At 51.1% G+C, this 134814-nt stretch overlaps 7 protein-coding genes across 35 annotated transcripts; 4 read left to right on the top strand and 3 right to left on the bottom strand.

The window, feature by feature from the left end:
• Nucleotides 1-19949: 19949 nt before the first annotated feature.
• Nucleotides 19950-36338, top strand: LOC122390080. The gene is made up of 11 exons (XM_043382723.1): nt 19950-19954; nt 23113-23472; nt 28569-28700; nt 28856-28989; nt 30207-30291; nt 30691-30870; nt 31219-31405; nt 31786-31915; nt 32195-33029; nt 33302-33644; nt 35217-36338. Exons 2-11 carry the CDS (start codon nt 23166-23168, stop codon nt 35584-35586), a joined length of 2703 nt encoding a protein of 900 aa, XP_043238658.1. The 5' UTR covers nt 19950-19954; nt 23113-23165; the 3' UTR covers nt 35587-36338.
• Nucleotides 36339-37571: 1233 nt separating this feature from the next.
• Nucleotides 37572-65869, bottom strand: LOC122390081 (tropomyosin). Of its 26 annotated transcripts, none has more exons than XR_006258074.1 (11): nt 65692-65832; nt 54931-55081; nt 52832-52957; nt 46233-46366; nt 45413-45530; nt 43796-43866; nt 43146-43221; nt 41138-41200; nt 40223-40292; nt 39397-39531; nt 37572-38595 (listed from the first exon to the last, which is right to left on the bottom strand). XR_006258074.1 is itself a non-coding variant. In XM_043382733.1 (10 exons), exons 2-10 carry the CDS (start codon nt 55042-55044, stop codon nt 38108-38110), a joined length of 855 nt encoding a protein of 284 aa, XP_043238668.1. In that variant the 5' UTR covers nt 55045-55081; nt 65692-65869; the 3' UTR covers nt 37572-38107. The 26 variants fall into 26 exon arrangements, 13 of the variants coding, with proteins under 13 accessions (XP_043238668.1, XP_043238665.1, XP_043238666.1 ...); XR_006258071.1 differs by lacking the exons at nt 41138-41200; nt 52832-52957 and adding exons at nt 41838-41900; nt 52567-52692 and having other exon boundaries at nt 65692-65825; XR_006258073.1 differs by lacking the exons at nt 41138-41200; nt 52832-52957 and adding exons at nt 41424-41486; nt 52567-52692 and having other exon boundaries at nt 65692-65825.
• Nucleotides 65870-74641: 8772 nt separating this feature from the next.
• Nucleotides 74642-76539, bottom strand: LOC122390074 (putative uncharacterized protein DDB_G0271606). Its single transcript, XM_043382704.1, has 2 exons — nt 75384-76539; nt 74642-75299 (listed from the first exon to the last, which is right to left on the bottom strand). Exons 1-2 carry the CDS (start codon nt 75759-75761, stop codon nt 74832-74834), a joined length of 846 nt encoding a protein of 281 aa, XP_043238639.1. The 5' UTR covers nt 75762-76539; the 3' UTR covers nt 74642-74831.
• A 666-nt stretch (nt 76540-77205) lies between these two features.
• Nucleotides 77206-77868, top strand: LOC122390075. Its single transcript, XM_043382705.1, has 2 exons — nt 77206-77406; nt 77524-77868. Exons 1-2 carry the CDS (start codon nt 77206-77208, stop codon nt 77866-77868), a joined length of 546 nt encoding a protein of 181 aa, XP_043238640.1.
• Nucleotides 77869-91402: 13534 nt separating this feature from the next.
• Nucleotides 91403-106657, bottom strand: LOC122390060 (mortality factor 4-like protein 1). Of its 2 annotated transcripts, none has more exons than XM_043382674.1 (12): nt 106472-106657; nt 104399-104468; nt 103990-104104; nt 97864-97950; nt 97001-97229; nt 95868-95918; nt 95290-95343; nt 94973-95074; nt 94636-94727; nt 93327-93499; nt 92917-93001; nt 91403-92683 (listed from the first exon to the last, which is right to left on the bottom strand). In XM_043382674.1, the coding sequence occupies exons 2-12, from the start codon at nt 104427-104429 to the stop codon at nt 92599-92601; spliced, it is 1104 nt and encodes a 367-aa protein (XP_043238609.1). In that variant the 5' UTR covers nt 104430-104468; nt 106472-106657; the 3' UTR covers nt 91403-92598. The 2 variants fall into 2 exon arrangements, with proteins under 2 accessions (XP_043238609.1, XP_043238608.1); XM_043382673.1 differs by having other exon boundaries at nt 95868-95933; nt 106472-106564.
• Nucleotides 106658-107205: 548 nt separating this feature from the next.
• LOC122390059 (mitochondrial import receptor subunit TOM40 homolog 1-like) lies at nt 107206-110651 on the top strand. Its single transcript, XM_043382672.1, has 2 exons — nt 107206-107375; nt 108979-110651. Exon 2 carries the CDS (start codon nt 109016-109018, stop codon nt 109958-109960), a length of 945 nt encoding a protein of 314 aa, XP_043238607.1. The 5' UTR covers nt 107206-107375; nt 108979-109015; the 3' UTR covers nt 109961-110651.
• Nucleotides 110652-114352: 3701 nt separating this feature from the next.
• Nucleotides 114353-118356, top strand: LOC122390058 (zinc finger protein Gfi-1b-like). 3 transcript variants are annotated; one of them, XM_043382670.1, is made up of 3 exons: nt 114353-114652; nt 115744-116194; nt 116467-118356. In XM_043382670.1, the coding sequence occupies exons 2-3, from the start codon at nt 115772-115774 to the stop codon at nt 117679-117681; spliced, it is 1638 nt and encodes a 545-aa protein (XP_043238605.1). In that variant the 5' UTR covers nt 114353-114652; nt 115744-115771; the 3' UTR covers nt 117682-118356. The 3 variants fall into 3 exon arrangements, with proteins under 3 accessions (XP_043238605.1, XP_043238604.1, XP_043238606.1); XM_043382669.1 differs by having other exon boundaries at nt 114420-114652; nt 115748-116194; XM_043382671.1 differs by lacking the exon at nt 114353-114652 and adding an exon at nt 115443-115468.
• The last annotated feature ends 16458 nt before the right edge of the window (nt 118357-134814 follow it).

Here is a 134814-nt window from a genome sequence, read left to right as displayed (position 1 = left end):
CGGTCTCTGTAACGGTCTAAGCCTTGAGAAAATGTGGAAAATTTGAAAGTAAAAATATCTTTGCTTGAAGAGTGTGCATGAAACGCACGGCATTTTATGAGCGAGCGCCTCAATTACTGAACATCCTCCAATGCCGGATATGTAGGTATATAATATAATAGTGGGGAATAGATGTCTCGTTATCGGAATTCCACTATCTGGCAACTAGCCCTATGTAAACGCAGCTATTATATGTTTCACTAGGAATCGAGCGCAATTGTACTTTTAGCCAGAAAATAAATGCTTGGGTAATTCTGGGACACTCTGTAGGGGAAGTTGGGGCAATGCCGGAGTTGGGGCAAAGCCGAAATTCGAGATATTTCGAAAACCGTAAGACGTGGATGCCACCTGTCAGTGATGCTCTGAAGCTTAAAGGGACCCTCCCACCTTAACATTAGATTTGAGTTGAGATAGCCAAATTGGTGGCCATGGCCTGAAAATACCGGTTTGGACACTCACAACATCGAAAAATGCTTTAATTCGGAGATATCGAATTTCAAACTTGCAGTTTTCGGATTCTAAGGGGCTAATGCATTGGTATGCCCCCTTAGAATTTGTGACGTCAGCGGAGATCTAACGATTTTAAATCTTTTACTAAAACGTTTGGTAGCACGCGGTGGTATATGCTGCTTTGCGCGCAACAAATGCCGCACTTTCAAATAAAGTCGCTAGGAACAGCGGAGATGCCAAAAAGTAAACAAAAGTAAAAGTCTAATATCTTGAAAACCGGTGAATATTTTTCGATGAAATTTGGTAGATATTCGTTTTTGCTCTTTCTGAACCGAGCGACATCACTTTCATGCCAATTCATTAACTTTTTTGAAGGTGGGAGGGTCCCTTTAAGTGACTACAATTATCGCATGTTTGTTACGAGTCGTCATTCGGAATACTTCGGCTGTGAGGGCGCCAAGAGCGTTTTTAAAGGAACCCTCCCACCTTCAAAAAAGTTAATGAATTGGCATGAAAGTGATGTCGCTCGGTTCAGAAAGAGCAAAAACGAATATCTACCAAATTTCATCGAAAAATATTCACCGGTTTTCAAGATATTAGACTTTTACTTTTGTTTACTTTTTGGGATCTCCGCTGTTCCTAGCGACTTTATTTGAAAGTGCGGCATTTGTTGCGCGCAAAGCAGCATATACCACCGCGTGCTACAAAACGTTTTAGTCAAACATTTAACGGACGTTCGAAAGCCTGATGACGTCATCAGATTCCCGTAATGGTTAAGAGATAGGGACCACGCTGGTCCCACCCTGCAAGTAAAGGGAAGAAATTTCTTAAACACCATAAAGCTGCGGGGGTTGCGACCAGGATAAATGGTGGTTTCTGAGCCTGGCCGCAAACTTGGCTATCTCAACTCAAAACTAATGTTAAGGTGGGAGGGTCCCTTTAAGGTACGCATTCCTTGTACTACATGCGCCTTTGAAGCTGCATTTCTTACTCATTATGCTACCGTTTGTCTGGCCAATTCGGTCAAGTAATCTTCAGCATGTCTTTGCATAAGTGTGCTGCCTATTTGAAATTTATACGGCACGTTGAAAAGTTATGGGCCTGCAAATGAAAGTATGGCTGGCTGGGGTAATGCCGAAAACGTGCAATTACGCACGTTAAAGCACGCTGCGTGGACTTTACTGCTGTAGAATAGCAACGCGAATTTTTAGTCACACAAATTACACTTTCAACCGACACAACGGCCTGTTACCTATAAGGAATTATTTACCTGGCATTTTCTTATTATATCACACAATTATAACTTCCAGTGTGCACCAAGCGTCCTCAAGCTCTTAAAACGCGTGTCAGCTTTGATAAATTCTGGATAAAGTTTGAGATAAAGTGGCAAAACATCAATGTCGGCATTCCCCGTAGATCATTTCTCCCATTTTCGGCTTTCCCCGCAGTCCGGGGCAACGCCGAAAAAGTCACTTCTTTGATATTTTTAGTTTGTGCGCTTAACGGTATGCGAATTCATCAAATGCGCCTGGTATGTTTGAAAGGCAAAAGACTGGCCTCTCGAATGACGCCAACAAGAATAGCTTATGTTGTCTACCTTGCGTGCTACGGGCGTCAGAAAAAAGTATTCGGCGTTCCCCCAACTTCCCCTATTAAAGGGACCCTCCCACCTTCAAAAAAGTTAATGAATTGGCACGAAAGTGATGTCGCTCGGTTCAGAAAGAGCGAAAACGAATATCTACCAAATTTCATCGAAAAATATTCACCGGTTTTCAAGATATTAGACTTTTACTTTTGTTTACTTTTTGGGATCTCCGCTGTTCCTAGCGACTTTATTTGAAAGTGCGGCATTTGTTGCGCGCAAAGCAGCATATACCACCGCGTGCTACCAAACGTTTTAGTAAAAGATTTAAAAATCGTTAGATCTCTGCTGACGTCACAAATTCTAAGGGGGCATACCAATGCACTAGCCCCTTAGAATCCGAAAACTGCAAGTTTGAAATTCCATATCTCCGAATTAAAGCATTTGTCGATGTTGAGAGTGCCCAAACCGGTATTTGCAGGCCATGGCCACCAATTTGGCTATCTCAACTCAAAACTAATGTTAAGGTGGGAGTGTCCCTTTAATTGGAGGAATAGGACTTAGGAGGAAATGCGATTGCAAATCGACCCACATCCCTGTGTTAGCCAATGACGCCTTTGGGGCCAAGGTTGGGGGTATTCAGTTTAGCCTTTTTGTTTTTCTGTGATATCTCCGGCACCGTGAAAGATATTGGCTCCTTCAGATGAGTGCCTACTCCAGTCACTACTTATATCCAGTAGCCAGTAGCCACTCAGATGATTTGGGATCAATCAGGTGATAAGCGTACTTTCAGACGACCAGGGGCCCCCAGTCGACCAGGGGTTCCCAGGCGACCAGGTCCTCCAGATGACTAGGGGCCCCACTGCCCCAGGCGACCAGGGCCCTCCAGGGCCCTGGTCGACCTAGGGCCAATGCGATCAGGTCCCCAAAGCGATCAGGTCCCCAATGCGATCAGGTCCCCAGACCTAGGGCCAATGCGATCAGGTCCCCAAAGCGATCAGGGGGCCCCCATGCGACCAGGGGGCCCCATGCGACCAGGGGCCCCCAGGCGACCAGGGGCCCCCAGGCGACCAGGGGCCCTCTAGGTGACCAGCGGCCCTCAGGCGATCAGGGGCCCCCAGGCGACCAGGGGATCCCAGGCTTCCAGGGGCCCAAGGCGACCAGGGTCCCCCAGGCGACTAGGGGCGACCGGGGGCCCCAGGCAACCAGGGGCCCCATGCGACCAGGCCCCCACGGCTACCAGGGGCCCCCTGGGCGACTAGGTACCCCCAGGCGATCAGGGGCCTCAATATCATGCAACCAGAGGCCCCCATGCGACTAGGGCCCCCTAGGCGACTAGGGGCCACAGACTATCAGGGGCCCATACGACCGGGCCCCCGGCTATCAGGGCCCCCTAGGCAACTAGGGGCCCCCAGTCGATTAGGGGCCTCATGCGACCAGAGGCCCCCCATCCGACCAGGGCCCCCTAGGCGACTAGGGGCCACAGGCTATCAGGGGCCCCCATGAGACCAGGCCCCCGGCTACCAGAGGCCCCCTAGGCGACCAGGGGCCCAGGAAACTGGGGGCCCTTGGATGACTGCAGGAGCCCCTCGGGTACCCAGGGCACATAAATGAAACTTTAATATCAATTTTTCTTCCGAGTAAAAGACGTTTTATCCAGTGTTTAAAAAATATCCTGGGGCCTGAGGGGCCCCCTGAGCGCCGAAGGCGCTCAGGGGGGGGGGCCTTGGCCCCCGTGGCCCCCCTGTGAGGGGGGCTTAGGCCGGTCCTGCAGGCCCTTCGTTACCTCCCCTCCGGATATCTACTTTACTCTACATGACAAGTGGTAGGCCGGGACGTCTCCCAGCCATTACCCCGACTGCCACCCGGGCCACTGTCATCTACACTAATTGTACTAAACTATGCATCGTGGTTCAGGTGAATAACTCCGCCATTTTGGGGCACACGCGGTTGGAAGCGTACCCTCATGGGTTTGGAGCTAAGCTCCTGAGCCGTGATGACTAAACTACGGTACCGAATGAATCAGACTCCGCTCAACCTCCGTTCTCCTCCGACTCAACCCGTCTCCAAATGCATCTGGTCAATTCTAAACCCATTTATTGTAAAAACCGAACATCATAAAGGACTGCGCATTGAATTGGATCCGAGACGACCGATTATTTCCGTTTCCGCAAGTTTCTACCCTAACACTACCCTAACGGTTCACGGCGCGCGAATCTACCTAACCCTCCACCCCGGTGCTCCTATCCTAACTATGGGATGTGCTTTGAGCCCAGCATCAATCCCTGCGTGACAGGAACCTACCTCGAGCCAGGTGAGCCAGCAGCAGAGAGCAGTCGGGGGCTCGATGTCCGTACCGGACGGCAGTCAGACACCAAGAGCCCCGATCTCCTCTCCCCTGCTTTCGTCTCGTCCCTCGCCCGAGTAGGCCACGCCCACATCAGCCGCCTCGAGGCCATAGATGGCGGCCGATGTGCCCGTGCGGTTCCCGCCGCGCTGGCCTCCTTTCAGACCCCTGCCTAAATATCCCACGCGTACAATTTTAACAAAACCAAGGTAACTAAAACGGACACTGACTCAAACTAATCTCCAAGCTGGTACGGCCGCTCACCCGCTCCCCTACATAATACCCCCCTCTCCGGCAGGGGGGAAAAATTCCCTTACTTTCCGGGAGAGGGGCGTTTGTGTCCATTTTCCTACCGCGGCTGTATGCGCCCTCGAGGCGGCGCGCCTTCGGGGTGTCACGCGTGCCTCCCCAGCATGCGCGGTTTCCGCGGCGGCTACTTCTACTTCTTCTTCTTCTACTTCTACGTCTGTTCTCTTTTCTTCTCTTCTCTTCTCTTCTCTTCTCTTCTCTTCTCTTCTCTTCTCTTCTCTTTTTTTTTTTCTTTGACGTCGATAGGCGCGCCTTCGCGCGGTGCGTGCTTCGCGGCTACATGTGCGCCTCCGCGGCGTCGCACATTCCTCCGCGGCGTTGGTCCGCGGCTTTGCGTGCGCCTCCCCGGTTTCGCACTTGCCTCCGCGGCTTCGTGTGTGCCTCCGCGGCGTTGCACATGCCTCCGCGGCTTTCCGTGCGCCTCCGCGGCTTCGCACTTGCCTCCGGGGCTTCGCACTTGCCTCCGCGGCCTTGCGTGCGCCTCCGCGGCTTTGCACTTGCCTCCGCGGCTTCGTGTGTGTGCCTCCGCGGCGTTGCATATGCCTCCGCGGCGTTGCACATGCCTCCGCGGCTTTCCGTGCGCCTCCGCGGCTTCGCACTTGCCTCCGCGGCTTTCCGTGCGCCTCCGCGGCTTCGCACTTGCCTCCGCGGCTTTCCGTGCGCCTCCGCGGCTTTGCACTTGCCTCCGCGGCGTTGCATATGCCTCCGCGGCGTTGCACATGCCTCCGCGGCTTTCCGTGCGCCTCCGCGGCTTCGCACTTGCCTCCGCGGCTTTCCGTGCGCCTCCGCGGCTTCGCACTTGCCTCCGCGGCTTTCCGTGCGCCTCCGCGGCTTCGCACTTGTCTCCGCGGCTGTGCGTGCGCCTCCGCGGCTTTGCACTTGCCTCCGCGGCTTTGCACTTGCCTCCGCGGCTTCGTGTGTGCCTCCGCGGCGTTGCATATGCCTCCGCGGCGTTGCACATGCCTCCGCGGCTTTCCGTGCGCCTCCGCGGCTTCGCACTTGCCTCCGCGGTTTCGTGTGTGCCGTGCCTCCGCGGCGTCGCGGGGTCTCAGCCGCGCCGGCTCGGCAACTCGGGCTCCGGCTGAGGGGCGGCGCGGCGTCGTACCTTCGGCACGGCCGCTGCTTGTGGTGGCGTGGCAGCTGGTGTCCGGCCCGGCCATTGGTGTCGTGCTCCGGCTGAGGTCCGGCGTCGTACCTTCACTGCCTTTGGGTGGTGCGGTAGCGGTTCTCGGCTCGGCAGCTGGTTTTCGGCTCGGCAGTTGGTCTCCGGCTCGGCCATCGGTGACCGGTGTCGTGCTCCGGCTGAGGTCCGGCGTCGTACCTTCACTGCCTTTGGGTGGTGCGGTAGCGGTTCTCGGCTCGGCAGCTGGTTTTCGGCTCGGCAGTTGGTCTGCGGCTCGGCCATCGGTGTCGCGCTCCGGCTGAGGTTCGGCGTTGTACCTTCGCTGCTTTTGGTGGTGCGGTAGCGGTTTTCTGCTCGGCAGCTGGTCTCCGGCTTGGCCATCGGTGTCGCGCTCCGGCGGAGGTTCGGCGTCGTACTCGTACCTTCGCCGCTTTTGGCGGGGTGGTGCGGCAGCGGTTCTCGGCTCGACAGCTGGTCTCCGACTCGGCCATCGGTGTCGCGCTCCGGCTGGGGTTCGGCGTCGTACCTTCGCTGCTTTTGGTGGTGCGGTAGCGGTTTTCGGCTCGGCAGCTGGTCTCCGGCTCGGCCATTGGTGTTCTGCCTCGGCTCGGCAGCAGCTGAGCGCTCGCCGCGATCGCAGCGGGCTCTAGGATGGCGTTGTCTACCGGTTCTGGCGCCTACCAGCTCAGATGGTGTGCCGATTGCTCCCGCCAACCGCTGAAGATGGCACCCCCGATGTTGTTGGCGCCGTTCCGCTGTCGCAGCACCGCTGAGGTCCTCGGCGGGCCGGTGTGCAGAGTCAGACTGCTGGGCGTGACCTCAGTCGGGCGGCCTCCAGCGCCTCGCGCCGTCGTACGCATTGGCATATTGGCCGTCACACGGGCCACCAGATGGCAGAGTAGCTCGATGGGTCGCGCTACGCATTGGCATATTGACCGTCACACGGGCCACCAGATGGCATAGTAGCTCGGTGGGTCGCGCTCCAGGATGGCGCTGCCGTCGGTGATTGGGTGGGCAGACAGGCGCGGCGGAGACGGCTCGGAGTCGTAGCCCGTCTTGCTGTGGCGTGCTGGCACGATGTGACAGGAGCACGGCGGCAATTGATGACCACTGTGCTCGTCACTTCCCGGCACCGCCGATGGTTTGCGGGCTCGGACGGAGGTCGTCAACGCCAGTGATGGTCGACGTACGATGGTGGCGCCGGTCCGTTATCCCTGTTGGCAGCTGCCGCCGCTGGACGGGGCATCGCCGGCCTGCCAGCATACTTTCACATACATATAAACATTCTTTCCATACCAGGCATTCCCACACAAACACACACACACACACACACACACACACACACACTTACAAATACATTTCATCTCCCACACCAACTCATTACACATCATATTAAAATATCAAAACTAGGAATGGCTCTCGCATCGGTGGCTGACTGCCGTGTTAATGCTCAGATATACATCCGACCTCTGGCGTACACATACATACACTTCATACATACACTTTAACACACAATAACATCGACATCGTTTCCTGTTAGAATCATTTGGGTCAAATATCACAAACGTCTTCGCGTTTGACGCGCCCGTATGTCCCTTTTGATAACTAGCTATAATGTAATCGCTTGGAGGCCAATTTAGGATAGAGTAGGTAAATCCCAGATCGATACCAGCCGTGATGCAAACAAAAGGGGCAGCCTCTGTATTGACAGGTGGGACACCGGCATAAATCTTCGCCGTCTGATGTATGAAATGTCACCCCGGCTGGCACGACCGAACTGAACTCCCGAACAACCATCCCGATTTTAACACTTTGGCCGTGTCGAAACTTGTTTATTTCGAATAACCCGGATGTATGCCAAAGCGATATCTTACCATGTTCGATGCAGTTTTATTCCATGCTGTAAAATTATATATCATGAATCGACCTTTCTTTGGGCATGATTGTAATCAATAACTAACAATGATGATTTTAATTTGGACCTTTATGGAATTTTACCTTTATTGATCACAGTCATGATCATACTTGCCTCAAAGATGTCCTTATACTTACGCAGTAGTGGGTAATCAGGATGATAGAATTTAGAATGCCATCATGACCTTAGGCATTGACGGCTTTGGAACAGTCATCGCTCCTTCGAATGCAGTAGTAAAGTAATGACTTTACAAAACATGACCGCATCAGAGTCGGTCACAGACGATAACAATCTTTATGTTGTTGCGCATTCGTAGATGTCAGAGCGACAAGATTTACACCCCATTAACTTATAAACTTTTCACCGCAAGGGGAATCAGAGACAAAATTTGTCGTTGTAGACATTGCGGTCAGCGCGGTCCGATCTCCATCGGTGATACTTTATTTTGATATTGCACCTGACATGATAAGTTAGAAGACTGCGTTGGTTAAAACCTATTCCATACAAATGCTCTTTTCCCATCGTAGCATTGCGAGCATCGCAATGGGTCGACATAATTTGGTAACGGCGTAAATCTTACATTACGCCGAATATCAACGAGGCTTGGTGACACTTTTGACATTTGTGTGGTAATTAATGCGCAACGTTTAAACTTAGCCGGTCGTGTACAAGCTCCGCCGCAGTCACCGTTCTCCCCGCCTGATTTATTTTTATATGGACCAACCATCTCCAGTCCTTGACTTGTCTGCAAGGACAGGGAGGTTTGGCCGGGGTCTGCATCTCTACGCATGGCGCTGGACGGCCAGTTGGAGTAACATTTACCATCCGGATGGACAGACTTCGGAAAAATTGTCTTTAGATGCCGCAATGATCGGTATTTTGCTTCTCTCTCTCTCTCTCTCTCTCTCTCTCTTCTCTCTCTCTCTCTCTCTCTCTCTCTCTCTCTCTCTCTCTCTCTCTCTCTCTCTCTCTCTCTCTCTCTCTCTCTCTCTCTCTCTCTCTCTCTCTCTCTCTCTCTCTCTCTCTCTCTCTCTCTCTCTCTCTCTCTCTCTCTCTCTCTCTCTCTCTCTCTCTCTCTCTCTCTCTCTCTCCTCTCTCTCTCCTCTTCTCTCTCTCCTCTCTCTCTCTCTCTCTCTCTCTCTCTCTCTCTCTCTTTCTCTCTCTCCTCTCTCTCTCTCTCTCTCTCACTCTCTCTCACACACATACACATACACCCTCTCATTCTCTATCTCACACACACTATCTCACTTACCCTTTCCCTCTCTATTTCACAGGCACTCCCTTTTGCCGCATAAGTTTCGAATGACATCTCTGGTTATGTGCATCGGCTGCCGAGATTACAATGCCTGAGCTCGGGGAAGTATTCGTATGTTATTCCTATTTGCATATAGTTATAACGCGAATGGATAGTCGTGCACTGACTCCTCTCCCAATATAAAGCCAGCCACAGACGTGCTCGGGTTCAGAGTGCACCCGCCCTTGGCCCACTGTGCTTGTCATCTCAGTGGCTGTGGTGACCTTGGGTCGAGACAGCGCCCTCCAGTAAGCGAGCTACACAGATGAGCGATTTAAACGGGTTGGACGCCACGTTAAATGATGACGCGGCATAATAAGATTAGGTATATACGACTCGCCAGTACACCCACAACCGGTTCCTCTCGCACATGTCAGTTATGCCGAATGCCTAATTCCTAATTGATCGCCGTATTACAAAGTCTAATTCAGCGTAATAAAGGTAACGAAGCATTTATTGTTAATTAATGATATTTGAAATAAGATATTTGATCCGCCATTAGCTTGTGTAACTCTAACTAGACCTCTACAAGCACGACATTTTGATCTATGAGAGCCTTTCCAACAAATGTGAACTTCTTTAATATATTTCATATAAATACTATCTTAAATTACAAATGTGTTTTGCCAATAGTTCCAACAAATAACACATACTGTTCCGCACGCTTCTGGGCTGCGCTCTCTAGTTTCGACGTAATTTAGCCGGCTAATACCAATGTGAGCTTCTTCAATCGCCTGATTCATCTCGGTAATCGCACACGTCTGGTGAGAACGACGACCGTGGGTGGTGACCGTTTCTGGTTGGGTATTACTTTGGTCTACCCCCTTTTTTGCCTGTTTCGTCCTTGCCGTGAGAGTCCGGGTCTGGAGGTGACATTCAGGGTCAGGCCGAGTCGTGTTGGATCTGATCCTCACTGCCGTGATGCGTATCCTAAAGCCAAGGCCGACCCGCCTAAACATTTTTCTGGTCGCAAAAACAACGTTGAGGGCGGCCTGCTGGCCGTGTCCCCAGCGGCTGGAAGGTCACAGCATCACATCCCGTCTGTCTGGGGCGGATTTTTTTTTTGTCGTGGATCTTTGTTAACCGGCATGCTGCGGCCCCTTGACGCGCACGCCGCCTGACAATCGGCAAACCGGATCAAACTGGATTTCGTTGCTCGACTTTATTCGGTGTGCTATATTTGAATCGACCACGTTAAGAGATTTCCTCAGCTATGCATATTCTTTACATCACCCGACATCACGCATGACAATGGACTTTACACAGCATTAGTTACGGAATGGAAGTATCGATTAAAGCCGGTTGACTTTAAATGGGTTTCGTACAGACTGTGTCTCCATATGGCCGAAGGATGGTGCCTCAGTTAAGGCAGTAACAGTGACTTTTGTTTGATCCTCACTGTCCGTAGACGCAAACCTTGAGGCCATGGCCGATTCGATAAAAAACGTCCTACCAGCAGCAAAAACAACATCGAGAGCGGCCTGCTTGCCGTACAAAAAGTGGCGAGTGAAAGTACAAATGTGGAGGTCACCACTTCTTACCCCGTCTGTCTCGGGTGTTTTTGTGGTCGCAGTTCTCTGTTAACTGGTTGACGCGGCTCTTTGTGATAAGAAGGGTCGACACAGCATTTGATTATACCGTTTTTCTCCAGACGCGAATTTACATAGTATATTTCAATTAAGGCATGTGCCAGGAGCAAAACTTGTTTGTCTCCGGCCGCGGGAAGATCTAATTTTATTGTTTCCCAAGCATCCGAGGGATCTAATCTTTATGAATTTTAATCTTAATTTTAATCTTTGACAACCAACAATATCTAAATCATGCGGGGAGAAAATCTTTGTAAATCACGGTAATCGCGGTAAACTAAGCGTCAATTATAAGAAAGATCATCTCTCTAGAAACGAATGTAGAAGCTCTACATTTTGTGCAATTAATCCTTAACTTCGTGGGTACTTCAAGACATAACAAGGTTCCAACTTTGAACAGACTTTGATTAATTAAGGACACTTTTGTAAACGTCAAGTGGGAATCGTGTCGCCCGTTTCACTGTAATGCTTATGTCAGATTAATCGTCCATTCTTTCAGCACACTCGCAACTCTCAGACTGTCACCTCACCGTTTCACAGAAGCATTCTCCTTTTTCACTCAGTTCACGCATGCATGCATTTACACCTTTCACTCACACTTGCAATCACACAAGCTAACAGACTGACTTCACATTTTTGATACGATCTCACCTCCCATTCCACATTCTTACCACTCCCACACAATTGCATTCTCCACCTTTTAACTCTCACATGCCACACATTTTTTTCTCACGTGCAATTCACACATCCTCAGTTTCAGACAGCCTCAGTTTCAGACAGTCACCCCGCACATCCGCACTTCGCACTCTACTCTATTACTTATTAGCCGTTTACACGACGGGCAATCTGGCGAACAGACTTAAACTAACCAAATATGTACCACCTCTACTTTACAGCCAATATAGTTACTATTTTGAATTCATGACAAAGAAGGCTTGCAAGGTATTAGCTCTACCTTAGCTAATAGCTACGAAGAAACACCTTTAATCTAATTTGACCATCAATTATGACCAATTGTGAACCAAATGTGTACCCGATGGCCGTCGTAAAAACGGCTATTGTCAACTATATCGTATTTGCTCATTCACACAGCATATTTGCAACTCGCAAGCTGCATTTCGGTTTTCTTAGTGTTGCTATTTTTATTGCAGTCATCGCAAACTTTTGCCTATCAATTTTGGCTGCTGGCTTGGCTCGTTTGTTCCCAGAAGTTCGGATATTGAGCGGAGTAAATTGAATAAATTTAGTATGGCTCAATCGACCGTTCTTTCAAGATCAATTCGGTGGGGGCGTCTAACAGCTGCAGCCGTCTGATTTACACAGTTTAAGATTTACAAAACCACGTACTGAGCAAGCGCACTGGATTTACAGCAGGCCGTTTCGCCAAATGCAGTTTAAGTCTTACGTTAGCGGCGTATCCTCATACCAGCAAGAGTGAAAAACGTTTTTTAGACTTACTGTTAGCCGTTTGTTTAAACAGTTTAAGATTTACAAAACCACGTACTAACATGCGATTCCGGCGACTTTACGGGCAGGGCGTTTCACTAGATAATGCAGTTTAAGGCTTACGTACCTAATGGCGTGCCTGACACCTACCGGGAGAAAAACGTTGTTCAGCCGAATTTTACTTGAAAGAACGTTCCCGGCCGATGCACCATTATGTGAGGGGGGCTTAGGCCGGTCCTGCAGGCCCTTCGTTACCTCCCCTCCGGATATCTACTTTACTCTACATGACAAGTGGTAGGCCGGGACGTCTCCCAGCCATTACCCCGACTGCCACCCGGGCCACTGTCATCTACACTAATTGTACTAAACTATGCATCGTGGTTCAGGTGAATAACTCCGCCATTTTGGGGCACACGCGGTTGGAAGCGTACCCTCATGGGTTTGGAGCTAAGCTCCTGAGCCGTGATGACTAAACTACGGTACCGAATGAATCAGACTCCGCTCAACCTCCGTTCTCCTCCGACTCAACCCGTCTCCAAATGCATCTGGTCAATTCTAAACCCATTTATTGTAAAAACCGAACATCATAAAGGACTGCGCATTGAATTGGATCCGAGACGACCGATTATTTCCGTTTCCGCAAGTTTCTACCCTAACACTACCCTAACGGTTCACGGCGCGCGAATCTACCTAACCCTCCACCCCGGTGCTCCTATCCTAACTATGGGATGTGCTTTGAGCCCAGCATCAATCCCTGCGTGACAGGAACCTACCTCGAGCCAGGTGAGCCAGCAGCAGAGAGCAGTCGGGGGCTCGATGTCCGTACCGGACGGCAGTCAGACACCAAGAGCCCCGATCTCCTCTCCCCTGCTTTCGTCTCGTCCCTCGCCCGAGTAGGCCACGCCCACATCAGCCGCCTCGAGGCCATAGATGGCGGCCGATGTGCCCGTGCGGTTCCCGCCGCGCTGGCCTCCTTTCAGACCCCTGCCTAAATATCCCACGCGTACAATTTTAACAAAACCAAGGTAACTAAAACGGACACTGACTCAAACTAATCTCCAAGCTGGTACGGCCGCTCACCCGCTCCCCTACACCCCCTTGGGTACGTCACTGCATTACCGTCTTACTCTTGAATGCTCCAGCCTTTTTATTATTCACCATCAGGTATCATCGCATTTCGACTGACCTGACGGCTGACCTGACCCTGAGCCCTGAGGTCAACCGTCAACCATCAACCCGAAACGACCGGTCGGTCGGCAGACCGCGAATTGGCACGAAACGGGCATGAAGCCCTTTCGTAAATTAATTTACCTGCATAATTTTAGGTTCTTACTTCTTGAGCGGTGCGGAACACAAACACACTTTGAGATGCCACTGCGACCAGTTGTCTTTTGAGGCTAACCTAACTGAGCTATCGTCGAGGAAATAATTCATATTGAATAACTTCTGGCGAAAAAAATCGGCATTCCAGGGCAGAGTTTTCCTTTATTCAATTGAAGGGAATCTTCGTCACGAAGGAAGTGTTGCATATGGCACTGTTACATATCCAACGCGCCGTCGACAAGCCCAGGACAACCCTTTTTATCCTGTTCAGAGACCACGAAGCTTCACAACAAAAGTCCATCTAGCTTTTTGATTGGCCTCTATCGGCAATGATGTCACTTGTCTGTTGCCTATTTTCAGCTTTTTGAGATTTAAAAAAAAAATGCAGTAACCGGTACAACTGGACGTTGTTTGTGCTCAACGCTTTAATTTGTCAACTTTAATAATGGAGAATCCTGATCATTGACTTCTATTACGTCGGATATTGAGCTATCAGACTCTTGAGCTTTGAACAGCTTGTGTAGTGTGCATTGTGTATTGAACGTTGAAGTCTGAGCTTGTGTATGGTGGGCACGTGCGTGCGAGCCACGGACATGCCTAAGAGCTGGACTTTTTGCACGCGTTCCCCGCCAGGGGGCGCCACTGAGGAAGCACCCTCTGACGTCACGATAAAACTGCGCGCACTGTGCGCACGGTTCTGTAAGCAAGTAGCATAGTGGTGGTTTCATGGTGGAAATTGGAATAAGTATTTTGACATTGTAAAATTTCAAGCCGTTTTTGTGAAATTAATTAGTAAATGCATTTGAAAAGTATTTATTTCTAGTGTGAAAGGAGAATAATTAGAAAAACATGCATATTTTTGTTCCAATAGCTTATTATGTGAGACATGATCGGTACTAACGGGTACTTCTAAGAAGTAGTGAAGAAGTACCAAACAGCCTGCTCGGCTACGATCGTCAGCTGTCCTTTGGAGCTGGACTTCAACGCTGTAAAAAAATATGTGCTGAATTAATTTTTAGTTTCACCAAAATATAAGCAATTTACCAATTCTTTTTCACTTTTGTAATTATTGTTGAGTGAAGAGACATGTTGCTAGTTCTGACTATATAAATTATTAATAAAAAAAACGAAATGCGACGGTAAGTATCTGCTACTAAATTATCACTAAAACCAAATACATGGAGAATCTTGCTACCATTGCTTATAAAACGTGCTTATCAATACACAAATGTTTTATTTCAGACAAGAAGGATTTATTTGCCTGAAGTCTTGCGTCATGTGCTACTGCTTTGATTCCAAAGACGCTCTCCGGGTCGGGGGTACTTTAGTTCTTCATCGGTCGATAAGAGATTTTGATTCCATTGATATCCAAATTGATAAGCTCGGCACCATGGAGTAAGGGCGTCTCCACAGGGGTGACGCAGGAAATATGAATGGCGTTTACACCGACAGTAGTTTCCCACAGCCGGCAATGGGAATCTCATGTCGGTGTAAACGCCACTATAGTCCCATCCAACTCAAACACTGGGGAATATCCCCGCACTTTTGAGGACGGAAATCTATGGACCTGCTCGAAAAATAGTGGATAAAATACGGCGAGCTTTCAGTTTTATGGTTGGGTCTCCCTTCCGAGGCACATATTTACGGGGGATATTGGGTCATATTCCCCCGGCGTCCTGATGATCGGCGCCCAGCTCAACGTCGAAGGCGCCCTGATACGCGGCACTGCTATCTGTGAAGGTGCCCAGGTTGCTGCCGCTCGAATTTTGGTCGCCTACTTAACAAAACCTCTGTTGGTGCCATCTCAGTTTCCTCGAGGTCAGGCAACCTTCACACGCCGTTGGCTACCTTGGCTGGCCGGCGACTCGTTCCCCTCGTGGCGACGCTCTTGACATCCAGTCAAAAGTTGGAGTGGCTGGCGCCCCCAGTGGGGGCCGGGGAAGGGGCAGTGGGCCTCCACGTTGCTCTCTTCCCGAGCCTATGGTGACTTGGCTCAACTCTCCTCAATAGAATCTGGATTCTGCACGCTGTATGAACATGGGCGTATTTGTATTTTGTATTTGTATCCATGACACCACTACGGACAATGCGGACAGTAGGTGTGACAATCAGTAGTGCCATTCATATAGAGGGTGTCATATATGAGCGGAGAGGCAACAGTACAGCTGAGCGGAGAGACAACATTAAAACAACAGTACAACTGGCGTTGCATGGAGCTGCAGGCAACCGGACAGCGGAGGCTTTCGAAAAATAAACAATTCGTCACTTCAACGTATAAACAATAGTAAAAGCAACATAAACACATATTCTCATGGTCGAACCCATGCACTAGCGGCTCACGGCGGGCACAGGCACGCAGTGCGGTAGCGGTACCGGATCACACGTCATGGGCGTTGTCTCAGCATAGGTTGTTATGAGCGGAGAGGCAACAGTGCAGCTGAGCGGAGACAACATTAAAACAACAGTACAGCTGGCGTTGCATGGAGCTGCAGGCAACCGGACAGCGGAGGCTTGCGAAAAATAAACAATTCGTCACTTTAACGTATAAACAATAGTATAAAAAGCAACATAAACACATATTCTCATGGTCGAACCCATGCACTCAGCACTAGCGGCTCACGGCGGGCACAGGCACGCAGTGCGGTAGCGGTACCGGATCACACGACATGGGCGTTGTCTCAGCAAAGGTTGTTCGCAATATAGTTGAAGCCTAAGAAGACGGCCAGTGGGGTCTCACTGCTGCTGAGGCGACCTCGGAGACGATGCGTCGCCCCTCCTGTCGGCGACCTGCGGTGAGCACCTGAGCAGGACTCCAGATAGCTGTCTGGCACGTTGCCGACACTGCCAGACGCTGTCAGCAGGCCTCACTGCTGCAAGTGATGTGCAGATGGACGCCAGGTGACTTCGTCTGCAGGCGATTCCGGAGACCGCGGCCTCACCAGGCAGCACCACCTGCATCGCCATGTCGGTGTTTCTAGAAATGGAAAAATAACAGTATCGGTGAAGGACAAGCAATACAATGTATTGTTTTCCTCTCTTGCAGGTATACGTAATCTACAATTATCATTGTTCCTATTTCATTCAACTGAACCTGAAAATTCCATATTGGCACATTGTTTGACTAAATTTGTGTAGTTGGGAACAGGGGCGACGCCACGGTGCGACGACAGGAGGGGACATTGACCATTTTGGAGGGGACGAGGTGACGAGGACCATTTCAAGTCGATTCTTTCCATGCAACGCCATAGTCGTAATGTTAAAATTTTAAAAAGTGGAGGGGACGAGATCCCCTCTCCCCCGTGGCGACGCCCTTGGTTGGGAAGCAGATTGTTTGAAATACATGTTTGGCTGAACAGTGCGGAAAATATTTCATTGATCACTATAGCTGCAACAAAAATACTGAGACAGAAAACATTTGCGCTTACCTGGCTCCTTTGTCAGTCCCGCACAACGGAAGTGGTACCATTTATCACAGCCGTCGCATCCGACCATCGGTGCTGCACTGATGCTGCTGCACTCCCCACATTCCCAGCACCTTAGGAGCGTCTTGGCTGTGAAAAGATTACATGAGTCATGGCGCATACATGAATAGTAAGATGTTTTATATGTTTAACATCGCATAGCAAAGACACAACAGCTGGGAGTCAAGTGTAAGCAAGTGTAAGCAAGGGACAGAAACAGGAAAATCTGGTGCAGAAGTTAAAAAATTGACACAAGTGATTTTCTCAGCTTCTCACTGCTTCCTACATCATTATATCCAGGGTTACTTTTAAAGGGGGGGAAGAGGGGAATTTCCCCCCTTCGAAAATTCCGCTCCCCCTTTCAAATCGTGTCTGAACGGCTAGGGAGGGAAGGGGGAATTTCCCCCTTTCAAATTTATTTTGGAGCCCATTTTCAATCAATTCGCTATTCAGATTCTATAGTCATCGTTAATCAGATTCTCGTCATCAATCAACGTTGCTGGCGTTAAGATAATTATTAATTTTCAATTTTCGGTTCCATCCAACCATTTTACGTTCAGTGCAGCAGGAACTCCAGATTTGACCCGATACCGATCGGATAGTCGGTGGGACCGTCTCTAGTCATGTCTCTTCCGTCTTTTCGCAATCACTGACATATGTTGTTGTTGTTGTTGTTTGACCCCCCGGCTACCGCCGGAGCGGTAGCGTAGCCGACCGGCTCTTGTGGGCCATGTATCCGGCGGCCAAGGCCGCCACCACGTCGTCGCGCCGGACATCGTGGGCCGCGCCGATGATGTTGCCCAGCGCACGGAGCCGGGGGCCGTACAGGCACGGGCATTCCAGCAACACGTGCGCCGGGGTGTCCGCTGCTTCAGAGCAGACTAGGCAGCGGCCCGCAGGGCATTCCTTGTCGTCGCATTGAGCGCACTCAGGTGTAGGTCTTCGACCAATCCGGTGGAGGTACTGCTCCGATCGGGCCCAGTGGCCAGACCGGAGCTGGTGGATGTCGACGGCCTCCTCCCTGGTGGCGGTCCGGACCGGGGCGGGGGCGCGGTCCCCCATGACGGTGCGGTACCAACCGGCCGGCCAGTCCGCCTGCCACTTCCTCTTGGAGTGCCGCGCGACAGCCCGCGTAAGAGTACGGACATCCACCGGCGTTGACTGCTGAGGAAGAGCGGCCGCCTCCTTGGCCAGGGCGTCCGCTCTTTCATTACCGATCACTGACATATCGGTACAGGCGTCGGCGTAGAAACCGGCGGGGGACGGGATTACCTCTCCGAACCAAGGGTGGATACAGGGGGAGGGGGGCAATGGGCCATGGCCCCTCCTTTGACGCAAAAAGAAGGTGACCCCCTTTTGGACCCCCTTTTATATTCTGTGTTCTTTCTCAGAAACGACCCATTTATTCACGATTATTTTCACTTTTTCATCGACGCCAAGGCCAGACATCTAAAATTTTTGTCCCAATATGACAATAAAACAACGTTATTTTTGTCCCATAGGCATCAAAGTTTTGAGTAATAAATGACTTTTCTCTTTATGCAGCATTCACGTTCATCTGCTTTGCATGCAGAGCAGGGCGCAAAAAAAAGTACCTCATCACAGCCGGTTTTCCCAATGGAACTTTCACTGCTCACTAATACTAATAGTAATAATTCAAGTTTTGTGCTTCATTAGTTTTTGTTCGGATATCACTGCCCACCTTGTAGTTGTAGAGGTTGCAGTTTTGTAGCGCCGTCGTTTCTCTACATACACGACCACACAAAGAACTTTGGAATTGCTCGTTAACTGTAGCTTTTGTGAGCGTTTAAGAATTTCATGTTTTTTGCTCATTTTTGCTCGAACAGTTTGACATCAATTACTCCTGACCTAAGGTGACCTAAGACTTGAAATTTTGTGCGAAGGTTTCAAATTGATGCCCGGTAAGGTACTAAAAATTTGGCGGCGCTGCGCGCCGCCGTTTTTCGCTTTTCAAGAAAACCCACATGGGGGCCAAAATGACCTCCAATCAGGGCGCGGATTAACCTCTCTCTTTAGAAAGGCGTTACTTAATGTTTGGCCGGGGTATACCTACTAGTTATTGATACCACTGATAGGTTGATACTACTGATTGGCATTTGCAAGGGCGCAGTCAAGTTGGGACCTCCCCCGCCCCTTACAGCCATGGTAGGTGCGTATATTTTTTAGCAAAATTATTTTTTGGCAACCTTCCAAAATAAAGTGGCTGAAACCCGAGGAAAGAATAGGATTTGGGGGTAGGTAAGGTTCTGCGGGCTCCATCCTAACGAAAAACCTAATGGTATTGCCGCCCACCCCCCTTTCAGATGCCCCTGGATCCGCCTTTGCCCCGAACTTTATTCCCCCTCTCAACTTTTCCTGTAAAAGTAACCCTGATTATATCGTTACATTATTTGCATCATTAGGGGCAGGAATTGGGCTGCCCCTGGACTCAGCATTCAGATTCGGGGCAGGATTTTGTCTGCCCCCAAAATCTTGTCGAGCTCCCTGCCATGTTTTGCAGACTGGATTTTAAGCAAGAAAAGCTTTGCTAAAAATGACGCTTGACGAAGCCTCATCCTACTGGGCTGTCTGACATGTCTCCCTGTAAAAAAACATGTGGCCCTTATATTGTATATAAGATGAATATGTTAATAATGCAGAGAAAACACAGTATAAATTATACCCAACGTTTCAACGTTGAACAGCTTAAGATGGGTGAAGTGTAAGGGTACCTAGGTACATCTGAAAATAAACTGAATCTGCGTTCAATAAACATTGATTTTGATAATACATTTCACAAATCAATTGCAAATAACAATCATACTAAAATAGCACGACAGATAACTAACAATCGCATGAGAAGAACTTCTTGATTCGCCTTGACATTGTCGTCCGAACGAATGTTGTCTGAAGTTACACATTTGTCTTTTCTGCGCAGCATTTGTGTTTGCCATTTACCGCACCAATGTTCGCCAGCGGTGGTGACTTTTCCTTACCTGCTCACGAAACGTCACACACGACATGACGTCACCCGAAGACGTCATCAAAAAGTCCAGCTCTTAGGCGTGTCCCGAGCCACGTGGGTAATTTCAAATTTATTTTGTAAAATAGGGCATAGGGCCGTATTTATCATGAGCGTTTAAGTCTTAACATTGGTGCTTTAAATAAAATCAAAATAAAAAGCCTTTCTATCGCTGCTATTTACTGATAATGCCAATGGTAGTGCCTTGGGTCTTGGGACTTGGGTCCCCTTTTAGCACAAGAGAGTGATAAGGTTTTTTATATGCTTTTGCCTTACGAATTCCTGCAGGTTTCAGGGATTTGGGAAGATTCCAGGGTATTAGTATACACCTTTTGCATTGCGAGTCGGCATAGATTCAATTGACCGTAACTATAGGCAGCCCAGTTTGGTAAATGAGCATTGTGTTAGACTTACTTTGGACTGTTCGACAGTTTTCATTTTGTTAGTTTATCGGCTGTTTATTTTCGAACAGTGTCACAGTATATCGCCAAGGGCATTTGATATCGACGCTGACAATAGATTTAGTCTTAGGTCACTTAATTTAGTCGCTTTGCGATTGAATTAGGCAATTCAAAATGGATTTCGTTAACGTATAATTTGATTTTTATATTTGTATTTTTCATCAGACGATGAAAATATTAGGCATGTGTTTTTGTGTTGATAAACTCATGAAGTAGCAAACTGATCACGTGGCGTTATAGCTACATCCTTTACACTTGAGCTTCTACTGGTTGTTCCCGGTAGGCTAGGTGACCTCAAGCCAGGTCAGTGTGCTTGTGTCATTTGTTATCAAGATGCCGAGCCGCCGCCATACAGTTTGTGCCGCGGACTGCGAGAGAATAATCCAAGCGGTGGCAACGATAACGTTGCTGTGGCCCGCCAGTTGAGCGTAAAGAGGACGACCGGCTGGTCGATCGTGGCAAAGTGGACGCGTACCGGGGAGTTTGCTGCACGGAGGAGAAGGGGCAACCGACCGAGGAAGCTGGATGACATGATCGACTTCTACCTGATGCTGATTGACGCCGACCCGAACAGCCGGCGCCTGTCTGGCCAGAGAGGACATCTGGACCGAGTGACCGCAACGTCGCGGCGACCACTGACGGCGGCGGAGCGTTCAGTTGTGTCCATTGATTTTGCTGCTTGTGTTCATTGTTATTGCAGTGTTACGTAATTTTTTTCATGTGGCATGGCCATTGGCCATACACAAATGAAATTTTGTCTATCATGTTGCTTTTTTTACCAGAGGCATTTCAAGCTGATGAGCCATTACTGTGGATTGAAATGATTCGTTAGCTGCATATATTTATTTGTTTAATAAAATGTACTTGTATTAAAACCAAATTATGTTGTATCGTGCAGTGGGACTAAATAGCAATTCTATAGTGTTTTATGCACGTGTTACCAATTCATTATCTGCGAATATTTGTAGAGACAGGCCGCAAGTTCAATCAAACCAAATACAGCTATGGGTATGTCAATTATGAATGCTTAGCTCATACATATTGATTATGTATACGATGAAGTTGGATAAAATCGTAAACGAAATTAAAATACCTTTGTCAAAATTGATTCACGCCCGTCTATATCAGATGGACGTTGTCATATTCAGTGCACTATGTCTAAATCCACTGAACAGTCGAAGTTGCGCACACTGCCTATTTTCAATGCCCCTTATCGTGAAGGCGCGTTGTGTCGATGAGAGGCGCACAATGTCGAAAGAGCACGCCTGTTGCCGGCTTAAATGAAAGAAGTCTATATGACCTGCACAGATGCCGACTCGCAATGAAAAAAGGTGTATATTAGGTCCGAGTGGACAATTGTGACGCTGTTGTTATAAATATTTAACAGCAAAAAAATTAGGTTTTAGGTTAGGTTAGGTTGTAGGTTTGTAGGTTAGGTTAGGTTAGGTTGTAGGTTGGTAGGTTGTAGGTAAATAGCAAGGCTATATAAACCAAGGTAAATAGGTAAGGTTAGGTCAGGTTTGATTACGTTTTTTCTTTTATTTCCAAGACATATAAGTATCATTTTTGGATTCAGGATGTCAAATAATGTATGAATATGAAAACAGTCACTCGGACTTACCTAATGTATACTTTTACCGATTCCAGGACAAATCTTTATATGGCAATTATATGTCCTCAAAACTTTGTGCCATATTTCTCCCATTTCTCATCTTGCGTCATTTTACCACACATCCTGTCACACATTTTTCATCCACACAATCAGCAAGTTGTAAATCTTTGTCTTAAATATTTGTCCTCAAATATTTGTCCGAGCCTGGTCGGAAACACGGAGGTCCCCAAGCGTTTTCGTTTTAATTGGGTGACAATGATACCCGGGGTGACTTTGATCATAGACCAATTTTGGGCCTCAAATGAGCATTTTTTTTATATAAATTTAGCTCGAATGTTTGAATGGACGGATTGACAGAGCCGGAGCCCACGCTAAGCAGAGCTTGTTGCGTAGACCCCGACCCCTACCGTCCGATCGCGCAATTCCGGGTATCAGGAGAATTTGGATGCCAAAGTTTAACGTGCCCTTCAAAGCCGGACACGGCCTGCCCCACTCAACTGACTTCAACTGGCTGCGGCTGCTCCCACCAACCGCAGACCATCCCCGTCAGGAGTCTCAAATATCTAGCGCCGGAGCGTCTTCAACCAAACTGTTATCTGTTTAGAGCTTCGTTTGATACGCTTCGTCCCATGGCAAGGTTGAACCGGGGGGTATTGGCCGGCCCGAAGTCCCCGAACCTCCCGGGGGTGGGTGGCCCGAACCTCTCGGTAAGGACGCCAAAATGTGTGCAGCATCTCACCTCAAAAGCTTGTAAGAAAACTTAAAATTATCTACCCAGTCTTAATTTACATGCCTTTAACTTTATGTTGGCGATGGTGCGACATAGTTAAACCAGCCTGGTTGACATGAATCACGAATTTTCTTTATCCACCGGATTTTACTGAAAGAGGGCAAAAACGCACTCTCACCGCTCATTGCTAAAGGAGACTGAAGACTATACAGCCCACGTGATTCTGGAAATCACGTGGGTGTATAACAAATTGATTGCCACCAGTTTATGCGGTCAAATTGGAAGAAATACGCAAAACTTCTTCAGCACGGCGATGGTCCATGCCTCCCGGCGGCCCATACCTCCCGGGTCTCCCCTACCTAGACACCTGCTCACATATTTTGTACCTTCCTTATTCAGATTTTATTTTCAGTTCTGTTGTCTGACGCCACACCTCGGAACTCGACTGGCACTGTGTTGATCACTATGGCGGATGCCGCTGGGCCGTCCAGCGCGCCGGAGGGGCTGCCCTTCCCACTGCTCTGGAACCAGGAGCCACTCTACTGGTATGACCTGCCCGACGCGGACAATGGCACGCTCAATATGGACGCCAAGGGGGTGTACCTGCCGGGCGGCTGGGACGAGCCGCTGAGGACCTCGCAGCGGCTGGACCTGCCGTTCCCGCTGCGCTCTGCCGTCGGCGGCGAGCTGTACCGGCCGCACAGCCACGACGCCGAGCGCGACGGCGTGGAGGGCGCCGCGCTGCCGCTGCTGGCGGGAGAGCTCGGCAAAGGTCAGTCGCAGGCAGTGGCGTATCCAGGATCTTGAAAAGGGGGAGGCCAAACCTGTTCAAGGGGTCCCACCCTTACCTTAGGGGCCCCAGTAGTGGCGTACTTAACCCACGCCCAGGTGCGGTTCTTTGCCACTTAGGCATACAGTTTTTTTTTGCTTTGGTTGTTGCCGGGCCCCGGGGCCACTAAAGATTATCAAAAGCAAAATGTTTTGTCATTTTTTTACGATTGTAACATGTTTCAAAGGGCAGATGTCAATCTCCTAGTGTCTTGCGCTGGTTGAGGGTTGATAGGGCCCGACTCGGGTTGAGCTCTGATCTAGACTCTGATTACTCTATGTGGCCCACATTGGCTTCACTCCGACCTCTGAAGGCTCATTCTGGCCTCTGAAAGCCCCACACCGGCAACAGAGTGAACCACACTGGCCTCCGGGCCCCATAATTGCCTCACGAGACCCATGCTATGGCTGACCTCACAGGGCCGGCCCCGCTGGCTCTTGGGAGCCTTTGAGTCAGTCTGACGACCCTATGCCGCTCTCGAACCCACGCCGGTCTCTAGAAGCCCATGATGCCCCTGAGGGTCCCACGCCGGCCTTTAAGGGTCACCCCTACCTCAGGGGGCCCAAACATGCATAAGATCTGAAAAGTGGTTGCCGAGGCCCTCGAGGTGGCCTTTCATGGCCCGACGCCAGCCTATGAAGGCCCGCGCTGGCTTCTGAGGGCCCAGCACCAGCCTCTGAAGTCTGAAGTCAGATAACAGATGGCCCCACGCTGGCTTCAGAGGGTTCACGCTGGTCACAACTCACAGAGTGCCCCACACTGGCCTAAAAGGGCTCTTAATTGTCTTCAGAGGGTCCCAAGCTAGTCTCGGTGGCCAATGGGCCTCAATTTGACCTAAGAAGGCCCCATGCCGCTGACCTTAAAAGACCCCACGCTGGACATATACGGCCCCATGCTGGACATATAGGATCCCACACTGGCCTTACAAGGCCCCACACTGGCCTTACAAGGCCCCACACTGGCCTTAGAAGGCCTACACTGGCCTTAGAAGGCCCACACTGGCCTTTAAAAACCCCACAATGGCCTTAGAGGGTTCCACGCTGGCCTTAGAGGGCTGAGCGCTGGCTCCTTAGGGCTCTACACCAGCGTCAAAGGATTCCACGCTCGAGTCTAAGCTTCTTTATGGCCGCCAAAGCGACCTCTGAGGGCCCACGCTAGCCTCTGGGGGCTCGGGCTTGGCCTCTGAGGGCCTATGATGGCCATCAAATGGCATTTTAGGATAGTTTGACGCAGTTTGACTTTATTTATGCTTGGGCCAGTACTTTGGATGAGGCCCTGAAGGTTGTTTCTCTTGGGACACTTAAGCAGGCACGTACCCAGGATTTCGCCCAGGAGGGGGCCGCCTGCCCTCGAAGGGGCCCACGGGTCACCCGGGGCCACTGTCAACCCAGGCAGGGGCGTATCCAGAACCTTTCGATGAGGGGATTGGGCACAATGGGTCCGGTCCCCCTTGCAGACAGGCCCCTCTGTCTGTCTGTCTGTCTGTCTGTCTAAGCCCTGAGAAAATGTGCAAAATTGGCAGGTAAAAATATCATTTTTTTGCTTGAAAAGTATGCATAAAATGCACGATATTTTATGAGGAAGTGAAGCGAGCGAGCACCTCAGAGTCACCTGTGTTAGTCCCTCAGAGGTGTCGGTGAAAGGCCATCAGATGCGCTGGTGCGGGGTCCTCACAGGCGCCGTTGTGAGGGCCTTAGAGCTTAGAGACACTGGTGGGGGCCATCACTCAGGCGTGTGTGGGGCCCTGAAAGTTACTGGTGGCCCTTCATAGGCCGGCAAGGGACCCTCAGAGGTCGGTAAGAGACCCTCAGAGTCGCTGGTAAGTGACCGTCAGATGCGCTGCATAGGACCCTCGGAGGCGCCGGTGTTGGGGCTCTCAGAACCGCCGAAGTAGGCCCTTAACCCTCGCCCTGGCAGGGCATTTTTCATAACACGGCCTGGCAGGGTGGGGGGTCGATGCGACCCCCCCCCTCGCGATTGGCTCCTATGGCACCTAGAAACACCAAATTTGGTAGGTAGGTGGCCCCCCCCCGGAGTTCTCGCCCCTGTGCAAATTTGGTTGCTCTAGGTCAATATTTAGGGGGGTTTTGGGGGGTATAAATGTAAAAATTTCGCTAAAAACAGTTCAAAAGTTTTTCGCTTATAACTTTTGATCTAATTAAGATAGAGCAAAAAAAAAAACACCAGTGAACTCAGCACGTCAAGGCGCGTCGAATGATATACTTTTTAGCTTGCTTAAGTGTACTTAAAGTTTTTCTTAAATTTTAAGTAAACTTAAATTAATAAATTAAGTTCAAGTTAACCAAATTGCATCATATCGCATATCATTCGATTTGGCTGATCACCAGGAACACAATGATACCATTTTTAAGCTCTAGCGTCATTATGTGCCAAATTATTGGCAAAAACGTCATTTGACCTCAGTTGACCTCATTTGACCTGACCCATGAATAAGTACACCAAACAAAAAAGCACCAAGTGACCTGCTGTTAAGTACTGTGGTTTCAAAGCACAAAAGTGATAGAACGAAGCGGATATCTCCAGTATTTTCCGAATTAAGTATTTTCCCATAGGCTTAACATTACGACGTAATGATCTCTAACTGACCTCAGGTCAGTGACCTCAAAAAACCCGAACTATATGTTATACAACTCGGTGAACTTAGCACATCCTGAAAGTTTGAAGGAAATCGGTCCAAAACTGTGAGTTGGACAGGTGCAAAAAGAAAATTGAAATTTGACCATGACCTTGTACTGGTTTTTCTGACCTGGTGACCTGACCCAAGGTCACCTGGACCTGAAATTTTCAGGTCATATGTAAAAAGGTTGCCTCATAGGCAGTGTCCCAAAATATGTTGATTTGGGTGGGAGACGACACCCAATGGGGAATCATTTTCCACTCTCGCATATGAGTTTCGAAGTGATTTTCCCACTCCCAAATGCAGGGCTGCGGAGTCGATGGATTTTCGGCGACTCCGACTCCGACTCCTACTCCAGCTTTCAAAAACCAGCTCCGACTCCGACTCCGGGCAGAATTGTCGACTCCGACCGACTCCCGACTCCGTCTCCGCAGCCCTGCCCAAATGGTCTTTTCACATAAGTGAGTGAAATAACACCCAAGACCAGTGCCGTAGCACTGAACTCGCACTGAAATTGTCAAGGCTTTCCTCAACTATCAAATTCAGATCGCACGTTTTGCTGCCCATTTTCTACTCTCATTGGCCTTTTCGGGCTCGAATTTTTCACTCCGACACCCAAGCCAAATTGTACTTTTGGGACACTGCTCATAGGCTGTGCCAAATTTGGCGGCGCTGCGCGCTACCGTTTTTACGCTATCTTCGAAAAACCTTAGGGGGGTCGCATCGACCCCCCCCCCCTGCCAGGGCGAGGGTTAAGAGGCACTGGTGTGGGACCCTTAGAGGTGGCAGTGGAGGCCCTCGCAGGCGCCGTTGTGAGGGCCCTCAGAAACACCGGTGTGGGCCGTGGGGCCATAGCAAACGGGTATGGGGCCCTTACAGCTGATCCCTTATTGGCCGGCAAGAGCCCTCAGGGCCGGCAAGGTCCCTCAGAACCTGGCGTGAGGCCCTTTTGGAGATAAGTGTGGCTACACAAGAGCCCATGGGGTGTTCTCACAAGCCCTGTGGTCTCCTTTCCAGTTGAAGCGTTGCCAGCGCGGGCCCTCTGCCGCCAATGGGCACCGCAGGGCCTCTCGGACCCGAGGGGACCCTAAACCCTATAACGGACACGTGTCCCCTCGCCCCTGGCCATACCATTGAATCTGAGTGATCACGGGCCGTTCAGGTAATCAGGGCTCTCTCAGGTGACCAGGGGCCTTTTTATTGACCAGGGCCTTTCAATTGACTAGGGGTCTTTCAATTGACCAGGGGCCCACCAGGTGACCAGGGGACCCTCTGATAACCAGGGGACGGTTATGCCAGGGGCTCCACGGGTAACTAAGGGCCTTTATGTGCATAGGTGGCGGAACGGGGAGGGCACCGGGGCACCGTGCCCCCCTTAGATTTTGGCATTTTAACATTAGCCCTATAGGCGTTGCATGGAAAGAATGGGACCAAAAGCCGGCAGTGCCCCCCCCCCCCCTTAATTGAATGTGTTCCGCCGCTACTGTTTATGTGACTGCAGGGGCTCTTCATATAACCAGGTACTCCCCGGGTACACATGGGCCCTTCAGGTGACCAGGGTTTCTTCAGATCACTGGCCAGGGCTCACCCAGGGGATCAGGGGCCCCTCAGGTAGCTAGGGGCCCTTTAGATAGCTAGGGGCCCCTCAGGTAACCAGTGGCCCCTCAGATAACCAGGGGCCCCTCATATACCAAGAGGCCCCACTGGTAACCAGGGGCTTCTCAGAAAATCAGGGGCTCTCAGGCAATCACGGGCCCCTTAGGTAATCAGGGGCCCCTCAGGTAACCATGGGCCCCTCAGCCAGGGGCCCCTCAGGTAACCAGGTGTCCTTCAGATAACCAGGGACCAATCAGGTAACCAGGGCCCCCTCAGATAAACATGGGCCCCTCAGATAACCAGGGGCCACTCAGATAACCAGGGGCCACTCAGGTAACCAGGGGCCCTCAGATAACCAGGGATCCCTCAGGTGACCAGAGGGACCCTCAGGTAACCAGGGCGCCCCTCAGGGCCCCCATGGCCCCCTTGGGTACGTCACTGCACTCAAGTGACCCAAAGGGCCCAACTTGCATGTTTGATGCCAAAGGGGGAGGCCATGGCCTCTTGGCCTCCCCCCTGGATACGCCACTGGTCGCAGGGGTCGGGCGCCAGCTGGAGAGCTCGGCAAAGGTCAGTCGCAGGGATCGGGGCGGAACGTGATGTGAAAAAGGTCGATAAGCTGACATGTATGACGTGCGTTTTACTTGTGTGCTGAGTGGTGTTTGTTTTTAGTATAAATGTTTAAATCGACGGATTGACATGATAAGGAGAGCTGGCTGCGAAGGCCACATCCCCACCATCCGATTGGGAAATTCGGAGTGAAACGCTTTCGTATGCATGTATGACAGGGCCCCGTCGCTCCCAGGACTGGACCATGACCCGGTCGAGGAAAAGGTGGACAAGTACTGGTATCTGAAGTCGCACGTGGACAAGTATGCGCTGATACCGGACGGTGCGACCAGGTCGCAGATGCATGGATCGTCAGGCGTCACGAGAGGTAGGTACGGCTCGCTGGGTGGGGGACCGCTGGCTGCCAACGGGGCAGCGGCTTGTGCTGTCGGCTGTGGACCTATGTTTTCCATTGTGTTCTAGGTGAACTGTTTTGAATGGGGCTTGTCACGATACGCCGTTGGTGTTTGTGTGTCGCTACAGAGCAGGCACGTGGTGTGCTGGACCAGATCAAACAGGGCGCCACCGTGCTGCCCAAACTGAGTTTGCCGCTGAGAAACGTCCTGAGTCTGGCCCAGTTTCTCACCAAGAACCCCGTCTTCACCGGCTGGGATGCGGTAAGCTAAGCTGCTATATTGGTCACCTGGTAACGTGTTAGTACGTTTTATATAGGGGAGAGTGGGGCAAAGCGGCCACCCGAGGTAAAGCGGCCACCCATCGTTTTAGCCCTTCATACTGCTGGCGTCAGTTCCAATTTATGGTTTCCAATTATACTTCTGTTCACGGTCGTTCGAATGAGCCAGACCGGGGTTTCAGGCCCATCACCATTGTTCTGTGAAACACGGAAAAGCATTTCTTGCCAGGTTACCAACAATGTTTACAATTTTTAAAGGTTATGTTATTCCATTACCGTTTGGAATTTTTATAAGCGTTCTTGTCCATGCATTGCATGGTTATCGTACAGGTATTCTACCAATTTTAATGTTTTTTACCCCACTAATAGCTAACCTGGAATATTTTTGTCTCGGACGGTATGCGCGGGGCAAAGTGGCCACCCCCCAATTGGCCATTAGTTGTTTCCATCTGGATAAAAACATTATTTATATTCAAATGTGTCGTCATCCATTCGTCTTGGACACTTTTCAGTTACATGTGTTACCAAATAATGCAATTAAATGTTTTTCATGAAAATCCTTTCTTTGTTGACCTACAGGTGGAAGATGATAAAGTAAACATCCATCCTCGCTTAAACCTTGTCACCATCAAATACCCTAGTCGTACACGAGGCAACTATTTTGTTTCTCATATCGGGACTTGAGAAGACGTCGGTGGCCGCTTTGCCCCAGGGTATGGGGCAAAGTGGCCAATATGCATAGGTTTAATGTTTTGTCAATTATCTTCCATATGTAAACGCCTTTGGAAATAAAACGCAGTTGGAATAAAAGCAACTTAATAGGGATCACATTGGTATAAAAAGAATCTTTCCACGTTTAAAAATCAAGCGTTGGCATCGTGAGAAGCGTTAGGGTGGCCGCTTTGTCCCACTCATCTCCCCTACATCAAACCATTTTTGTTGGCTGCTGTAGTTGTTGCCTGCAACTGGCCAATGCTTTACTTGTCAAGTAGGCATTTACGTACTCGTCAGTGGCCCACCAATTTCATATAAACTCAGGAACAAGCCCTTGGCAGCTATTGCTAATTATTAGCTACCTGTAAACTGCAGTGCACAGCGGCACATTGTCTCAAACCCAGCAACACAGAGTAGCCGGCTCTGATAGCCGTTATTGCCGCGCCGGCACGGTCGATACTCAGTAGTCGATGCTCGCCGTTTCAGAACGACAACTGGCTGTACGGCGGCGGGACCATGTCCTTGATGAAGTACTCGCGGAAACTGCTCCACACTAGCGGCGAGAATGTAGGTTAGTCATCAAATCACTGTCAGCGTCCCAACCGGCAGCGTAACTCATCGCTAGAAATTGTTAGAGAGTATTAGTGCGCTTTGCAAAAGTTAGTGCGATGCGTCTATTGTGATAGTAGTGGCACATCCTTGGTAGTTGGCCATTTGGACTTGGTATTGTTTTATCCTTTGACATCTAAGTCGTAACTCGCAAGCATTTATAATTTAATAAAATATCATTTTCTTGTTCCATGTGTCTATGCATGACTTGCTGCTGGTTTCATTGTGTGCTGCCAGCTGCTCCGGCCTCTTAGGCGTCTACTGCCTCCATCTGGCCACCGTTGGTGGTCGGGGACTCGGCGGGAGGCAGCCCCATTTCGCCGACGGTCTGCCCCCGTCACCATCACCCCTGTCGTTACAGCCGTGGCGGATCTGGTCGCTCCCGGAGACTGGGAGGAGGACTCCTCCAACCGTACCGGCGAGGGCTCGTCCTCCTACTCGCGGCTGTGGGCCGAGGACGAGGTGCTCCTCACGTGGCCCGATGATGAGACGGTCCTCCAGATCGACGCCGCGGACCTGCCGCCTGACGAGGGAGGACTAGGTAGGGTTCAGCGGGGGGCATCCAACGGACCAGAGAGCAAGGAGGACTAGGTGCGGACCGACGGGGAGCATCCGCCGGACCAGGGAGGACTAGGTGCGGGATGACGGGGGCACGCCAGCCTGGTTCTTTTATCGTCGATCCAGATAGTTTTGACACTCAGTTTGTGCTGGAAGAAACTGAAGCATAATCTTGTATATTGTTATCTGTCCTATTGATTTCACCGCCTCTCACTAGTTGTCCCACAGTACCTCCCCTCTCCCCTCCCCCGCGGGCTTCCATAGCCCCATCAGGCCATCACTCTATCACTCTCACCCCTCGGCCCTCACATCCCCCCCCCCCCACGTTCAGAGGCGGCCGTGGTGCGCAGCCTGAGCTCTGTACGGTTCTACCTGAAGCCGGCGCGCCGCCTGATGCTGCTGGACGAGTTCACGCCGGCGCACCCGCCGGCCGCCGTCGCCCTCCACCGCAGCGCCAAACGCCGCTGGGCGGCCGTCGATACGTCCGGTGACTGCACCGTCCGAGACGGAATATCGGGGTGAGCCGAGCAGAGCGTCAAACGGAACGGTCGTGAACGTACCGTGTTCTCGGGTCGGCTGTATTGTGATCGTGTTTTTTTTTCCATTTGGGAAAGAGTAACCGTCTCAAGTCTTGTGCTTTCGGTTGTCAGCCTGTGTATTTTTTCAATTTAAAATAGGATATTCTGCTCTCAACGGGACACTCACCACCAACTGACCTCGTGTACCCGCTGTGCGCAGACGAACTGACCTCGTGTACCCGCTGTGCGCAGACGAACTGACCTCGTGTACCCGCTGTGCGCAGACGAACTGACCTCGTGTACCCGCTGTGCGCAGACGAACTGACCTCGTGTACCCGCTGTGCGCAGACGAACTGACCTCGTGTACCCGCTGTGCGCAGGCGCAAGATCTGCTCCGCTCTGCTTCCGAAAGTGGAGCGAAAGATAGGCTGGTTCGGTCTGCACGGCCTAACCCACACGGACTGCTACCAGGTGGCCTCCTGGGAGCGCGTCTACCACCTGGACTGCAGGGTTAGTGACCGGCAGTGATAGAGGATACCGCACTGCCAGGGGTGGGAGGCGTGCTGGTGCGTCTATGTGGATAGGAAGTCGGGAGCAGTGAGTGTTACATGGCCTTGCTGCTTCATTTCATTAATTCTTTTTAAAGTCTCGCCGGGTATGAACTCCTATAAGAGCAGCGCTATTGGATTGATAAGTCCTTCAGATCTTCTATTTTACCCAAATTCCGCTCTCTGTCCGCAATTCTGTGATGAAATCATGACACGCCCCGGGCTCGCCCTGCTGTTGCAGGGGGGCAGGTCGTCGGTGCTGTTCCAGATGTCGGACAATGGCCACCTGTTCCGCAGCGGGGAGCGGCTGCATGCGATCCGCCGCAGCACGGTGCGCGACAACCTGACGCTGCTGACCACCAACCGGCACCTGGTGGTGCTCGACGAGCGGCGGCCGGACGTGCCGTGGCTCTGGTCGCGGCTGACGCTGCCGCCTGCCGGCGTCTACCTAAGCAGCTGTCCGGCGGCGTGTCGCGGTCCCGGCGGCGCCGACACAGAGCTGATCACGGTCGCCTGTCAGACGGACAGCCATGTGCAGGCGCTGGTGTACGACTGGGCGGCCGGCGCCGAGCTGGCCGCCTCCCGGCCGCTCGGCTGCGCCCGGCCGCCGGTCGAGGCCGCCGGCCCGCCCGCAGCCGAGACCCACCGGCGCCTGGAGCAGCTGGCGCTGACCGGGGTGGTGGCCGACCGACCCGCCCGCGGTCACAACTGCGTCTACACCACCAACAGCTGCGGCGACGTGTTCGTCCACCCGCTGGTGCCCCTGGACGGGTGTGAGGACCGGCGGACCGGTGAGGAGGCGCCGGCGGAGGAGCTCGACGACTGGAACAAGCCGCCGGAGCTGCAGCCCAAAAAGTTCCGACGCTACAATGGTACGATGTGGGCGGGTACGAAGCCGCCGCGGCGCCCGCCGCCGCCGCGCCAGGTGAAGCCGCTGAGGGTGACGGAGGAGCAGTGCCGCCGTCTGGTGGACGACTGGCGGCGGACGGTGGAGAGGCAGCGCTGGCACAAGGCGCGCGTGACGCCGCTCCACTGCGACTCGGTGGTGCACTGGTCGGGCCCGACCCACCCGCCAGGTGAGGACCGGGCGTCTGAGCCAGTAGCCGGGACGCGGGAGAGGGGCGCTGGGGACGGGGGACTGGAGAAGATGTCTGTTGATTGCAGGTCGGGTTTAGCTCATAATAAACATAAATCGGTACGCTGGTCGATTCTGTGGTAGCTTTGGCCGATACATGGATACCAACGTCCGCTACTCCTTTTAGTGACTTTCACTGCTTTGAAATTGATACAACCCCGACTTGTGGGCTGGTATTCCTATTGCACAGTGTCCTCTGTCTCTGTGCTGCAGACCTGCTGAAGCCGCCGCCGGAGGCAGAGGGCGAGAGTGACGAGCTGCCGCGCTGGAGTGCCGAGAAGACGGCCGCTCTGCCCCGGCGCACCCCGGAGCGGACCCCGCAGCGGGTGAACCGCTGGCTGAGCCGGCTGTCGGGCGCTGCGGGCGGTGCGCAGGGCGCGGCGGGCGGCGCGCAGGGCCCGGCGGACCCGGTGACGCCGGGCGGCGCCGGGCCGGCCGGCGACGCCGCGGACGACCCGGTGGAGCCGTCCACGCCGTGGGACCAGACCACCGACGGCTCGTCCACGGACGTGTCCACGCCGCCCCGGTCCGAGGTGGACGAGATGCTCAGCATGTGGTGAGTCACTGGGTGTCACTGGCGACTTGTGGGGGCTACACGGCCTTGAGCAGCCAGCCGCTGGGGCTGACGGTAGTTTGTGGAAGTTGAAACAGCCAGTAGCTGATTGAGTAGCTGATATTGACAGGCATAAGACGAAATTCCGAAACCCTTGGTGCTGGGGCTCAGCCAGACTTAGTTCATGGCTGGAATGGGCGAGCTCGTATTGATAGATGACCAGTGTTTCATTTTTCAGCCTTTTTGGTGGAAAATCACACCCAATGGGGAAAATATTTTCATCCCTAAAATATGAATGACCGACTTTACTTCATCTCTGAAAAGAGTTTCATGTATTCCCAACAGCCAGTTCACTTGTCACTTGACAGTTGATGCACCCACATCCTTTTGTTCCACACCCTGTCAAGATCCTGACATGAAATCCTGGTTTATCAGTTAGCATAAAAATTGGCATTACACCATTTTGCAAAAATACTGCAGTTATTTACTTTCTTTTTTCTCATCCTAGGATTTTTTTCTTCATCGGCACACCCAACCAATATCCAATTTTAGAACACTGTAGATGACCAATTGACTTCAATGCCGGGCATATTCCAAAAATCGTTAGCGCTATGTTGTCAGTTTTCGGATGACACTACTGCAATAGGCTGAATATCATTGCGGACGTCCGTTCCCCTCCCCGGAGCAATGTGTTTGCCGCTGAATGTGTGCCCCCCCCCCTTCCCCTCCCTTCCGTTCCGCTGAGTGTGCGACGCAGTGCGGTCAGAAATGTGCTCTGTACGTGTCCTCTGTGCCCTCCGCGCTCCACTGGCCGGTCGCAATGTGTGCGGGAGCGGGCAGGAATGTATCTGGCGAACTGTCAGAGCCGAACACCGACATTCCGGCGGGGTCGCAGCAGCACGTCCTCTCTAGGGTCACCTTTCTCTCTCGAACCGCACCGACGCTGCACAACCCGATCGGTCGCCCCTCGCCCTTCCCTCTGTCCCCTCCCCTGCTGACATCATCAAGTTGGTATAGCTGGTGTGGTTTCGAATTTCGATGACGACGGATTTCAGCACGATGGAGCCAAGCTCACTCTGACACTCAGTGTCCCAAAACTTGTCAATTTTGGTGGAAAAAGACATCCAAATGAAAATAATTTTCCACTCCCACCTCCAACTTTCAAGAGCAATTGACCACTCATGTAAGAGCATCTGCTTGCATTATCGCATCAGATTCTACCATTGTACAGAAAAGTGTGCAATCTTTCCTTCTTATGTTCTTTATTTTCAGGGGGGGGGGCTAATCTTATCAAAAACATACCACCCTCGTCCCTCATCCTTTTTTAGAGGAATTTTCCACTCTAACACCCAAGCATTAATATAATTTTGTGACACTGCTGACACTCGACTCGATTTGGAGTTACTTCTTTATCTCCCCGCGCTCGACCCTCTTCTCGGTGACTCCTGATCTCTCCGGCTGTACCTTCACGCCCGCTCTCCCTCCCTCTCTAGCATTACGCATTCCTCTAGCATTCCTCTATCTCTAGTCTCTCTCCAGCGGTGTTCTGACACCCCTGTCCCCCCTCTCTTCCAGGGAGACTGACGCCGATTTGTCGGACGAGCCTCTGTCCGTAGCGGAGGAGCTCGCCGCCAACGCGCTCAGCATCGCCGGCTCCGTGCGCCGCAAGCGGGTGCCGCGCTACCAGATGCGACTACGGCGTGTGTCCGGGTCGAGTGCGGCCTCCAGTCGCGTCTCGTCCAGCCGTCTGTCGTCCAGTCGGCCGGGCAGCAGCGGCTCGGGCCGGGCGGTCTCGGCCGGCCAGTCGGCGGCCTCCGGCGGCGCCTCGACGTCCGGCTCCGGGTCGGCGCCGGCCTCCAGCCTGGTGACGCCGGCGCGGCCGCTGCCGGCCGTCAGTCACGGTGCCGCCTTCCAGCAGTTCAGCATGGACCTGTTCGACGACTAGCGCCGGCGGCCGGGGTCGAGGGTTCCAGCCGTGGTCAGTGGTGGCAAGTGGTTCGTGGTATCAACGAGTGATGGGTGGCTGCATCGCTGTGTGGAAGTGCCTCTCCGTGTCCTTTCCCACCTTCTGACCCAGTGTTGTGGCTGTGACGGGTGCTGTCTGGCGTTGACGCACTGATTTGAGACGTGTCTCGCCACCTGAGCTGTTGGCCTCCTGTGCTCCGTTAGCGGGACGAGTGGCGACCAAGATGTTTGTGAGAACATTGAACTATGCTGGTCAGTGTTGTCTATGGTCAGTAAACGGCAGCGTCACGTCGCTCAATGAATAGTCAAGGACCATCTCATGCTGCCACAGGGATATAATTCCTGGTCACAACTGTGCTGCTCAGGGTTGGAGCGTTTACGGGTGTTTGCACCAGTTTGCGGACGTTCGTATATCCGAAAACTCCATCAGCATTGTGCAACATTTCATACCAGTGTGTTTTTGCTTTCGAAGATTTTGCGTGTTCGATGATGCACGCTCGTTTGACAGTGCCTCAGGTCTACGAACTCACTCGGAAAGTTCGCTATGTTGAAATGTTGTTTTGGTGTCATTGTGATGTGATCTGGGGTAGCATCCATCAGCGGTGGCAGCGTGCGCAAGCCCGCATGTGTCCCTCATTGAGCTCGGGTATGCGATCTGGATGCGGGTCACGTTCTTTCGAGTTGTGATACGATTTCATTGTGCGCTGACAATACAATCTGCAAGTAATGAAATTGTGCATTTTCGCAGATAATTTTATATCTGCGCTATTACGTAAAACCTCTAGGCCTTTGCTTTCCGAAAAGGTAAGCACGCGCCGAAACCCATCCCTAATGTCTCAATCAGCGCTGCGTGCGTTATTTCACGGCAACCACCTACATTGTACACATCCAGCGCTGTCGGCTCCCAGATGCGGCCCACCCCTCGAGGCTCGAGCTCCTCCGCCTTTGGCGCCGGTCATGCCCCGCCCATCCGCCGGTCACATTCCTCTGTCGGTATATTTCGGGACGGCCGCCCGCCGATGGCTCTCCCGGCACCATCACTGCCCGCGCCAGGACGTGTCCTAAATGGCGTGACCTCTCCGACCTTTACCGGCCGCGCAGAGAGCGCCGGGGGTCACACTGTTGGCACTGGATCAGAGCCGGTCGAGGTGCGATCAGGGAACGTCGGGGCCCCTCTGATACCTGGTTGGCCCGTGTGCGAAACATGGCACGTCAGTGGCGCGCCCGGGCTAGTATTCGTTGGCCGGGCGCCCTCGTGTCCTACAGCTCCAAATGTGGTCCGCAGCGGCGGCGACGCTCCAAGAAGTGAGCGATGTGCTATATCAGGCCGTTGGCTCTGACGGGACGCCAAGCCCAACTGAGACTGGCGTGACAGAGCGGAGCGGCGGAAATGCGTGCCAACCAGACTGTGTCAACAAAATGGGGGCCACTGTAACACCGCTACTCTCACTACGAGTACGAGCTAACATGCGGCGTGTACGCGACTCAACGACAGCGTGGCGAAGTTGTGCGTCCATTTGAGTCAGCAACACGTCTCGAATATGTATCTCGTATGAAGCAATTCGAAACTTATTTCGGCACAGTAAGCGTTTGTCGAATAACTGAGCACCACCACCAACTGTAACCAGTGTAACAGGTGCCTTCCCACAGCCATACCGACCCCAGCTCCCGTGTGTCTGTGGAGTGTCAGGACGTTGTACACGCCGTCAGCGATATGCGTGTTCTGCACTCTGCAGCACGCCCCACGTCTGCTCCCGCAGTCACCACCCACCTCCCAGACCCTCTGCGGTTCAGTCAGCGCATTCTCGCCCCGCTCTCCACTCTCATGACACGGCTCACTCAGGCCAGGACAGCTTACGCCGCGTGACGTATTTTGAAAACGTCCGTAACGTGGACTACGTAAGAATGTAACCTCACAACGTAACTCTGTCCTGACCTGGTGAGTCCGAACCAGGAAAACCAAACTAAAAATTGTTAGATTTTTTAAGTCATTTCGTTCAGCTGTGTACAACTTGCGATATAATCACAATTTCATTTTGTCACCGCGTGATCTAGCCGAAAATCAATGACGCTGACGCAAGACACGCACCTATCCATCATTCGAACCCATACATAATAATATAGCCATATTCTTCTGACAAGCTAACAAATACAATAGTAAAAATTACAAAAGAGAACAGGCTACATACAATAGACGGGATTGAGAGAAGAGGGAGGGGGAATTTGGGCGGCGCTCTGGTGACGGCGGCGACAGCGCGACAGAGAAGCTGCGGCGGCGGCGGCGGCACGGCCGGGCGTCCGCGGTGCCACGGACAGTTACTCGGCGGCGGCGGCGGCGGCCGGTCGCCGGCGGGCGGGGGCGGCGCGGGCGGCGGGCGCCGCCGGTCAGCATCATCAGTCAGTGGGTCGCGTGGCGGTGGCGGCGCCCGGTCCCGGTCCGTCCCCGCCCTGGTGACGCGGCCCGCCGGCGGCGGGCGCTCCGTGCTGCTCGCACTGACTGCTTAGTAGCCGGAGAGTTCGGCGAACGCCGTGTCCATCTCGTCGGCGATCCCCTTGTACTTCTCCTTCTCGTTGACGAGCTCGTCTGCGGGTGGGAGCGCGGAGGGGGCGGGCGCGTCACGGTCGGCCTCCGGGCGCGCCGGCCTCCCCCACGGCCGCTGACCAGGACACCGGGTCACGGGCCACAGACGGCCGCAGACAGACGGAAAGCCGGACAGACAGACAGGCAGGCAGGCAGGCAGAGAGGCGGACAGACAGAAGGGAGAGAGAGACAGGCAGAGAGAGAGAGCTGTCGGACGGGCAGACGAACAGCGGGCGGACGCAGCTCCGCACACGGCTGGTTAGTGGGCGCTCGGCCGGCGGCGGCAGCGGTGGTAGCGGTGGCGGCGGCTCGCGCGCCAGGCAGTTTAGTAGGCGGACATCTCCGAGAACGTCGTGTCCAGCTCGTCAGAGACGGACTTAAACTTCTCCTTCTCGTGCACCAGATCGTCTGCAAGGCCGGCCGGGGGTTAGTGGCGATAGCAGAGGCCAGAGCAGGGCCCGGGCAGACAGGGTTATTCACGAGAGCAGAGCGCGAGACACGTTAGACGCCAGCAAAGCAGTTAGACATAGCAGTAATTAGACTCGATCACGTGAAATATTGTGAAAATTAGCAGAAATGAGCAGGAAATATTAGCAAGCGGTTATGATTTCAAGAATTATGCGTAGAAAAGAGAGTCCGGAGCTCAGGAAATGAGACCCAACATTTCATACACACGTAACACTTGACACGGAATGTCCACATTAACGGCATACGTCAAACACAACACCGTTCAATGCCAGGCATGGAATACCCCATATCCCCGTATTTACTATCCCTCATTCAGGAGACTGGTGTGCATTCGCTGTATCGCAGGATGCTGGGATCCAGGAGCTTTGTGAAGGATCGAGCGGACATCCATACCATTAGTAAGCACGGCAAACGGGATTAGCATTTACCTGCTCCCTCGGCTATCCGCGGGCCAGTCACTGACCGGCGCGTAGCAGCCGGGGGGTCACGGCGCAGCCGGCCCGCTATCGGGTGACGCTCTTCACTGACCTTCCACGCCCGTCGAGTGGCTCGTCAACGAAATGAAACGGAGCAAACTGACTGCTCATATCGGGCCAAAATTGAAACAGGATGCTTGGGAATGAATTTTGAGAGTCCAAATAAGGGCAGGTGTTTTTCACTGTCAGAGTACAGCTTTGAACGGGACGACGTTCAGAGGTTGGTACGCCGGTGATCGGCCCGGCTCCGGTCGGGAAGACTCACCTGCCCGGCGGCCGGCCACCACGGGTCCCACGCTCACTGCTAGGCAGCGCGCTCACAAGTTCTGAATGTCCTTCAGCGTCGTGTCCATCTCGTCCTCGAGCAGCTTCTGCTGGTGGCGCGCCTCGACCAGCGCCACTGCACGAGCGGCGGACAGCCAGACGGAACACGGCGAGCGTGCGGGTTAGTGAACAGAACGGACGGCGGGTGCGGCGGCCGAACGGGGTAGTCAACTCAGACACAGCACAGCTACCTCAGGCCGGGCGACCAGGCGCCAACCAAATAAAATCACTACAGCAAACACAGAACAGACGCTCAAAGGGTTACAGACCAGCCAGCATACATACACATAGTAAGTGGTCTGGCTGTGCGTGAGGCGTGCATCAGTTGATGATTATATCACTCCAAAAAGAAAACCATGCAGGCACCGAAAACTATCAATTATCGAGCAGAGAGCTCCACTCCATACACACAGTAACATCCATTCCGGGACTGGGAGGGTCCAGCTGCAGGGCTGGGCGGCGGGTGCTCGGTGGACGGAAACAGAGGACGGGCAGGCGGTGCCGCTGACACTGACAGGCCCGGAGAGGAGCGCACTAGGCGCTGAGCCCGGGCCGGCCTACCTGCGTCAGTACGCCTTGGCAGCGGCGCGCAGCTTGTCAATCAACGCTGCTTGTAAAGATACAGACGGGAGCGGATCGATAGCGTCTGCGTGTGGCGCGGGGGGACCCCACCCGGAGACGGGGCCCGACACCCACCACCCCCACCCGCGGTAAGCAGAGGACCGGACCGGGACGGAGCGGGACGGGGACGGGGACGGGGCGCCTACCTTCCAGTCTGTCGACCTCCTTCTGCAGCTTCTGCACCGACCGCTCGGCGAACTCAGCGCGAGCCTCAGCCTGCGGGCGCACGGAGGGGCGGGGCGACCGAGCCGGGTCAGCGGGGCACAGCGCGGCGGGGCCCGGGAGAACACACCACAGAGACAAACCCAACTACGGAACCCTGGGAAACAACTCGTCTTTTACGTTACGCTACGCATCACACGGCTGTGACAGCACATTGGCATACGAGAGCCAATAAATCAGAATTATTGCTTGTCAAAGCAGCTTAAAAGAGATCCGAGATAATTTCGGTTATGGCCACCACACTGTTAGCATTTATCGATGCTATTCTATAATTGTGGAATTTAGGCAACGAGAAAAGGCATTAAAACGCAGATGAACCGCAGCATCGGTAGATCAGCTTACAAGCAATGTGTGAGCACGTGTACCGGGGAGAGATACGTCCCCAGCGTCAAACGCAACCAACACCTACCTGAAGACAACGGACCTGGCGTCCCAGCCTACAGTCTTTTTGTAAAATACCATTAAACAGATTTAAAAAAAGAAATGTTTGACATCAAACAGACTCCACCGAGGAAAATTCGTAAAAATTGTTTGGTGTTCCCAAAATCCTGCACCGGCCAGGACCTGACTGACTGTAAGTGTCATATAAAATAAACGCCAACTTATAGCTATAAAACTACCGGTACAAAAGAAAGATATCAGCACTCACCCAATTTATCATTTCCCTGACTTATTGTTCGTAATCCTCTGAATCTCTTCGGCCTGTTCTTTTCACATGGCCGAGCTCTGTTCACCTCTGAGTTCCCATAAACCAACGAAATTTCAGACTCCCTGAGACACGACTAAAACTGACTCCGCAGTGTCGGCCTGACACCACGTCCAGTCGCCGGTGAACTAACCGTTCTGCACCGTGCCGCGTGGTCCTTGAGACGCTCCTCGAACACCGCCTCGCGCTCGGAGGCCTACAGACAGACAGACAGGCGGCGGCGCGGGCCGCGGCGGGTTAGTCGGCCGGCACCGCACCACACTCACAAGGCCAGTTAGCCGGTCACGGCACACGGTTAGGTCACTCGGGGGTTAGGGGGGCCGGTCGGCCGTCTCTGCGGTCGGCCGGCGGGCGGGCTGCGGGGGTTAGTGAGGGAGGCGGTGGGTCGAGCCGGGCCGGCCGCTGCGGGCGCGCAGTACCTGCTTCAGCCGGCCGGTGTACAGGGTGATCTGTTTCTCGTACTCCTCCTCACGTTCCCGGGCCTGGCGCCAGGAGACAGGGCGGAGGGCGGCCGCGCCGCCGCGTGAGCCTCACCACACCAGCACACACACCAACGCCCGGCGGCGCACGGACCAGGGTAGGTAGGGGGCAGGGTGCGGAGAGAGAGGGGCGGGCCGGCGCGGCGCACCGTCGTTAGCTGTGGGCTCTCCATTCGCGGCTGCGGGCCGGCTAGGTTCGGGCGGGTCAGGTCGGGCGGGATCGGAGTGTCGGGGCCACACCAGGCTGCGCTGGCGCTGCGGCGGCTCTGCTACACCACTCGCCGGCCGGCCGGCGGACGCACCATGCTGCGCCGCCGCCGGCCGCTGCGCATGCTCTACCAGCTGCGCCGTTACCTGCTTCATTCGGTTCGTTAGCTGCTTGATCTGTTCCTTATACGCCTCCTCTCGCTGGTTGGCCTACAGGAACAGGGGCGGGGCGGTTTAGTGGGGCCGGCGGCGCGGCGCGCGCACAGCTAAGACAGCGGAGCGGCGGCGGCGCCAGACGAGATGGCGCGGTGAGCGATAGTTATAGCGTGGCCATGAGCGTGTGCAGCGAAACGGGGGCACCACGCCTGCTACAGCTGTCCAGAGCTAGCTGAGAGCTTCGGGTCCACTTCATGGGGCGTTCCTTGACGGGGAGGTGGCCACCCTGGGGGTGGCGGGCGGCGTCCCTGTCCAGTATTAGTAGGTGTCCGTGTCTCTGCGTCTGCCGGTTAGTCGCGACGTGACGGCAGCCCTCCCCTCGAGTAGTGAAGCGGCGGCAGCGGTTATTGGCGACACTGAGCGGCTTATCGCGGCGAACAAACAGCCAGCGGACCACGGCACGTCGGCGAAACGTCAGCGGGACGGGACAGACTAGGACCACGCGGTCTGCAGCCGACCACGGAACGTCAGGGGACCGCGCGGTCTGCAGCGGACCACGGAACGTCAGGGGACCACGGAGCGTCGCCGGAACGTCAGGGGATTGGACCGAGGACCACAGGGTCTGCAGCAGACTGTCGGCGGACCGTCAGCGGGACCACACGGTCCGCAGCGGGGACAGAGGAGGGCGGGAGGCGCGGAGCGGGGCCGCTATCAGCCTCCTGACAGCCAGCCGGGTCGGCCGGCCGGCCCCGATACGATATCGGCGGCCGGCGCCTCAATAGGGCGCTTTGTCGGAGAGCGGGATTAGAGCGGTACGCCGGGGTGGCAGGACCGGGCGGGGGCGGGGGCCGGGGCGGGCGTGACCCGGATGGAGGGCGGCAGACGGCGTGCGGCAAGTTATCCATAGATGTCAGCAAAGTACGACAGTAAAAATAGTACAACGATTACAACAGGATGAACGAGTTCAGGCGCCGACAGATTACCGCAAAACAAGCGAACATATCAGTGCAATCATTTTATGAGTAAACAATCTTTCACTAGACATGGCTGCAGCTAAAAATAGCAGTGAATAGTTTCATGATACCCGAACATGGTCATCCCAACACATTCTGGAACAATTCAATTGGTTTGATAAATCAATTTTTAGCATTATTAGTATTGATTTTTCTATTTTCTTTATACATGAGCAAGAGATCCTAACTTTCTCAATCCAATTCAAATGATATTCGAAAACTTTTTTACTCTTGATAATTAATGAAACTATGTAAGGAGGCTGGGAATCGGGCGGCGACAACTCACCTTCTCCTCCGAGACCTCGAGCGACTTGAGGTTGTTGCCGACGACACGCAGCTCCTCCTCCAGCTCCACGATCTTACTGTGGGACGGACGGGGCTAGGTCAGCGCGAGGGACCGACGGATGGGCGCTGTCAGCGAGGGACCCGACGGACCGGGGGGACGGACGTCCCCGTCAGTACGGGGGACGGATAGACGGGGCCGCGTCAGCTTGAACGCTGCTCGGACCGTCTAGTGGGATATCACATCAGTCCGACTGGGATAGCTATAACACGGGTTAAAAGGACAGCACAAATCGGGACGCCCCCAAAGAAAAAAAGTTGAACTCGGTTCAAGTGTGTCGTGATACGGTCAATTCCACCCGAATGACTCACAGGCATCTGATAGTTGACAGGGCACCACCTTAACTGGTCATCGATAGACCAGATCGCTCGAGCAGTCCAAAGATAAAGGGTCAGACATTTCGACGTAAGTCCATTCGACTATCAAACGGCCATGCTGTGTGCGACAAATCCATGCAGTATACGGTTCACAAATTAAATCTATACAGCGCGGAGTCCATTCCGGAGTCCAGCGGCGGTCGTTCTCTCAGTGTCCAGCCGGCCGGCCGGGGGACGGTGGCAGGGGGTGCGGGTTCGCGCGCAGGGACTACTCACGCCTCGCCCGTCTCAGCCCGCTCCTCGGCGCGTTCCAGGTCGTTCTCCAGCATGACCACCTTGCGCGCCACCTGTTGGACAGGCCGAGAGCCGGGCGTGCCGGTGAGGCGGGGCCGCGGGAGGGGTGCGCCGCGAGCACAGCAGACCATGCACCGCGCTCGGAACACACTCAGCCACCGCTGCTCGGGTGGTGTGGGCGCGGGTGTGGTCGGTAAGTGGGGCGGTGGTGCATGCTCTCCGTCTCCGCTGCTGCTGCTGCCGCTGCTGCTGTGATGGCTGCTGCAAAGCGTGCCAACTGAACACACCGACAACACACAAACCAAACCAGACAGGCAACAAACAGGCGTCAGTCGACGGCCCGGGCGGGCGCGCGGGGGCACACCACTTACGATTCGCCCGTCTCGGCGCGCTCCTCAGCCCTCTCGAGGTCGGCCTCAACCATGGCCAGCTTACGGGCCACCTGGGGAGGTAGGCGGCGCGCGCGAGCCACACCGGACACGTCAGACGCGGTCGGACAGCACCGACAGAGGACAATTACAGATAGACAGGTGCCGAGACAAGACAACGGCGATATCTGAACGCCATTTGAGGCGAAGCTAGAACTGCAGCACAACGTAGAAAACAAGTTTAACTGTGATGGGTGGTTAGACACCTTTTTCATTATGTCTAATTCAGACGCAGTACTTCGAAGGTTCGAAATTTCATCTGAATTCAAGCATCGAATACGCAACCACATTCTGAGCATTGATGTCGAGAATGGAATGCAAGAAGCTAGTGATGTTCACTCAGTGAACGCAAGCAGTTAATTAGTGTCGAATTATGAAGCCTAACTACTTCAAGGTGACGTCAGAGTGGCGTTAGCATTCAGGTTATTCAAGCTGCACGCACGACTGATTAGGTCACTCGAAGTATGTCACGTCAACAATGAGCACCAGAATAGTGACGCACACGCAAACATGATCTGTACCAGGTTATGAGGTTATCAGAATCCAAAGGTCTACTAAAAACTAGTTCATGTCGATACGGACACCACAAAATCCAACTTGACGTTACACCCTCAAACATTCAGCAACTTCGAAACAAAAACAAAAACAAAACAAAAACGATGCGTTCATAAAACAAAATCAGGCAGGGAAACTCCGAGCGGCATTCTGGATCGGTTGGCTCCTGTGAACGGGGACGGGTTCGGCACTGCACACCACACTCAGTTCTGCTGCTGCGGGCGGTTAGTCGGCCTGCCGGGACACGCAAACAAGTCACACCTCGTCGTATTTGCGGTCGGCCTCCTCAGCCAGGAAGCGGGCCTCCTTCAGCTGGTTCTCGAGCGCGTCCATGCGCTCCTCGTCCGAGAGGCTGCGGTTCTCCAGCACCTTGCGCATGCTGTGTGACGGGCGGCGCGGAACAGTCAGACACCGGACATGGTCAGACAGCGGGGCCCACCGGGCAGGGGGGAGGGGGGAGAGAGACACGGAAGGGGAGAGGAGAGAGGTAATGATGCAGGGGAGAGCGGCAGGCCAGCTGGCGGCGGAGCCACACAGGTGGGCGCCGGCCGCCAGCAGACCGCCGGGGGCGGGACGTGGGTCGGTTCCGGTCCCCTTCCCCGCTCCCTCAGCCTACCTCCTCGTATTTTTTGTCGGCCTCCTCGGCAATCAGCTTGGCCTGGGCGAGCTGCGCCTCCAGGATGGCCACGCGGTCCTCCTCAGTGTTGGTCCGGTTCTCTAGAGCCTTGCGCTGCCTGAGCGCGGTTAGGGAGACACACGCACAAAGCAGTTAGTTGGGGGACCAGCGCAGCAAAATGGCCGAGGCGTAGGGTGGAAGACGACAAAAATCACATCAACATGCGGGGAAAAATAATTGTAACTATATTCTGCGTTCGCAGCAGAGTTCTTCCAGAGTTTCAGCAATGGTGGAACCTTGTTACATATCGGCATGCTAACAAAAATAAACGTAAGACGGCAACTTCATGTTAATCGTTAATCGCTCTCAGAATTGAATGGTTGAATAGCTCAAGGGGTTATCACACGCCAGAATAGTGTCTCCTGCTCACTAAGAAGGGTTGCGCAAAGTATTCGGTACGCTTGTGAGTGTAAGGAAAGGAAAAAATCGTCGTTTTGTTAGGCTAAAACGAACAGGTGGTAGCGTTTGCGCGACACTAGCTTTGGTTGCCAACATGAGCCATACAACACCACGAAAATGTGACCTACGTTACGGGTTAAACAGCACGGTGTATCGGATATCTCGCAATGCAATACGGCTTACTGCCAATATCGGCACGTTGATAAGCTACGTGAACTCTATACGCCCATCTAAGACGGACTCTCCATTTCTAACTAGGTACCCTATCTGAAATGAATCAGCGCGCTATCACGCTGCTAGTGGCACCCATGGCGTTACCGTGGCTCTAGTGAGGGGTGAGTGCACTCGAGGAGATACGTACCGCTCGGACTCGTCGGCCGAGTGGGAGGCCTCGGCCAGCTTGGTGGTGGCGGTGGCGAGCCGCTCCTCGGAGCGCTCCAGGTCCTCCTCCAGCAGCTGGATGCGGCGGCCCAGAGCCGACACCTCGCCCTCAGCCTGCGCGCAGCGCGGGGCACACCGTCACAGAGCAGCCGTCGGCGTGCGGTCACAGTTAACAGTCAGGCAGGGCACGGCAGACACATCACACACTAACCGGACAGACACACCGATGGCACAAAACACCGAGATCAGAGCAGACAGGCAGGCTGGTAGACAGAACAGACGGAGATGCACCACATGGAATCGAATTGGAGATACACCGCAGACGGTGACAGATGTGTAGACAGTGAAACTGGGGGCGATCACTCATTGGTGGATTCTGAGGAACGGGGACGTCGGACGAGCGGGCGGGCGAGGGTGCGAAGATCGATCTAACAGACCCGACGACCGGCGGGTTCGGGTCAACAGCTTGAGTAAACAAACGGTCCGCGATATCTCTAATCCAGTCATGGATCGGTGGTAGGCCTACCCTCCCCGCCCGTCCGGTCACCACCCCACATTCTGGAAACGAACCACTCATAGCCGGCACGTCCACGTAGCGCCGTGATCGGACGACCCGACACCCCGGCTCGCCGACCGAACCGCTGAGTCAGTCGGTGGACCGCCGGTCGGCCGGCGTGCTCGCTGTCCGCTCCCCATCACCCGGAGCGGACGTGCGGCCGGCGGCTGCACTTTGAGCGGCCCGTGACCGCGCCGGCGGCCTGCGCACCTGGCTGGGCTGCACCGGCCACCGGCGCCGGCCGATGGGCCGCCCAGGACACCGGTCGGCCGCCGGCGCCGCGTGACGTAAGGCGCGGCTCGGCGGCTGACTCAGGCGCCGGCCGCCGGCGCCAGTATTTGTACACGGCCCGACCGCCTAATGTAGCCGGGACCGTTGGCCAGCGCGCGCTGACACCGGAGGTCAGCACGGGCCGGCTGGGAGTGTCGTCCGCCGCCCGCGCCGCGCCCGGCCGCCGCGGCGGGACGAGTCCCCTCCCCACCTCCCACCGCTCCCCGGCCACCACCCCACCCCACACCGGCCCATAACCGTCGATAGCCGCAGCACAGCGAGCACCAATCCGGCACAACCTGACGAGGTACAGCACGTCCGCGAAAACCGGCAGCCGCTTTCACCGGATCGCTTAGATGGCTTACGAATCCGCTCAAATTTCTCCAAAAGCTTATAAATAACGGGGTGGATTGTGACGCCAGCAGAGAGGCCGTTCTGAATAACCACCTGGTGATGGATCCCATCATCCGCTTAAGCATTTTCGAAATGCACTGAAAACACGATGCACAAATCTTACAGAATAAGAATTAATAAACTTTATATAAAGTTAAGTTCCAAGGAAAGGCTCACGAGAACCATCAGCGAGAACCATCAGCGACCTTAACGACCAGAGACAATGAAGATTCCAAACCATTGCCTCCACACCTCTCCACGAGCATCTAAGAAAACCTTTCAAATAGAACCTCACATTATTTTGCGATGTCAATGATCTAACAGCAAGTCTCAACCACAATAGTGCTGACCTATAGAGGAAGTGTTCATCCGATGCAGGTGCGGCTGAGGGGCGTGGTCAGTCCAATAAAAAAGAACAGTAAGAGGCCGAAAATAAAACGGAATGACCTCCTTGAAGCGTTCACCAATTTTGGTAAGTTCAGCTATCAATTACTGTGGAAAACAGACAACTGAAGCTGAAATCACAAAAGGCAATAGCGATACAAATACCGCGAAGGCTGCTACGAAAGCCGGTAGCTACCGTTTTAAGACATTAAGTTAGAAATTGATAGATCAGTTATGTAAAAAAGAAAACAAATCAATGAGACTAAAATATTGATAAGCAATGAAAAACGTACTTCTTCTCTGCGTCGAATCTCGTCGTTGAGTTGGTGCTTTAGCTCATCACAGTCGTCACGTTTCTTCTCTAATTCATCCCTAGTTTGGGTGATTTTCTTTCTCAAGACCTCAAGCAGTGATGCTCCTTGTCCCGCAGACATGATTGCAGAAGAATTGGTGCACTAAGTTTCACAAAATCACGATCAAATCACCCGAAGCACGCCCAACACACCGCACGCGGACACCACCCAGCCAATATGGTCGCCGGTTTTCGCCGCCGCAGTCAGAGCTCAGCTGAATTCCTCCGCGCCGAGTATAGTTCCATATATGGGCATCTTTCTCGGGAAACGAAGAGAGAGAAACTCTTTTGAAGTGCTCTATCTGCACTGATCACTATTTTTTGAAAAACCTTGTGCTATGAAAATTGTTACTTAAACTAAAACTTGTGCATAAATCTCGGTAATATTCGATGTAGGTATACATCAGCAGACCAGTGGTCTTCAAACTTTTAAAGGAGGGCGTTCCCAGTTAGAGAATATTTGCTTTATAAAAATGGTATATGAAAAAATAAAGCTATGATACGTTTGATCTTTCCGAAAATTCAATACATCGCGCTAAAGACACAGCAGTTCCCAATTGTCAAAAGTGCTGAAGCCAGGGTTGAGAGCCACTGGAGCGGCCGGCCGGCACGGCGCTGCGACGGGAGGCGCCGCGCGCGGGCTCAGCCTGCCCGCAGCGGCCGCCGATGGGACCGGGACGACGGGAGCGGTAAGATGGAACCGGTATGATGGGACAGGTGGGACCGTGATAGGGGGAGCGGCCGCAGCAGCCGTCCAGGAAACGGGACGATAGGACCGGTGGAAGCTGGGACGATGATGAGAGGGCCAAAGGAGGGAGCGGCCGTCACTAGGAGTAGGAACAGCACGATGGGACCGGCGGGACGGTCCTAATGTGACTTGTGAGGGACGCGGGAGGGATAACACGGGACTCCCATGAAACAAAACCGATGTTCCGTGAAAATACAGCTTCCAAGCTTCTCTAATTGGGTTGAATCAGGCAAAGTTTCAGTAGCGGTGGAACACCTTCAATTAGGGGGCGTGGGCACTGCCGACTTTTGTTCCCATTCTTTCCATGCAACGCTCAGATGGGGCTAGGGCCTAATGTTAAAATGGCAAAATCAAGGGGGCACGGTGCCCCGGTGCCCCCCCCCCCGTTCCGTCGCTTAGGCAAAGTTCCAAACCATAAAATGTTTCACTTGTTGCACGCCTCCAAACCTGGCGAGCTTCTTTTTGTAAAAAGGTCGAGGGATTAGCTGCCGAGAGCATTTCACTGTTAATGACCGTTGCCAAATCGCTTTTTTACTCAATTGAGGTCCAATGATCTCCAAACGCAGTGTATGTAGGTACGGTCAACTGCGGTGGTCGTTGGTTAGCGCGTTGAGCGACTTGGAGCGTTGAAATGGTAAGACAGTGAAGCGAAGGCTAGCTGGCGCCTCCCACAGCCACCCAACTCTGACCATTATAATTTATAACCGTGTGTAGATAAGCGAATCCGGCTATGATCCCTCCTTTTGCCTCGAGAAGACAAGGAAGTGGAACGGCGCAGGTTGTCAGTTCCATTAGACCACACGGAATCTGTAGCCCCATAAACACGGTGAGACCAAATCCTACATATTAAAGCAAAAATTAAAATCGGCAAGAAAGCATTGTTTGTGGTTAACGCTAGCACAAACCCGCCAGCACGTCCATCGTAGCAGCTTACATTTTTGCCGCTAGATGACACTAGCAGTAAAACGCCTGAAGTTATACTGTGCCGCATGACAAGTGGTAAACGCCTGAAGCTATACTGCGCCGCAAGACAATCTGTTACGGCGCGGGACTACCATTTGTGCGTACGCGGAAGGAGGGAGGCCAATGAGAGAAGAGGAACGTCGAACATAAGTACTCAACTCAATCATAATTGGCGCATATCAAACAGGCTTGAGACGAGGCCTCAGACCATAAATTTCACCGATAAATGGTCTCACAAGATGAAACGAACCACGTCGGAAGACAGGGATTACCTACTACAGTTTTGGCGAGAAACGAAGGTAGCTTCCCGCATTTCGACGTTTTCCAGCAGGTGCCTACGACAAATGCATATCTTTTTTTAACCACCCAGGTAAAACTGTTTTTTAAACATGAATTAAGCAGCTGTTAAATAAATAACACAGTAGTTTAAGTATATACAAATAACGGAACAAATCCGGTTCCAATCGTTACAGCTATAAATTCGCGTCGTACTATTTGAACGGCATTTTCCGCTCCTTATCAACTCGTTCTAAGTACTTACATGGATTTGTGCCATCCTATTTTCTAGCTCTTTTATCTGGCTGAGATGTGACGAAAAATAAAGCGATGTAATTTACAAATTCGAGGAAATCGGTTATAAATAATGACAAGTGAAACACTTGCATAAAACGAGTTCTACTTAGGCGGTTACGATAGGAACCATCGGGACCGGGCCCATATGGTTCGGTGCTCATAGAGGGCGCTTATGAGCCCTGGCAAACTAGCGAGACCAAATGGCGAAGCTCGGTTTTCTCAATGCCTAATTAGGTAACAAGAGCACAGGGGCCGACTGTCGAGAAGCTTACTTCAAGGCGCCAATGAAATCTTCACGGACTTCATGAATGCTTCAAAAGTGAGCGAGGGGAACGACACGGAACAACAAAAGAATAATTGTTTACATGAATGCGTAGCACCTACCTACAGACATGTAATGCGACACAACTCCATGATCAAGAGCCGATTACGTTAGCTAAAGTCAAGGCCTGGTGAGCGTCCCGCACAGTCATGCATAGCTTCTATACATCAAGTCTGATCTTCTCATAACCTTTGTGAACGTTTGCTTTAAATCGCTGCATAACCTCTCGAGATGAAAAATGTGTGCTCGACATTCGTCTGCTGCCTAACCTTAGGCACTTATATGACACTTATGTTATATGACAACTAGCATTACTGGCTGCAGTGATCCATTAACTCCGACATTCACTGATCAATGAAATAAAGCAGAAAGGTAACTAATGAAATCAGTGAGCCAACTCAAGCGTGCTCAGAGTTCCACTTCCCAGCTAGACAGCAAGGTCCTCCGTCGCTTTGGCATTTCCTGATTTCCGTGAACTCACTCAGGACACGACTATCGCGACGAGCGGCCCTCAGAGTCAGACTGACGTCACAGGAAGTCGCGGCGGTCTCAGTCGCCGCCGACCGCCCGGCTCCCGCGGCGGCGGAACGGACCCTGTGGGACTCGTCAGAGGCGTCCACAGACCAACGCAATGACCCGACACCGACGGCCGGCCATTAATTCCCAGTGAATGGACGCCAGGATTAGCAAGGGCACTCAGGACAAAAGAGTTAGGAATGTTGCCACATTGGATCAGGCGGCGACAGCAAACGTTACAACGGTACAAATAACCCCTCACATGGTGCAATAAACAAAGAGACAGCGCACGACAAAGGACATTGACAATGGACATTCAACACATACTGTCACAAGGTAATGCATGTTTATGACACGAAAGGTGACTACAATGACGAGTGTGAATCTTTTTTTTTTTGCATATTTTTACGTTCAATGCCTTCAAAATGGTCACAAAAGCAAACAATTTACGTTAAAAACTACGACCAATATTATCTAAACTGCTTCACTATATGCATTACTTGCACTTATTTTGACCGTTAAATTTATTGTGAATATATGTTCGCATCTAACCATCGAACTAATACAGCAACGGGTAGGTATACACAATACACATAGAACCATACAAGCAAAACTAAAATACTCTACAATTCCCTTCTATACCTCACAACCAAACGAGATCAATGTCTACGAATGTCTACGCACAGACCAAAAACAAACTTCACTCCACTACAGTTGATACCCAGGCCATCCCTACACCATCCACCCGTCATGCCTGCAGATGAGGTGTCGGTCTACTCTGCTCTCACTGCTCCACTGAAACATAAATACACATCGCACACCAGTGACGGGCCCTGGCTGCTGTCTGCGGGAGGGGAGGGTGGGGTCGGGGCAGTCTGCACACCGGAGCTCTAGCTACTCCAGTCGTCTGAGCCTCCAGACGACTCCGTGCAGACCTCCGACAGCGGCTCCTGCCTCCAGCTCCTTCAGCGGAGCGTGGAGCGAGCGAGCCGCCACAACCTGCTCAAAAACCAGACTCACGTTGGACAGCGCCTTATCTTTCTCGACGAGGTTATTGTTAGCGACGAGCAGTTTCTCCGAGGTGTCGTCATAGTCGTTCTCCAGGGTCTGCATCTTACGCTGGATCTGGCGCAGCTCGTCCTCGGCCTGGAGCGCGGCGTCAGGCGGAGCGGAGGGCACACCAGGTCAGCTCGCCCTGACAGCGCCTCTGGACGGCGCGCGCGCGCGCGAGTCTCACCGTGGCCAGAGCCTTGTCCTTCTCCTCCAGCTTGTGGTTGGCGGTGGTGAGCGCCTCCTGCACCGTGTCCAGCTCGTTGTCCGTCTGCTGCAGCTTCTTCTGCAGAGCGCGCAGCTCCTCCTCGGTCTACAGGGAAGGTCGGCTACGGGTCAGGCTACCGCTAGCTACCGCTGCCTACACCCGAGTGCGGACGACTACCCTAGCTACCTAGCCTCTTACCTACAGCCCTGCCTACGGCCGGCTAACTACTCGGGGCCTTACTCACGGACGTCAGAGCCTTGTCTTTCTCCTCCAGGCTGGCCTGAGCCGCCTGCAGGGCCTCCTGGGCCATGTCAAAGTCGTTCTCGACAGTGCCCAGCTTACGCTGGATGCCACGCAGTTCGTCTTCGGCCTGATGTAGCCGGTTAGTGGGGGCGAGAGCACACGTTAGACCGAGCACGCGCGGCTCCCAGTGGCCCAGAGACCAGGTGGACAGGACAGGGCGTTAGAGGAGCTCCAGATTAAATAGCAGCCGTTAAGCAAAAGTGAATTAGCGGACACAGGCGGCACTGTGGAAAATGGAGAGCTGGGTAAATTCAGCCGGTTAATATGCGTAAATATCTTAGAAATCAGAAAAAAAATGTTTTAACATTTAGAAGAAATGTTTCTGTTTATTAAACAGCAACAGCAAAACTGCTAGCCTATTTATTAACAGGTTCATTAAAAAAGAACAGGAAAGAGGAGCATACCCAAATGTTCTATGATAGCTTGAATAAGGTAAGAAGGTGAGAAGGGGCCACGGAGATGATTAGGTGAAACGGTAATGCAATGTCATAAGAGGAGTGTAAAACTGGATGAATATAACATTAAAACTCACTGCAGAAGTATGAGGCAAGTAATACAGCATGTCAAGCACAGATAAGGGTGAGTACCTATAAATAGATCGATGCCCAAGACGTCTCACGGCGAGGGCAAAATTATAAAATCAAACGTTAGTTACATGCATGTAAAATGGACGGTTTGAGCTAAAATCAGCACAAAAGTATGCACCGCTTACTGCCGAAAACAAACAATATCGACGGACGAAATCGTATCTTCAAAACTTATGTTTGTTTGGAATTCGTAAACGTATATTAAATATCTTCGTTAACTTCATATACTATGAATCATGTAAGAAGTATGTAATAGCTCATGTCCGTCCATTTCACCTTGATATTGACGAAAAAGGCATGTCGTGCAGAACACATGACAGGCAGTGTTTGCATCTACAGCAATTATAAGCGGGGTAAACAAGAAAAACATGTGCCTCTAGGTATCTTTTTCAACTGAATACTCTATGGAAGCATATACCCCAGAACAACACCAAGATACACCGGTCTATACACCAATATGTAAAATCACTAACAACTCTCCTTAAGTGAAAAATTAATTTGTGATTGAACACGTCCTATATGTTCTAAGAGAACGCCAACAAATAAATGCGCGAACGGGCTAAATCTTTTAAAATTAAGCGACAAGCGACGCTCTTCACTACATGTCACATCTGGATTTATTCTATTGGCTGCATTCGAGTCTAAGATGAGTAATTTAACAAATATGCATTATCATACGATACATCAGATAGAGTTCTTTAGCGAGAAAAGTATCCCCGACATCAAAATAATGGCAGTAATATACGCGAGCAATGAATGAAACTATGTGAAAGTTCTTCTAACATTTCTGAAAAGGTCACCTCGAAGTTCGAAAGCAGCCTATAGCACCACGTAGCAGTTACATTCGAAACGTCTATGCTAAACTAATGCCTAATGTGTTCATATAAGAGTCAGGCGCGAGAACAACTAGAATCTATTTCCGAAAATTAAAGAGCTGACCGGGCTGGTAACGAACATCGCTACGGGCTGGCTGAACGGCAAGCGTCTCATGCTCCGCGCATTGTGTCGGTCTTGAGAGACAGATTCTCCATACAGGGGTGTATCAAATAATCTATTAATTAATCAGATGGTCCAATACTATTATATCATAACATTGGGAAACTCCAGAACCAGATTACGTTACAGACTTTAAAGGGCAATAAAATAAAAATAAGACTGAGGAGTGAGGTCATCCCAAAACCGGAAAACGTTTGCCGTGCATCCAGCGTTATAACGCTGAGTTTGGAAATAAATAGATTGATAATTTTGAAACGATGATTCTTAACACAAATAGCAATTGTTGGCTGAAGCTTTAGCATAGGCAGTGAACATTGCAGCAATGGCAATAAGACCGAAACATAAGAAAATTTGAAAGAGTGAAGCTAGGCCAACACAAATTTTCAAACTTATGAAAATGACATGGGGACCCGGCGGCCGGCCTGTGCGGCGGCCTCTCCTGCCCGGAGGAGCCTACCTTCTCGGCGCGCAGGTTGGCGTCCTTGGCCTGCTGCTCGAGAAGGTCAGCGCGATCCATCGCGTTGTCCTTCTCCAGCTTCATCGCCTGCATCTTCTTCTTGATGGCCTCCATGGTGACGGCTGTGAGGGAGTTGGCTGCTCGGAGTTATCTGCCGGGCCATAGCACAGAGGTCAGCGTACGTGGAACGGAGGTGAACTTATTGTGGGCTGTGGCACGGTCAAGTTACAGGTTTGATAGGGAAAATGTTTTGAAAACGGATGGCCTAGGCAATAAAAAGTGAACTGCTTACAACGCTTATATTGAAAGCATAACTGACTGGAGTAGCCAGAAACCATTCAATCCATAATAACCGGACACAAATATTTAAACAAAAAGATAAATGCATTAGAACAAATGAACGTTGTGCGCTCAAAACAGGCTATGCAGAGAGACCCGTGTTGACAGACCAGAGAGACCCGAGTTGAGAAACCAGAGAGATGCCGATTTTTTCATATATTCTACAATGCACACTGACATGTGGGCAGATCACGTATGTCCATAAAATTATGTACGATTGTAAGTCCTTCCAGCAGGAAGCGTCCTAGTCATACGTCAACCACATTGGGTCATAATTCATCCTTTTATTCCGAAGTCCTTCGATTCTGCGCAAACAAGTGACTGGTGGCCGTGGAACGGACATCTATTTCTGTGTGCTGGTGCGGACCGTGTTTGGTAGTGGCCTCAGAGCAGCGTTTTGCCCGCGGCCTCTGTCGCACCTCGGCCCCAATGTGTGACCTTATGTGTCGCCGCTGCGGGGAATGTTTGCCGCCACGCCCTCCTGTGACCTGTCACATTCACCCGCCGATGACATAGCACTGTGTGCGTTCCAGCGGCACCGGTCACGCACAGTGTACTCGGTGACGCGCCCAGCACACAGACCCAGTTCGGAACCCAATTTAACCGCGGCTTCCTCTGTAATTTACATGTCGCTGCGGTCAGGTGTTTACCTACATACCATCATACGAAATATCCTTTCATTGCGGGGCAAATGTGCCACTGCCCGCTGTCATAGAACTATTTATGATGCATTGTCCGATCTGTCCCGTTGGCTCACCGCATGCCCTGGGCCAATAACTCCACCCGTTTCGGCGTCAGCATCCCGTGAGTGCACACAATACCTATACGCATCTCGGCCGTGCGTGGGACCCGCCCTGTGCCACAGCTATTTCCGGCCGGCCGTGCATCCTGTTGTGCCTTGTCACGAGACAAATAGAATCTCGTCACGGCCCACGGGCGTGTACAGAGTCACACACACGGTGACCCGAATCAGTCACGAACCAACGACGTTCGGATCACGCCAGGCACGTATCGCTCGGTCACCAGTGAGCCCACAGTTGAGCACACAACCTGCTGAGGAAACAAGGATACCGAGCCAACACAGCCCGCTGCGGAAACAGGGAAACGGAGCGGCGACGGAAGTGACACATCCTCAGAGCGGAGCGTTCACGGAACGGAGTCGTGATTCACGGGCTGACTGCGGCGCGGTCGCTGTGAAGGCGCGGTCGTTTCTGGCGGCGGCGGCGGCTCGGGTTCCGACCCTGGTCGTGTGTTCCCGCGTCTGTTACGTGAGACCGGTCCCACAGCCCCGTCTGACGGCCGACCGCCGGTCACGGTCGCGCCGCGCCAGCCCGTGACCCCACCGCGCCGAGCCGCCGCCGCGGCCAGCCCCCACCAGCCGCGCACGGCGCACCGACGGCACCATATATGGGCATCGGCGGCCCGACCGAGCCATTGATGGTCCGACAGCGGAACCGACAAGGTCGCATTGGCAAACGATGTCGGATGGAACGATGTTGGATTGGCAAACGTAGACGGGACGTCGCCATTTAGCCAAGCGACATTTCACCGATTGATCTGAATTAGAATACGATACACCAATCAATCCTAGCCTGGAGCCAGAGTGCTGCGCCGGCCAGAAACTATGTAATTAAGTGTAGTGTGATTAGTAACATATGGCCAGGTCGAATTTGAAAGCCAATTACACCCATCCGTCCGGTGAAACGTTACCACCGCACCTTGAACGTAGCGCTCCTCACTCCGTCAGCCCTGAGGCCATCACTTGACTCTGGGAGTCCTAATTTTAAAGAGCTGCTGACCTGCGGGTCACAGTCCCTCCACAGGTCCCAGGAAGTACCCCATCATAGTCTCGGTAAGGATAAGATAAGGTTACGCTTGGCACCCTCAACCAAATCGAGCCCACATCAGCACCCTGCACCAGTGCCCATCCAACGCCTGGGCCGCCGCCGCTGAGCCGCGCTCCAGTGCGCTCACTTCCGCTGCTTTATACGGCACCGGATGGCCAGTGGCCCGATTTGGGGCTCGCGCGGGTCAGCGGGTGACGAGCAGACGGGGCATCCGGTGGGCCTACTGGTGCCGTCCGCGGGCGAGGCGGCCGAGCCGGCGCACAGCCGTGTACCAGACGACACGGCCGGACCGAGCAAGACAGGATCTGACGGATGGCTGTCCCAGTTCCGACGAGCCGCGGCGGCTGTAACGGTGGTGACGGCAGCAGTGGCCGGCTCAGTCGCGTGCCGTCTAGCTATGGACAATGCCGTGTGGCCCGTGTAACGCCGAGCTCCGCGCTGCCGTCAGCACAATACCAACCGCACCCAGCCGGCCCGTGAAGGCTGACGCGCCGCATTGGGTCAGACCTACAGTCGAGGTCACTGATCAACGCCTTCTATTCAGCGGCCTGTGCCGGCGACCATTCACCGTCACAGAGAGGTTGCGCACAGCGCCGGACGGGCGGCGCACGAGCGAGAAGGGTGAGGAGGGCACAATGGAAAGGGGTCGGACGGCACCGCACATGTACATGTGTTGCCACTTTAGTAGACAAAAGCCTGTAAGAACCAGTAAATCACAACACGAAAACGAAAAATGTACCGCCTGAGCACTTAAAGAAGCATTACACAATATACAGCCAAAGGTTCGGTTTCCGAGCACATCTTCACGGAAAATCTTCGTTCGTTTCAAATGCACCGATTGAGAAACAGCTGGCGGAAACGGCGGAGCGAAAATCGCGTGACTGCAAGGAAGGTTGCTGACTCCTTCTGCCGCCCTCCTGCTTATCGATGACCCGAGAGACGCAGTTGGGTGTCGAAACTCGGCCCGACCCTATCTGGAACGGCGCCGAGCGCGGACGGACACATACCACACCGGTGGAAAAATCGGAAAGTGAGAAGGGAAGGGGAGTCGGAAGGGGAGGTGAGAGGACATGTAAGGAGCGCGCTCACGGCTGCAGAGCAACGTTCCATCGTGCTTACTATATAATGGCAGCTGCCTGCTTTATCATCTGTGTCCTATATAGCGGTCGTTTTTCCGCCTATCGCAGCGCGCTGGAACAGTCACCGGACGTGGTGAGACATAGAGCGGATGGACGCGACAGCAAACCGAGCACAGTCGCCCGACCGAGACGACTCCCCTCCACCAATGACTCTGAGCCGACTCCCCTCCAGTGACTCTGAGCCGACTCCCCTCCAGTGACTCAGGCCGTGACGGTTCGAAACGTCCGGCTCGGTTTGATACGATCCGTGACGACTCGATCGGCTCATTTCACGAAAGGACGGAGGATGGTGACCAACGTGGTCAGTCTGAGAGTAGCTCACGTGGCCTGCCAGCGATTCTCTCCTTTACAAGCTGAGGTCGGAGATAGCCAACACCGTGGTGGTCTGAGTCTGACAGTGGCACGTCGGAGTTTCACGTTTAGATTTTTTAACAACGGTCACTTGTACCCCGTGAACTCTTCGGGCTTTTCACTGTCAGGACGAGAGAGAGAGAGAGAGAGAGAGAGAGAGAGAGAGAGAGAGAGAGAGAGAGAGAGAGAGAGAGAGAGAGAGAGAGAGAGAGAGAGAGAGAGAGAGAGAGAGAGAGAGAGAGAGATCGACCACACACCAATTTCACATCGAACAAAAACCACCCGGCGACCGAGTCGGTGGTCGGATGGTCAGATGACGACACTCTGGCCGTATTGGTCCGGGCTGCTGACGTCAGCACACAGAGTCGATCTTCAGTGACACCAGGAGAGTACGGCGACCGTTGGTGCTCAGTGACGGTTGGTGCCGGCGGCCGTTGGTGCCGTTGGTGCCGTTGGTGCCCCTCCCCCGCTCCCAGCTGACCGGTTTGGAGACGGCCGTTATTGAAGGAGTGGTGCTCGGTGGGTGAACCCCGGATATAACAGCTGAGCGCGCAGCTTCAAACGAGCTCACATCCGGCCAGGGCGATCACTGGGCCCCCGGGTCGGTGTCTGTTGTCTAAAGCTTGAGTTGAATGCTGCAGCTGAGGTAGCATGCAACGTGTGCAGTGTGCACCAATCCAGGACAGTAACAACACCGGTCAGCTTCGAGATGACCTAATTCCGACAAAGTCACACAATTATTGAATGGATGATTTGCGCCAAAGAACTGCTAAGCACGAAGCATACCCATCAATTGCAGGCTGCAGCCTCTCTTGCATAGTTCATCGGTGCAGGTGCGGTGCGGGCACGGCGAGTCTGGTTCTCACGGCCGGCTCCCTGCCTGTTAGAGCACTTCATGGATAGGCTTTTTAGGATCCGGCCCGGCCCATATCCGGCAAGTCATATCCAGATCCGCCCATTATCCGCCTTTCTTTGAATATCAGAATCCGGCCCACCCATGGCCCGTATTGCAGCCAAACTTACAAAAAATATCCGTAATAATCCGTTTCACCAATAACTGGTTTCACCCAAAACTGGACTAACAAATTCAATCTAAGGGACCAGACAGCCATACAAGTCTTGTGACAAGTGAGTGTCATAAAATGATGCCTATTACTTTAATCAAACCTCTGCTGCCGCTTAACACATTAGGTTAATTTTTAACTTCAATGTTGAATGTTAAAATTTTGATCTGTTTTGATCCGGGTTCAACCTTCAATTCCCAAATCCGGTCCGCCCATATCCGTTCTTTTTTAACAAATTTAGAATCCAATCCTATCCGGTCCGCGGATTTATCCGTGGATAACAGATTTATCCGGCCCATGAAGTGCTCTACTGCCTGTCACGGAGCCTCACGGCGCTCCCACCGGAATCCGGCGCCACCAGCGAGCATTTCACCCTCTCACCGGCCCAGCCAGCCTCACCGGGCCACCGAACACCAAACTCCACCTGACCAGGTGAACGGGGGACGAAGGCGCGGGTGGGCTAATCCATGAAGGTCCAGGAAACTTTTTTAGTTTAGGCACTGATTAGAAAACAATAGAAGAAAAAAATGAATAGAAAACAGCGCCACTGATGCAGAGGAACGGCTCTTCCGTCTCTGTTTCTATGGAGTTCGGCTCTGACGCGCAATTCCCGAAAACTAGGAGCATATTTTAACTGTCAGCGATCCAGTCATTCGCCCACCACATCAGCAAATGTAGCTCTGGCAGCGCCCCTGCCCGCCGTTGCCGCCTCATGCAGTGCCTGGGGCGAGAGCCGAGCAGCGGTGACGGTGGCCGCTCGCCGAGCCACGTGTCGGGATGGAGGGGAGGGTGAAGTGACTGGACCTTGCCGGGTGCAGAGCGGGAGGCAGGTGAGGGGAGGGAGGAGGGAGCGAAGGGGGATTCCGAGGCTCGGGCGGGCACGACACGGCCGTCCGTGCTAGCAGCGGTGGCAGTGGTAGAGGTGATAGCAGCGGCGGTGGCCAGTGACGGCCGGTGAGCGGGCTCCTTTCTCCACAGAGCCACAAGGCTGGCCATCCCGCAGTGGACACCGCGGCGGCCGTGGTGCGGTTATCGCCGTGTGCCGGGCAGCCGGTGTGCGACCGATGAACAGCGGACCGACAACTTTCATCCGTCGTTAGTAAAAATGCTGCTCGTCAACAGAAATTCGTTCTCTGGAAAGGCACTGACTTGTTGCGCTCCACTTTCCAAATTTATGGATATTTCGCGATCAAAGCTCAGCCACATTCCTTGAGAAAATATTTTGTTTCTCGCTTTCTGCGGCAGAGTATCCACACCACCACAGCCCATCTCAAATGTCATCCGTCGCCACCGTCGTCACCCTTCGGGCTTCCCACGGCGGCACCCTGTCACGGTGCTAATTAGGCGGTGTCTCGGCGGCGGGCGAGCCGTGTGGACCGTGTCCGTCCCACCGGACCGGCCATCTGTCTCTCCGCTCTGCAGCACGGGACGGGCTGCCAGCCGAGGGAGTCGCTCCCAGCCGGGACCGTCTGCTGTGGAGTCAGGCCCGCATTCCAGGCTGCATTACGAAACAACAGGTGAATGGAGCTGGGCGAGCACAACAGTGAAAGCGAGGGAGCGTCATGGACCATCCTAATATTGTAAAGAAAAGCAGCAGTGGAGTATGCAGTCAAACAGAAGGTCGTTACATTCGGTGTTATAATTCGGGCTTTCCTCCACGGCTACAGGTGGCATACCTAAAAAATAGGCATAGCTGGACGGGGTTCGATTCTCATGGCCGTAACGTTCGTTTCGTGGCAAACCTGGCGGTCAGACACATGGCTGGAGACGGGAAGCGCTCCCCCACTAACGGTCCCCGCGACATGCACTCAGTGCGGCTGGCCGGGCAAAGCAGCGAGCCGGTAAACGGCACTGCCGTGCGCCTCGCATACCGAGGTAGGCATACCTGGTACTGACTGTTCCTCTGTCGATTACCCTCTGGAAGTTTCATTCGGCTGACCGCTCGGTCATCTGACCAGGAAGGAGTTGACGGTGACTTTCTCGGTTATATCACGCCACGGGCCATTTGCCTGGTGCGGTGACCTGATTCGTCATTAGTGGAATCCATGACTGTTGTCTGGATTGACTGACAGCTCAGCTCATCGGAATTTCGCCGCCTGTCACATTATCATTTAATATGCGTCTAGCTGGTGGCCGCCCTGCGTGGCTGTCTCGCCACGACGCGGCCTGGCCTGGCTGACTCAGTAGATCATTCATCCCTCCGTCTGCCTGACTCAGAAATCTGCGCCAGCCTGCGCCCCGGCCCGTACGCCTAAATTCTGCCTGTTTGTGCTGCCGCAGAGGCGGACTGGCGCCGGGCCAGCGGACGGCACGCGGCTATTTTCAGAGCTGGGTCGACTGCCGCTCGGTTCCCGGTAGCCACCTCACTGGCTCCTCTGCGCGCCCATCTCACACGGTGTGCGCCTGGGCCGCCGCACAGCGGGAGGTTTGCTGAGATAAAGTGCCACAGCATTCGCCGCCGCCACTGCACTTTGAGGCTTGGCCTATCTGGAACCTATTCAGATCAGATAACAGGGCGGACAACGATGCGCGCGCGTAAACACGCATTCTAGAGATAGCTGGACAAATTGAGCATATAACAATGAACAGAAGCAGTGTTTCCCTTAAAACATGCAAATTTAGGTTGTTACTGCGTTGAAAGAAGACACCTTTTCGAATTGTATTTCATGAGAAAATATCACAGCTCTTTGGCCATTGGGTGCAATTTGCGGAGAGAAACCTAGCAAGATACAGGGCATTGGGCAGCCTAGGCATGCTGCACCGTATCGCATACGCCTGTATGTAGGCTGTGCCGCATAGCAAACGCCTGTAAGTAGGCTGTGCCGCATCACATACGCCTGTATGTATAGGCTGTGCCGCACGACATACGCTTAATACGTGCTGTGCCGCATCACATGTGCCTCGCGGCTGATTTATGAAGACTTCATAAATGATTCAACAAAACGAACTTAAAACTTAAAGGTTAGCTCACTAAGAATAACGAAGCAACAACCAAAGCGCCTCCTCACAGCCGCTAGGCTGAATGCGGCTGAATACGCAAGTCACGGACGTGACACAATCTGATTTAACGGGGCGGAGTTCGTCACAGTGTGCCAATCTTCATCAGAGTAATTTGAACCACTAATCTCCGGGGTCAAATTACTAGGAGTCGAGAACCACCAGTACGTGTCCGAGCTCATAACGTGTGCGGTTTGTTTTCTCTCCGCCGCCAGCACAAGTGACCTCAGGCCGAGCCGTGTAATTAGCGAAGGACGCACTCAAGGTCGTTCAACAATCCACCGTTCATCCTTTCCCCCTCACTATCGAATCTGAGGCGCCATCCAGTGCCTCTCATCAGCCAGTGTACCCAGCCTATGAATCAAGCCTTGTATGTGACCCCGGCCCCTCGCCCCGGGGCCGCGTTGCCGAGGTCGGCCGGCCGGCACGGGCCGCGTTCCCAATGGCGTGGTCAGCTGACGGAGTCAGTGCAGCCAGCCGCCGCACCGGGCGGCATTCCAGCACGGCGTGACCTTATATGGACGCCGGCGAGCGCCCCCGAGCTCGGCGGCGGGCAGCCTTGGACCCGGCGGACGGAGCGGCGCCGACGGACGGCGAGACGGGCCCGCCGCCGGCACCGGGCCAAGGGACACACAATTCAGACAGGAGGGCGGACCAGACAGGTCTGACAGGACAGGTGACACGGCGACTGGTGTCTGCCGATGGATTGGGAATGGTTTATTTGGATGGCCATCTGAACAATCCCCAGTGGCATAATATGAACGGTTTTGGAAATTTGGTGGCCCCGGTTGGTTCTTGACTAACCAGCTCTAAACCGTGACAACCGGTCTGCCAGGCTGAGAGATCATCTTTCAGACACGTGGACAACAGCTCGTGACCGAGACAGGTGCCAGGTCATGTTACGTCGGCGAATATCGGAGCCGCCAACCAACCGTGAAGGTGGTGGAAATCACGACAAGCTCGCCGGCTCAGACATATCAAGGCTGTTCGAAATCCTCCAACTGCATGCAACTGGACTTGCCATAGGAAACCAAGAGCCACTCAGGCAGGCTGGGATGAGTTGGATCCATTCCAACCGAGCCAAGTGAGGGAAAATTCCGCACTCCTCGCTCCACGCTGCCAGGTAGACGGGCGAGGGAGACGTCTCGCTGGCAGTGGGACGGACACATTGGGCGCTGTTTTCGCTCGCAGTGGGACGGTCTGGGACTGTCTGGCTGGCAGTGGGACAGGCTGGGGCGGTGGGACGGTGTTTCCGCTGGCAGAGGGACAGGCTGGGACGGTGGGGCGGTTTTTGCCGGGACGGTGCCGGGGCGTAGGGTCGGTTTGGGGTTGACATTGGGACAGGCTGGGACTGTCTCGCTGGGAATGGGACAGTCTGGGACAGTGTTTTTGCTGGCAGTGTCTCGTTGCAGCAGTGGGACGGGGAGCGATGGGACGCTGTTTTCGCTGGCAGTGTCTCGCTGCAGCACTGCAGCAGAGGGACGGTCCGTGGGACGGTGCGGACCTCGCTGGGTGGCGGCCAGGTCATGTCAGCCGCCCGGACGCCGCCCAGCAGCTGCCACAGCCGAGCTCGGGCGGTGCACGGGCGGGCTGCCAGCGGGCGGACGCACCGCCAGCTGCCGAGCCGCCACCGCCGGCGGCCCGGGACCGAAATAGAGAGAGCAGAGCAGAGCCGCGGCATTTGGCGCACACCGCGGACAGTCGCCGCGGCGAGACGGACATCGGATACGCCGCCGCCCGTGGCCGGCCAGGTCGCCATACAGGGCGTCCCAGCTGCACTGCAGCCACCAGCCGGGCAGGCGGCTACCAAGGTGTGAAAACGTTCCAAAAAGCCGTCTCTTAACAGAATGCCAAGGTTCAATAGAGTGGCAAACATGCGTTGCCATTACTTCAATTTTACCTCACGATAAAGTCGCAATCCAATATCCATAATTATGCATCAACCAGATTCGAAATGAAAACAAAAAAAGGATTAGAAATAAATACGCCATGGTATCCCTCCGTCGAGAACAAATAAGCTGGCGTAACCCGTATCACCAGAGTAGAAGTATCACATTTCAGACCAAATAAGGACGAAAATCATTGAACTTCCGACGACGTCAGGTCAGCCCCAGGTGACCTCGGGTCACAGCGGGGGTCAGATGAAGTAGCTGGGTCACGTGCCCCGGTGGAGGGGAGGGGGGGGCACTCGGCGGTACACAGCACCGTTATGGTAATCGTCGACCTGATGCCGATCAACTCCGTCACCGACGCTCGCCTTGACCCAGATCGGCCGCACTGCCGATGGAGAAACTGAATACCTGTTGCCGTGAGAGGCACGCATAACAAGGCAGTTACGGGCCGCGGCAGGGCTTGTAAGAAGTTACATTGTGCATACAAAGAGTATGGATTATAAGAAGCGTAATCGCTGAGTCACACATCCGTCGGTGACATTCGCTATAATTAAACGGGAAGAGCGTTATCGGCGGTACGCAATGCATTGCATGCCCATATAAAGAGAAATTACAGTCATAAAACAGCTTGCACCGGCTTGATTAATGCGTGAAAAGCATCTAAGTTTAACAGCTTTCAGTCCTCGACTTGGGCAAAAAGAACCTTTCTTCAAATAAATGCCGTCCAAAATATAGCGAATACAATAACAGTGAATGCCAAATTAATTCGCACAATAGGGATTCTTTACGACTTACTTAAAAAAAAAACAAGAGACGGAGCAAAATACGTTAAATGCTAGCAGTATGTGCCGGATACAAAAACTATGTATAAATGTGCGCATTTCCAAGCACACATACCATGATTACTAACTAAATGCAAGCAATTATGGAAATAACATGATGAAAGGACATCCCTTATAATAACGGCTGAATATTAGTTCTGTCCCGTGCATCTCTCTGGTCCGCCGGTCGGGTACTCCCTGTTCAGTATGCTGAGCACGGCTGGGCGGGGTGCGCCGGCGCCGTCTGGTCGTCGCCTGTGCACCAGTCACCCTATGGGGCGCACCACACTGCCGCTCACTGGCCGCCGTACCTGCGGACCTGTCCGGAACCGACGCACTCAATCCGAGGGAGCCGACTGCCGAGCCGGGCCGGCGCACCGCCCATCAGCCGGCCGGCCGCCAGCGCGCAGGCGCCGCCGCCGCGCCGGCCTCGTCTAGCGTTACCTGACCATACGCGGCGCGCGCGCGGCCGCCCGCTCCGACGGCGTCGACGGGCGGCGGCGCCGGCGCCGATGAGGGCCGGCATGGCGCCGACGGTCCGACCCCGCCCCCGCCCGGGCGCGGCTCCGACGGCGGGACGACCGCCGTCGATGCAGTCGGGTCGGCGATGGCGACCGGCCGTGCCATGGCCCCTCGCTGATCGGGGCAGCAGGCCGGCAGACTAGAATTCCTGCACGGAACTGGTGTTCGTTTCGCAGGTCTGGCCAATCTGCGCTACAAATATAGCAACCAATCGTGCAGGGTATTTGAAAGAATATTCATGCCTCGGTTTTGAAAAACGGGCGCCTTGCATTTCCGCTAAGGATAGGTATAAAAATGTCTCAACATTCTATGTTCGTCTATGATAATATGTTTAAATATGATATAATGCAGTTGTCCAAAAAATGACCGATTTATTTTACTCTGACTCAAAAGAGCAAGGATAAAAAGCAGACAGTTATAAAATATCCACTACATAGATAGGTATGCACATTAAATATCATGATTTGCTGTGTCGTAATCGTTTTACAATTTACGAATTGATAAGTAAACGTGTGCCTACCTGCACGGTAATCATGAGGTCGCCACTGCACAGTGCACACTGCAGCCCCGATAGTTCCGTTCCAGTACAAAATAAACTTATATCTTCATTCAGTGAATGACTCCGTTATTCAGGTCGGGGAGTCACTACAGTTCAACTTGGAGCTCGTATTCGGCCTCGGCCTACACGTGCGGAACATTTGTTAGCTCGTTCATTTGACGCTTTACATGATGATGTACTTTCACCAAATTTGCATTCTCCAGAGATTCGGCTATTTAGACACATTTACCTGTCCTATATCTACTCAGCTCAGCCTCATATTCAAGCATTTTGTAGACGGAAATGCTCAAATTATCTATAACAATTGCACTTAAGTGCCTTTTTCAAAGTGTTAGGTCTCCTGTCACACTCGACCATCGAGCGTGAAGCTCACAAAACAGACGGACCAGCTTCCTGAGGCCGCCATTCTGAGAAATGGCGGCCAGGTTTGGTTTCTGAGCCGAGAAACCAAACATGAACGAGCTTACACGGAAGAAACGGGCCAAGTTCAGCTATATGGAGGGTTGACCTGAATTATCTGACAGTGCTCACCGGTTCGGAAAGCGTCAGAGCTTTAGCGTCATCAGATCAGACCTAGGCTCGCTGCCAACTTACAGAGAAGTCCTCAAAACTCAATCCCGCCCGCGCCCATTGTTCTCGCTGGCTCCAAAGTCTAATCGTGGTGCTGCATACTAATCCGTAAGATGTTCGGACCCAAAGAAGCCGAAGCTTGCAGTTTGACCTTGTCTCACTCCTCGCACCCGGGCCTGGTGCCTTCACTGACACACATTGCTCCGCGGCAGGTAAGCCAAGGATACGGAAGCGAGCTGCGCGCGCACCTTCCCAGCATGGTGCGGGGCCCGGCGGCGCGGCGGTCGGACGGGACGGGACGGGACGGGACGGGACGACCCTCTGACGGCGCTACACGGAGCGGTGGAACAAGGTCACCGGACAGACACCTTCACCTGACACTGGCCCACATTCCCGGCCAGCTGACACCGGGCGGCGGCACCGGGCCCCTCAGACGGACACTCACGTAGAGAGCCACGGCTACCCGGAACTCAGACGGGCACTCACGTAGGGAGCCACGGCTACCGGGCACTCAAACTGGCACTCAGATGAACTGACACCGACACTTATTATCACGTGGACACTCATTCTGACATACTTATCCTAAAGACGAGTCTGACACAATATATTTTGGACGGTCACCCTAACACACAACCTTCAAACAACTCCTGATGCTGGCGCGTAGCACTGCCTTGACACCCAATGCCTCCCGGAGTGTCAGACGCACGGTCCCCCCTCCCCCCCAATAAGGCACGCTTACGCGCAATACCCCGAAACGGTCACCCTGACACTCGATAACCTCGGAGCGTTCATTCGATGAGTTCGTTTAGTTTCTGGAACCTTGGGTGCTTCATGCGATTCCTTTGTAAGTGAAGCACTCCTTTCCTCGAAACGTTAGCACATGCATGAAAGCACACACCGAGCCGACCGCGGACTTCCTAAACCGGCAGTGGCGCGCGGTGGCCGACCGTCTCCGGGGCGTGCTCGGTCCGCGTGACCCAGTGACCCCTGACCTGACCCGACCCCACGCCGGTACTCGTCACAACGCGCTTCCCACAGCCCTGGCCTCGCTCAACGACGTCCTTACGAGTGTGCAGAGATAAGTTTCGCCGAGAAAAACCACGCATTTCGCTGGGCAGTGCGTGGCTCAGCTCAGTTATGTTCGACAGTCGGGATGCCTACCCAGTTGCCATGGTCGCTATGGTCGTTACGGGCTGGACGACCGACCATTCCTAAGCTGACACGTATGGCATTGACGCTCGGCCATGCATTGTCTGACGAGCTGACCATATATGACATGGCTGACCACATAAGGCGCTGCCTGTCGTTGGCAGGGGGTGCAGCGACGCTGCAGGGTCCACGGTGACCGCTGATGGGTACCTCACAGCCGGAGATGACGGCAGCAGCCCGGCACAGGTGATCCCGGCACCGCCGGATGTCACCAAGGACACTGCGTCTTATTGATCCACCGAACGAGGGCCTTATGCAAGCCAGCCCGCATATGGCAGAGATATCCACTTTGTATGAATAAACCGGTTGAGTATACGTGATAATTCGTTTCTGTAACCGGCTGGAAACCATAAAACTGCGATCTAAGCATTTGACGTTTATTTGTAGCGGCATTGTATATCGTTCATCAAACCTAAGCCTAACCCACACAGTCTATGTGGATAGAACACACGTTACAATGTAGTCAGTCGATGAACGAGACAGCCCACCTAACGGTGTCTCCCCGTCCGTAGGGGTGGCACCGCTCAACGGACAAACAAACAGACCATTACATCGGATAATACATCTTAAGTTATGGTGATTAATCATAAGACAATCTGCGGTCCAAGGAGATTGACGAGATAGTACAATGGATGGGACGACGTTATTATGAAGGAATCCAAGGTAGGAGTCGTCTCTCAGTTGAGCTGGTGGACCTCTCAGTAGTTCAAGGACGTTTGAAATGGCGTATGGACCTCTTGATGCTTACAATACAAACGGGCTTACACTGCGGTCCGGTGCTGGGGAAAATCATAATTAATAATTCAATAAATGTATTAATCGTGAAATCAGTGATTTTGAGTCACAAGTATACACCTGATAGTTGGAACTCTGGGACTTTTTAAGACAGACAGTAGGTTCAGCATCGGAATTTCATCGGGTATTACCTACTGGTGAGATTTTCCATCAGATGCAGGAGCCTGCACGGGAGGTGGTCACGACATGGGCGGGACGTCGGGACGGATCGGCCAGTGGGTCGGAGGTGGCAGGCAGGCGGTAGGCGGTGCACGATAAGCGGTTGACAGTGGATGGCAGACGGTAGATGGTAGACGGTGGACGGTGGACCGTGGACCGTGGACGGTGGATTGTGGACGGTGGACGTGGCGTGAATAATAAATGGAAAATATTAAGAGTGAACCAATGGAGGGATGGAATGGAGGGCCGGTGCGACAACTTCTGGTGGACGATTAATGACAGAGAGCGGTCGATCTAAATTCTGCATCCGATAATCCCCCGAAATGGTCTGACAGACCAAAACAACAGCCTCCTGGTCTGAAAAGTGTTGCGTTCTGGGAAAGGGCGGCCCTCGTCGTAACAGCAAATATTGATGGCTGAGTTCATCGTGAGTCCAGGCGATGCTAAAAAGGACAGCTTAACCCGCGACCTGGTGGGGGGGGGGCTATTTTTTGCCCCCCCCTCCAGACTTTTCGATATATCTCCAGAACCGCTGCGCCGATCGTCACCAAACTTTCAGTACCCTCCCGGACACCAATTTTACACATTGTGACCAAAAAATTTTCCAAAGGCTTTGATAGGTTGGCCGGAAATGACGTCAGAGTGACGTCATGTTCTGCCGTTTTCGACCCAAAAAAGGGTTTCGCGGGAAGAGCTGTCAGGCCTAGAGCTTTGCAAATACAGAAAAATGATAAATACATAAAAGCTGTAGAATTGACAGCGCTACACAACTGCCATCTCGGATTTTTGAAATTTTTGGATTTTGAACCCCAAAAATCAAAAAATAGATTTTTTGAATATAATAGCCAAAAAATCCAAAAAGTTTTTTTTGAATTTCGCAAAAACCGGAATATATGTGATAGTCCATACCACCTTCTATCCACATACCAAATTTGAGATTGATACCTCTTTTTGTGGCGAAGTTATAGCGAAAAAACTGTTCAAAATTGATGACGTCAAATTTTCAACCTCAATTTTTAGCAATTCTAGACCCCGTAGCGCAAAACAAAGACCACCATTAGACTCCCCGTGACGAGCTGCATCGAATCAATACCCATTTTATGCAAAACTATCAACTTTAAAATTTGACCTTTTTTGGCCTGACCTTGACCTGACCTTGACCTAAACTTCACCAGAAAGTGACCTAAGCCGTACCTGATAGTCTTATAACCAACACCATTGAGTTGGAAATGAAAAATTGGCCATAAAACATGCATCACACACAGGCGCGTAACCACCACTGGGGACACTGGGGACCGGTCCCCAGTAACTTTTAGGTTACTGGGGACCGTCCCCAGTAAAACCGAAGACCTCCTTAATTTGCTGCCAACTATTGTCTCTAAATCGACGTGAAGAGTAATATGTAGGTAGTAAAAAAGACAAAACTATGGATATTTTGTTTAGCCAGCGCCCGGGTGGGCCTCTCGGCCAACTTCGCCATGGTGGGGGGAGGGGGGGAGCTTTTTGGCCGCACCAGATTATCTCGGAAAGTAAGCAAGCTAGAAAGACGCGGTAAAAAGCAACATATAGCTCGCTACAGTGTCTTTCAGAATTACTTCTGTCAATTTTAATCGGTTCAGCGATGAGGTCACTGGAGGTCACCAAAGGTAAAATTTTCACGAACGTTTGTTGCCAATTTTGACAACTTTTCACAAATCGGCGCATAAGTCAGGAACCGATAGAGCTGCATTGCTGCGGGAAAGCGCATTCGATAGCTCTTTTGAATGCCTTTCTGATTAATGTTCTCAGATTTGACCTAAGGTCAACGGTTTAGCTTCCAGGTTGGCGTTTTTTTTGCGGAAAAGGTTTTTGGATCATAACTTTTGACTCAAAACTTGTATGACGCTGATTTTACCGGCATCGCGTTTGTCTCGTCGAGACGCGTCGAATGAATTATAAATTTACCTGTAAAGGTCAACATGAAAATTTGACCCCTGGTCAAGGTCACGGAAAAGGTCATGTTGCATGTCATTCGATTGGTGTTGTTGAGCTGAACCCTTTCATGGTGTTTTAAGGGCTCTAGCATGTTTCTACCTAAAGTTATAATTAAAAACTGTTGCAGATGTTTCATGACCTGGAGATGACCTCAGGGGCATAGAAGGGGTCACAAGGGGCAATTTTCCGGTTCAGTGTTTACCTGTGTCACGGTGTTTGAATGTGTTTTGGGCCAAAAGAAGAGCATTTTAATTTTTCCCAATGACTTATAACGAAGAGGTCTCAAAATTGACCTGACATTAGGTCACCGATGTGAAAATTTTGAGACGATTGTTTATAGGTACTGATTTCCTCATGCAAAAGTTTGAGTTTCAAACTTCTGGGATGTAAACTGTAGGAATGACAGTCACAAAGTTTTCTAGAGGCATGGCTACTTTACTTGACCTGGTGACCTCACCTTATAGGTGACCGGCGGTCGAAATTTTCACACACGATGCGAAATTGAGGTATCATAGGCTATACCTACCAAGTTTCGCGACGGTGCGCGCCGCGGCTTTCCTTACACGCCCAACAAAAAAACTGGCAGGTGTGGCTAAAAACGCCCCCCCCCCCCCACCCACCCTCTGCCCCCCCACCCCACTCGGACCAAGGCTGATCCTGAAATATAATATTTGGTCTTCGCGGCCCTCCATGTGGTCCCCAGTAACTTCAAACTCGTGGTTACGCGCCTGATCACACAACCTTAGTAAAGTTGGGCTCATGTGACCTGACCTGTGACCCTTGGTGACCTGACCTGTGACCTGACCTGGTATTGTCAGTGACCTCTAATAGCAACATATCTACTAGGCAACTGACGCCCTATCGCTGATTATCGACAAAATGCGTTTTCCTCGGTGTTATAGCGCATTCCCTAGCAGACCCGTGAACGGTGAAACATTTCATCTTTGACCTGACCTGTGACGTCATCGGTGACCCCGAGGTCAATGAAATTTGGTTTCTCTCGACAAATTTGACAGGCCTTTCGAACGCCGTTTGAATTTTGCGGATCCGTCCAGTAGTTTCGGAGATACGAGGGGGGCAAAAATAGCCCCCCCCCCCCACCAGGTCGCGTTATAAACAGACCCCACCAGGGCGCGGGTTAAAACGAGCACAATGCGATTTATATCACTGTAACCAGTCCCAACAAACGTTGGAGTGAGTCATACACCAACAATCTGTTGATTTCTTCTAGAAAAAGGGCAGTTTGTGTGGATCCAAATTTGTGCAGTAACGAACTGCAAAGTCAAACATAATTTTCAGAAAAAAAATATTATCCCCTCGCACAAGAGTATAGTATATTACCATGAGATATCACGGTAATTTCACAGCATACCCTCGAGATATTTATGAAATCTGATGGCCAATAGTTTCAAACCAAAATGATAATCAAAATCTAAATCTTTTTGTATTTTAGACGTTTCGACAACAATGTGCCATCGTCAGTACCTAATTGAGACAAAATATACCTAAAGTCACAAATCACATTTTAAGATAACATCAGCCCACAATTAACAATAACATGACGGTGGCACATTGTTGTCGAAACGTCTAAAATACAAAAAGATTTAGATTTTATTTATCATTTTGGTTTGCAACTATTGACCATCAAATTTTATAAATACCCTCGAGACTTTAATATAGGTTTGTACACTTGTGATTGGCGACAGCCTATGTGCATCGCCTCATGTTATGATGTCGTCGCAATTGATAAATAAACATTTTTGATATGTTGGACAAGTTATCAACAATCAACAAAAGCGTGTTAATCATTTTACAATTGTCGTCTTGAATCCTTGTCATGACAGCGGGAAAACCTATGACATGGGATATAAACAAACACTCCGTTCACCGTCTGTCAAAGAGCCGCCGTTTGGAACTTAGACCACGGCCCTGCTGATCGGATTGCTGCCAATAGGCGGTTCACTCGATGTAGGTTACATCTGTCACGTTCACCGCTGTTGTCAGTACCGACCAGGGAAATAAAACAGCCCTATATGTATCAGCTGCCGTATCGGCCACTGCCGAGCCGCTGACACTTTCTGAATGCTGCCGAACCGCCATTCCTTCATGAAATAACAATGCCCACTGCCCTGCCACTATAATTAAATTGGTAGGTATATGCTCCAATACCAGTGCAGCTGCTGCTCAACTGTTGGCCGATCTCCGCGGCTGACATCGAATGCTGATTTGGTGGTCCGAGCTCCCCCCCCCCCCCCGGCGCTGACTCTGGCACAGTCACCGGGCAGCCACACTGCTCAGAGCCCGCTGAAGACGTCACAGCACCTCAGCTTCAGCCGCCGCTGCGGTGCAGTGGGCGTCAGGTCAGCGACCAGCGTCGCTGGATTTAAACTGGTTATCAGGGCTCGACAGAGTCCGAAATTTTCATAGGAAACTTCTATCAATTTCATCTGAGAATAGCCATTTCCAAAAAAATATCTTTCCGATCCCATTTACGAGCAGTAGCTACGCTCTTATAAGTAAGAAAGTACCGAGGAAAAAAAACAAGCGAAGGAGCCCTGAGCCAAGTCAATCATACCAATATGTTACCAATATGTTACGCATATCGGCGGTTACTCTAACAACATTCGCACAATGTAATAAAACATGAGCTAATGCAGAAAACAATCACTCCAGAGGCGTGGCAAGAGGAAGAGACTCACCAAAAAACAAAAACAAACAAAAAACACACAAGTCACTATTGTAGGTAATCAAATCGCAGCAACGAGCTCCACCCAGACGTTGTGGCTAGTACAGCACAATACCCCTTCAGACAACAATATCCCAGGGGCGCCATTGTCTCATCGACCTCGGGGCCTTCCTCTCCCTCCTCTCTCCCTTCCAGTCCTACCTTCCCTCTGCCATACATGGTTTACAAACAGTCGCGGCGCCCCGCACAGCGCGAGTAATCGACTGTGGGCGCGGCCGGCGACGGACGCGAGCCGTGAACCGTCGCCGACCCGGTGACTCACGGGGTGACCTTGACCCAGACACCGGCCGGTCGAGAGGCCCCGCTGGTGATGGATCGGCGCGTCCCCCCACCGCGCGATGGGTGGGGATGGGTGGTGGGAAGTGATGTGAATACTAAACAGAAAGAATAGAGTAACTGAGGAAAGAAATGTGAAATAATGCCAAACAGCGTGACCTGAAGAATAAAGATCTGTAAAAAAAAAAAAAATACAGGATAGGTATAGATGTAATTGCGCAGACTGAATTATTAAATGTATCCTTCGGGTAGCGCAGTAACTTTCGTAGCTTAGGCCTTAGCAATACCTAAGTATGAAAATTTGTCAGTAGGTAGGTGTCCAATAACTTACTAATTTTCTACGCCACCTCACTGCTTTTCCCAGCGACTCACAGCTGACATCGATCCGCTAAATGACTTATGTGACGGGTGATATGGCGCTCATCGTACCGTCATTGACCTTCTGATTTCGGGAAAGAAAAATCCTGCACTCTGAGCCTTTCTAGGCATCAGGCAATCTCACGTTATATTGCCTCTCAAACACAAAGGTGGTTATTCAATTAGTACGAGTATATTTCAACAAATACATTGTGAGCTGATAACATGACAAGAATTCAACAGCTTAGGCACATAATTAGCTAGAGCAGCTGACGCCCCCGTCCCTACTGGTAGACGGGCTGGGGCGCCGGCGCCTGCGGCAGGTCGGTGCCCTGCCAGACCAGGTGGCCCCGCTCGTCGGTGGTGTAGCTCCTCGTCACCACGCTGCCGTCGTCCAGCAGGAACTGGAACTTGCCGCTCACCACCGGCACTGTGGTCACCACCTCGTTACCGTCCTCGTCGACCGAGACCACCTCGCGCAGCTGGATGGTCTCCTCTCGCTCGAGGCCGTTGTCGGCCGTGTAGGCGTGCCGCGCACCGGCGTCGCTCATCTCGCTGGTGAAGCTGGTGATGACGGCGTCACGGTCGCGGCGGCGCTCCTCGCTCAGCGGGCGGCTGATGTCGGCCTCCTGGGCGGCGGACGGCACCGGCCGCTGCTGCGCCGGCTGGCGGTACTGCTGCTGCTCCACGCGGACCGGCTGCGGCTGCTGCTCAATGCGAACCGGCTGCGCCAGCTGCTGGAACTGCTGCTGCTGCTGCTCAACGCGGACAGGCTGCGGCTGCTGGAACTGCTGCTGCTGCTGCGGCTGCTGGAACTGCTGCTGCTCCACGCGCACCGGCTGCGGCTGCTGGAACTGCTGCTGCTGGAAGTGGGCAGCTGGCTGAGAGAACTCGTCATCGTCGAATTGGCTCGACTGCTGGAACTGGCTCGACTGCTGGAAGTGCTGCTGTGGCTGCTGGAAGTCAGCCGGCTGAGAGAACTCGTCGTCGTCGAAATGGCTGGACTGCTGGAACTGCTGCTGCTGGAAGTGGCTGGGCTGCTGCTGGAACTGAACTGGCTGCTGCTGGAAGTGGCTGGGCTGCTGCTGGAACGACTTCTGGTCGATGACAGCGTGCTGGCGCAGCTGCTGTCTGTTTGAGCCGAAGCGATGAGGCAGTTTGTCTGGTTGAGCCAGTGCCGCTGCCGCCAGGCACACCACGATCAGTACCTTCATGGCTGAGTGGGCTGAACTTGCACGATGTATGTAGACTGGAGCAGATCTGAACTGCGTCTGATGTCTGTGCTGCAGCACCGCCAGCCATTTATACAGCTGGCTTAGAAACGGGAGGAAAATTGGTGAAAAATTGCAACAATCTGGCTTGTGTTAACGCACAACCTTTCACCTATACGTTCGACTGGACTCGTCGGTGTTAATTGTATCGGTTACTGTCGTAATTGCCGTTACATATCTCAGAGTCGGTTTCCTTTCCATCTGTTGCAGTGCAAAAGATCGGGCCAGGACAATGGGTCATTGGTCAACGACGAGCGGTGTGTGTGGACATACGCGCGGGAGCACGGACCATTCCAGTCTGACGTGTTCTCATCCTGTTTTGTGAGTTTCGACAAGCTAGTGGGCGGCGCCCAGCGACAACTGAACGTCTGAGTATTGAATGAAAATTCATCGATAATCGGATCTGAAGAAAATGCCGCCATACTTTACATTCTACTGAAATAAAATTTTACGAATTTTTAAAAAGTGCCATTGTAAGCGTAGCAGGGTGTTCCAACCACAAATACATTCATTTTCATCACAAAAGCCTTTCAAATCAACTACGCTTAACGCTACCCTGAAGCAAAGTGCTCCCCTGGTTGATGCTTCGAAGCAATATAAGGTTATTTTTAGTTGCTCGAGAGAGGAGGAAGGCACTTGTCTGTACTTTCATATTTTCCCTGTTCATTGTAGGTACTAAACTAGTTCTAAACAAATCGGTTGATATTCAGTTGATAGTTCCATGAAGTGTAAGTACCGGAGAACGGTCGCATCTTTTTCAAAGTTGTTGAAAAGGACACCATCTCGCACCATATAAAACTTATATTGTTTCGACGGATATTTATCATCATTGTCCATAAACAGATGTGCGCAGACAATGCACCCTGAATCCAGGATGCATTTCGCTTGCACTCACAGCTTGCAATTATCACCGCCCACCATCGACCGTGTCTTTCAGTAGGGGCACAGCTGAGGAGCCGCCACGCGGGGATGTCCGCGCGGTCTCGGCCGCCCCCTCAGTCGGCGGGAGGCCCGTCCTACCCTTCCCAGCTCACTCAGCTCGCAGTCCAACCATTGTCGTGTCTCGGCGGCGGACAGGCCGGCCAATTGTCCAATGTCCACTGCCGATTGTGCCATCCGGCTCGCTGCACGGCGCGGCGGTCGGCAGGAGGGCGCGGTCGGGCGGGGCCGCACCATGCCGTGCGATGACCGGTATCAGAGCATCGGTGAAAGGAAAGTGAGCGCCGATCCTATTACACCGGGACTTCCTGCAAATTTACCAGAGGGAAAGAGGATTGCTCTGGTTGGATTGCATGGTATATAGGCCAGGCGACGGGCAGGACGAGGCATCAGATCACGGTGAGACCCGGTCGTGTCTGCACACTCCCAGGTGGAACCTCCAGCAATTATGAGGCTGATGATTTTGGTTTGTGTGGCGGCTGTGGCGCTGGCCCAGCCCGACAAGCTCCCTCGCCGAGTCACCCGGCGTCGGCAGCAGGCTCCCCAGCCGACCTTCTTCGACCAGCAGCAGGCTTCCCAGCCGACTTACTTCGACCAGCAGCAGTTCCAGCAGCCGCAGCAGCAGCAGCAGTTCCAGCAGCCGCAGCCTGTCCGCGTTGAGCAGCAGCAGCAGCAGCAGTTCCAGCAGCAGCCGCGGCCGGTCCGCGTGGAGCAGCAGCAGTTCCGCCAGCCGGCGCAGCAGCGGCCGGCGCCATCCGCCGCCCAGGAGGCCGACATCAGCCGCCCGCTGAGCGAGGAGCGCCGCCGCGACCGCGACGCCGTCATCACCAGCTTCACCAGCGAGCGGAGCGACGCCGGTGCGCGGCACGCCTACACGGCCGACAACGGCCTCGAGCGAGAGGAGACCATCCAGCTGCGCGAGGTGGTCTCGGTCGACGAGGACGGTAACGAGGTGGTGACCACAGTGCCGGTGGTGAGCGGCAAGTTCCAGTTCCTGCTGGACGACGGCAGCGTGGTGACGAGGAGCTACACCACCGACGAGCGGGGCCACCTGGTCTGGCAGGGCACCGACCTGCCGCAGGCGCCGGCGCCCCAGCCCGTCTACCAGTAGGGGTTCAGCAGCGTCAGCTGTTTCGGGCGGGGGCTGTGTTGTCACAAACTGGATAGCGTCCATATTTTCTTATCGAAACATAAAGCACATGAATCGATAACCTTGAAAGTAATAAGATTATTGCAATGAAGGGTTACAAAGCAAAAACTTGCAGATCTTTCTACATTACAGCATCTTTTGGCCAAGGTCTTGATGAAAAGTACCATCTCTTTTTATGAAGCATTGCTACGAACGGAAAAAATACGTTTACTTTCAATTTTCAGAAATCACAGCCCAGTATTTCGTGCTATATATTCACTACTCCTTTGTTGTTCAGCAATGCTTTCGCTTCTGCTGTTAATGTTTGTCCTGTTACCGATCATCTAATGTTCCCTTACGAAAACTTGTCTTTTTGTGTTTGTGTCAGCTCGGTGTAGCTTGTGCCTCGCACCTACCGTTACGCGATATTTGTTGTGTTACGCTTGGATTATACCAGGTTCTGTTGAATGGAATACATAAAGATATGACGAACATCAGAGTAATATGCCTACTGTGAAAACACCCGGATACAGCGTCGAATGAATAACAACGGAGTACGGACAACCTATATAGACGTCTCTTAGCGAGAATATAACATGCAACGAGCTGGGAGATGAGGGTGTAACAAGACAAGGCATCGAACAGTCAGGTGGGGGTGTAACCGGACAACAAACACCCAGGTGAAGGTGTACCAGGGTAACAGGGTGACAGCTGGGTGAGGCTGCAGCAGGGCACGCCGTTCTAGGTCGATATAAATATAGCTGTCCAGCTGGGTGGAGCCGGCCTGGCCAGAGTTGGAGCTCTGCTGCTCGCAGCCCCGCTGGATGTCGGCCAAAGACGACACCCGGGTCCACGAGGGGTGGTCAGGTCAGCCAGGTTCGAGGGGGTGTCCGACACCCGGGTCCCAGAGGGGTGGTCAGGTCAGCCAGGTTCGAGGGGGTGTCCGACACCCGGGTCCCCGAGAGGTGGTCAGGTCAGCCAGGTTCGAGGGGGTGTCCTGACATCTGAAGACGTCCGCTTGAGTAATGTATGAAGTCTTCGTGATAATAATAATAATTATAAATACTGGAGACATATTAAAATGTTTAACATGACATTTGGAAATCCTATCAACTAAAGGAAATTTGGTATGAAGTCCCCGAAATGGCTAAAACAAGCTTCTATTTAGATGCGAGTTTCAGCCAATTCACATGGCTAGTTGTTTCATATGCTAGCACGTGTCCAACATTTTTTGTCGGTGTTCTTTTATTATTTCTGTGACATCATACAACCGATATCAACCGTGCAGTCAGTCCGACTCTAACACCACGTCACAGTTCCGTTGATTGGTGATGCATAACTATCTAGTCCGACGCTCTTCAGACGGCTGTGGCGTCATTTCTGACGATCAATGAATTTGGTGACGTTTCCCGACGGCTGCTTGTGACGTGAGGTCATGCTAACGTCACTAGCCTGACAGACACTCAGCGACATCTTATAGTGACGTCTGGTTGATTCAGCATCGCTCCGTCGTTTCCATCCTCAGGACAGTCAAATCCTTCTCCACGCCTCAACCCCTGTTCCGGGCTGGACGGGTAACTTTATCCCACACGCGGGAAGTTTCCCTAAGAGCACGCTTGTAGCCGGGTGCAGTGAGTGTCAGAGGGCTGGGTGGCCTGTCTACTGGATGGGCTTAAGGCCGGAACACAGCTTTTCAGCTCGCAAATCGCGTCTCGCTTCTCCCATTGCAATGCATGGCATATTTTCAGCTCCCAACACGCAGGTCGTCTCGCTTTTACGCCGCGAAATCACGCCGGATCCTGCTCGGAAAACGCGAGCGAAACGCGAGCGAAACGCAAGCAAAATCAGTCCGGCGCGAGTTGCAAGCTGAAAAGTTGAATCTGTTTCAACTTTTCAGCTTCTCTGCTCGCGAAATGCAAGCGTAATAGCGTCAGTGACCATGGAAACCAAATAAAGCACCTTGGCTTACGGCAATTTTAACAAAATACCGGCATGGCCTCCTGCTTCCAGCACATCGGTATTCATTTGATTGACAATTTGATACGTTCAACGTATTAAATTGTTTAGTTTTTATATTTCGATGTTTCAAGAAATCTTAGCACGTAGGTATCTTGTACTGCGGTCAACATAAAATGAGGAATCCGTGGATTTTTTTTTTCTTCAAAAATCTCCCTTTCTAATTTTCTTCAAAATCGGTAAAACATACCTAAAATTGATTAGAAAATGGTTACTTTTACTTCCATTCGAAAAAAATTATATGCCTGGCATGTAGAATTCGGGCTGTAGACAAATTTTGACATTGTGGTCCCATTGCTTAGGATGTTCAGCGTTTCAAAGAGTAATTTCATGTATTTCCGTAAAACCATAACGACTTTGTAGACAAAACTTTTCAGAGTGGCAATGCGGGGTAATTTTGCCGGTGCTAGTGGAACAGCTTTGACGGTGCTCTCAGGATCGCTAAGCTGGAACGGCCGACTTGATAAGCATTAGCGGCGAAACACCTTCAATTAAGGGGGGGGGGGGACACTGCCCTGTGCCCATTCTTTCCATGCAACGCCAATAGGGCTAATGTTAAAATGCCAAAATAAAGGGGGGCACGGTGCCCCGGTGCCCCCCCCCCCGTTCCCGGTTATTCCACCTACCTATGTAATGATAAGGTCGTCGTACCGAGCTGGTTGGGTTTATAGCCGTTGGCGGTGGCATTGCGGCACAGTCTGTCTCCTAGGGGCTCATCAAGACACTGCGCAAAGCAGCACGACGAAGTTGCTAGGCCTCTGCTCAAACCAAACTGATAGTCACATCTCCAGCTAGTAAACACTATTAACAACTCGTTTGCAGACATCGGAGGCCTATGAGATGTGAGGATCTGAGACTGAGTTGAGTTATTTCTTTGATTACTAAGAATTTTTTAATTGAAATTAGTCGATTATTTCCTTACTAGAATAAATAGTTGACGTTTTTCTCACCACAAATAAAATGCATATGTCTGATTTAGCAGTGTATGCTAAGGAAGCACATTTTCAGTTGTGCAGGAAAATGCTGAAATAAGACCTGAGTCAAAATCATTCGAAGATAAGTCCGACATCGAGTCAGCCTAAAAATGCGTAAAAGACACATGTCATTGCTGGCGGTGAAGCTGACTTGCCCGTCCCGTAGCATAAAACCCAGGCCTCAAATTAACACCGGCCAAATTGCTCTACCCAACCGGCCAAATAACCCTGCTAGCGGGGCAATGTACCTGCTTTGCAGACCTTTGTAGAACGACAAAATCCAGCCATAAGTAGTTGCTCTATCATTTTCAGCTTGCTGTATAAGAAAGTAAAATGAATGTTACACCTGCCAGCCTTGATAGAGTGCAGAAGTATGTCGCCAGTTTCGAGCTACAGCGCTTCCTAAAAAAAACGGCCAAATTACCCCATCCTCCCCTACCAAAAAACCGAACCCGCTTCTTGGGCCCCTTGACCTGCCTAAGAGGTCACCGGTTGTCTTGGAACCTTGAAATCGGGTACCAATCGCTGCGTCTCGCAATGGCGCACACGCTCGTTTTAGCAAAGATACTCTTGCGTTAACTTGACTTGGGGCCAGCCTTGTTTCGTAGGCTGAACCGCAAATAGGGGCGTGGTAAGCTTCAAAAATATTTCAAGGCATTTTGGAAATAAGCTTAAAAAGACCCAAAGCCAACGCAAGATATTGGGTATTGGTCATTTGGGTCATGACATGACCTGAAGAACAATGTCATATATCCGAAACCAAAAACCACAGAAACTTGCCATTTTAATTGGACGCTGAGAAAGGATAGAGAAGCAGCTATACGAAAAATCAGGGTTCTAGCTTTTAAAATATTTAGTTCAGAGCAGTAAAAACTACCTGGGGGTGGTAACCACCAGCCATGTGCGGGCGAGGGCTAAGTGGTTTCGTTGGAAACCGAGAGGAATTTCATCCAACTTCCAAATTATGCCGTGATTTAGCTACAATTCAATCCTGTTTTTGAATCTCCCACTTAATTTTTTATTCTGTCTGTAGGCATTAAACACTTTGCGTTTGTAAATTTATAGGCTGTTCTCCATTTTTGACAAAATAATGAAAATACCATGAGCAACACGTTTACTCGAAAGTTAAACAAGACTGCAATGTCATGTTAACCCTCGCCCGCACATGGGGGGGGAGGAGGTGGTTGCCACCCTCCCCCCCCCCCAGGTAGTTTTTCTGCTCTGCACTCAACATTTTTAGAGCTAAAAGCCTGATTTCGTATAGCTGCTCCTCTATCCTTTCTTGATGTTGACTGAAAATTTTAAGTTCCTGTGGTTTTTGGTTTCGGAGATATGACCTTGTTCTTCAGGACATGTCATGACCCAAATGACAAATGCTTAACATCTTGCGTTGGCTATGGGTCTTGTGAGCTTTTGACACCTTGATTTTGGCCTGTTTTGCCAGTCTTACCTTCCACCTATCATGGAACATGTTGTTCGACGATGTACAGATGTGAAGGCCAGGGTCAAGGTCAACCTATGTCATCTAAAAGCATTGCGATATAGGCAAGCTGAATTTAAAAATTTACTTTTCGTGAATTTAAGAATTTACTTTTCGTGAAGTTTCTTTGACTATATTTTTGGTAAAACCTTCTCATTTCATGATCTCATTTAATATGGACACATAAACAATCGGTGCACACATCATTATACACACATACACTCACAGACATGCAAACACATATCATTGACCTTGACCTAACTTGACCTGAAAGGACCTCAGCAGCAAAAATCTGGTCGGATAGTGTGACAAAGAGGTTCTAACTGGCTTGGCACCACAAAACGGCATCGTCATTGGTACCTATATGATGAGCAGCGCACTTGATATCCAACGGTGACCCAAAACAGCAACACTTTTTAGTTTGACCTGACCTGGAAGGTCAATGACTGACCTGAGAAGTTAAAACTGGGTATCATTGGATTTGTCTCTTCCCAAAGAATCTTTTTGGTCCCTACCACGAAGCTCTATCTCCAACAGGAACGAAATGGCGTGGGAGGATGGCAACCCCCCCCCCCCCATGTGCGTTCTAGGATGGGAAAATGGCATGTGCGGGCGAGGGTTAAGTATATCCTGTGATTTGAATAACGCAAAAGGAGAAACATGTAGTTTACTCACAGATGGTAATCGTTGGATTATTAGATTGAATGAATTGCTAGATTAGATTGAACGATAACAGTTGTTAGATTTGCAAGAGCGGTGTTGTATTCGTTTGAAAACTTCTGACAACCGATTGTGACCATGATACGTGGCAAACAAATACTGACTAAAATACTAAAATTGACTGAACAAATTATAGTTAATAGATACGTGAAGAATCATTGACCTTTTCCTCGAAAATGTAAAAACAATGCCAAAAGTTATATTGGCATTGTTTTTACATTTTCGAGGAAAAGGTCAATGATTCTTCACGTATCTATTCTCGCTATGTTCCTCGCTCAAGCACTTCACACCATAAATTATAGTTAAGTTCCAATGTGGCATGATGAACTACCTGTGTGGCATGGCATCAACTGTTTTTAAGGAATTTCCTACAAAAGAAAGTAACTTTTAGCCTGTGCTGATTTTAATCAATGATCGAGGAGGTCATTTAAAATACCAAAGCTAAAAAATTTTCATCGAAAGAACGCCGCATAAAATTTTGTCATGAAACAGACGCATTGATATGCTAAGATGTCACGTGCAAAGGTCAAGTGCAATCAATAATCAACGCGTTTCAGCCGCGATTTGGGAGCGCAAAGCGTTTTTCAAGCGGGACGCGTTTTCGACGCGAGTTGTGAGCTGAATTGCAAGTGAAAACACAGCGGACGAAGCGATTTCCGCGCTTGGCGCGAGTTCGACGCGATTTGCAAGCGTGTGCTGTGTTCCGGCCTTTAGACCGGGCGACTTCACTAGGGCGCCTACCCAGACCAATGTCTTCCTGTAATTCCTAGCATCCTTCCGGTTCTGAAATGGTCTCGTTTAGACTGAAAGAGCCTAAAAAAAGATAGATTGGTTCAGTGAGGTGATGTCTGTTCACAGTGACATGTCAGTTGTCACAGTGTCGGTGCCCGTGAGCTGCGCCTGGTCCCCCGCCGGTCACCTTGGGCCGGACCGCGGCCCGGACGGCGCGGTGACCGGGGCCGGCCTCTCCGTATAGACCTGCCGTATTTGGGGACCGCTGCGTCGCCGATTGAAATCGCCGGCCCCTCCGCGGTGATTCAGTCCCGCAAAACCGGCTCGGCCCCGGTCGCAGGCACACCCACGTTTGTCTGCGCTCGCACGTGACGGTCCCAGATAGCTTACGTAAGGCTCGAATGGAACGGGTCACAAAGACGAGCCGTAAATGGCAAGCACCGATTCGACCGGGCCCAAAAAGCTTCCAGGCCTAAATACGAAAGTAAAAAACATTTCAGCGAATACTATCGAAATAACGTCAGCTTTATAATGCTCCTAAGGGGCTACATCGCAAAAGCACGTAATCCATCAGGGTAATCAATCTGTTTTCATAAGAGCCCGAGGTGGGCATTACCAGCCTCTATTTGGCAAACGCTGTAGGACCACGAAATCACGGACCCTTGAGTGGTGATTAAGGCTTGCATGACAACCACCAAACTGCCGCTCACGGAGTGCAAAGTCGTGATGACATCACTAAGTGCTCGTTTACACCGCCTCTCGCCCTTGCATGCAGCCTTTCACCGCTCCATCGCTGGCTGGCCTCAGACCAAAACAAGCTGAACATTCACTCAAAACAATTGAACACCTTTTCTATACGATTCACGTCTGTCGAATCATAACCTCGGGCAATGCTCTCTACCGAAGTAGACGTTATGCACCCCGTTAGCGCCCGTTGCCGTATGCGGCGCTGGGGCTCCGATTGGCCCGCCTCCCCGTGTTACCGGCCTGTTCGGGCGCTGCAGTCTCCGCTGGCAGCGGCAGGCCGATGATCAGGGGCTCCCGAGGGCGTCTCGGACGTTCCCTCTCCCTCTGAGCTGCGGCCCCCTCTCACTCTGACACACATAGGTGACAGCCCACTGCGCACAGGTTGGGTCAAGGCGACACCGTGCCGGTGCCGCCGGGTGACCCCACATAACTACCCGGCGCCCCTGCAGGAGCAAAAAACAGGGATTCCGTGTCGGCGCGAGTGCATCGTCGGCAAAAACAAACAGAAAGGTGATGGTAAGGTGCCGGCTGGTGGGAGGTAAACAGCTGAAAGTGAGTGGAATTCATGATTGAAAGCACGTATGCTTATCATGGGTTTTGAAGACATAAATTATTTGCAGAACCATCCATGATACATATTACATCGTGATCAACGTCCCACGCCCCTTCCTCACCAGTGAAGTTTTCCAGTCTGCAGTCACATGGCATGTCTGCGCTCATGTCACGTCCTCGTGATACTGCTAAGTGTTCAGCACCATCACTGTCTCGCTATCACCTGACCCCTGACGTGGCGCGTCCCCATCCCATCACAAGAAGCCGTAGCCGGATTCAGTCCCCCCTGAAAGTCAAATCAGTCCCACTGACCTGACCAGAACAATCCCGGCCTTCGGTCAGGAGATAGAGCGTCAGACTTTATAAGGGTAAGAGATTGAAGATGTCTGTTCGCTGCCGGGAAGGGATTGGAACGGGCCATTTGCATGATCTTTTAGTCTCAGCTCTCTCGAAAGATCACGAAGAGGTTGACAGCGATGCGGTTTGAAGAGCTTGTACTCACTGTACCTATATATCTGTAAACGTAAATTGAAAATATGTAGTTGGTCACTTTATGATGCATTGGAATACATTGGATTGTTGTAAATCGAGAACATCGTGGTAGAACTAACATAAAAAATGAGCGCTGAACACATTTGTTAAATATGTAGCCACTTATAAATGCTTCGATTCCTACTATTTCCAGACGAGCTTTCTCAATCATATGGACGAGCACAATACGCGTTTCGCTAAACGAGCGCGTGTTGTTACGGACCTAGTTGAGAGGTTCAACAACAAAATATCACAGCGTACACAAAAAGCATCCAATGCTTCTCCGTCGATTGATGGTTACAAGCTGCCCAAGCATGAATCAGACATAGAGCGCGTGTTGTTACGGACCTAGTTGGGAGGTTCAACAACAAAATATCACAGCGTACACAAAAAGCATCCAATGCTTCTCCGTCGATTGATGGTTACAAGCTGCCCAAGCATGAATCAGACATACTCGTAGGTATGCTTAGCATTTCAACAAACGTCGATCACAAGGAGCGAATGCTGATCTATTATACAGCCGGGCGAATCGCCACATCCCTACCACTGAAAACAAGCCGACATCACGAACAGTGAAGCTCAGCCGGGATATCTGCACGGAGTTTCGCAACCCGTGTGGTCGAACCACCGCGAAAACAGTCGAGTGTAGGAGATGGCATCAACCATCCGACCCACCTGGGCCGGCTAAAGACGAGAGGCGAGGCGCTCGCCGGGGAGGAACGACCATGACCAGATGAGGCGGACCGTGCGACACAGGCCGCACTGAGGGACTGATTGCCTCACCGGGACCACTAATGCCGGCCCCGGTCCCGTAGCTCAGTTGGTAGAGCGTTGGACTCCGCGTGGTGAGAGCACGCGTTCCCGGTTAAAACAGTCCGGGTTCGAAGCGCGACGGCCGCTTGACATTTATGGGCCTCCTGACAGGTATGGTTGCGGTTGGTGGCAGGCCGTAGCCAGGCGAAGTCAGTGAGGGGACCGGCCGTGCGCGGCTATGTGCGCACGTTAAACTTTGGACTCTAAATTCTGCCATAGACCTGGAATTGCACGATCGGAGGGTAGAGGGCAGGGTAACCGCAACAAGCATCGCTTAGCGGTGGCTCTGTCCTTGTGAATCTTTCCTATCAAAAGGTTCGGACTAAATTTATTAAAAAAAAAGCCGCTGATTTGGACGTCGTCATATGTCACACGGAGACTGCAGCGACGACACACGGGACGGGCTTATGGCGTCAGACAGCGACCGGGGCTGTCGCAGCTACAGCAATGCTGAAGCTCGGTTCATGACTCATGCGTAGCCTTCTCACGAGCATACTTTGCATGGATGGACCATGATTTATTGTATGCACGCTGTCCTCTATCTGATATTGCAGAGAATTGATTCGGTGAGTCTAGGCCGTAAGGTTCTAAGACCCATTCTCGATAAATTGGGAGGCATTGCTTTCGCTTCGGACTGCCAACTTTCTAGATTCTTTAGAATGTTTAGCTGAAACCTTTTCGTCTGGTACTTACAGCTTTTGCTTCTGTAGCTTATCTCCGAGTTGAGAAGACGGGCCAATCCTTACATTGCGGGACCACGGACTAATGTGACGTCAGTTGCAGCCGTGGCCATAATGTAGTTATCTATAGTATGCAGTCACCGCTATAATTATTCCGTGAAGGGCCCCGGCCCTTGCAGACCACTGTTGTGTCAAGGTGGTGTGTTGCATGTGCTTCGAATGTTGTTGCAGACCTGGTTCGGATGCATCTCACAATCTGACACAGATCTAACCGTGATGGTTGTTTGTTGAGGGGCTAGACCTCTGGCCTGATCATAGCCATGTGTCTAATACACATAGGGCTTCTGGTTTCAAGTTGCTACGTGTCGACTTCGGATAGCGGATACGGTTAAAAATGCTCAAAGCTCAAGTTCCATTGCAAAGGTTTCCATTTTTTTTCTTTTCTTTTTTTTTTGCTTACGCGCAATTTTACTTACCTATCCGACGACGGCAGGGAGGTAACACGAGCACTTCATGACCCAGTAAGTATTTTACGCTTCCTCCGGGAATTTATTACGAAGATTAACCGGCCGATGAACGTATTAAAATGGTACATCTTAAATTACAGATCTACAGGAAATACAATTGGAATAAATACGCACGCTTCAAAGTTCAAACACCCAACAGTCCACGCTTCCTTCCTGAACCAAATTACGCTTAGCCTAGCAAAACAGCACGGAGGCAAAAAACGAAAATTACCGGCCATTTTTCGCTCGTCGAGCTCGACATTCCTCGTGCCGTCGGCGGCGGACTTGGTTTGTGAGCTGTGCCAACGGCAGCACGGCTCCGACGCCCCGCCTGCCAGGTGGCAAAAATACCGACCAGGGGGGGGAGCCACCCCCATCCGAGCTGGCCCGAGGCCAGGTGAGGTGAGACCACCGCCTCCCTGTCAGGGGCCGAGCGCGTCCCCCGGGGGAGGGAGGGGGGGGGGGCGGCACCGTCCCTGAGGGGCGGCACCGCCCCTGGGGGACAGCACCACCCCAGAGATGCATACCAGCCGAAGTGTAATGTGCGATCTTTGATCATCACTTGGGGGTGAAAACCAAAAATGGAACGATGGTCGCATCACGTAGACAGAGTCGTCAGCACCAAAAAAGGACGACTAGATTCATATTTCTGGAATCAGCCAGAGATGGGTGCAAATGGATCAATGGCCGGCAATGGAGACGAGTAACTCTTCTGTCTAAAAATGCGTCACATCTTAAATCACGCCTATCGTGTTGCACATGACCTACATACCGACCTCCCAAAACTACGACCTGGCTCCGCCTGTGCGAGCAGTCCGAGGGCTGCTGAGCGCGGCGTCGTCGCTTTGACCCGGTATCATTTGTATGGCGGTGATGTCAGTTGGCAGAGTGTTTAGGTGTCTCCGGACCGGCCGATGACACGACAGAGGTCCAACAGATATCACGGCGAGCGCCAGCGCAGCAGTGCAGTGGCGACAGGGGCAGCGGGCGGGACGGGGCGGGGTGAGGGGAGGGGCAGGGGGGAGTTGGCGCAGAGTGTGCCCTGCAGGGGGACGCCGGGCCGGCGCGGTGTGGTCGGGTAGGGTAGGAGGGCGGGGGGGGGGGGCTGCAGGTGACGGGGTGCTGCTGCCAGACAGGGCAACAAGGGGCGGGGTTACAGACAGGATGGAGAGAGCGGGAGCCAGACAACCTGCAGGACAGACAGTGCGGGGTTACAGACAGGGCAAAAGGCCAGACAGCCTGCAGGGCAGACAGGGGGAGGGGCAGACTTACAGACAGAACAGGGAAAGCGGGAGTCAGCACAGCCTGTAGAGCAGACAGGACGGGGAAGACCGATATGACAGACAGAGTGGAAGGGTGGGGCCGGGGAACAGACAGTCTGCAAGTGTCGGACAGGCCGGGATTACAGACAGGGCAGGGAGAGCGGGGGGAAAAGACAGCCTGCAGGGCAGATAGGGCGGGGAACGGGTCGGGATTACAGACAGGGCGGGGGACCGGCAGGGCACGAAGAGCAAAGAGAAGCCTGCAGGCGGGGAGCGAGACAGCCTCTGACGGCCGGACGGCGCGCCGTGAGATGCAGCAGCTGGTTTCGACATTGAGTGAGCACGGCCGGCACCCTTCATCCGCTGATGGCGGTCTGATCCCGGGCCTCTCAAAGCCATCACCGAGCGGCCAGGAAGCCGCGGCCCCGGCCGGACACGGGCGTTTGATCGGACCGCTCAATTTCACTGCGAACAACGCTGATCAGTTTGATACACGGTTGGTACCGGAGGACCAATATGAGAGTATGGCGGAATGGGACACTGGGACAGAAGGGAGAGAGGAGGGACTGAGAGGAGTTGGGAGCGACAGGGAGGGAAGGAGAGAGACAAGGAAGGAAGAGACTGGGTGATCGCCAGGGGTCTAGACGGTCGAGCATATTGTTTAATCAGTTAATCAGTTAATCAAAAATGCGGTCGTCTCCATACGCGGATGAATTTTAGTGACGTTCACAGCTGACACTTGCGACCGGAGGCTGCTGTCAGGAGATTGTGTTAAATAGAGCTTCCACAAGGTCACCACCACATCACATCACTGGTGAGTGGTGAGCTCCATTTCACAATGCAGCGAAACAAGCTGTGATCGGACGAGACCGAGGGCGAGGAGGAAAAAGGAGAGTTTATCATGCAACAGGCTAAATATAAAGCTACACCAATAACAAGGGGTGGAAACAATTACTTCAGGCGGCCTTGATCTACAATCATCTTACCAATATGTGTTTGGTGGGAAAACTTCCCTGCAAATATGAAATATTTCCATCCCCATGCGAGTTTGGCAAGCTTTCCACTGCAATCTTACGCCAGCAGCATCCTCCTGCTGAACAAAGTTCAACTGCTGAAACCCAACTCCGTGATCCGAGACTACCCCAAACGGCGTGCGCGACCTCACCCCTCGCGTGGCACGGGCCAGCTCGCGCGGTCCAACAAAAACCGGGCCGACCGAGGGGGTCGGGTGTAATTAATTTGTTTACCGGGCAGACCACTCCACTGAACGGTCTCGTTAGCGGTTTACCCACGCACGTTTTGCCGACGCTGGCAAGTTGTCGTGAAATGCTGCACGTTTCCTCCGAACGCCGGCCTGGCCTGGGTGTTGGCGCGGCTCGCTCCTGAAATAGCGCCGCCGCCGCCGCCGGTGGCAGCGGGGCCGATGTGGCCGCACAGATGCTCGGTGTCTGGCGGCCAGCCCGCTGCCAAGTCTAACGTATACAACAGGTGAGGCACCGGCGCCTCGGCGGCGAGCTGGGAGCCGAGGGCGGCACCATATATACAGACGGACCCGCCGCCGGAGCTAACGGTTCGAGTAAGACTAGACCAGAGAATGGCGGAGCGTCTGCCCGCTCACACTTTTCTGATGTATTTGTAGACGGAGGATTGGATTCGGTGTAAACGATCAATTGATTCGGTACGAGCAGAAACAAGTCAATGATTTCGGTGGCATGCACATCAAATCTGCACTGAGCACATGCATGTTCCGAATTCTGTTCAGTCTTTAATGGATTTTATTGATCAGCGGAACAAAATATCGTAAATAATTACGGAGAGCAATCAGAGTTGCGCCACCAAATTAGGCGCTGACATTACGGCATAGACAGATGCCATTAAAAAAACGGTGATTTAACCTTCTACACGCACGTCTTACAGCACTGGATGTCTGTAAGTCTGGGTCAGTCTGAGACTCTGAAGCCTAGCTTCTGGACGGGAATGTAGCGCGCTGCTGGAGAGTTGGTCCGTTAAATTGGCACTCGGCTGGGCGGTTTACACTGGACGGGCGCCAGAGTGCGCCCGTTCCGCGCCCACACAAGCAGGGATCATTAGCTGCGGTGCTGGCATCGGGCTCGCGCGCCACCCGGGATCAAAACGGTTTCCGATTTTAGCCTGGTTTGAAATAGGATCCCCGTTTCACGATAAACTGAATACAACATCTCAGCTTGAGGCAGCGCATAGCAATATAATTTAGCACCCAGCGCCAATATCACCCATTTCAGACTTCAGTAAAGTGATACATGAAGGCATCTCCTAACCCTGCATACCAACTTATGGGGTCATATCAATTGCGTGTTTCTCATGTAACATGTAGGCCTATAATAACAGAACTGTGCAAAGCGATCCATTCAGCATTGTATATCGTGACAAGATAGCCACAGCGACAACAAACTGGTCACAAAACTGAGTATTTTCCTAAAGATGAAACACCAGATAGTCCGACTTAGGGAGACCACAGACAAACTACTTCCGAATCTTGTATTTTCAGAGACTTCACAAGTCAACATTAAAACGTTACAGCGCACGAATTACAGAACGGGTCAGACGTACCCGGCCACTGGGCGCAAAACAGGCACGACAGGGCCGCGGGGGCAGGCCCAGTCCCCAATTCACTTCCCACTGACGTCATTCTAGCAAGCTACAAAACAATAATTTTCTGGAATACAAAATGGGAGCCAATCTTCTCAGTTCACAAAACTGTCACAGCTTGGTACTGTACTAGAAAGGCATATCCGGTAAAGGGCTCAAAACAGTTTACACCGGACTGGAATACATAACACATGCATGTAAGACGCGTTCATAAGTCAATTTTCACTTCCCTCGCGCGACAGACAGACAGATTACCAACCATTTCCACATGAGAACAAATGGTACAGCCTCTCACAAATGACCACCATGAACACCATACCATATGGCAACGAGGCGAAGTCAGAGATGATGAATACACGTGCGCTGCGCGCGGGCCCAACACACATCACATAGTACGATAGTACGAAAAACAACATCCACTACAGCGCGATTATACAACGAACGACACGACACCAAAACAACGGCCACTTGTACTTCACGAAACGAGAGCGCTTCCTCGTCAGCCAATGACAGGTCACCAGCCGGACGACCCCTTGACCAACGGATGAGACCCCAGTCCGTCGAAATTGACACATTCTAATTCCTAGTCACTCGCTGGTTGTCGCCCGCACTTAATTTAACCCACCCTGTTGGTTATATCGCTCAGGTCTCTCGAAACAAATCCCTCTTCTCTATGGTGCTGCCACGACGGTTATTTACGAGCCGTATTTTCAGCCGTAGATTGGTCAGCTCAGTTTCTGGACTTGACCACCTCCGACATCACTGCAGCCCTCTCACATTGTAGTGAGAAGCTCTCCCGGCGCAGACGTGGGGCCATCTGTGCCTCAGTACGGAGGAAAGTGACCGCTGACTTCTGAACTACCCACCAGGGTTCGGTACTGATCACTGGGGCCGTCAGAGACGGTAACTAGTCGTCCGACCTCTCTCAGAGAATAAGTCAGCGCCAGTCACTCTCAGAGATCCGCCGGCGAGCGGCTGACTGACCTGTCAGCGATCCGTCCACCCGCCGCCGTCCTCACACGGAGGTCGTGTTCAGCGGTCTCCGCGAGCAGCAGTCAGCACAGCTGGCCGCTACATGCCGCGCCGGTGGTACTCGGGCGGCGCCACGTAGTAGTCGTCAGTGCTGAACAGACGCTCAGAGTTGCGCACCATGTACCTGTGGATCACAGGTGTCATTGGTCAACAACGGAAACTATAGAAACCAGTCACACAGACCGACCAAATATGTAGATCCATTCAGGTCGAGGGTTTACCACCAAATTTGACGGCCCAAAACCTTTATATTGGCAACATACGGCGCCGCACGTTCATGCTCGCATGACTTGATGATGATTTATTCTAAACCTTACGTTTGTCCCTCATATAAGCCAGCCGGAGAGTGCTCCTTACCTGAGAAGGTCCTGTATGTGTGCCTGTAGCAGGGCTATGCTCTTCTCGTCCAGCTGAGTGTAGGTCAGCATCGGACCCATCTTCACTGTAACATCACAGAACACCACCGGTCAGGCGGGTCAACATCACAGGGCAACTGATCGGGCGTCAACAGTAAGCCGGTCAGCGTCACAGAACAGTAATAGCAGTTAGGGACTTCACAGTATATACAGGACCGGTGAGCTAACAGCCTGCGCACAACATACCTACAGCTCACCCGCCAGCGCACAGCATACGGCTTACAAGTCCGTGCTCCTACAAAACCATCCATATCAGCCACCAAACAATCTAGAGGTCCACCGACCGCCTGATCCCCAGTTCCACCACACCGCTGCGACAGGGCTCCTCTCGCCGGCCGGCGCGCCACCTACCCAGCAGACGCAGAATGTGCACCGGCCCGTAGATCTCGGAAAGCGGCGTGTCCTTGTGACTCTGTAGGATGTCGGCGTACTGGACCCGCTCGAACTTGTACAGCAGCTGGGTGCCCAGCATCACGTTAAAGTACTCCTTCAGACCCTCAGTGACCTCGATCACGGCGCTCTCCCTGTGGCAGGAGAGAGGGGGAGGGGTGACGCCGGCGGCAGTGATAGTTGAGCCCTTCTTGTGCGAGAAAGGCGCCCGAAAGCTGACGAAAAGAGAGGGATAGATTCAGATTCAGATTCATTGTATTCACGTTAAATCCGCTATTGCGGCTTTTCATCAACGTAACGTCAAACGTTAAAAAGAGTTGACATAGCAAAACAGATACACACAATTCAAGCACAAGCACACACATGCATACAAGTCAATCAATCATTCAGTTTGAATCACGCCCCAGCAAGTAGCGTTTCACGGCGGTTTTGAATGCTGGACGACCATTGTAACGGTGCATGAATTCGTTGTACTCCGAGACACCGCTATACAAAAGTTGCCGCCTGCCTGCCTCTGTTCGAATTCGTGGCAGCCTGAACCGGTTCGCATTTCGCGTGTTGTGACCCTGGTCGGACGCTCTGTCCAACTTGCTTGCCATCGCAGTCGGCTGTTGTGTCTCCACAATGCGGTGTACAGAGCACATTCGATGATACAGGGCCATGTCTGGTGCAGTGAGCCACTGCAGATCGCGTAACACATCCGACACTCTGTCATATTTCCTCCGCCCGCTCACAACTCGCGCGCAAAAATTCAGTATTTTCTGAACGCGGTGCAACTCCGTAGCACCACAGGTACCGTAAACAGCGATGCAGTAGCGGAGTCGGGAAACAACGAGCGAGGTGACAATGGGCACGATTACGTGGGGCGGCAGAACATGTTTTGCGTGGTTTAAAGCTAATAATGTCCCGGTGGATCTAGAGACGAGGCGACTGACATGGTCGTGAAATGATAGGTGCTTATCCATGACAATGCCCAGGTAGTAACCCAGTCGGACTCACGGATGGTCGTGCCGGCGAAATTCACACTGATAGTTGGCATGCCTTTCAGCATCTGACGCGTTCCCAAGACGATGAGCTGACTTTTTGCTGCGTTGACCTTCATGTCGTGGGCGCAAAACCATGCGTATAGGGTAGTCGATAATCGATATAGACGAGTTCAAGAGCGCCAAGAGCATAAGCATAAAATTGGGACCAGCTTTGCTAAAAGGAAAGCTCAGATCGAGAAATAAGTCGCCAGGTGATGAGCCCCGATGCATAGAATGTGACTTACTTGTTGGGCGTACTCGACTTGCTCGAGTTTTTCATCTTGACATACTCGCTGATGAACTGGTTCACGGTAATCCGAGCCGGCAGGTTGTACAGCTGAAAGATAGACGGGCATAAAACTGAAGGGTCTTGGATGAGACAGCGCGTGCGGAGCAGATAATACCGAGCAACGAATCCCACTGAATACAACTCACATGTGCCTGGCGACGAGCATACCATTGCTGGAAAAATACATGCCAACGGAGAAAAACCAGCTTTCGTTGACAAAATTCACGGGCTAACTAATTGAACATGCTATGACAAGCTTTGCAAAAGCTGATCAGCTGTGTCGAGAAAAGTACCTTTTTCTGTCTGATGACGAAGTCCCAGTCATCCACTAGCCACGGCTTCAGCTCATCGGGCAGCTTAATCTTCACCTCCACCTTCGTCAAAAACTGCTCCTCCTGAGAAAGACGGACGCGTTTAACGCTTACCGTTACCACAATGACGATACATCATATCGAAGATGGATTCCCTGTGCTATCTAGATTCGGGTCGCTACTGTATCAAATGGCATTCATCCAATTCCATCCCGGGTCCCCCTCTATTCCCGCCTGATTCAGTTTGACCGCGGTGTTCCCGCTTCGGTCATGGCCCGCAGGCCCGCGGCTCAGCTCACCGTTTCGACGGTCTGCTCCTGACGACCCTTCCTACGACCCTCCGTATCGGAGGCCTGTTGGATCGGGATGGTCACATCAGAACGGCGCCGAGGTCAGGTCAAACACGCAGACAGCACGCCGACAGACACGCACCAGCGCCGAACGGGTGGCCAGTGGAGCTGGTTAACAGCAGCGGTACGGAGTGTACGCTATACGCACCTCGGCATCAGTACAAAGTGAACGGGACGTTATGCTCATCATGCTCCATAACTGCATGCATTTGTAGCGTTAACCGGGGGGCCCAGCATATTAAAATGCTCAGGGATACAGACAGGCCATGAACTCCACAAGTGCTGTACGAGTGCACATGATTGTACCATGGCATCAAAAGCGCAACGAAAATCCGAGCCCACCTTTCTGCATACATTCCACAGTATATTACAGCTGGTACCCATGAGCCGCTTCTAAGCTCGCACCCACCAATGTTAGCCCAGCTTTTGATGTTTCCGCGCTCCCTAACACACCGATGGGTGGGGTTGGGGCGTGCCCGGGCGCGCACTGCTCTGTAAAACGGGAGAGTCAGCCGCCCACCACTCACAGTTTCCGAAGACGAATCCACCAACTTCTTATCCTCCACAGCTTTGGGCGTCTGCAATGGCGCGACCAGCGCACGCGTGTGCCAAAGACAGGAAAGACAAGCGTGAGCCGGGGCGACGGACGTGGGCACATGCGTGGCCGCAACACGTGTACATACAGAGAGAACAGATGGAGAGAGGGGGAGGGGAGACACGCTCAGCGGCCGGGCCGGCCAGAGGGCGGCGGCCCGCTCCGCCTGGGGTCAGTGGGCGAGCGGCAGCCGGCCGTTGGTAGCCGTGTATGAGTCGCAGCCGGACAGGACGTGCTACAGACCACTCAGGCTACCGCGGCGGGTCAGCATTGCCAGACAGGCGCTGTACATAAGGAACGGCGCGGCGGCTGCCGACTGCGACAGAAAATAGTTGCCGAGACTTCGTGTATGTTTACCAAAAAAGTAGAAATTGTGACTTAGTTGCAGCATTCTGAGAATGCCAAAAGCCAAACCAAACGCCATTCTAACCGGGTAAAGCTACGAAGCTTCAGCAACGTCAAAAAGTTTGACAGTATGTTAAAAGAAGAAAGCGTGCTAAATACTGATAGTTTTCAAACTGAAGCCAAAGAACAAAAAGCAAAGCAAAACAATAGTAAACCAAGTAAAACTATTAACTGCTAATAGTATGAAGTATATTGCTATGTATCACTTACAGCGATTATTAGACTGTTTAACCTTTACATTACCTATTTTGTATAGGATGCCAGACCACGGTTAAAAGGATAGGAAAACCCTGCTGAGGACATACGCAACACACAGAAAGGAATCCGGACGTATTTCAAGGACGTGAAAAACATTCGGTTTTAAGCATTTGTATGATTTCCAACAAATTCTCACACTAGGGCAAAAGTGATGTGGAACGTCAACTATCTATCAATTGAGAAGGTTGCTCAAAACTGCTCTGAGATAAGAATGTGATTTGGTTAGAATGACGTTACTGTGGCCTCTACGCCTCTCAGCAGCTCCCAGCGACAACAGAAACAAGCGCGCCTGGTGCGCCCCGTGCAGCCGTCAGTGCCACCCGCAGCTGAAGCCGGGCGCCGCGCTCCATGTGCGGGCTGGGGCGGTCAGCCACCACCGGGCCGGCGCGGGCCGGCGCTCACCTGCTCGGGCGTGTCGAGCCGCCGCCGCCGGCGGCCGTCCTCGCTGCTCTGCACGCTGCTGACAGACGGCTCCCGCTGCCGGCCGCTCGACTCGCCGCCGCCAGACGACGTCGAAGAGGACGGGCCCGACGCAGAGGCGGCGGCGGCGGCGGCAGCGGCGGCCGCCGCCGCCTCGGCGCGCCGCTTCTTGGCGTCCGACTTGATCTGCTTCTTGGCCTGGACGTTGGCGCTGTGGAACCACAGGACCAATCAGAGAGGGGATGGTGGTCGGAGCGGCAGCTGTCAATGATGGGCTGGGTGGAGATGGCGCCTCGTTGCTGAAACAGGTGGGCACACAGTGGTATAAACTGAAGGTGCTGCATAACACAATTAGCCATAGATAACAGTAGAACTACTGTTCTACTGTTATCTATGACATAGCATATAAATGACTACTGAATATCTATGAATATATTCATCTAATCATGCTAAGACCTTTGTCCCCTCCGTGGCCGAGTGGATTAAAGCGCCGGAGTCCGACGCTTTGCCGGTAGTGAGAGCCCGGTTCAAGCTCCGGCGCGGGCGGCCACATTTAGCTCCTACGTGTAATGGCGTGCATGTCTGTGGCAGGGGCCGCACAGAAGCCAGGTAACGTGAGTGAGCGGAGGGGGCCGTGTCCAGTCGTGAGGGCACGTTAAACGTTCGGACAAAATTCTGCCATACAACTGGAATTGCGCGATCGGGTGGTGGGGTCAGGGTCAGCACAACAAGCCATGCTTAGTGCGGGCTCTGATTCCTCAAATCCACCCATTCAACCATTCGGACTAAATTTATAAAAAAAGACAGACATCTTGATATGAAGGTACTCATATGAAGGTACTCACTAGTGAGCATCTTTCAGCTCCTTTTGCTTCTGAAGATTTGCTTCATTGTGTTTCAGGATACGACTCTCTGGCACAAACTCATCCCAGCTGAAAAGGATTTGAGAAAATTTTCAGTAATCCATACACACACACACACACACACACACACACACACACACACACACACACACACACACACACACACACACACACACACACACACACACACACACAATGTTTATTATCAGAGACAGAAAGATTCCGGAAGAATGCAGCAGAGGGATGCAAAAGCGCAAAGCGCTTGAGTTTGAGCATCGCTCTGGAAGAAGAAAATACAAACAAACAGACAAAAACATACCAGATGAGATCCTGAACTTAAAATACAGAAAACATTTGATAGGCAAAACTCAAAGCATACGAGTTGGCTGTCGCCGCCACGACAGACACCGAGCAGTAAAGAAGCGTGCGCGAGCCACCGCACGGTCAGCCCGGAGCGCCACGTCCAACCGCAGCCTTACAACCTAGATCAAGGTGGTATCTTGGTGTTGAATTTAGTGTTCTGTAAACCGGTTTGATGATAAAATGAATTTTTGAAAGAGATGTGCGACCGCGCAGCCGCTCTCATCGTCCAGAGTTTCACCGTGAATAAGGAAGTCAAGTTTTTGCTTAGGAGAAATTTCATTTAGTTCAATACCTATTTGATAAGAAATAGTTTGAAACATTTCTAGCCTTAGTGGTTCGTAGAGTGGACAGTCAAGGATATAATGCCGAACGTTCTCGTTTAGAAAGCCACAAGCACACATTGATGTTTCACTTTTTCGAATTTGGAAGAGATGAGAGTTCAGGTGACTCATTCCGGTTCTTAGTCTTGTGTGTAAAATATTTCCCAATTTAGACCCAGTTTCATAAAATTTCGGAGGCTTGGTCACCCCCAGCCGCTCAGAAATGGTCTTTTTGAAGGATGTTCGTGGCAGGGATCGGATGGTTTCGGGGAGATCATTCCAGTGTTTAGCCGTTAATGGAAAGAATGAATTATGGTACGAAGTGGTCCGGCTAGGTGTTGTTGTATGTGTACTGGCATTCCTTAAGACTCGTCCGGTGTTTTCAGCGCGTGTGTGAGGCATTGTATTTTTAATATATTGTGGTGTGTACTCTTCGTGGCTGTTGAATGAGTGATAAAGTGTTATTCTATGCATGCATCTTCTCGTCGATAGTCTATCCCACCCTAAGTCGAGTAAAAGCTTGTCAGTCGGTGTTCTAAATAAGGTTGCTGTCACGAGTCTTGCCGCTCTGTTTTGTAGTCTCTCGAGTCGCATAGCGTCGTGTGTCGTGATATGTCCGTCGTATACTGTGTCGCAATAGTCGAAGTGTGGTCTGATATACGTCTTATAAATTTGGTCGAGAATGGGCCTGGGTACGTACTGTGCAATTGGATATAGTGGGCTTAGTGATTTGTTGACCTTTTTACAAATTTTGTTGATGTGATGGTGAAAATGTAGGTCATTAGAGAACGTTAATCCCAGATGAGTGTGGTTTTCATGAATGGGTATGGGATTCCTACCAAATGTGAGACGTGGTGCTGTGAAATTATTTCTTCGTGAAAATGTTTGCTGGACTGTCTTTGCTGTGTTGAATGTAATTGCCCATTTTCTGCCATATTTATATATTTCGTCAAGGTCGCGTTGAAGTGAAAGTTCTACGTCGTGGAGGTCTGTCTTTGAGTGGGATGCGTGGAGAGATGTGTCGTCTGCGAAAAGTAAAATTTCATTGTCGATATTTTGTTGAATTCCGTCAAGATACATTAAGGCTAAGAGAGGTCCGAGTACAGAGCCTTGAGGACAGCCAGCGTTAACAATTTGTTGGTTCGAAAAGGTGTTGTTTATTTGCACTCGTTGTCGTCTGTCACTGAGGTAGGAAGTCAACCATTTTAACAGTGAGTCAGTTATGCCAAAGTCATGTTTGCATTTGTATAATAGTCCTTGGTGCCAGATCTTGTCAAAATATTTTGATATGTCCAGGTAAACTACTGTGAAGTCATGTCCTGAGTCGAGTGATTTGTGCATGTTATGGGTCAAATAAAGTAATTGTTGTTCCGTGCTGTGCTTTTTCCGGTATCCACTCTGTTTGTCAGTCAATAATAAGTGTTCTGTTAAATGATCATAAATGCGTTTGTGGACAATTTTTTCAAAAACTTTTGAAAGGGAAGATAAAAGACTGATGGGTCGGTAACAGGTATGATCAGATGGTGATCCATTATTTTTATATATGGGTTTCACATTAGCCTGTTTAAACGTTGAAGGATAAATTCCAGACGCGAGAGACTTATTAAACAATTTCGAAAGTGGGCCTGCTATGATGAGTGCACATAATTTTAATATTTTTACTGGGATTTTGTCTGGGCCAGTGGATTTATTAGAGTCAAGGGAGTTTAAGATTCGTAGGACTTCTCTCTCAGTTGTCTCAATTGTACCGAGGGTGGGCATCGGCGTGTGTCCTATGTTGTCCATTGGTACGGTGTGCGAATTTGGAATGTCGAGCTTTGCCTGACTGGCAAAGTAGTCGTTTAACAATGTCGCCTTTTCGTAGTCGTCTGTCAGTACTTTTCCGTCAGTCGTTTCTAGCGGTGGAATGATGCTGTCAACTGTCTTACCTGTTAATTTGCGAAGTGTTTGGTGGTACTTGTGCGGGTCTTGTTTGTGCTGTAAGAGTTTCTGAACTTGGCTTTGTATGTGGGTTTGTCTTAGTCGTTTGTTTACCGCCGTTACGATGTTACGCTGATATTTCCATCTTTCCCAGTCGTAAGTGGTCTGAGTCTGTTTAGCCCGTCTGAAGAGTCTGTCACGCTTTCTTATTTGTTTAATCAAGTCTGATGTCACCCATGGTTTTTTACGCTGGTTCACTGGTATCTTCTTATGTGGTATTGATGTCTCGGCGGCTTTTAAGATGGCAGATGTGAATTGTTCCGCTGCTATGTCTACGTCATTGTCGATAATATGATCCCAGTCCGTGTCTATAAGAAGTCTGGTAAAAAGATCAGCATCAAGTCTCGTATAGTCCCAGATTGTCTTAAACGTAACGTCAGTGTTTGATGAGCTGTGTGTTGTACGCAGTGATGTGATTACAGGAAGGTGGTCCAAAGTTGAGAATGCTGAGAGCGTGTCACTGTGTAGAATAATGTCAGTATTATTTGTAAAAATTAAGTCTCTCAGATTACTGACGTTGTCAGTTATGCGTGTTGGCTGTGATATGAGTTGCTTCATGTCTAGCATGTTAAAAGTGTCGTTAAGCTGGCGATCAAAGTTTGTGATGCCACTATGCTTGTGTTTAGTACTATTTAGATATATATTTCCAGCGTTGAAGTCCCCTAATATTATTATAGCTGTGGGTGAGTGGGTCTGTGCAAGTGAAACACTTTCAGTCATTCGCTCAATAAACAGTTGTAACCTGGCTGTTGTTTGATTTGGTGGTAAGTATATGCAACATATTACCAAGCTAAGTTTATGCACCGAGACTTTGGCCCAGATCCATTCTTCGTCTCCGATCTCTAGATCTCTAAGTCTCTTTATCGGTAACGAAGCGTGAGCATATAACGCAACTCCTCCGCCATTTCTATCTCTGTGTCGAACGAAAGGGGCATGGTAAGTATCGAGCTGGTATAACGAAGGAGAAACCGTATCATCAAGTTTTGTTTCGGTAAGAGCGCATAACATTATACTATTCATGCTTACAAATTGCATTAGCTCGTGTTTTTTATCCCCTGCAGTGATACTGTTTATATTTATGTGAGCAATGTTGAGGTGGTCAAACAATTCGGGTCCAGGGTTTGTTTCAATGCCACCAATGACTAGCATAATTCTAATGTTCTTGTAAAGGTTGTTTAGTGACCATTGCGAGTTCGTTAGTGTCAATGTGGGGAACACGCCATGACTGGCGGGCTGGGCTAAAGTTATTAATTGTAATCTTATGGGTGATTGTGCAAAGGGCATTCTGTAAGGTTCTCGAAGGATGATGAGAGGGATGTTGGGACTGTGAGCGGCTGGAGGTGCACCAGCCTGCGCCGGAGTAGAGCCGAGAGAGTCTGGTCTGGACGATGAGAGCGGCCGGCTGCTGGTCACCACCACTGGTGCCGAGTCGGGCGGGAAGGCAGCGCGGCAGACGGGCACCCCGGGCCGAACGGCGGCGGCTACTGCAACACAACACATGCTGGTAAACGATGGGCGGCGACAGCGAGTGACAGGTGAAAAACGAGCATGTATGTTATGTATCAGCTAAGTGCAAATGGTTCAATTCATTCAACTTGGCAATGTACAAACAAAAATAAATATATGCCGACTCTACTTTATGGCAATTCAACAAACTCCAACAATTTAACATCAGACAGAAACAGGCAAACACATGATTGCAAACAAGGAATAAAACTAAAATAAAGAAAAATAATATGCCTGTGAAACTGAGAAAGACAGACTATCACATGATAGGCAAACAAAAGCAAACAAACTGTATAAAACACCAGCAGCGGCCCACCGTCCCACACCCACTCCCAGTTCCCAGCCCAAAACACCCTTCCACACCCTCCCTCCCCCTCCCCGCCCTCGTTTTGGCCCTCTCTCCCAGGTACCCGCCGCGATCCCCGAGTCCTCTTTCCCTCCCGAGACGGCGCAGTCGCGGTCGGGCTACTGTCTGTGGGCGCGACTACGGTGGCTCGCCGGGCACAGGTAGCTCCTGTCAGTGGGGGCGACAGCAGTGAACGCCGAGCTCGGCACAGCACTGACAGCCGCCACTGATTTGCTGCGCCGAATCGCTGTAGTATGTCTATGGCTGATTACAGTCACTCTGACAGCACTGAGCTCAGTCCGGTTGGACCAAACGGCGAGCTGGAGAGCTCAGGTCAACAGAGTTCACTGAGTCACACCGCCGGAGGCGAGTGGGTGGGAAGATCCGCAGACAGATAACGCGTGGCCAGGTCGAGCAGACACCATGTCCGAGACGCCGCGGAATTGACCAGGACAGCTGCACCGCAGCGCAGGGGCGGCGCCAAGCGTCTCGGCGTGGGGCGGGCCGCGCCATGCACGGGGCGCTACTGGGCGGCTCTACCACCGCGCACGCTCCTGCCCCGACCCGATGCGCCACGGGAGCTCTCTCGGGCGCCGCTACTGGACTCGGCAGGGGCGGCCCCAGGCTGGCGAGCTGGGTCGGCAACTGCGTAAAGATCCTCAAGCGACCTGATTATCTTCGTCTGGCCTCCCTCCTTCACCCGAACCTTCATCTTGCCCACGTCGGTCCAGGCGGAGTGTATCTTGCCCTCCTTTTTCATGTTACGGGCAACGTACATCGTGTGCTGGTTTAGCTTCGTGAGGTTGTCTGAGACAAAGGTTTTGCCGGCCGTTTCTGCAGACACTGTGGATCCGCGGACAGGTCGCGGCTTCCGCAGCTCTCTCCGGGCGTTGTAGAATTCCTGTCGCTTGGTGAAGTTCGTAAACCGAACAATGATTGGTCTACTCTTCCCATCACTGAGCTTACCAATGCGATGTGAACGATCAATGTCGCTCGGAGTGACGGCAACACCGGCCATCTTGGCTAGGTCCGTGACAATTTGATCCGTCGATTCCCCGGTCGTCTCTGGTACTCCTGTTATGTTTACGCAGAGGCGTCGGGAGTACTGCTCCAGGTCGTTTAGTTGGTCCGTGGTGCGCTTCAGCTGGTCCTTGAGCTCGGCGATCTCCGTGTCTCGAGCGGCCATCGCCTCAGCCACAGCTCCGGTCACCATTTCCTGGATAAGCGACTGGAACTCTCCGCGCAGTTCCCCGTCCTTCAAACACTCCAGCACTGTTTTCTTCAGCGTGCTAGCATCCATCGCTGATCAAGAGTTTGGTCACTCGCTGCCGCCGGTGATCACTCAGACACCTATCACCTTCACTCTCTGGCGGCTCAAACCGACCACACGCCACAGCCGACTCGCGACCGGTCACTGTACAGCGGAGCGCTCGCTCGCGTGACCTGACCTGGCGGCGGTCAGTCGCAGACTGCATACAATCATAACACAAATGCATACAATCATAACATGTTCAATAAGAAAGAAAACAGCACATTTAAACAAGCAAATCAATATCAGTGAACTGGAAAACAAATACAAAACTTAAAACTTACTTCTTATTCCAGCCAGCATAATGCACAAAATATTGATTTTTCCCATCCTTGACACGTGTCTTGACACATTTTGCCTCATATATCAAAGGTCCATGAAAGCATAGGACCTTCTCTCCTGGAACATAAATGTGCATTTTAAACATCATGGGTCCTGGAACAAACACCACTTTGAGGTTAGAAATACAGAGTGCAATAGCATCACACAGAATGATTGGCATTGTCTTGCAGCATTCAGAAAAAACATCCCACCCATAAGTTTAACATTTAATAGCCACGCATGTAATAAGATTGCTATCAACTACCATCACTACAGTTACTTATCATCTGTAGTGTGTAAGATCTAAATTTAGAAGAGCATCCCAAAAACACTAGGTATCGCTTGAAGTCCTGAATTCAGTGTACAACATACCTTCTGAAAACTTCAGCCTTGCTGGAGCCATTGTTGAATTGTTCACTTCAATACATCAGCTCAAGACATTCTGGAGAAGAGAGGTTGTTTGTTGAGCCTTGAATTCAAAAATACCTATTCAAACATTCCCAAGGCCTCAGCCCTGAATGTTTAAATACATAACCTTACAAGAAAGGATGTTAGGTTATGTAGAATGCAAATTGATCATTGCTCTTTCATGAAACTGAAATCAGTTTCACAATTCACACAGCAGAATATTCTGCCTTGTGTAACAATGCAAAAGGTGCCGGGTGGTGGGTGCAAGAATGTAAAGAATGCAGCCAGCTCAGGCAGAGACCAATCATCAGCCAATCAGCATGCAGTTGGTTTTGTTTAAAGGGACCCTCCCACCTTCAAAAAAGTTAATGAATTGGCATGAAAGTGATGTCGCTCGGTTCAGAAAGAGCAAAAACGAATATTTACCAAATTTCATCGAAAAATATTCACCGGTTTTCAAGATATTAGACTTTTACTTTTGTTTACTTTTTGGGATCTCCGCTGTTCCTAGCGACTTTATTTGAAAGTGCGGCATTTGTTGCGCGCAAAGCAGCATATACCACCGCGTGCTACAAAACGTTTTAGTCAAATATTTAACGGACGTTCGAAAGCCTGATGACGTCATCAGATTCCCGTAATGGTTAAGAGATAGGGACCACGCTGGTCCCACCCTGCAAGTAAAGGGAAGAAATTTCTTGAACATCATAAAGCTGCGGGGGTTGCGACCAGGATAAATGGTGGTTTCTGAGCCTGGCCGCAAACTTGGCTATCTCAACTCAAAACTAATGTTAAGGTGGGAGGGTCCCTTTAAAGGTAGTGTGCCACCTTTGAAAGATTTCCCATTTTATTTTTCCTAGGATAAGAAGCTTCTGTTTTTACCTAATATCGCAAAAAAAATCAAAAATGGGCCTGGAATAGTGCCTTTTTCGCCTAAAAGTTTTTCGGTTTTTAGATATGTATAACAACTGTAGTGGGCTCACCTGCAAACAGGCGTCGGGCAACAATCGCGAATGCGGCGCACTTGTGACAATAAGCAAAGGTCATTATAGTGTTACGACCATACGACGTACGGGAATGAGTTATCAGCTGTCTAATCGTAGACAACACAATGTCGAGCCTTAAACTGTAAGCCCGTATTGGTATTGTTTCTTTTATTTGGCTGTCGAACATTATTTATGGTTTGAAATATGATTTTATGTAAAATAATTGATATGAAAAAGCCGTCTTATAAGTTATGACCCCATTTCACCACACGCAAGTGGCAGAAATGACAATGATCAGCTGACGCATTTTTCTTGGCCGAAGTCAGAGCGCGCGGCCCGACGCACCACGCGTATTTGGAAATTCCGACCTCGACGAGCATCAGAAGCCACCTAACAGGCGTGTTCGAAACCGCAGGAGATGATGATGAACGGGTTTATCGAAACTTGATTGGATGAGCATATCGGTAATAGCGATTTCAGTGTGTGCATTTATTGTTCATAGTGGTGTGAAATGTGGTTGGGGTACGACCGACAACCCGTCGGGGCGAATTTCGCACTGGGGTACTCAAAATTTGAAGAATTTAAGACGTTTCCATGAGTTTTGAAGGTATGGATAAGTTCTAAAAATCTGGTTCTCCTTATCTGGGCCATTAACTCCATACGGTCCAGGAAAGCTGGCACACTACCTTTAAACTACCTACCTACGCAAAAAGATTGGTCAATGCATACCTGGTAAGCTTCCACTGCAAACCCAGTTTTTAGCCTCTGCGTACGATGAAAAATAGTTCTTCCTATATGAAAATATTTTACAAATTCATTTATTTATTTATTTTCTGATAATTGAAAGCGAAAAATTATAAAACTAACAGAAAACTCATAAAGAAAGCGGTAATTTCCTTTGGGAAAAGAACAGCTGAAGAAAGTTAAAAAAAAACTGAAAGACGTCAGCTATATGTACCACCAGTAAAATCTAACGAAACTGAACAATATTAAAATATAACGCCACCTACTTATCACCCACGAAATACCGAAATTGAATTCCCACAACACTCACCGAAACCACCGAAACCACATCCACTCACGAAACCGGCCTTGACGAAACCACTTCACGAAACAAATGACTGCAGGGAAATGACTGACCGCGTCAGTTTTGTGCCAGCAAGCAAATTTGGCACTTTGTTGATGACTAAATAGCTGTAAAAATTAGCAAACAGATTTGTTCATATATCTTGCATATTGTCAGGCAATATCAAGGGAAAATATCAAATGAAAAGTAAGTTATATAATATTTTTTTAGAAAAAAGGAAATTACATCCAGTAGATTGCGAGAAAAGCACAAAAGCTTAGTTCAGGTATATTTCAGTAAACAAAAGCACAGCAAAAGGATATATGGAATATGCATGTATCCACAGATTTATCATGATCAAGTAATCAAATGAGAAAAATCACCAATATGTATTTTTTTGACAAATTGACAAGCCGAAGTGACTCGCGCACAATGTGTTTTACACGATGACTATAAATAACTATAAGTATTTTATATGGTTGAATATTATAATTATGAACTATGCTTGTAATCCTATGATGCCTTTATTCGAATGAATTGTTGACGTACTTGCCTCAAAATCAATTTTGAAATCATAGCACGGTGAGTGTATATGTTTTTAGCCAGTTTTTGTACCTAGTTTTGCATTTTAACTACCTGAGTAATGTCAATTATTGCTCTTCATGAGTATGTGAGCCACTATTTTGATTTAGCTAGCATGACTTTTATTAAATTGAGGAAATGTGGCGCAGACACGCCATTTTCGTCACCACGCATGGACGTGTGTGCTCTCTCTGTGAGAAAAATATAGACGTGGTAGCGATTATTTATCATATAATAACATATTTTTGATAAAGAAGTGGTGGAAGGCTATTTTTACATGCAGCAGACTACTATATATAATAACAAATAGGTAAGCCAATCATTTTCTGCTGGATAGTTCGCGAATTAAATTGACGAAGTCCGATGAATCAGAATGCCTGCGCCGGCTTTAATTTTTTGCTTTTCTTTTCTGCATTTTCGGCACTTATCAATATTTTTCTGATTTATTAGCGTGAATGTGGATGTGTACTAAATACTTTTAATCTTGATTAATATGTAGGATATTAAAGTACCTCCTGATCTGAGGTTGTCACAATCAGACAAGATCTATTTATCGTTCTTTTATATTATATTACTATAGGCACTGAACGTAGGTGCCTACATTATGTAGGAATTATGATTTGTTGCTCTTAACAGCAGGACTGGACTGCCTCATCCCTTTCTCCATAGTGTGTCATCTGGTATGTTCAGTGATATCAAGAAATAGCAGCATACTGACATGGACAGGGTGGCAGTTTCAAATTTGACCTGACTGGTGGTTCCAACTTAGCATGTTTGCTAATGAGGGATTTGTATGTTGTAAACTATGGCAAAAAATCTGAGTTTGACTTTGCAGTGCTCTGATTATGCTTGGATAGCGTTGAAACTTTAAAATCAAATAAAAAGTCATTGAAACTTTTGTTTGTTTGTCTTGTTTTGGTTTTTCATCTGATATAAATTAGCTCATTTTCAAATATAGCAGATGCCTGGGAACTGGGAGAGGAGCCCCAAAGTTGGGTCATTTTCATTATTCATAGGTTTGCATTACAGCTGTTTGACCCTTATTACCATGACATTGTGATGAGCCTTGCTTGGGCCTTATTATGAGCATGCATTGTATATAGGACCTTGTCTGAGCTACTGATTAACCAAGCCAAAGTTTGCTATAAGCAGATGGGGTGAAGGCTGATAACCTCCACACTCCACAGTCTCATCAGAATTTGGGCATTTTAGAAAAAAAAATTAAGCTTAGTTTGTTAACCTATTCAGACACAGCCTTTATCACTCATTGACTTCAGCTGGCTGTGCCTGCCAACTGCAGAACATTGCAACCAAAAGTTCCCATATTAATCAATGCTGAAGCCATGTGAACCTGGGCTCTCCTCTTATCACAGTGCAGTCCACAGGTAATTTAAAGATCAAGCAAATGAACTATAGAATGAACAGAAATTTAAATAAACCTGAACAGCAATAGCATCATACCTGAAAACTGTTGTCTGAATAACACCACTATCCAGCACCAAACAAGACTGGAAATTTTCACTTGCCAGCACCAAATAAGTCCTAAAGTAAGCATTACAGAACTGGGGAAGGCTTTTTGGTGAGGTAAAATTGTTTGAAAGTAACTGAGTCTTCACTTGTGGCCAGTATAGAAACATTGGTGCACAATTATCAATCTTGTTACTGCAGTGGTTTAGCAGTCGCTACTATTTGGTCCACACTATTGTATGCAAAACATTCACCACACCTCAGAAATCAGCAACAAGTGATGTAGTCCGCACCAACGACGAGATCTCGTCCAGATTGTCATGCATGGCAGTTTGGAATTTTGAGGCTTTTCATTGTCATAAGATGTGTGCTGAGCCTCAGAATGCCCTCTTAGATGAAATAAAGATACTTTTGAGTTTTACAAATAGTTTTATCTGCTATTTCAGATCATAAGCTGCCAAGACCACACCTAGTTTTTGGAAGATGGGGAATGTCATGGCATCTAGCACACCTCCGGCGCCGGCCGCAGCGCCCACCGAGGACAAAGCAGCAAAACCCGTCCTGGAAAACCCCGGCTCCATGGACGAACTGCACAAAGCCTGCAAAGACGTCTTCCCAGTCAACTTTGAGGGTGCAAAAATCATGGTCAACAAGGGCCTGAGCAACCACTTCCAGATCTCGCACACGCTGAACATGAGCTCGGTGACTCCGTCTGGCTACCGGTTCGGCGCTACGTACGTGGGCACGAAGCAGTTCAGTCCGACCGAGGCGTTCCCCGTGCTGCTGGGGGACATCGACCCGTCCGGAAACCTGAACGCCAACATCATCCACCAGTTCAGCGAACAGGTGCGCTGCAAGTTCGTGGCGCAGGTGCAGAACTCCAAGTTCATGGCGTCACAGTTCTCCGCCGACTACCGGGGTCGCGACTTCACCAGCTCGCTGACCATGGCCAACATCGATCTCATCAACGACACGGGGGTCATCGTGGGCCACTACCTGCAGTCGGTGACGCCGCGCGTGGCGCTGGGCGCCGAGCTGGCCTACCAGTACGGCGCCCAGGTGCCCGGCGGACAGATCGCCATCCTCTCCGTGGCCGGCAAGTACAAGGCGCCCTCGTACACGGTGAGCGGCACGGTGGGCGCCGCCGGCGCGCACCTCTGCTACTGGCAAAAGTCCTCCGATCAGATCCAGTTCGGCTGCGAGCTGGAGACGAACCTGCGCATGCAGGAGGCGGTCGGCAGCGTGGGCTACCAGGTGGACCTGCCCAAGGCGAACCTGGTGTTCCGCGGCACGGTGGACTCGAACTGGACGGTCGGCGCCGTCCTAGAGAAGAAGCTGCAGCCGCTGCCGTTCACATTTGCGCTCAGCGGCATGCTCAACCACCCCAAGAGCCAGTTCCGGCTGGGCTGCGGACTCATCATCGGCTGATGGTGGCCGCTGGTGCGCTCCTACCGGGCGCTAGATGGTCCTGTGGTGCTGCCCGCGCCGGGCGGCAGGCCGGCGCCGCGTGCCTTGGTCGCCGGCCGGCGGTGGCCCGCGAGCGGGGGACGAGCGGCCGGCGCGCCCGTCTCCAGGACGCTGCCGAGCCGCGGCCGCTACAGTGCCGGTGATTTTCCCGCCGCGGCACGGGCACAAGGCGGAGCCGCCGGTGTGTGTGTGTGTCTGCTGGCCGCGGCCAGAGCGCCTGTGTGCGTGTGCGTAGTGTGTTAAACAGCGCTAGGAACGGGTGATTCGACTCTGGACTGGTGTTATTGGTCGAACGTTGTCTGCTACTTGCAATAGAGCGCGTTTTCGACTCAATGCAATTGGTTACTGCGTTCGATGAGCGGATGGAATGTCATTGCGTTTCGGTATTAATTTACCGTTAACTATCGAGAGTTCGATTACGTGCCACTTGTCCCCAATAAATCACTTGTGTAGTAGCGATGTCTATGGGTCAGTGATTCAAACTGCTAGAGCTAAGAGGTCCCTGATCGACTTTACGTGTCCTGATGGTTTGTCGTTTTGTGATTGGAGCTCGACCTGCGATATGTATTCGGTCATTGATACGGGCAGGGAGTGCTGTTCAAATTCGTACTTTGCTTTGTGTGGAGCGAAATAACAGGAAATACCTCAGCGAGCTACGCCGTACCTTTGGTTGCAGGGCGATGGTCATGTAGCTGCAGTAGTGCAGTGTGCACTGGAGGGGGGGGGGGGGGAGAGTGAGACAACGCAGCTGCTACGCTTTACAGTTCCTTAGGTTTTGGTATTTTGTTTCTCTCTTGGTTACGACAACCTTGGTTACTGCAACCTGTCGGACGCAGGTTTTTCGTTTTCATCATTGCACACACAATTGATTCAGATATTGTTATTTTTACTCGCTGTTCGAATGCCGAGCGCCGAGTCTTGATGAACTTAAAGGCTGATAATCATTTATGCATTGCTTTTTTAATTTGCATAGCTGGGGCATTCCAGGACGATTCAACAGGTGCATAACACCCGACCCCCTCAGATTTGCTTCTAAATTGCTGTACAGGGTTATTCTGTGCCCAGAAGCCGAATCTGAAATTGTCAGACCCGTAGAAGCAACAGTTTTTGAGTTATAGCATTGGGAAATTTTGGAAAGTTAAAAAACATCATTGTATTTTAGTAGCTATATCTCTTCGAAAACTTTTATTAAACTATAAAAATTATACATATTTGAACTCGCCACATCACAAGCTTTCGGATGGTATGCAAAAATTTTCAAAATTTTGAATTTTTAATTTTCCGAAAACTGTTCAAAAATTTATTTCAAATTTTTCAAAGTGTGGCCAGTTAAATAAAATTTATTTTTTTAGCTTTTATTAATGATTAGGGTATTGGGAAACTATATTGTGAAAATTAGAAATAGGTATTTTTTATAAATATTTTATTTTATTTTCTTACTTTCTCCATGTAAATATACCATTTTGCTTTGATATGGTGCCGACGGTGCTATCTCGGGAACGGATGATCGTAGCGCGCCGGACGAGGCGGCAATGGAAAGATCTCAACGAGATGGATCTAGACATTGTCCGAATGTTGTTCTTTAAGGTCACGGGTCAGGTCAAGGTCAGGTCAAAGACCAAAATTCCAGGTTCTCATTCCCCGGCTGCTCCTGAGGCACTTTTATAATGATGAAGCGATGTGAAAATCGCACAGCATGCGTCCAACATATTTTTAGAGGCGGTGAATCAGTAAATATGCAATCACAAGGTGAGGTCAAGGTCAAAATCAGGTCACGAAAGGTCATGATGAATAAACAGGGATTAGGGACATGCGACACATGTTTTATGGGTTATTTTCCGATTCCAAGTCAATGGTGATGGGCATTTGACCATTCGGGACCAAATCAGGTCAGATTAGGCCAATGCCAAGGTCAATGTGTAAAGTTGCTGTTTCTATGTCGGCATTAAAATACCTACCTAATAAAATTGTATGAACTTGTATGAACTATGAACTTGTATGAAATAAAATTGTATGAAAGTTATATGGCTATACTAGAGTAATGAGTGAAATGAAATGAATAATTTTTACATTTGTCTCCGTTTCCAAATTTCCATTTGGCCCATCCCGAAACCTATCGCTATATCATCTGCGCCTGTGACAGACCAGTCACTGCGGGCTCGGCTCGCTCGAATGAGCCCTGGCGCGATGACAGACGACGCGCCGGTCCATGCGGCAAAACAGCACAATAAAATCATCGGGTGTCATAAACGCATAGGGTGACGTTGGTCGCTGGTGACCAGTGAGAACTATACGTTCGTCATACAGAATGAGGTGCAGAGTCATCACTGGGACGCGCCACAGTGCACCGTTCACCCGTTCGTGGTGTACTGGAGGGAGAATGGAGAGGGACAGCACCAGAGCTTCTGCATTATCTCAGATAATCTAAAGCACAACACGACCGCTGTCCATGCTTTCCAAAAGGCTCTGATTCCACGACTGAAGGAAAAAATTCCGTCTTTGACTAAAATCAGATACTTTTCAGACGACTCAGCAGCACAGTACAAAAACCGCTTCAACTTTTCAAATATCTGCGCTCACAAAAGTGACTTTGGGCTAGACTGCGACTGGCAATTTTTTGCCACCTCGTACGGGAAAGGCGCATGTGACGGCGTGGGAGGCACCGTGAAGAGAGCGACCGCTCTTGAGAGTCTACGCAGGCCCACAAGGGAGCAAACACAAACGCGACCAAAATGTTTGAGTTTTTAAGTGACAAATTCGAGACTACAGTGAACTTTGTATTCGTGTCGAGGGTCGAAGTCGAAAAAGCTGCAGAACACCTCAAGGAGCGTTTCAGCAAAGCGGTGGCAGTGAAAGGCACGCAGAGTCTGCACTGCTTTATTCCGGTCAACCACGAGACACTGCGAGTCTCAAAGTTGTCAGGGGGACCAGGCCGGCTGGTGAAAGTGCACCGCAGTAGGGCACCGAAAAGACGAAAGTGAGCCCGCGTAGACTTGCTAGCACCCCTGCCGTGTGTCTGTATGGTGGCTGTCTGTACACTGTATTGTTGGTGATATGTGTGCCCAATACATTTCAACGAGCTGGACACCAAAATGTGTGTTGTATTTCCTTCGTTGAACAAGGGATTGGTTGACCTGACCGTGACCTGACCTGAACTGACCTGATTTTGTCCCGAATCGTCAAATGCTCATCACCATTGACTTTGGATTGGAAAATAACCCATAAAACATGTATCGCATGCACATAATCCCTTGTTATTCATCGTGACCTTTCGTGACCTGACCTTGACCTGACCCGTGACCTTTAAGAACAACATTCGGACAATGCCTAGATCCATCTTGTTGAGATCTTTCCATTGCCGCCTCGTCCGGCGCGCTACGATCATCCGTTCCCGAGATAGCACCGTCGGCACCATATCAAAGCAAAATGGTATATTTACATGGAGAGTAAAAAAAATGAAATAAAATATTTATAAAAAATACCTATCTCCAATTTTCACAATATAGTTTCCCAATACCCTAAGCATTAATAAAAGCTAAAAAAATAAATTTTATTTAACTGGCCACACTTTGAAAAATTTGAAAGAAATTTTTGAACAATTTTTTGAAAATTCAAAATTCAAAATTTTGAAAAATTTTGCATACCATCTGAAAGCTTGTGATGTGGCGAATTCAAATATGTATAATTTTTATAGTTTAAAAAAAGTTTTCGATTAGATATAGCTACTAAAATACAATGATGTTTTTAAACTTTCTAAAATTTCCCAATGTTATAACTCAAAAACCGTTGCTCCTACAGGTCTAAAAATCTCAGATTCGGCTTCTGGACACAGAATAACCATATAGAGCAATTTTGAAGAAAATCTGAGGGGGTCGGGTGTTAATTTGCACCCATGAGCTGTTGAATCGTCCTGGAATGCCCCAGCTGCCAGGCTGGTAAGGCTTTCACTTATCTTTGAATCTATTCCCTATTCCTCATACATCTAAGTGATCATACGCTTGCATTAGCTAATATTCCCAATTGGACGCGTGTATAACACGCTTCCTTCCCAATTCCAGCCTTTGAATTTACAGCAAGTTCAGAAATGATAATGCATTGCTTGTCTGTTACATTTTCCTTCGTCTACAGTTTCTTTCGTTGATCTTGCCACATTTTGCCCTGCCAGCAAGATATGGAAGCCTTGTGAAAAGCGATAATGTGAACACATATATATTGCACATGTGCAATATATATGTGTTCACATTATCGCTTTTCACAAACGTCAAACTGTCATACCACAATATGGAAGCCTTACTGATGACATTAGCTGCGCACAAGTTTCGTGCTATGACGCTGAGAGCATTAACCCGGTTTACATATATAGGGCCTTGGTTTACATAGCATATTTGACGAGGCTCTAGCTTGTTAATGTGGCGATAATTTCGATGCAGTGGTCTTCAAATATTTAGATGGGATCATTTTGTAAATTGTTAAGCACCATAAGCATCTTTTGCAGCATCACGGACGGAGATATAAGCTTGCAACAAACCCTATGTAAACGCGTCTATTGAGTGGGGGAGAGATGTCGGTGGCGGGGTTATTATTTTGTGATTTTCTCTAAATATGTTGGTGCATTTGGGTTGAAAGATACCATCTTTTTATCTTCGTTACATGGTACGTATTTTAGACATCATCCATGTCATATAAGCTGGGCAAACTAGGCTTTTGAATCAAAATATGGAGGCATCAATAATCCGATTCTGGTAAGAGAAGCCATGACCAAATATGAGCATGGAATCAATCATTTGATTCATTTTGGTACACTTTTTACTTCAAATGTATACTTAACTTTACTTCAAAAGCTTGGAGTTAAAAGTTATTCAAAAATGTTTTTTGCAAACATGTCAAATTTTGGGGACTTTTGTCTTTTGGAGGCTAAGCTAAACCGTTGTCCTTAGGCCAAACATGAGAACAATACTCAGAAAGGCCTTTAAAAGAGCTATCGAATGTGCTTTGCTGCAGTGCTGTAGCTCTATTGGTTCCTTACTTATATGCTGATTTGTAAAAAGTTGTCAAAATCGGGAACAGAATTTCGTGAAAATTTTACCTTTGGTGACCTCCAGTGACCTCAGTGATGACCTGATTGAAAAATGACCTGCATGATTCTGAAAGGTCTTCTAGCGAACTATACATTGCTCTTTGCAGCATCTTTTGAGGCTGCTTTCTTTCCTAGATAACCTGGTGTGGCAAAAAAAAGAACCACCATGGCAAAGTTGGCTGAGAGGCCCACCCGGTCATGTGTTAATGAGCACATTACACTTTGACATCCAAATTCTCCCATTTCCCAAGAATCACCTGATCAGGTGGTGGGATCAGAGCCCAGTTAAGAAACTCTGCTTAGCCAGGGCTCTGCCTCTGTCAATCTGTCAATTCAGAAACATTGAAGCTAGTTTATTATGTCTCCAAAATGTTTGTTTAGCATAATCACAGGTAAAGGCTTGGACATTCGCTTAGCACACTGATTTATTTTCATCAGGCTCATCCCAGTGTTATGTGATATTTTGATAATTGCTTGGCACTTGTGCTGGTTGATTGGGTTTTTGGAAGATTGTCTGTATGCAATTGTGTGATTCACAGTCTCTTGATATGACTCAAAACATGAAAAACTGGTCTAAACGGGATGTACTTTTGAAAATACAGCCAGACAGATTGGATAATCCCAGTGTATTTTCTGGCTGTTTGACGTGATTTTGAACTATCCACAGACAGCCACCTAACCCCATCCAGCCGGCCATGTCTACCGAGCGGCACCTGTCGCTGTGTCTGATTTGCCTGTCGCCGCCCGGCGCGGCCGTCAGTATCGAGGAGAAGGTGGCCGGCTCGGGCCGTCCGCTGCGTGATGTCATCTCGGAGCTGGTCTCCGCTCGGGACCGGCACATGCTGCAGACAGTGTGCCGCCAGTGCCATCAGCTGCTGGCCGACTTTGACGCGGCCACGGAGCGGGCGCGCGCGCTGCGCTCCACCATCCAGAGCGTGTTTGACGGCGCCGACCGCCACCTGGTGGCCATGCTGCTGGAGCCGCGCCAGTCGCGCGCCGTGCTCGCCGCCGCCGCCCGACACCGGCAGACCGGGGCGGAGGGCGCAGAGACGCCCGCCGCCGTGCACATCGAGATCCTGCAGGCGGGAGAGGAGGGGAAGGAGGCTGCACCCGACCTGGTGAGTGGGCATTGAGTGTCAATAACTCACTTCTGTTTGTTTCTTTTTTTGGTAGTTTTTGTTATTTGTTCGATTCTGATCTTGAACGGTGTGACATAAATCTGCTAATGTCAGTCTGCAGTCAGCACGCCTCGTTTGTTGTCGAGATCAAATATCGTCACAACTAAATGGAAGATAGTTTTTTAACTAACGTCACATAGATCTGCTGGGTGTTTGGCTCTCATTGCGTACTGTTTGTGCCTCCGAGAGTTACAAGTGCCGTTCTCCAACAGGTACCTGTGCCATCGCCACCTCGGACGGCCGAGGACGTGACGTTCGACCTCTTGGAATCGGTCACAGCCGTCCAGCAGCTGAGCCTTCCCGCGGCGGACCCCGGACCGCAGGCAGGTGCTCCCCCCTCCACTGGTGTGGAGATGACAGCGACACCCCTCACCGACCCCGTCACCAGCGTCCCCACGACCACCACCACCACCAACATCACCATCACCAGCAGCAGCGAGACGGTCCGAGACGACCTCACTGACCCCACCGGCACCAACAGCGCGATCCCCGCAGACAGTACCGCCGACACTGCCGCCCCCGCCGCCTCGCGCTACCGCTGCAGCCTCTGCGGGGAGGGGTTCCGCGACAAGTCGCTGCTGCTCGCCCACCGGCGGCGCAGTCACGCCCGCCGGACCCGCGGCTCCGGCGGCGGCTCGGCCGCGCTCGAGTGCTCCGTGTGCCGGCGGCAGCTGCCGAGCCGGGCGGCGCTGCAGCGCCACGAGCGCAGTCACGCCGCCGACGGCCGCTTCGACTGCACCACGTGCGGCAGGACGTTCCAGCGTGCGGCTACGCTACAGGCGCACCAGCGGCTGCACGACGAGCGGGGCCTCTGCTGCCCGTACTGCCCGCAAAAGTACACCTCGCGACAGGACTTGGAGCAGCACGTGGCGCGGCACACGGGCGCCAGAAACTGCGCCTGTCCAGAGTGCGGCAAGACGTACCGGTTCCGGTCGAATCTGGCACACCACATTCAGACGGTGCACAGGAAGGCGGAACTGGCGTGCGCAGTGTGCGGGAAGACGTTCAACATGATGAAGAAGCTGCGGCGTCACCGGAACATCGTGCACGGCCGGCTGCGGTACAAGTGCACAGAGTGCGACAGCCGGTTCTGCTACGAGGGGCAGCTGCGCCGGCACATGAAGAAGGCCAAGCACGCCAGCGGCGGCAAGGACCAGTCGCTGGAGGCCTACATCGAGACCGTGGAGACGGACGTGGACGGCACGCAGATGCTGACGCTCGTCATCGACGACGGCACCGCGATCGGGGACGACGATACGCGCGAGACGCTGGTGCTCTCTGTCGGAGAGAATTTCGACTCGAGCTTAGTGGAGGCGTCGGTAGACGGCGCTGGCGGCGGCGGCCGTGGCAGCGACACCATTCTGGAGATCATTGGCGATGGCGATCTGACAGCCGATAGCGCCGATCAGATAATTCTCCAGGGTTAATTGGCTTGTTGCGATATCTATCGGCTACCGACCGGTCCGGTTTGCGACTCGGCAGCGCCTGTCCTGCCAGTCGGGCGGCGCCGGCGGCGGCGACGCGTGCAATGTGAAACCTCCGGCAGGGAAGTGCCGCTTCGTGCCAGCTAATGGTGTTGCGACGTTGCTAATTGACTTCGGATTAGTGCTTTTAGCGCACTCTCGGGTTACTGGCAAACATCTGAAGTCTCGCGCGTCCCGAATTCCAGAACCTGGCTGTTCTCATTATTTAGATAATGAATGCATTTCGAGAGATTCCTCACACCACCGTCCCTAGCAATTCATTCTCTCGGACATTACCATGCATTAAAAAGGCGGAACGGGTAAATACAACCATTATACAGTGTTTATTGGGATACCAATATTGGTATGCGTAAGAAGTAGCAAGTGTTCATTCCAACGAATTTATTACTTCGTTCAGACATTTGACAACCGCGCCAGTACATAAAATGCATCATAGACCCCTGTATGTCGAGGTCTATGGTTGCTTAGTCCTAGGTTCCATCCAGATGATCAATTTGCTATCATGTGCCATATATGTCTGACATATCCGAATTTTGTTTTAATAGTGTATCGACTACAACTGTGATGTGTTTTAAGATATTTGTAATGCATATCTGTGAAAAATATTACCTACAAATACCTTTGCGTGTCATATCCCAGGTACGGCCCTTCAGGAATTAAGTGGTTGTTTAGTGTTTACCGCAGCATCACAATAATCGATTAGCATTGATGGAAAATGAATCTGTATATAGGCAGCCAAGGTGTCCGCATGAAGCTTCTCCTCATTTCTATTGAGTCATTTTACCGGGGCGTCTGTGGGTACGTAACGCTACCCAGGTCAAGCTAAACTCGAATCGCCATAGGGCGGAGCTAAATTAAACGTTTCTCAAAACCATTTCTGCTGCTGAGCCCTTGGATAACTCATGTTGTAAAACACAGGTAATAATTCACGATGAACACTTCGTATTATATTGTTTGGCAAGTAATGAATGCTTCAAATGTTATTTCATAAATATCAAAGGACGTTTCATTCCCTAATGGAGCCGCGTGCAATAACTGTAATTGTCATTCTTTACCACCATTTCTTTTACCATCTTTGTTCCTATCTGGAAACTGCTAATGAATAATTCGCTTTTGTCGAATTTCACTCTTCTTCTACTTGGTCATACGTAAATGCATTCTTTTTTATATTTTCCATGTTGATGATGATTCATGTAGACTTCCCGCCGTTATCGATAAATCGTACCCCTCTTATAGTAGGTATGTTCCTTGTTTATAAATTACTCAGACAGCACTCGCTATTGTTTGTTAATTGGCATTGGCTAGCGCATGGGATAAATGAATTGCGACATTGTATGATTGGCCAGGGCCAGTAGGTTTACAGGACACATTGTTTTACGAACATACTATAGGGAGGTATGACAACCAGCATGTCACTGAAAATGTCGTTTCTCTTCTGAGATGCATTTTAGCGTGTTTTCGGCAGCATTGGTCGGTATAGGTAATTCAAAAGTACCCTCTTTTCGATGCTTAGGCTAAAGGCTTGGAAGAATGCAATGGACTATAACAAGTAACAGAGTTGTCGCTGCAGTGGCCAGTGACGCGATTGCCGAAGCATTACAACTACTCGTCCATTTCAGCTCTGGATTTCATGTCAGTCATCACAGCTCACTCAAACACCCCCGTAATTACCGGTGTGTTGCATGTCTGTATCTATGCACAGTAATTATCGAGGGTGCATTCACTGCTAAGTATCGAAATGGCCGGATATTAGGGTCAGAGGTGGTGTGCTACGCGACACACGGGAGTGCAATCCGTTGCACGTGGCGTGTGACGGCCGCCGTTTCTTGTTGCAGTTGCCACGTGGCGCTGCCGCGCGTGTGACGCCAATTATTCAGGAACACGTGGGTTTGTAATAAGGGTCTGGCTCTCCGTCCCGCACGCAGGTCGCACCGCCAAATGAGTGGCAAATATCGGGCTGCGGATCGGCCGTCATAAGCACATACGACATCATGTGTTACTGTTGTTACTGCTGCGCAACTTTGATAACTTATTTATAAGTCATAAATTAGCTTTCATTATTGTGTTGGTTAATTTTCTTTTCTTTTTAAATGGGTGAATCTTATGGAAGTTATATTCGGTTACCTACAGTCGTTAAGTTTTTGGAACTCATTCCTGATTAGTCTTTGTTCTGGGCTCTGGCCGGAAATGCATGCAATACCTAACTTTTTAACCTAAACCTAACCTACCTAAATTTATTTATATACACTGAGACTTTTTGAAGCTGAACACGTCTATGTCGAACACGTCTGTCGTTTGAATGCCGACCGGTATCGTCTTTGACATGATTTGCATGTTCTTTGCCGCCAGAAAAGCTTGATACGGCACAGAAAGTATGGTTCGGATTCTTTTCGGTTTCCTTCAGATATTACCAAAAGGTTATTATTGTTACCTTACTTTTTTACTCCAATAGTCGGTCTTATGTCTTGCTAGGATTATTCTGGCTGCCCAGCAGTAGGTGCATTGCTTTCGTTGTCTGCAACGGACAATGTTTGATTGATGCACCTTTCTCGCGTGTTTACATATGCGATACTTCGGACCACAGCTGTGAACTCAACTCCGTGTCGGCATTCGTGATAGTTTGTCGGTGACCATCTGCTCGCAATTCTAATTGAAATGTGTCGTCAAATCAGGTGTCTGAAAGCTATAACGACCGCATTCCCTGTCCAAACATGCTAAATCCGCCGCCGCCGCCAGGTTATGCATTTCTCAATCGTGTAAACTTCGCTTAAACGACCGTTTGCAGATTGGCGACGCATGAACGGAGCGTTAGCCCCATGTCTGCTCGGATCCGGCGCCGGCTGTGACTAACACTACATGACACGCTGAGCGAGATTTGGCCGCGACAACGGCCCCGGTAGCCGTGCAGTCAATCAGCCCGCGGCGCGCGGCGCGGCGGCTGAGGCAAAGATGGCATCGCCTCAGCCGGCCGGTCGGCGCTGGACGCACCTGGCCGTCCGCTGGACGTGCTGAGCAGCTCTGCTGGGAGGTGGTAACTGGTGCCGGCTGGTGCTGAGCAGCTCTGCCGAGAGGTGGTAGCTGGTGCTGGCTGGTGCCGGCTGGTGCTGAGCCGCGCTGCCGAGAGGTGGTAGCTGGTGCCGGCTGGTGCTGAGCAGCGCTGCTGGGAGGTGGTTACTGGTGCCGGCTGGTGCTGAGCAGCGCTGCTGGGAGGTGGTTACTGGTGCCGGCTGGTGCTGATCACCACCGCTGGTCGCCGCCCGCTCCGCTGCCAGGTGCCAGCTCTCTCAGTCGCCACCTCGTGCACCGGCCAGTGCAGTGGTCGGTGCTGGTCCCCACAGACCGCCTGTGACCACCACTGACCGGTGCTCAGCTGACCACCGCCGGTCAGTTCCGACCGGCGCTGGTCACTACCGTTCTGGTCGCCGTTTGTTTCCGTTGGTCGCCGTTGCATTAGTAGCCACTGGGCAGTGTGCTACCCCATTCGCCGACATCACTGGCTATGCTGCTCCTCGGTCTCAGAGATGGTTTTTGTCACTTGGATCGCTGTGGATAGGTATATGACGCGGCTCTAGCTGTGAATGTGTGGCAGGTTCCCAGGATATGACTCGTCCCCGTCTGCGGTCCGGCTGACCGGCCGTGGGTGCGGAGGTGCCGCTCTCACGGCGGTCACGGCCGACCCCCGGCCGGGTCCCGGTGTCGTCACGACTCGGCGACTCGCCGGCAGTTGGGCGGGCTCACAGGGGAGAGACAGCGGTCGGCGCAGATGAGCGCCGTGATTTACGGCAAGTGCCGGATGGCTGCCAGTCACTGTCGTGGCCGGTGGGTGGGGAACGAGTGGGTGCCCCGGCTGATGGTGGCAGCGCCGACTCATTGCTGCTCTCCTTGGGTGATCGTGCTGAGGACTGTGACGTTTAGATGCTACGGCCTCTAACTTTTTACCGATTTCTTACCTATCTTTTATCGGGAAACTATTCCGCCTCATGCCTCTCCCTATATGAGAATGCGATTTTAGGGGAAATGAGATGTCTGTTACCATAACGTGAAATAGCGGAATCTGAGAGCTTCCCCTTCTAACCTTCCAGAATATGCTGTCAATGGGACTCCCCTATGTTTGTGAATCGCTGTTCTAGCGTGTCCGTGGATAACACGAAATTAACTGTATGATGCCTGATGCATGTACCCAACTTTGTTTTTAATAGTGTTCCAAGAACATGCATTTCCAACATTTTTCAGCTATTCGAAGTTTTATAAATGTCTTTCCTGGGAACTCCATGTGATTTGCCCGGATAGTAACATGAGACAGCGGCTTATCAGCAGCAGCAAAAGAACAAGTGCTGACGGGGAAAGCTAACCACACGTGAAGAAGCCGTCGGCTCAGTCCGATGTTCCCTCGCTTTTTTCATCTGAAATGACCTGTGATTTTCAATTTCCTGTGATTTGGGACAGCACAAACTCAAAATTGTGCAGAACTGTGGAAGTTTTCTGCAGAACGTGATTACATCGTGCTTCGACAGACCACGTATGATTGATTAATATTTTCCGAAGAAATAAGGGAAACGTGTAGGTAGGTATAGGACTAGAGGACGTGTCATTCTGAACTATGCCTTTACCAAATCTTGCATTAATTTAGAGGAAACTGAAAAAGAACAATTAAGGTGAAAGCGTGAAATTAAAAAGAAGACTGTTATGCCCAGCGTTGTCATTTTTTCAGACTTCTTATTGCAGTGGTGAACAGGATATGAGTCATGACGACATTATTTCATTTTCTCTTCAGCATTAATCCAGATCGGAGCATCGTCTCTTTATAAATCTCACTCTGCGCTTCTCGCTATTGTGCTTTACATGAAAGTTTCAAATATCCCGTTCTCGTTATTTTCCTGCCTCATCTGTGGCTATGGCCCGATGACTATTCCTCTCATCTCATAATTCCCTGATGACATCTGCTCCGATACCTACCTACTGACATTGAATCGCGGCCTTTCCGCACCGGCCGCGGCCGCGGTGTTTAATTGGTTATGCTAACCAGGCAGCTGTCAGTTATATCTGCGGTCGTCGAGCGGCTCAGCGCGCTGACGGTGATCCGCTCATTACCTCACAACGGTCGGCGCTGACCGGCGCCACACCGTGTCGACTGGCGGTAATCGCCGGGTGCAGGGCGATCCGGCTCGGTGTCAGCTCTCTCCAGCTCAGTCCTATAGCTGGTCCAAACTCAGTCCCTGTCCAGCTCTATCACAGCTTTCCCCAGCTCGGTTTGTACTTCACAGCTCTTCAAAGCTGGATCTGCACTTGATCAAAGCTCTCCCCAGCTCCGTGTCATGACTGCTCCCCAGACTGGTCACAGCTCGGTCACCGCTCTCCCCAGCTGGGTCTGTCCTTTATCACAGTTCTCTCAAACTCAGTCCCAATCTCAGTCACAGCTGGGCACAGCTCGCTACTGCCCATTGGTGAGTCGCTGGAGCCGGTGACTACACCGTGGTGCTGTGGGTGGTGGTGGGTGACCGGGCGCTCCCCGTCCGTCTGAGCGTCAGGAGGGCGTCCGGTCGGACGGCTGCGGGACCAGACCAGTGGCGACTCGCTAATGAGGCGAATACTTTGGTGGTGCCAAACCTCTGCTCGTATTTGGCTAATTCAAATGCTATCAAGCTGATTGCATGCAAAAGGCCCACGTGGATCGTCTGAAAGTTGTTCAATCTGCCTGATAAATTCTGACCTGCTTTGGTAGTTTCTTGCGTTTTGTATAGCGTGCTATGTTAATCGCAATAGCGCATTATTCTTTCATTTTATTTTACTTTGTTATTATTGAAACATTTTCAATGAACATCTTTTCATACATGCAAGGATCAATCGCTCATTTAGGTGGTAAAGTTTAAGAACAAGGTCAAGACATCGGTCCACCTCATTAAATTAATGACCGTATGTCAGTGCGTTTAACAATGCACGAAATATGTCGAGTGCTGAGGTCGGTGTGCCAATTAACGCACACGACAGCGGCGCTGTGGCCTCAGAGACGATAATGGCAAATGTCGGACATACAGCGATATGCCCCAGAGCCGCTACAGAACCCGTGTGGAACCAGCACGGCCTTACTTGAACCGTACAAAGTGACACTAATGACCGTGAGCTGCACCGGAATGGCGGCGACAATGGATCAGTGAAAGTTTCTCCTAATTAGGTACACACATCTGTATAATGGTGTTAAGCTCTTTATAATTAGTTGGTACCTACCTCCGTTTTTTGCCTATTTAAGCTACCTTCGCCCCTTATGCTCTTGCCTACTAATTGCTGACTCTCCTTTCCCATTCAGTCCAGAGAGTCATCCCTTCCCCTCCCAGGGAACGACAGAGCTCCGCTGGCCACCGTCCGCTGTTCTTCCCTTCCCTCTCCTCCCTCTCTTCCCTCCCTCTCCCCTCTCGCTGCTCTGTTGTCCGCGCGCGTCCACCTCCGGGTTCGTCGTCAATCACCGGGCCGTGCTCAAAAACCGGCACGACAAGCGAAATCCGGGCTGATCTAATGATTGGGACATAACGTCTCAGCAGTGGACAATTCGCCGCCGCCGGCCCCGCATCTCTAATGCGCCCGGAATGGCCCGCTCACCGGCCGTCGGGGCCGACGGAGCGGCGCGTCGCTGCCGACGGAGCGGCGCGTCGCTGCCGACGCGGGCGGTCCGACCGTCGACGGAGACGGAGCGGCGGCCGGATGTGGCCGCCGTACGAGCAAGAAAGTGAGACCGATGAGTGTTAGCTCAGATAATTGACAGAGTGGTAGACTTCATGGCTTATAGCGTGGCTTTCTCTTATACCTAGCCCTGATGAAAATGGCTATGTCTGCGTCTTGGAAATGTTTTTTTTTAGGGGGATGACATAAGTTATTTGATTATCATTGTTTTGTTGTGATTTGCTATATAGTAATAATGCCATGGTATTCATACGGTAGCTGTTTATATCTTTTAAGGAACACGTCAACCATTATGCTGTTTGTTGAAAGTTGGCAACGTTCGTCTTTTACGGACGTAAGCATAAGAAGTCGTTCTTCTATTCAGTAAAAAAAAAAAAGCTTATATAAATGAGTCGATTCCATTGAGCGTCGTTTATTTCATCTTGCAAGTATGTACGAGGTAGGACACGATAACTGATTTCTTACATCAAGCAGAACCAGAGCTAAGGGCCCTTACGATGCTATCAACTAATGTGCAAACCTGGCGAACTTGTTGAACCTGGACGTTGCATGTCGCAAGTGATAACGAATCCATTATGAACAGAAGGTACTCCAGCTTAACAATGCAAGATGGCCCTCGCTCAAATCGGTACTTCGCAATGGTCGTGTGTTCATTAAGTGACCGTTAAACCTTCTGTCCAAGAATACCTAGATGCGTGGTGGGGCGGTCAAGCTACCATGCTACCATGCTACCATGCCCCCCCCCCCCCCCTCCATCGTCCCAATGCATACTACAATAAATGTTTCAGTTGGTAATGGGATAAATGTTCTGCTTTTGTCTTCATCGTACAATACATATCCCTTTTTCTTTTGAACTGCTATTTAAATAGTAAGAACATCATCTGCGTCGATGTTTAACAGTAATTGTTAAGAGCGTTGCTATTATTGTTAATATAATATCGCTGCTTTGCACGATGTCGATTTTTAATTCCTGCTGTCCAACTCAACGTTTTCAGTGTCTAGTAAATTCCCCTCGACTTTGAAACAATTATAAATGAACCGTCTTCCTTATTTTCCGAAAATAAGTACCTACCCTATAATATAAGCCGGACATCACACGGGCATTTTTCGGTCCCTGTCACCTCCAGTTCACCTGGTAGGGGAGAGTGGGGTGGGTTGTATCAGTTTTTACTCCGAGACCCATAACCTCGTAACTATCCGTGATAAACTCATTATTTCCATACTATCCCCTTCCTTGATTCTTCTGCTTTTTTTTGTGCAAAGTAACTTTTCCGCTACCTCTACCAGTTTTTCTTCTACGGTCTGCCGAATAGAACAATGTTTTTGATACAACTTGCCCCATGGCTTGGGTGAGTTGTAGGTATCACATGGTGGGGTAATTTGTATCACTATTTCACGTTTCAGGGAGTGTGCTTGCTACTGGTTTTGAACATAACAACAACAATAAATGGGGTTAATACAATGTATAGGTATGCTCAAAGGCTTCACTTTATTAGACCAAACTTAGGTCAATGCAATCCGAACGAAACATCAACAGACTAGACGCAAAAGTGGCCCGTTAAGAGCAAAGAAGCTAACACATTGTGCCGAAATGGAACGAGCATTGACTAGCTACCTACAAACGCGAGCCAGGGCTTAGCTTTCGCGATCAAAAGCAACATACATACCCATACCCATACATACATACATACATACATGTTACAACATACCCCACCCGGCTCTGATACAACATGTACCTAGCCGCCATCTTGGAAAAAACATCCTCGTGCTCAAAAAACAGCGGACAGCTGGAGAAATCCGTTTTCACTCACGCAGCCTTAGAACCTACCCTCACCACCGCTACGGAGATCTTTCAAATTCGTGCACATCTAAATGCCCAAAACACACATTTTCTTGCAACTTATTTTTTTTAGAATGACATTAAAAAACATAAAATCGGCTCTCACCTTGAGACGCGTCCACTCAGCCACAAGACAGAACAGGGAAAGATGGCGCCCGGAAAACCTCGTCGGCTGGTCGTGTCGCGAGCGCCATCCATTGGATAAGTTTGGCACAATTCGCCTTGATACAACTTGGACATGATACAACTCTCCCCGCTCTCCCCTACCGGTGACTGGTGCCCGGGACCGCTCCCCTCCCCCCGCGGCCCCCTCAGCAGGTGACCCTGCGGTCGGCGCCGCGGCGCGCAGGTCGCCGGCGCGGCGCGCGGCCCGCTCTGTCGTCGCCCGGTGTCCGATGCTGGAAGTGATTCGTCTGACACCTCGTCCATCAGCGGTCTGCAGCGCCGTCACCGGCGCCGACCGTTATAAATATGCGCCCCTCGCGCCGTGCACGGAGCAGGGGCACGGCCCATTTTTGACCCGCGTCCATGCCGACCGGTTCCCGGACGCCACAGAAATTGATGGGCCGAAATTTTCCGACCGGTTCGGCGGCTTTGGTGTGTATTGATTGCCGATCATTCGGTGGTGGCAGAGTGAGACCCGGTGCCGGTCGGCCACATGAAACGGCGACTGAACTGTGGTTTACATGAGGTGGCAGTAAGTAACAGTTGTCCTGCAGGAATGTTAGCTGGGATCGCTAATCATGAACTCCAACATGATTATTTAGCATGTGTTAGTTTCTGGTACGAGTTTACCGAAGGGAATACCTAATTTAGCAAAAGCGTGTGCACTGCGCACTGTGTAGTTTGTGTGACCTCCATGGAATTTATGTGCTGTGCAAAATGCATGCAAGTTTATAAGGTGTCAACTCGCCCAAGGTCATGACCGCTTCCAATTCGGGCGAGATGAAAGAATGCAACCTATATCAATGTCTCTGTTGTTAAAATAATTTGCCTGTTTTGTGTCATAACCCCTTTGGGCTATGATCGCTTTGTGACACGTTCAAATTTGTGATCTCCACCACTACAGCCTACTGATTTGGACGCAATTTCGGAGCAACAGCAGGCTCGTTGTCAGCTCCCGTCATATACCGTGCACACCTGTGTCCAATCCTGTCCTGTCCAGTAACCCGTCCTGCGCTCCGTTTCTTTCCAGGCCGGCACGGTGCTGTGGCTGCTGAGACCCGACTCCTGTCCAGTGTCCAGTACCTCCCTCTGCGGCCAGGTCAGTCCGGTCACTGCCCGGGGGCGTCCCCACCCCCGCCGGCGCCCGTGGCCAGGCGGGTACACAGGGGTACACAGAGCTCGTTAGGGGCTACACGCCGGGCCCCGCCGGGCCGACACCTCCATTGATCTGTGCGCGATAATTGCCGCATTGCCGCGCGGCCAATTAATTGCGGAGCCGGACCGTGCAGACCGCACCGTCGACACATTCAAACAGGCGGCGCGCCATAATCGGCCGCAGTGCGCCATAATTAGCCGCCGTGCAAGATGGACGGTCGCCGGCGCCCGCGCATGGTTTCCGGCGGCGGACGTTCCGACTGTAATTCCGTCGGGCGCGCGCGGAGGTGGGGAAGGCGGGGCTGGCTGTCCATTTGTCCACTGCTCATGCGGTGCGGCAATATTGCTGCTGCAACTGCCATATTGCTACCATATTGTTGTAAGGCCCTCACGTTTGCACGGATTGGAGGTGAAAGGAGGGTCAACTAAAGCTTTTTTACGTAAAGATTCCGCGAGAGCAGTCATTTATTTGCATAAATTCATTGTTTTTATAAAAGCCGGTGAATATTATTCCTTGCTTCTGTGCATTTCTATTTGTTTGATTCGTTTAAATGTAGCTCTTCACACAGGTTTTTTTTTAGGTTGTCAAATGTTTTCTGGGCCATTTAGCAATTCGTTTGGTAAAAAAGACGAATTAGATCGAAATCACCATGGCAACATGGACAAATTGAATGTGCTTCTATTACACCATTCCTATGTATTCCGGCATAAGTATCCTGCTATCGCCGTTTTTGGTACCGTTTCTGCCGTCAGACAACGTGGCTGGCGCGCCTCAGCAGACCACCTCACACGCCGCCGCACTGACCGCCAGTCCCCGCCGACATCGGCCATTAAATCAAACCGGCCGGCCCGCGGCGCCGATCGCATCAGAGATGGTGGCGACAAACGCTATTACCTCCGCTCAATTAGCCTATCTAAAACACAATTCCTCCGGGGGATTTGGGCCGAGCCGACCGCGCCGCGCCGCGGTGGTCTTTTTATGCGAGCGATGTCGGCGGCGGGGGAGGGGAGACGCTCCCCGTGCCCGTGCTCCCCTCCCCGCCGTGGTCCCCTCACGGACCCTCCCTGGCTGGCTCCCCTGTTTGGCCCGAGGGCCGGAATCAATGGCCTCGTGCACGGTGCCGTGGGCGCTCAGCTGACTGCGCCCGTGATGGATCGGCCGGGTGTCTCTGTGTGCCCTCGGCGGCTTCACTGGGTTCATGGCAGCGGAGACCGGGGGTGCTGAGGGGAGTTTTATCGCCCGGAGGCGCCGGGCGATGACTGTTGTCCTCGCTGAGTCCCCTGGAAGCGATTGTTGATGTAGGAGATAATGAGAGCGTCAGCTTTGCTGCGACATGTGTGCTTTGGTAATCGTTGTTGCCCCTACCCACGTGGCCGTGACCCTCGGTATTGTATATTTTGGATTTTTACTTTAGTTAACACTTAGCTACTTTAGTTAACAAACTAGGAAAAAACAAAACACTATCAATCTCAATGATCCATGATCCGGTTCCAAAAGTGAGTACCTAACTGACTTGGTCTTACCTGTAGTTTGGATCCAAAAGCCATGCTAGTTGTAGTACGACTTGGGCGCACGACTAAGTTTTTTCGTTATGTAAAACCATTTCTGTAACCATTTCTGTAATGTAATGACCATTCCTGTAACCATTTCTGTACATATTGGACCTGGCGCATTTGGCACATACACTGGTGCAGCGTTTAGCCTTTTTAATGTAACAATTGGCCAACATTTGCCTTACCACAAAGAGCGCCCCGTCGCGTGATCGGTGGTGATTTCAGTCTGTCAGCAGCAGCAATGGTCGAGTGATGCCATTAGCGAGTGCCGTAATCCTTAGCCTTCAGCCGTGACTGCAGGTAAGGGTGGCAGCTTTTACCGGTGCCTTCGCATGTCCGCCCGCGCCGCCAACGGCTCAAAATGAGGCGCGACGACTCCGGGGCGATCGTTTTTTCCGTTATTTACTAAATGTATTTAACACAAGGCCTCGTCTAACATGTTAACTGGGGGGGCCAAACCCCCGCAGTCATCGACCTTGCCCCCCCAGTCAGGGCAAAAAGTCCCTACTGGGGGGGCCGGCAATAGTCAAAAGGCAAACGAATTTTTATTTCGAGGCATCAGTGCACACAAAAACAAATGCGTAAACGAAACGATGCAATGTGAGCACATTGAAATACCCCATTACCTAGGGCTGTTATGTGTTTATTTTGTTTACCTGAACCATTTGTTGTTTTTTTTTTCGCTCAGCAATACGTTACATTTCGTCTTTTCAGGCGCCCAACTCCGTGTCCCGGATATTTTTTTTTTCATTAACCCATTTATGCCCAGGAATATTGACCATCATGAAAATCGATGAAATCAAAATATGTTGTGCTCCCACCAGGGCCTTGCATGGAATCGAAAATAATTTTTGCCTGCAGCAAAAGTTTTTCGAGAAAAACGTAAAAAACGTGCGTTGCGAAATCGCAACGAAGGGCACACCGGGCGCCATCAGCGTTGCGAAAACGCAACGACGGGCACATCAGGCGGCCATAAAGTACACTGAACTGCCGTATATGCTAATTTGTTTTCACAAAACGTCAATCAACTGTTGACAACTATTGCTTGAAAATGCGAATCCCACATCCCTCATGCTTTATAACCCGCCTAAAATTGCAGGTTAGTCGTACCCACTCTCAGCAAAAATGAGAAAAAAATGAACCGATCCGGCTTTCACAGATTACCCGTGCAAGGCGTAGCGCATCATAACAAATCGCCTCCCAGTTTATCATGTTTACACCTAATCCAAAATTTCCATGGCCCCGCTCTCAGCGACCTTCACGTGGGCAGGCCACCCATGACCCACCCCCTTCCCCCCTCCCAAGCACTCACTGCACCCGTATACAGGCGCGCTCCTATGTGAGCTGCCCGATTGCGATATACGTTACCGGCATTGTCTCTTTCTCGAGACAATGCCAGGACAGAATGGTGATTCGACGTCAATCCGTCCTTTCCGTCTTCAGGATAGTTGAATCCTCCTCCACGCCTCAACCCCCTGTTCCGGGCTGGACCGGTAACGTATATCGCAATCGGGCAGCTCACATAGGGGCGCGCCTGTAGCCGGGTGCAGTGAGTGTTTGGGAGGGGGAAAGGGGGTGGGTCATGGGTGGCCTGCCCATTGGCTGGGCTCAGTCTCCAGTCTACGATTAACCGTGTCCGCGGTCAGACAAGTGTCTCCCCTAATTCCAATAATCCTGCTAGCTCTAAAAATGGTCTGATTAGATAAAAAGCCTATCAAAGTAAGAAAACAAGCGTATACTCCACATCAAGCAGCTTATGAATCTATGCGAGTTATGAATCCTAAGAATTATTATTTTCCCAGGTCCGCCCTCATTACCCCTGCCAAAGGGCTCAGCTACCCCCAGAGGGGGCCTATCCCACTATTTGCCGACCCTCAGTTATCTTTTCTAACGTAAATGTTGGTAGTCAGCAGATTCTATCCAGAGAATGGCGATGCCTATCTGTCGCCTGATACCAGAATACATCCCCGTTATTCATTATTTATGCACAATGTACATAGTAGATCCAATTTCCAAAGGACCTAATTATCTCTCAGCTCCGTTAGCATCGCCGACCGTTTGATGCCTGGGTCCTTTTCCTACAATGCGATTTTCAGACGCATGGGAAGTTGGGAACACATTGCTTAGTGAACGAACAGCCCGAGGCCGATAATCTGCGAGAGAAAAAGAAAGGAGTGTTTGTGGCTGTTTGAGCCAACAAATATGAAATGTGTCGCAACATTTTACGTGCGAACGCACCTTGCACTAAACATACCTATACACGTCCCTCATGGCATAGGCGGCGGAGGGGGGGGGGGGAGGAGGCACCGGGGCACCGTGCCCCCTTGATTTTGCCATTTCAACATTATCCCTATAGGCGTTACATGGAAATGGAAATGGAAAGAATGGGACCAAAAGTCGGCAGTGCCCCCCCCCTTAATTGAAGATGTTCCGCCGCTACAGCCTCATGGCTACAAAATGAGATAGAGAAAGAAAGAGAGAGAGAGAGAGAGAGAGAGAGAGAGAGAGAGAGAGAGAGAGAGAGAGAGAGAGAGAGAGAGAGAGAGAGAGAGAGAGAGAGAGAGAGAGAGAGAGAGAGAGAGAGAGAGACAGACAGAGAGAGAGAGAGAGAGAGGGAGAGAGAGAGAGAGAGAGAGAGAGAGAGAGAGGGAGAGAGAGAGTTGGGGAACGAGGAGGAGAGGGCGGAAGATGGGGGAGAGAAAGAGAGAACCCACAGCGTATCACGAGTGAAGTCTATTGTTGATATTCATACTACCGCTACCCTGCCAATGTGCCCATCGTTGCGTTTTCGCAACACCGCTGTCTTTCCGATGTGCCCTTCGTTGCGTTCCCGCAACGCGACCGTAGTCATATTTGAAAATAGTCACAAACCCTTTTTGTAGCATTATTTCTTAACAAAATGCATATCTACGCTATTGTAGGGACTCTGCAGAATATGTTTACACAATTTGCATTACGATATTATTAAGCACTTAGCCTACTTATCTTGGTTTTCGTGACGTCATCACTCACAAAACCTTCGACTTCCCTCTGGGAGCTCTAGGCAGTAACTTACCGGCCGCACAGACTTGTTACTGCGTAGCATCATGCGCACAACCATGCTACGCACGTTGAAATTTGTCTCATCGGTTAGTCTCTTTTACACACTTCTCAAGCTTCGATCACGTCGACGCTTGCTTGCGTTGCGAAAACGCAACGAAGGGCGTAAATGGGTTAATTTAGTCCGAACCTTTTGAATGGAAGGATTCACAAGTACAGAGCCCCCGCTAAGCAGAGCTTTGCGTTGGCCCTGCCCTCTACCCTCCGATCGCGCAATTCGTGATCTATGACAGAATTTAGAGCCCAAAGTTTAACGTATGCACATAGCCGCGCACGGCCGGTCTTCTCACTGACTTCGAATGGCTACGACCTGCCACCAACCGTAACCATACTCGCCAGGAGGCTCATAAAGATCGAGCGATGTCGCGCTTCGAACCTGGACTGTTATAACCGGGACGCGTGCCCTCACCACGCGGAGTCCAAGGCTCTACCGGCAAAAATTTCTCCTTTAGGTATCAATCTGTTGTTTCTGTCCTCGGGGCGTCAATCTCTTGTTTTTGCCTATCGTCATCCTCGCTATGCGGCGTCCAACTTCTGGCTGGACGGTCACCGGTGTGCGGCTAGAGTAGCTCCTAATCGTAATGAAGCAGGCTCCCGTTCTGGGTGGTCGTACGAAGGCGCAGATGCCAGATTGGTGGTCTGTCTGTGGGGACGGGAACTCTGACAGCTGGATTATCTAAAGAAGTCGGCATGGAGTCCTGGAGGGCAAATGCCAGCCACTTCGGGTCCCAACGGGCCTTAAAGCACTACTATCTTCATTTTTGTTTAGTTTATAGCCTCTGACGACCTTAAGGTTGTGTCGAAGATCCACGGCGATTACGGAGAATCCACCTGAGAAGCCATCAGTCTCCAAGTTGATACACAGGCATTACACTGGTCTGAGGGGGCCCTAGTGGGAAAATACGGTCTCCACTCAGATTGACCCTTAAAGCCTGGTATGGATCATATAAAACCAGTGTGGGCTACCATAGAGGCCGACGTAGGTCCAGAAGCTGGCATTAGCCCTCAGAGATCGGCATCGAGCGCTCAGAGGGACCCGTCAGAAACCGATGAGGTTCTCAAAAAATGCGTATGGGCCCTCGACATAAGGCTCGGCATGCAAATTCCTTAGACACGCACTGCCGCTCAAACACACGCTCAACAACGAGAAGTGTGATTATTATTGTCTGATGAGGCAATGTGAGGAGGCTATAAACTAATATACAAGCATGGGTCGGATGGCCTACTATTTTTTTAGTTTTCAAAAAAAAAATATTCATGGTGTCAGGGCTGTGATGAAAAATAAGTGGTCTAAATCCGGTGAGAAAACAGGATTTGGGGGTACCCTAGGTTTGGCTCCTTCAGTCTCTGGCCCCCCCCCCCCCCCCCAGTGAAAATTCCTTAGACGAGGCCCTGATTTAACATGTGATATTGATTCATTGTAGAGTCGTTTGCGGATTGTGGGATTGGGGCAGTACAGTACCTACGAAAGGCATTCGTATCTATTGCCGGGGACACTGCTTTCGTACTGCCCCAATCCCTTTGTTTGTTGATGCGCCCTAAAGCCCCAATCAACAAACAAAGGGATTGGGGCAGTACGAAAGCAGTGTCCCCGGCAATAGATACGAATGCCTTTCGTAGGTACTTGTTTTCAACCTGTAAAACAAAATCGTTTCGTTCTTACACGCAGTGTGAAATTGTTTAAAGCGCCCGATGCGCATGGCAATTGTCGTGTTCTCCTAGCGATATATCTGCTTACTGACAATAACCGTAGCTATAACACATAGGCATGCCTGCAGCCTGGACGTCGAAAGTGACAGCTCATTCACGACAGCGCGGTATGTAAAGTACCTACCCGCGCGTGATCGGGCCCTCAGCCGCCGTTGCCCGTTACTGCACATCCCTGCCGGCTGCCCACCGCCGCGGGTAGCCAGGCCAGTTTATGCATCAGGGGAGTGCCACTGCCTGATACCATGGGAGGTGCTCAGCTTCCCAGAAATGTTTACATCGTTTGATTGTATAAGCGGTGTTTACATCTGTATGCATAATCCGCCTTATTTCCAAGTCAACTTCAGTCCTAACCTTGAAACTGGTGAGCTCGAGCGTTTGTGAATGGGTTTCTCGGCTATTTTATGCGCCTTCGATGTCCGTGGTATTCTATTAAAACAGCCGAGTCTGGTTTGACGAAGTCTCCCGGTACGCTCAGGATCTGTCCCGCTTGTGTGCGACATTCGCTTTGATTTTGGCAGCCAGCTGTCTGGCGCACCAGCCACAAATTAACCGCGAGTGTGTCGTATGTCATCCGCTGATATATAACTCACCAGCGCATTCATAATTTGAACACTTGTGGCGCCGACGGCACTCGACAGGAATTAGCGTTTTGCCGAGCGGAGGTGCCGCCGGCGACAGGCCGCTTTGATATACCAGTGCGTCAGCCGTCCCTCCCCCAGCGGCGTGTCGACTCCGACTAGGTTAATGAGGGTAAACTCCTGCCCGGCAGCTGCTGGGTGCTAGTCGCACGGTTCGGGCGCCGCTCCGACCGGCCGCTGACACCGGGTATCGGACGGTGTCAGCAGTTCGGCGCTGTGAGCGGCCCGACCGCGCCCGGC

Source organism: Amphibalanus amphitrite, unplaced genomic scaffold (assembly GCF_019059575.1).
Source record: "Amphibalanus amphitrite isolate SeventyFive unplaced genomic scaffold, NRLGWU_Aamphi_draft 000381F_arrow, whole genome shotgun sequence".
NCBI lineage: Eukaryota > Metazoa > Arthropoda > Thecostraca > Balanomorpha > Balanidae > Amphibalanus > Amphibalanus amphitrite.
Note: the sequence above shows the minus strand (reverse complement) of the source record. Positions and strands in the feature narration are given on the sequence as shown.

Excerpts from the sequence above, each read along its gene's own strand:
- LOC122390080 (XM_043382723.1), top strand. The coding sequence starts at position 23,166 with ATGGCGGATGCCGCTGGGCCGTCCAGCGCGCCGGAGGGGCTGCCCTTC. Across the intron at positions 30,292-30,690 it reads CACTAGCGGCGAGAATGTAG|CCGTGGCGGATCTGGTCGCT; the intron begins GTTAGTCATCAA and ends CTGTCGTTACAG. Across the intron at positions 31,406-31,785 it reads GTCCGAGACGGAATATCGGG|GCGCAAGATCTGCTCCGCTC; the intron begins GTGAGCCGAGCA and ends CGCTGTGCGCAG.
- LOC122390081 (XM_043382733.1), bottom strand. The coding sequence starts at position 55,044 with ATGGAGGCCATCAAGAAGAAGATGCAGGCGATGAAGCTGGAGAAGGAC. Across the intron at positions 46,367-52,566 it reads AGGACAAGGCTCTGGCCACG|GCTGAGGGCGAGGTGTCGGC; the intron begins GTGAGACTCGCG and ends CGCTGCGCGCAG. Across the intron at positions 38,191-40,222 it reads GGAGGTCGACAGACTGGAAG|ACGAGCTCGTCAACGAGAAG; the intron begins GTAGGCGCCCCG and ends TCCCACCCGCAG.
- LOC122390074 (XM_043382704.1), bottom strand. The coding sequence starts at position 75,761 with ATGAAGGTACTGATCGTGGTGTGCCTGGCGGCAGCGGCACTGGCTCAA. Across the intron at positions 75,300-75,383 it reads AGTTCCAGCAGCCGCAGCCG|CAGCAGCAGTTCCAGCAGCT; the intron begins GTGCGCGTGGAG and ends GTTGAGCAGCAG.
- LOC122390075 (XM_043382705.1), top strand. The coding sequence starts at position 77,206 with ATGAGGCTGATGATTTTGGTTTGTGTGGCGGCTGTGGCGCTGGCCCAG. Across the intron at positions 77,407-77,523 it reads AGTTCCAGCAGCCGCAGCCT|GAGGCCGACATCAGCCGCCC; the intron begins GTCCGCGTTGAG and ends TCCGCCGCCCAG.
- LOC122390060 (XM_043382673.1), bottom strand. The coding sequence starts at position 104,429 with ATGGCTCCAGCAAGGCTGAAGTTTTCAGAAG. Across the intron at positions 97,951-103,989 it reads TATGCTGGCTGGAATAAGAA|CTGGGATGAGTTTGTGCCAG; the intron begins GTAAGTTTTAAG and ends AATCCTTTTCAG. Across the intron at positions 95,934-97,000 it reads GGCTCGACACGCCCGAGCAG|GTCGCGCCATTGCAGACGCC; the intron begins GTGAGCGCCGGC and ends ACGCGTGCGCTG.
- LOC122390059 (XM_043382672.1), top strand. The coding sequence starts at position 109,016 with ATGGGGAATGTCATGGCATCTAGCACACCTCCGGCGCCGGCCGCAGCG.
- LOC122390058 (XM_043382669.1), top strand. Across the intron at positions 116,195-116,466 it reads AGGAGGCTGCACCCGACCTG|GTACCTGTGCCATCGCCACC; the intron begins GTGAGTGGGCAT and ends GTTCTCCAACAG.